Source organism: Neolamprologus multifasciatus, chromosome 10 (assembly GCF_963576455.1).
Source record: "Neolamprologus multifasciatus chromosome 10, fNeoMul1.2, whole genome shotgun sequence".
Classification (NCBI taxonomy): Eukaryota; Metazoa; Chordata; class Actinopteri; order Cichliformes; family Cichlidae; genus Neolamprologus; species Neolamprologus multifasciatus.
The window spans coordinates 31,638,683-31,760,895 of record NC_140448.1 but is presented as its reverse complement, the minus strand read 5'-3'; the positions used below and the strand labels follow the sequence as shown (position 1 = coordinate 31,760,895).

The window sequence follows — 122,213 nt, the reverse complement described above, 5'->3', positions numbered from 1 at the left end:
TTATCTGTCTCCATCTGTCTGACTCTCTCCACAGACATGATTTAAAACAGAATTTAAACTTTAAAATCACTTCATTACATTTTCTTGTTTTCTGACACAGAAACCCGACCACATTTGAAGTACAGATATTTGTCTATAATTTAGAGAGTAAAAGTAAAGAGCAGTCAGAAAACTACTCAAGTACAGAAACCTGTAAATTGTACTCAAGTACAGTAACAAAGTATTTGTACTTAGTACTTTTGGTAGTCTCATGTCTGTGTCGAATTTTCCACCAACTGAAAAGTGGACAGAAAGCCTGAACCTTCCTTCTACCTCTGGATACTCAACAGTCAGTACTTTTACTTCCAACAGTGAATATTAGGATTCTGATTACCTTCAGTGATGTAATGTTTTGTTTCAGCAGGAAACACCATCTTTGAAAAGAAGTTTGTAAATGTAAATCCTCCTCACTAATGTCCGAGTGTCAAACACAAACAGGAGAGTGGGGATCAAACTCTGTGGATCCTCCAGGTCTATTTAACACCGGCAAGAGTGAACCTGATGTGAGGAGGGAAGTGACTCAGGTCTAAATGGTCCTTGTAGTGGCGAATTTCTGTCCCAAGCTTTGAAAAAATAATTCTTCCACTTCTTAATGTGAGCTGTTCAGATTTATTTCTGACTCGTACATACAAACAAAAGATGTCACGGTCAAAAAACTATTTGCTGCTACAGCGCACATTTCCATTGCTGTCCTGGCTCACTCTAACCTGCTACCACACATGCGCTGTAATGTTTTCTTACCCAACACAAATTAAACGCGCAGCATTTATTCTCTAACAACATATTATACAAAATCAAACATGTAACATAATACCTGAAACAGTATCAAAAATATTTCTCTATAGATTGGCTCTAACAGTCCTGCTCACCCACGGAGACGAGCTGAAGAGGAACACAGAAGAAGTCATCACTGACAGCAGATCGCTGCATAACTTAAATCTACATGTAGAAGACAGGTTTGATGTTATACTCAAGTTCATGCAGAAATGTGGAAAATGTCAGAGTTGACTGATACTGGGAGACTGAACACTGGGAAGGATGGGATACTTTAAGTAGTGCAAAGCTGGAAAAGGAAGACAGTCTGTGCTCATATCCTGAAGTCCAGTCAACTAACTGCTGTTTTTTATTTTAAATATTTTTCAGTTAAGTTTCATCTGAGCAGCACATTTATTTAGCATTTAAATAAATCCTGCTTTATGTTTGAGACAACACCACGTACATCTAGAAACACTTCACTGTCAGGCTGTTAGCTAACCATCACATGTGTTGCACTCAAGTGCTGCAAAACCCGTTTAAATAAAAAAATCACTCTGAACTGTTTTATTACAATAACTTTAGTGTATTTAATGAAGCCATGCATGTTTGTCTCTGAGCTACAGCGACTTGAAGAAGATGCAGGTGAGAGTGAACATGTGTGATCCTGAATAACTCCACAGGTACACGAGATCCTCACATGAAATATGCAGGACTGAGAAACACATTTGACCTGATCAGCAGCAGGATGTTCGTCTGTAGACAGATGATCAGGTAAATTCAAAGCTGTGAACATCACGTGGAACAAAAAAGCTGGAACTCATCAAAATACAATGAACAGAAACAGTGTTTAAGTGGAAACTGCATGAAGGCACAGCTGAGTGAGTTTTCAAAGAAATGATGGTTTAAACCAGGGGTGTCAAACTCAAATACACAGTGGGCCAAAATTCAAAACTGGAACAAGGTCGCGGGCTAACGTTAATATTTATTGGAAAAAAATCTTCCTCCAGATTTAAGAATGAATCTTTTCTTATGGACTCAAACAAGTTTTGCTGAAAAACTGAATATGGAGCAAGCAAAGCTTAATACTAAACAATATATATATTAGCTGTATAATACCAGCAGGCCAGCTCTAATAGTAATTTGGTATGGCTTCGTGGGCCAGAGTTTGACACCTATGGTTTAAATGAAAGATCAGGAACAGTGCGGGTGTAACACCACAGGGTGGCGCTGTTACACGTCACATTGATAGAATCAGGAGTAGATGGTCGTTCGAAGCACTTTTAGTGACACGTTTGACTGATTTAACAAAGACAGCAACAAATGATCTGATTTGAAAAGCTTCAGGTGTGTGAAGAGTGAGGAGGAGGAGCAGTGAAGGCACCTGAACACCACGGAAAACACCCAAAATACAAAATATCCAAAACACCACCACCGGGGCCACAGGGCCCTCTGACCACCACCAGTAGGCAACGGGTGAAGTGTCTTGCCCAAGGACACAACGACCGAGACTGTCCGAGCCGGGACTTGAAGAATTCTGACCATACATCAAACTATTTGATCAGCACTTTGATTTATGGTTTAAATAAGCAGCAACTCATTAAACAAACTGTGAGTGAGTGAGCTGGATGTTACTGTAGTTTTAGATGTCTGTGTGCTCAGAAAGCTGTTAGAAAGACAAAATCATCCAATTCATGAAACTGGACTTAATAATTAGTGTCTAAATGATCAGTATTTATCCAGATATGTGTTTGCATTTGTAAATCAGTTCAGGTATGGTCAGATTGCTTTGTCTGAATTAAATGAGATAATTGATAAAAAAAAAAGAAACAAAATTCTTAGTACAAAGACTACGCTTACAAAATTATGAACATAGTAATAAATCCGGTCAATTCCTAGCAAACCAGCTAAAAATAAATAAAGAAAAAAAAACTATATGTGCTGTTCAAGATTCATCTGGGAATACAATATTGGAGTGGATAGTGGATTCGCCACTGACATCAGGTGAACTCCAGGAAGCCCTGATAAGTATGTCCAATAATAAGGCTCCAGGTCCAGACGGCTTTCCTGCAGAATTATACAAAGAATTCTGGACAATTCTAGCACCAGTTTTTTACAGAACGTTGTTAAAAATCAAAGAAAAGGGAAGACTTCCATCAAATATGAATTCTGCAAACATTAATCTCCTGCTAAAACCAGGCAAAGACCCTGTATATCCCTCAAGCTATCGTCCAATATCCCTTATAAATGTAGACCTCAAAATAATCTGCAAAGAGAAAATAACCCCCATCTTAATTCATCCTGACCAAACTGGTTTCATAAAAGGTCGGCACTCATCAACAAATACACGTAGATTACTTAATTTGATAGACTACTCATACAGTAAAAACCTTGAAACTACAATATTTTCCTTAGATGCAGAAAAAGCGTTTGACAGAGTTAACTGGAAATTTCTATTTGCAACTTTACACAAATTTGGTTTTGGATCTTCTTTCATCAACTGGTTAAAAATATTATATAATTCCCCAACAGCTTGTGTCAGAACAAATGACCAGACATCCTCCAGCTTATGTCTCCTGAGGGGCACCAGGCAGGGATGCCCACTCTCCCCTTCACTGTTTGCAATTTTTATCGAACCACTAGCAGCAGCAATTAGACAGAATTCAGCAATTAAGGGCATAAAATGCAAGAACGTGGAACATAAAATCAACCTTTATGCGGATGATGTGTTACTCTTTCTCCAAAATTCACAAACCAATATCTCTGGGGTGATTGAATTGATAAACTCTTTTGCAAGAATATCAGATTACTCAATTAACTGGTCAAAATCTACAGTCCTTCCGATTAATTGCTCCTTCCATAATTCCTCTTCTACTCCACTGCAATCGGGAAATATAAAATATTTAGGTATTAATATTTCTCCCAAGCTTGCAGATCTAACTAAATTAAACCATACCCCACTTTTAAAGAAAGTAGAAGGTGATCTGGCTAGATGGAAATGTCTACCCATATCACTCATGGGAAGGGTTGCTGCTATAAAAATGATGGTATTACCAAAAATAAATTATTTATTCTCAATGATCCCAACTAAACCGCCGCAAGATTGGTTCAGATCTCTAGATTCATATATGTCCAAATTCCTTTGGAAAAATAAGCCCCCACGTATAAGCTTAAAAACACTACAAAAGACCAAGGATAAAGGAGGATTAGAACTACCTAACTTTCAGCACTACTTCTTAGCCAACAGGCTTCAGTTTATCTCAGGATGGCTAAAACATACCCTCTTAGATGAACCTTGGCTAGATGTAGAACAAGCACTTTGCAATAATCTAGAGATTTCAGATCTACCATTTATCAGCTCAAACATCCAACGACATGAATGCTTCAAAAGCATCAACATCAGCTCTTCTCTGACAGCATGGTGGGAGTTTCTGAAGTTGACAGAGTCTTCATTAATCCCATGCAAACGTACACCTATCTGGAACAACCCTGACATATTACAAAACAATAATATGATAAACTTTTCAGATTGGAGTGGTAAAGGAATCAAATATGTAGAACATATACTAGAAGGAACAGAATTTATTTCATTTGACAGACTAGTTACACAATATGGGATCAACAAGAAAAGATTTTTAGAATATCAACAAATTAAATCCATAATAAAAAAGAAATTTAAACCGGGTCAAGTTGAACTACAAACACCACCAAGTGTGGTTCAATTTCTTACTCTTAAAACCCCCAAATTACTATCCAAAATATACAGAATGCTTTCTAAAACAGATGAATCAATATCACTTCCTATTGCAAAATGGGAAGCGGATTTATCAGTTAACTCAGACCAAAACTTCTGGTCTCAGATTTGCTTAAAAACCTTTCATCTAATCAGAAATCCCAGTCTTCAATTAATTCAATACAAAATACTACATAGAGTGCACTATACAGGTCATCGGATGTTCAAGATGGGCTTTACGTCTACCAACAACTGCTCACACTGCCAAACCAATTCACCGGACAATTATATCCACGCTCTTTGGTTCTGTCCACCAGTTCAGAAGTTTTGGCGCGAGATATGTGAAGACTTATCAAAGTGTCTGAAATGTAACATTCCAACTTCCCCCTTAGTGTGTTTGTTGGGCAGCTTAGATAATGTCACTTCAGAAAAGAATATAGCCCATATGGTTTTCACTGCCCTATGCATAGCCAAGAAAACAGTCCTCATGAACTGGAAAAATAAAAACAATCTTAATTCTAACCAATACAGAAATTATCTATTAGATTACATTAGTCTTGATACAGCCTCTGCCACCACATCAGATCAATCGCTCTGGGCTCCTTTGATCAGCTCCATCACCTAGTGGGGGTGGGGGGTCATAGTTTGGTCCCGCCTTCACTGTTGTGATTGGTGTGGGCGTAGGGTCAGGCTTAGGGCGTCGAGAGGTTCCCCGGGAGCATCTTCCTTGGGGGGCTCAACCCGGGGTAGTGGTCATGGCCAATTAGGGGTTGGCTCTTAGGTGACGGTTTCCTCGTGGCTGCGTGCAGCAGGGCTAGGGGAGGGTCTGTGCTGACGGACGGGGGTTACTGACCTGGTGGCCTGGCTGCCCCTGGGTGGGTCCGGGACGGGCGTGAGGTTCTGGGGGCGCTCCGGCTCTGGCCTGGGGCCCTGGCCGGGCCTCGGGGGCTTGGGTCCTGGTTGGTGTGTTGCCGGGGTTGTGGGCGGGTGGGTGTATGGGGGCCCAGCCCTAGCGCAGGGTGCCGCCAGTGCGTCGAGCCACCTGGGGGGCTCTTTAACTGGTGGGGGGGCGTTGTCACATCTTGCAGGAGCTTTCCTCTCTTCAGGAACTCTCTCTGCAAGAGGGGGAGATACAGGAGAGGAGGAGGAAGATCTCAGCCTGGGCGTCTATTGTCTTATGTAGTCTGGAAGATGAGTGGATGATGGGGTGGGTGCAGTTTTCTCTGTGGTGGGGTCAGGTGGACTGTCCCGGGCTCTGTGGGGCCGGGCGGCGCCGCTGCACTGGGCCCCGGTTCGGATGGGCCTGGGCCCCCCTTCCCTGGCGGGTCGCGGAGTATGGGGGTGCCTACTGGGGTCAGCGGGGGAGCTGGCCCCAGGGAGGGGTCACTTCTCTTCCTTCCCTCCCCATCTCCATCTGCCTCCCTCTTCCCGCTCCACCACAACCACTCACACATGCAGGGCCTTGGAGTAGGGGTGTGTCACCAGGGTGCAGAGGAGGTAACCCCCCCCCCCTCCCCCCCTCTGTCCCCTTCTGGCTGCCTCTGCCTCAATTTTATCCCACAACTTAGACATTCACATTACTCACTCTCTCATTACACATACATATAGGATCTTGGGGGTGGGCACGCTACACGGAATCCCAATTACCATCAGGGTGTACACCTCACCCCTGGCATCGTTGCCCACCTCTCAATTTTAAATACACGTAGACATTGAGGGCTAGCAGGAGGTGCTATGTGCTTACCTGCTGCTCTCTGGCAGGTAGCTCCATGCCCTCCTGGGTTTTAAATGCACCTTAGAACACACATACATCAACACTACAATGAGCGGGTGGAGGGAGGTTAGGAGTCTTCTCTCACCCCCCGTTCTCTGCGACCTGCTGGAGTGGGGGGGCTAGGAGGAGGAGTTGGCTGTCCGACTGGGGTCCGGAATGTGGGGCCTCCCTGCTGCTGTGAAGTCGGGGCGGTCTGCTTCTCCCCACCGCGGGGAAAAGGGTAACACCACCTGGGTATGGGTGCAGTTCCCCCCTCCAGGGGCAAGGGTACCTAGACCCGGTTTGTAGAGTATGCTTGGGGAGTGTGATTGTGTGTACAGCGTCTCTTTATGTCTGTCTCCACGTTGGTTGAGTGTGGAGTAAGTGCATATGAGAGCATGAGGGTGGGAATGGATGTTTGTATCTGTGTGTGCCTGTATGTCTGTGTCTATATGTCAGGTTGGGTATCAGATGCCACCTCTCTGTGGATATCTCAGGCCCTCCAAGGTTTGGAGGCCTATCTCCCCCCACCACTTCCCCTGCCGGGGGCGGACTCCCTTAGACATCGGTGCGTTGGTGGTTCTTTGTGTCTGGGGATGGGCGTCCAGGTACACACCGGCTCACTCCTTGGCGGCTGCTTATCGGGGCCTGGAGCCTGGGGCTCGCTCGAGCCACTTCAGAGGTGGGGTGCCCCCGGCCTCTCGGCCTGGGGCTCGGTCACTCAGGCACAGCTGGCTGCCGGCGGAGCTCACGGGCACGTCACTGCAACCCCCCGTCACTGCACAGCTTCTGCTCCGTGGCTGCTGAATGACCCCTCATCTGGGACTCTCCTCAGCTCTTTCTGGGATAGTGGCACGGCTGCCCCTCTGTTGGTCTTCCTTGGTCTCATGTGTTCTGGGGGCCTCTGGATGTCTGGAGTCTTGATCTCCTCCATACCTGCTTCATGCCCTGGAGGACGGGGCTGTGGCCCCCCCACACCCTCTAGCAGATCATTACATGAAGGAACCTTTTAAAAAACAAGCGCGCTCATGCTCACAGGTGTACACACGGGTGATCACACACACAAAGTGCACCCTTTTTGGCTCCTACCTCAAAGCACACTGTGTGCTGTCGATCTTACGTGCTGCACAATAATGTTTAATATTTAGTATTTACTGTTGTATTCCCATATATCATTGTGATGTTGTTTATTCTATTACTCTCGTTTTCTTCTGCTTGTTTTCTTTTTTCTTTCTCAACAGGTGATCCAGGTGATCGATATATGTATTTTTTTTTTCTGCTTATTCTGTTGGTTTTTGTTTTTTGCCCTTCTCCCCCGTCCCTCTTCTCAACTGTTTTTCTTTTCCTCTTTCTTTCTCCCTTTTCTTTCCCCCAGTCAAGTCTGTCCCGTATTCAACAAGTGAAAATAAAATAAATAATAAAAGGTGAATCAAATGGACCATTACGGCAAAGCTGGGATGGTCAATTTGGTAAAGAAAATCCGTTGGGCATCTTTCTTCGCCCTTAGACAATAATTCTGATGGCAAAAGAGCCAAACGGGACAGGCAAAAAAAAAAAAAAAAAAAAAGATTGCTTTGTCTGTGTGGGTGAATAGGAGGGGGCGATGGAGGTGTTCTGGCTCTGAGGTCGTCCATGTTTTCTACAGTCATTGGTACAAATGGTGAAACACCAGCACACTGGGCCCAGGTGTTACCAGTGTCGCTTAGGCTACGTTCAAACTGCAGGTCTTAATGCTCAATTCCAATTTTTTGATGAAATCCGATTTTTTTGTCTGCTCGTTCACACTACAAATAAAATGCGACAGCAAACGCGCTCTAGTGTGAACGCTCAAAGCGGCCGCATGCGCAGCTTTGAAGACGTCACACACAACGCGCTCTGTTTAGACCCACACCAAACAACATTGTTTGACTGATGGCCTTAATATAAAGATTTGTTTTGGACTTCACGTTTCACAATTTTGCTTTAAGTTATAAAGTTATTTTGTTATTTACATATGGCCCAATAATGATCCTGTTGGGTCTGCACTTCAGCAGGCCTGCTAGTTCAGAGACTCATCACTCATGAAGAAAGCAAGACAACGACAGAACTGTTGTTTTCTTGCTAGCAAGGGAAGGTTGGTCAGCACCAAGTGTGTGTGTGTGTGTGTGTGTGTGTGTGTGTGTGTGTGTGTGTGTACAATAACAGTCTCCCCACAGAAGGTTATTTGATGTCTTTTTTATTACTCTGGTAGAACATACATGAACGTCATGCTATGGCTTTAGCATTAGCTTTATTAGCTTTATTGTTCGTACACTCTGTGTGGTCCAAACACAAGGAGCACATTCAGCTGGTCAGAGTGACGGCTCGCCCACAGTGGGGAATTTATGTCCCACCTCCAGCATGAAGAGACAGTAATGTCTGCTGTACCAGCAGGAGAGCCTCGCTCTCATGCAGCCATGAACAATGCAGCATGCAGTATTCAGTATGAAAGAAGATTACAGTTACATTACTTTACTCATTTACATCACAAGTGTATTGATTTATGCATAAATGGAAACACACAGAGAACATGACCTTTATTAGTGAACATAATCACATTTTGCTCACCAGCTCCAAGATTCTCATCCAATCAACAAGCTGTTTGCATTCTGTCGTTCAAACTAAAGTCTGCCACACAGAAAGAGCTGTGGTCAAAGTATTTGTTACTACACACAGCAGAACAGACACACATCAAACTCTGGGACGTCTCGGCTCCTCTTTTATTCTCAGCCATCTAAACATGCATAGCTATGCAAAATCATGCAGTGAAGTTCTAACCACCTAAATCTACATGTGAGGGTTAATATATATATACTGCTGTGTATTTATAATAGTGGGATATATTTCTGTTCTATTCCACTGAGTTAATTTTGAGTATAGTGCTGAGTCGTCTGCTAATTCATATGTACCAACTCTGAGGTGGAAATATGTAGATTATGAACCTGCATTCGTCACCTTCACTGTATGACACATGCATCTTTCAGTGCAACGCCTGCAGCTGCCAATCCTGCTCCCACTGCTGCTCCCACTGGGCCTAAGATGCTTCCAACACCCGCCCCTATCTGACAAGCCTTGATGTACTCGTTTTCTCTTTCTGCCCGTCTTCTGGCTTCTTCTTTTGACATCTCTAGATTTTCTCTCAGCAGTCGATCCATTTCTGCTTTTATTGCTTTCTCAGCTTCTTCAAACATCTCTTTGGTGTAGCAGCTTCCTCCGTTTTTCTGGACCATTGTGTTGATCTTCTTCAGCAGCTCTTCGACCTGAGAGGAATCCTTTTCTCTGTTGTTAAAAACATGATATCCTCCCTCACACTGACTGATGAAGTCATTGAGTTCTTTATTTCCATCAATTAAATGTTCTACACTGACATTATCTGCTACCAGATCGTCTCCATGGGTGAACAAGGCCATAGTGTAGCGTGCCGCTTCATCTCTGAATATCTTCTGAAGGAGTTTCACTGTTTCTTGTTCTTCTTTGGTGAATCTGTTTGGTTGGATCACAACCAGGAACACGTGAGGACCAGGAGCAGCAAAGGAGATGCACTTACTGATCTCTTTCTCCACCTGCTCTCGAGATAGTTTGGTATCAAACAGACCTGGAGTATCAACTACAGCCAGTGTTTGACCCCCAAACTCTCCTGTTTCCTTCTGACACTCTGCTGTTATTGAAGATGACGATGAAGTGGATTTAAAAACTATTCTTTTTAAGATGGTGTTTCCTGCTGCACTCTTCCCAGCTCCAGTTTTCCCAACCATCACGATCCTGAGATGTTCTTTTGCTGCATCTGCTGAAGAAGATCAACATGTCATCGATGAGGTTTTCCAAAGAGAAGCATTCCACATCCACTTTATTAGTAATCACACCTCTGAGTGGCATCATTCATCAGCATGAAATGATATCACTGCTACACAGATGATGGAGCAGTTTTATAAGCCCAGCTGTTTCACGTCTCCTTCTACTCCTTTCACTGATATCAGGACTTTCCTCCATGAGTCAGTAGCTGATAACATGCACAAGAACACTTTCTGTTCAGCAATGAGCTCAGCCTCAGGGAGGGGCAGCCCTCTGAGGGGAGGGAGACAAAGACGTACGTTTATGCACCTCTCTGCATTTAATCCTTTCTTATTATTAATCTCTGGCTCTCTTCTACAGCGTGTCCTTGTTCTGTCTCCCTCCACTCAACTCCAACCGCTCACGGCACACAGCCACCCCTCCCTGAGTCTGCTTCTGATGGAGATTTAAGGAAGACGGATTTTGTCAGCATCAAAACACTGCAGCCTTCTGAGATGCAGCCAAGACAGTTTTTATTTTTTCTCCGGTCCGACCAATGAGTAGAGATGGACCGATCCGATATTACGTATCGGTATCGGTCCGATACTGACCTAAATTACTGGATCGGATATCGGAGAGAAATAAAAAATGTAATCCGATCCGAAGTATCACAAAATCACCTCACAAAACGCGCTACTTGGCCTAACCCAGCTCGGCGGGTCAGAGCAGTATGTGTCACGTGATAGAGCGGCTGTCGTCTGCCAGACCTGTCGGCGGACTGTTGGAGCATTTGGAGCCTCCTACATGCTTCCTAAGGCGTTTCATCTCGGCGAAAACTATCCCAGAGAAGTAAAGCAAGTGTGTAAGTTCATCCCTGAATGTTTGCAGAGTATTTCCACGTTAAGCTTAACAACTAAAGCTCCATATTGAGGTGAAAGGGAAGCGATTTGTCCCGGACTCCAGCTAGAATTAAAAAATATACACAAAGCTGAAGTTATTCTGTCTTTGCTGCGCAGTTGCATCTACCTCTCTCATTCACTCCCCCTCCCTCTCCTGTTATTACTTCAAACATGAAACTGATCAATGATCAGCTGATCGGCTTTTCTGTCGCGAGTCCCGACTTTCTTGTTTGTTTATCGCCCACTCATAAAGAGGAGATCAGCGGATAAACAGCAGCAGCACGTTTAAGCTTGATCAGCTGTTGTTAGAATTTATTTAATATTACTTTCTACACCAGGATCTTTTTCTACGCAGCTGACGGCTGTAACTGTGCAGGGGCGGATCTAGCAAAGTTTAGCCAGGGGGGCCGATAGGGCATTAACAGGGAAAAGGGGGAACAAAGACATACTTTTCTTTCTTATTCTCATTTAAAATATCTAGCTTTTAATTATTTAATAATTATCTGAATCTTACACCTAAAATTTTAATCTGATGTAAAATGTATAGAAGTCCATTACTGTATATAGTAACTGTTAAGTCTAATATACCCTAGTAAGCTACAATACTTTTTCCTTTGGGAAGATACCATCTGTGCAGTCTGCAGTTCTGTTGAAGAAAGATGTTGAATCTATTTAATTATTCTTGAAAAATAATTTATTTCTGTGCATTTTTTTTCACACTGCATCAAATTAAAGTTGATTACGCCGATTAAGCATCATGAGGTGGAGGGTGGGGGGTGGTTCCCTATTTTTTTTTAATTTATGTTTTTGCTGGGAGTTTTCAACCCTATTAGTTAGGTTGCTTACTCTTTAAAATACCAGAATAGGGAGGATGGAGCAGGTTTAAGTTTATTAGATTGATCAGTGTTGCCGAACTATAAAATATTTTGGGTGCAGTGTGTTTTTTGCACACAGTTATAACAGAATAACTTTAGTGTTGTTTTTTAACTTGAGTTTGAACTTATACAAAATTCAGCAAGATATTAAAAAAACAGTTTTATTGATTAAAAAGCACACTATATCGGATTCATATCGGTATCGGCAGATATCCAAATTTATGATATCGGTATCGGACATAAAAAAAGTGGTATCGTGCCATCTCTACCAATGAGTGCTGAGTAAAGCAGGTTTTTACATATACAGGTCCTCTGACACATCTACAACACTGTGCATAACACACACCTGCACACAGCAACAAAGAAATTGACTTTAATGTTCATGTTGTCTGTTGTTGTGAGACCTTCTCTGGTTTCTTTCTGGTTGTAATGGTGGAGCAGCTTCAGTCTGAATGAAAACTCCCTGAAAATGTTACCAATCCATGAAAGAGTAAAGTAACGCTGTCTAAATACAGTTAATTTGGTTGTTAACTGTTTTCTGTTGTCACAAAAAGCTTTTCAGTGTTGAATTCACTTGCATTTGTTTAAAATGTGTTGCAGCACATTTGGCTGTAACAGGACAGCAGAGGTCAAATAACTACAGAACAGAATGAGAGAGCAGTGTTAGCAGCACACACACATTCACAAAGAGAAATCACCTGCCTGAAAACAATCAATTCATCAATGTAATGAATACAAAACCTCATATTCTTCTTATAAAAACTTTATATGAACCTGAGATTTCTTATACAACAATAAAAGTTATAAATTACTCACAGGGTGGAGCAGGATTGCTGTCCATGTTCGTCTTTTACAGGCGGATAATCTTTGTCTCTGCTGATGTTCTGCTCTCAGCTGCGTGACTTCCTTCAGCCGCCTCGTTGGCAGTGCTCTGTGTTTCTGCAGCAAAGCTCTGTCCCAGTTTTTAAAAGCTTCCTTCTCGTCAATCATCAATCAGGTCATCTGATGTTGATCATTTGCCTGGTCTTAAAAGCACATTCAAGCAGATGTAGGAAATCTGCAGTCAGAAATATTAAACCTGTGCTGTCAGGAAACAATGACCTAACAGAATATCATGATCCTGGACAGATCAGGAGTTTTGCACTTACAATTTCTGTTCCTTAACGTTTCTGTTTCAGTCTTATGTTACTGTCGTTTTTTTTTTTTTGCAGTTTTGTGCCTTTTTAGAAGTATTTTTGTGTTGGTTTCCTCATATCATCCATCCATAAAAACGAGGTTAGTCATTAATATACTGCTGCTGGGCTGTAGTTACATCGTAAATGTTTAAAAACTGAGCTTTAAAATGATTAACGGTAATAAAAACCGAGAGAAGCCGACAGGCATCACTGACTGTTTTTAGGGGCTTGTTGAGATTAAATACAACAAGATACAAAACACTAAAACATGTTAAAAACACAACAGCCTTAATGAAGAAAGAGTAGAGTGGGCCCTGGATTCATCACGTCATCAATCATCATCCTCACTAATGTCTGAGTGTCAGACACAAACATGGGGATCAACATATTTAGTTTTAAAGTAAGTTACAGAGCTTTTCCTGCCTTTCTGGAGGGATTATATTTCACTAAAAAACGGTCTAATATGCATGTCCACATAATTATGCATTATTATAATATATTAAAAAACACACGCTGTATTTTAAAGAACATACATTAAGAAGCAGATTATATTAGATTTATATTTTAAATAAGACAAAATTTGGATTTTACAGCAGTAAAATGATTGTATCTCTACAGTTTAAAAATGTAATAAGCTTTCCCCCTGCACAGAGTGGATAGAGAAACAAATGGAATCATCATAAATACATTATTTTATATTTATTACTTCCCCCTCCTCATTGCTTTATTATTGTAGCTCTAGTAATAAATAATAATGTAAGGATTCTGGATCAGCACCGTGATGGCATTATAGTATATACAGTATTCTGAAGAAGGTCTAAAATGTCACTGTGTGTGCATGTGTGTGTTTTATTTAGATGGATTTAAAAAATAATATTACTCATGATATAACATTGTCCAGACATGTCTGGTAAGGACATGAGGAGGAAACAGTAGGAGCTGTGTGAGGCTACTAAAGGCAGTGCTATAACATTTTTCTGTCATCATTTTATTATAGATTAAGTGCAAGAGTTGTTAGGTGTGGATAATTAGATTATAGTTTATTGCAATAGCAAGTTGTGCCTTGTTCTCAGATAGACAGCAAGTGGAGAGTGATATATGAGATGATGGGATGGAAGGAAGAAGAGAAGCAAAGAGTGATTCACAGGCAGAGCCGAGTTTATTTCTCACAGTTTTTTGTTGCCTTATGGTTCCAAGTGCTGTCACCAATCTTTGCATTTTGTTATTATCTCATGACACTTGTTTAATCAGCTACCATCTCTCCTATGGACTTTTTAATGTCTACAGATCAACACAGCCCTGCCCTCCAGCACCATCAGCAGCACTATCAGCAGCAACCCCTCAACAGCAACATTGTACCCATCAGGTAAAACATCGGCTACGTTTGCTTTGCCTTGTTGCCCATATTAGATTCTTGATGAATGTGTGTTGTTGTTATTCAGCCTGGTTCAATGTGCCCCTTTTTAACTTTGAGCACCCGCCCCTTTAAACCTCTCTGCACGGCCCTGCTGTAAACGGACCAAAGTTCAGTTGGGAGAACAACTGAGATCATCCATCCAAAAAATCGAGGTTAGTCATTAATATACTGCTGCTGGGCTGTAGTTACATCGTAAATGTTTAAAAACTGAGCTTTAAAATGATTAACGGTAATAAAAACCGAGAGAAGCCGACAGGGATCACTGACTGTTTTTAGGGGCTTGTTGAGATTAAATACAACAAAATACAAAACACTAAAACATGTTAAAAACACAACAGCCTTAATGAAGAAAGAGTAGAGTGGGCCCTGGATTCATCACGTCATCAATCATCATCCTCACTAATGTCTGAGTGTCAGACACAAACATGGGGATCAAACTCTGGCTGGTGTGGATCCTCCAGGTCTGTTTAACCTTCAGTCGGGAAAAACAACTGAGTTCAGTTGGGAGAACAACTGAGATCATCCATCCATAAAAACGAGGTTAGTCATTAATATACTGCTGCTGGGCTGTAGTTACATCGTAAATGTTTAAAAACTGAGCTTTAAAATGATTAACAGTAATAAAAACCGAGAGAAGCCGACAGGGATCACTGACTAGACCCTAAAAGACTGGCAGCTGTAACTGCAGCAAAAGGTGGTTCAACAAAGTATTGACTCAGGGGCTGAATAATTACACACACCCCAGTTTTCAGTTATTTATCTGTAAAAAATGTTTGGAATCATGTCTGATTTTCATTCCACTTCTCACGTGTTCACCACTTTGTGTTGGTCTTTCACCTGGAATTCCAATAACATCGATTCATGTTTGTGGCTGTAATTTGACAAAATGTGGGAATGTTCAGGGGGGCCGAATACTTTTACGAGCCACTGTATAAAACAAAAAACATTCCTCCTTCAGGTTGTCTTTTTCACTGGAACTAAGGAGCCGAGCTGCTACTGAAAAACAACCAAAATAACTGAATGTAAATATGAGGAAACAACACAAAAATACTTCTAAAAAGGCACAAAACTGCAAAAAAAACGACAGTAACATAAGAATGAAACAGAAACGTTAAGGAACAGAAATTGTAAGTGCAAAACTCCTGATCTGTCCAGGATCATGATATTCTGTTAGGTCATTGTTTCCTGACAGCACAGGTTTAATATTTCTGACTGCAGATTTCCTACATCTGCTTGAATGTGCTTTTAAGACCAGGCAAACGATCAACATCAGATGACCTGATTGATGTGACGAGAAGGAAGCTTTAAAAACTGGACAGAGCTTTGCTGCAGAAACACAGAGCACTGCCAACGAGGCGGCTGAAGGAAGTCACGCAGCTGAGAGCAGAACATCAGCAGAGACAAAGATTATCCGCCTGTAAAAGACGAACATGGACAGCAATCCTGCTCCACCCTGTGAGTAATTTATAACTTTTATTGTTGTATAAGAAATCTCAGGTTCATATAAAGTTTTGATAAGGAGAATATGAGGTTTTGTATTCATTACATTGATGAATTGATTGTTTTCAGGCAGGTGATTTCTCTTTGTGAATGTGTGTGTGCTGCTAACACTGCTCTCTCATTCTGTTCTGTAGTTATTTGACCTCTGCTGTCCTGTTACAGCCAAATGTGCTGCACAAATTTTAAACAAATGCAAGTGAATTCAACACTGAAAAGCTTTTTGTGACAACAGAAAACAGTTAACAACCAGATTAACAAAATCCGTCTTCCTTAAACCTCCATCAGAAGCAGACTCAGGGAGGGGCGGCTGTGTGCCGTGAGTGGTTGGAGTTGAGTGGAGGGAGACAGGACAAGGACACGCTGTAGAAGAGAGCCAGAGATTAATAATAAGAAAGGATTAAATGCAGAGAGGTGCATAAACGTACGTCTTTGTCTCCCTCCCCTCAGAGGGCTGCCCCTCCCTGAGGCTGAGCTCATTGCTGAACAGAAAGTGTTCTTGTGCATGTTATCAGCTACTGACTCATGGAGGAAAGTCCTGATATCAGTGAAAGGAGTAGAAGGAGACGTGAAACAGCTGGGCTTATAAAACTGCTCCATCATCTGTGTAGCAGTGATATCATTTCATGCTGATGAATGATGCAGCATGAACGATCTTTTAATTGGAGCTGACTCTGGTCTTCTCACCATTCTCGTCCTTTTAGATCTGAGCTCAGCCTTCGACACCATTTCTCACTCTGTACTTCTAAGCAGACTTTCCTCTCTCGGCATCTCTGACACACCCCTCGCCTGGTTTCAATCATATCTCCTCGACCGTTCTCAGTTTATTCAACTAAGATCACTCCGCTCTCGTCTATTCCCCGTCACCTCTGGTGTACCCCAAGGCTCAGTTTTAGGCCCTCTTCTCTTCATAATATACATCCTCCCTCTAGGTACCATCTTCCGCAAATTTGATCTTCAGTTTCACTGTTTTGCTGATGACACCCAGTTATATCTCTCTTGCAAACCTGATTCCTCCCTCCCACCTTCTTCCCTTACAGAATGTCTATCCGAGTTAAAATCCTGGTTTACCTCTAATTTTCTAAAGCTCAATGAGGATAAAACTGAGATCCTCCTTATTGGCACCAAATCCAACCTTTTGAAGGCGAACCATTTCTCACTCACCATCGATAACTCCAGTTTTCCCTTCTCCTCAGGTTAAGAGCCTTGGTGTCATCCTAGACAGTTCACTTTCCTATAAATCTCACATCAATAATCTCACCCGTTCTGCCTACTTCCATCTACGTAACATTAACAGATCACTTCCTTCTCTTTCCACCCAGTCTACGTCCATTCTTGTCCACAGTCTTGTTACCTCCCGTATTGACTACTGCAATTCTCTTTTGCATGGTCTCCCCCAAAAATCCCTCCATAAGCTTCAACTGGTTCAGAATTATCACCAGAACCCCTCCTACCAGCACATCGCCCCTGTTCTTCAAGAACTTCACTGGCTCCCTGTAAAATTCCGGATAATATTCAAACTTCTTCTGCTCACCTTCAAGGCCCTTCATAACCTCGCTCCTCCTTACCTTTCTGACCTGTTAACCACCACCTGTTCTGCCCGTTCACTTCGTTCTTCTTCTTCTATCCAGCTTGCTGTACCTTCCTTCCGCCTCACCATCATGGGAAGCAGAGCTTTCAGCTGCTCTGCCCCCAGAAATAAGAAACATTGGTTCTCTCCCACAGTTTAAATCCCAACTCAAAACTCATCTGTTCAAATCTGCATATTCACTGTGAATCCACTGTTTGTTAATTTTATCTTGTGCTTTTATTTTATTCTTCTTATTCTGCCATTGTTTTACTAAGTGTTTTATCCTATTGTAAAGTGTCCTTGGGTGACTTGAAAGGCGCTCATAAATAAAATTTATTATTATTATTATTATTATTATTATTATTATTATTATTATTATTATTATTATTATTATTACTAATGCCACTCAGAGGTGTGATTACTAATAAAGTGGATGTGGAATGCTTCTCTTTGGAAAACCTCATCGATGACATGTTGATCTTCTTCAGCAGATGCAGCAAAAGAACATCTCAGGATCGTGATGGTTGGGAAAACTGGAGCTGGGAAGAGTGCAGCAGGAAACACCATCTTAAAAAGAAGAGCTTTTAAATCCACTTCATCGTCATCTTCAATAACAGCAGAGTGTCAGAAGGAAACAGGAGAGTTTGGGGCTCAAACACTGGCTGTAGTTGATACTCCAGGTCTGTTTGATACCAAACTATCTCTAGAGCAGGTGGTGAAAGAGATCAGTAAGTGCATCTCCTTTGCTGCTCCTGGTCCTCACGTGTTCCTGGTTGTGATCCAACCAAACAGATTCACCAAAGAAGAACAAGAAACAGTGAAACTCCTTCAGAAGATATTCAGAGATGAAGCGGCATGCTACACTATGGCCTTGTTCACCCATGGAGACGATCTGGAAGCAGATAATGTCAGTGTAGAACATTTAATTAATGGAAATAAAGAACTCAATGACTTCATCAGTCAGTGTGAGGGAGGATATCATGTTTTTAACAACAGAGAAAAGGATTCCTCTCAGGTCGAAGAGCTGCTGAAGAAGATCAACACAATGGTCCAGAAAAACGGAGGAAGCTGCTACACCAAAGAGATGTTTGAAGAAGCTGAGAAAGCAATAAAAGCAGAAATGGATCGACTCCTGGAAGAAAATCCAGAGATGTCAGAAAAAGAAGCCAGAAGACGGGCAGAAAGAGAAAACGAGTACATCAAGGCTTGTCAGATAGGGGCGGGTGTTGGAAGCATCTTAGGCCCAGTGGGAGCAGCAGTGGGAGCAGGATTGGCAGCTACAGTCGTTGCACTGAAACATGCATGTGTCATACAGTGAAGGTGACGACTGAAGGTTCATAATCTACATATTTCCACCTCAGAGTTGGTACATATGAGTTAGCAGACGACTCAGCACTATACTCAAAATTAACTCAGTGGAATAGAACAGAAATATATCCCACTATTATAAATACACAGCAGTATATATATATTAACCCTCACATGTAGATTTAGGTGGTTAGAACTTCACTGCATGATTTTGCATAGCTATGCATGTTTAGATGGCTGAGAATAAAAGAGGAGCCGAGACGTCCCAGAGTTTGATGTGTGTCTGTTCTGCTGTGTGTAGTAACAAATACTTTGACCACAGCTCTTTCTGTGTGGCAGACTTTAGTTTGAACGACAGAATGCAAACAGCTTGTTGATTGGATGAGAATCTTGGAGCTGGTGAGCAAAATGTGATTATGTTCACTAATAAAGGTCATGTTCTCTGTGTGTTTCCATTTATGCATAAATCAATACACTTGTGATGTAAATGAGTAAAGTAATGTAACTGTAATCTTCTTGCATACTGAATACTGCATGCTGCATTGTTCATGGCTGCATGAGAGCGAGGCTCTCCTGCTGGTACAGCAGACATTACTGTCTCTTCTCTACTTGGTGCTGACCAACCTTCCCTTGCTAGCAAGAAAACAACAGTTCCGTCGTTGTCTTGCTTTCTTCATGAGTGATGAGTCTCTGAACTAGCAGGCCTGCTGAAGCGCAGACCCAACAGGATCATTATTGGGCCATATGTAAATAACAAAACAACTTTATAACTTAAAGCAAAATTGTGAAACGTGAAGTCCAAAACAAATCTTTATATTAAGGCCATCAGTCAAACAATGTTGTTTGGTGTGGGTCTAAACAGAGCGTGTTGTGTGTGACGTCTTCTTTTGCGCATGCGGCCGCTTTGAGCGTTCACACTAGAGCGCGTTTGCTGTCGCATTTTATTTGTAGTGTGAACGAGCAGACAAAAAAATCGGATTTCATCAAAAAATTGGAATTGAGCATCAAGACCTGCAGTTTGAACGTAGCACTGGTAACACCTGGGCCCAGTGTGCTGGTGTTTCACCATTTGTACCAATGACTGTAGAAAACATGGACGACCTCAGAGCCAGAACACCTCCATCGCCCCCTCCTATTCACCCACACAGACAAAGCAATCTGACCATACCTGAACTGATTTACAAATGCAAACACATATCTGAATAAATACTGATCATTTAGACACAAATTGCTGCGTTCTTCCATTTGCGCAACATCTCTAAAATTAGAAATATCCTGTCTCAGAGTAACGCTGAAAAACTAGTTCATGCATTTATTACTTCCAGGCTGGACTACTGCAATTCATTATTATCAGGAAGTCCTAAAAACTCCCTGAAAAGCCTTCAGCTAATCCAAAATGCTGCAGCAAGAGTCCTGACAGGGACTAGAAAGAGAGAGCAGATTTCTCCTGTTTTGGCTTCCTGTTAAATCCAGAATTCAAAATCCTGCTCCTCACATACAAGGTCTTAAATAATAAGGCCCCATCTTATCTTAATGACCTTGTAGTACCATATCACCCTATTAGAGCACTTCGCTCTCGCTCTGCAGGCCTACTTGTTGTTCCTAGAGTATTTAAAAGTAGAATGGGAGGGAGAGCCTTCAGTTTTCAGGCCCCTCTTCTGTGGAACCAGCTTCCAGTTTGGATTCAGGAGACAGACACTATCTCTACTTTCAAGATTAGGCTTCAAACTTTCCTTTTTGCTAAAGCATATAGTTAGGGCTGGACCAGGTGACCCTGAATCCTCCCTTAGTTATGCTGCAATAGACGTAGGCTGCCGGGGATTCCCATGATGCATTGAGTTTTTCCTTTCCAGTCACCTTTCTCACTCACTATGTATTAACTGACCTCTCTGCACTGAATCATCTGTTATTAACCTCTGTCTCTCTTCCACAGCATGTCTTTATCCTGTCTTCCTTCTCTCACCCCAACCGGTCGCAGCAGATGGCCCCGCCCCTCCCTGAGCCTGGTTCTGCTGGAGGTTTCTTCCTGTTAAAAGGGAGTTTTTCCTTCCCACTGTCGCCAAAGTGCTTGCTCATAGGGGGTCATATGATTGTTGAGTTTTTCTCTGTATCTATGAAGCGCCTTGAGGCGACTTTTGTTGTGATTTGGGGCTATATAAATAATATTGAATTGAATTGAATTGAAATTATTAAGTCCAGTTTCATGAATTGGATGATTTTGTCTTTCTAACAGCTTTCTGAGCACACAGACATCTAAAACTACAGTAACATCCAGCTCACTCACTCACAGCTTGTTTAATGAGTTGCTGCTTATTTAAACTATAAATCAAAGTGCTGATCAAATAGTTTGATGTATGGTCAGAATTCTTCAAGTCCCGGCTTGGACAGTCTCGGTCGTTGTGTCCTTGGGCAAGACACTTCACCCGTTGCCTACTGGTGGTGGTCAGAGGGCCCGGTGGCGCCAGTGTCCGGCAGCCTCGCCTCTGTCAGTGCGCCCCAGGGTGGCTGTGGCTACAATGTAGCTGCCATCACCAGTGTGTGAGTGAGTGGATGACTGGATGTGGAAAGTGCTTTGGGGTCCATAGGGACTAAGTAAAGCACTATACAAATACAGGCCATTTACCATTTATTTATCCAGGTTAAAAATCTCATTGAGATAAAAAATTTTATTTGTAAGAGAGACCTGGCATCAGGGCAACAAAAGGCGCTCTGCGGTCTGTTCTGGTGTTTAAGTGGCCGCAGCACTCTTGACTCTGGGCATGGCTGAACTAAACCGGGTTTGAGTCCCCGACATGGAGATTGTCGGATTATAATATTATTTTATGCCATGTTAGACCCCTAATCAAAGATTGTGAATTATTATGTAGTTTTAGTTTGCATTATTCTCCTGAATTAGAAGAAGGTGATAACTATTACATTTGTTAAACTTTCCTCTTGTATCCATCCTCAATATTTGAATCTGTAACAGTTTTGGTATTGGGGTGGAAGTGGAGGCTTGGACGGTCCGAGGTGGTCAGACGGGCAGATATTATCCAGCAATCGAACTGAGTGGACAGGCGCCTTTATAACAGAGGTAGGCACGGGCCTGTTAATTTTATCCGAAGTGTGCTGAATTGGACGATAAAATTAAATGTCTATTCAGTAAAATTTGCCGGTGAGTGTCTGTTTTGATTTTGATGAAAAATCTCATGAGTTTTGAAAGTTGAAGTAAGCTGAACTAAACCGGGTTTGAGTCCCCGACATGGAGATAAACCTTTTTCTCCTTCCTAAATTCTGAGGACAGTGCAGGACCTCCTGTTACCAGGAGAGTGACATCTCAGTATCAGCGCACCAATCACGTGCAGCTCCTGAACCATCGCAGCGATTTAGTTTCCCTGCTGTGTTTTCTTCATCGTGTGTGTGACCACAGGAAGCAGGAGTAACTCAAAGTGACAACACTTCAGTTTGTGACTGAAGGTCTACACTGGGGAGTAAATCAGGAACATGTTAAACTAATTTAACAAAGAAATAAAAATGAGAGTTTCAGATATTGATTTATAAATCTGTGAGGGAGTGAAGGATCCTCCTCTGGAGACAGATTTCATCTTTATTTGCTGATGAGACACATTTTTACACACAAAACCTACAAAGAGCTTAGAAATGAGTTAAATGAAATAAATAAATAGTCAGTTAAGGGACCTGAGACACAGAGAGATGACAGGAAGGAGAGGCATGGAAACATAAGGAGAAGAACATAGGAACAGAAAAGGGGAAGAAGACACAAGGCCACACACATAAACAGACACACAGAGGACAAACACACAAGGGGAACCTACTAAACAAGAAACTGCCCATATGGAAAAGAAATAGTAAAAACTTATATGACTTAACTCATGAATATGGCCACTTTCATGAGTAAATCATATCAGGCTTATATGATTTACTCATGAAAGTGGCCAGTTTCTCATTACTTTCATATATTGTTTTAGTAAGTATCCAAAACATACAAGTTTCATTATATAATTTTTCAAGGAATCTTATATCTGTTTTCACTCTTGTATGCTTTTCATACAAGTTTCACACCAGACAGAAACAAACTTTATGAGATTTATATATATCTTTTCCATATGGGTGATCTTAATAAACTAAGTAAACTAACTTTGTGTGATTCAGTCCCATGAATATAGTTTAGCTCAGGATAAACAGGTCAGCTTGTGTTAATGTGGTGACGTTACAGTGAAGCTCTGTGTTGGTGCTCAGTGTCCTAAAAATGGATTCAAGATGAGAGCGTTCATCAGAACTTGTGTAGAAGTGAATAACATTTGTGTTCTCATGTGTTGATATCAGTTTTGTATTATTTTTACATACCTGTGCATAAAATCGGTGGTAGAATCGTCCTTCAAGGAGCTACTTTCTACTTTTTTACTCTGAGTACATTTCAGTACTTTTTCACTTTTACTGAAATGTTCATTTAACTGTAGTATCTGTACTTCTACGTACAGAATGTGTACTTGTGCCACCTCTGGTGGTCAGTCTGCGGTTACTGAGGTTTTTCATCCTTAAAATTTAGTACACAAAAGAATCTTTTTTTCCCGCAGGTTCAGGATCTTGGAGTAAATAAAAGAAAAGTAAACTCATGAATTATAGATAATAGATAGATAATAATCTGCAGACGGAAAGAAAAACAGACACTCGTGTTTCTCTCTGGCTGTGGGTGACAGTCAGCTGATTTCAGTTTGGAGGAGGCGGAGGAAAATGGTGCAGCTGTTTACAGATGTTGAGGAGAGGAGACGCGGACGTTATTTGGTTTTTACCGCATGAAAGGAGCAGAGCTGCGTTCAGCTGTTGTGTTCGTAGGTGAGCAAACACTGATGATAATAAAGGAAAACTTTGTTTGTATCCTCAGGATTCGTGTTGTGTGTGTGGCCTCAGGTTTGTACTGTTAACTGGTAATTATGTAACAGCGAGTTTCACCTAATGATAGAGTAACAAATGACTTTCTGGCGAGTAATTAAATAACATCCATTACTTTGACGACGAGCAACAAGATCACAAGGAATAAAAGGCCTGTTGGGAAGAAAGTATAATAAAAATAAGTGTTTGGACTTCAGTGAGCAGCACAGACTCGGGATGTGTGTTAGACTGTTAAAGCAGAAAGTTCTTACTGGGAGGACACAAATCCCTCTGGAAACCTTCGTGTGAGGTGAATAGTTTATTAGTCTATGAGTGGGTTTGCAGTAAGGTTTTTTGCAAGCATGCACAAAGTCAATAAATGAGTGTTTTTTTTTTTAAAAGTTGTCCCCGGTGTGACAGGGGGAGGGATACTAACGCTGTCGCTGTTTCACTGTTACTTTGATATTTACCACAGAACGCAAACATACCTGTGACACTCACACAAACCCACACCTGAGCCTTCATATGTGATCTGTCCTCATGCGCTGGTTTCTCCTTATAGATCCAATCAAACACACTGAGAGCTCCTCACCTCTGCACAGCAGCGTGGACTCTGTGGATCTCAGCTCATAACTGAGCAACTATCTTTGTGTCTCGTCTCTGAGGTATTTTCGTTTGTGATATTTGGTTTTATTGAGAGCTGTTTTTCCTCTTTTTGCTGCTGTAACAGGGTCACTTTCCTAATCATACGGTCTGTGTTTCCAGCTTTATCAAAGAGGAAAGTCTTCAGCCTAATCATCAACATCTGTCTCCTGGATCCAGCTGCGACAAAGCTTTCAGGCTCCTGTATGTGAGTTCCTATAATTAGTAATCAGCCCTGGGTGCTTTAAGAAGTCTTACCCAGTGACTCACACCAGTGCTGATCATGCTGATTACTTTAACAGGACTTTAATTTATTGTGTGTGTGTTGAAAGTTTAACTTTTATTTCCAGATAACCAGCTGATGGACGTCTGGGCGCATGTGGCTCCTCTCCCCGTCAGCACAGAGTGACACTGACAGTCTGGATCCTTCACCTGATCATGCAGAAACAAACCAACAGCAGAGGATTTGATGAACATTTGATAGAAAGTCAGCATTTAAGGCTGGAAGACTTCAAACAGGAAGCACGGACATATGGTTTTGGAAACCAGTACCTTCATAAAAACATGCGTCCATACCGTCGGCCGGAGCTTCACGTGTTTCATCTGAAACATAAAACAAAGATGTTAGGAGGAATCAGAAAGGACGGAGGCTTCAAGGATCCAAACAGCGGCTCAGAGGATCCAGAGAGACTGTCCCTGGTGTGGTGGAGTCTGGCTGTGGCACCAGAGGAGATCCAATCAGCTGAGAGGAGGCTCCTGAAGAAGACCTTCCCAAACCGGACCGAGGAGCAGGCCCGGAGGCAGCAGAGCTTCCTGAGGAAGTTCACCTCCTCTCCAGCCTTCAGTGAGAAGTCCAGGTATGGATCGTACCGCTTCACCTTCCCAGTGGAGAAGGTGCTGGAGGCGCACAGCGAGCAGGTACTGACTCCTTTAATTTAAATGAACACTTACAGAACAGCTTAATGCTGTTTTATCGCAGGAGACAAACTTTCATGTGGCACTCTGAGTTTGTTAAAGGAAAAATGTTTTTAAACCGCTCAGTCCGTCCATCACATCAGACTGGAAGAGAGCAAACTGCAAAGACAAAAGTCACGTGACCACTGAGGACCTGATACTGTCGATCTGTGGGGCCACCACCCTGGATCAGCTCTGTCCTAATCCCCACTTCAGGTGTTGAGTAACTAACCAACCACAGCTCCCCTGTAGGTCGGTGCATTTGGTAACTAACTGGCTTAAAATTCATGGCTCTGTTACTTTTAAAGGGCTGGAGGATCCTGTAAGAGCCATTTATTTGACCTTTACTTTTTCACAAAGGGGTAATTTGCAGCATATTTCATTAAAACAATTTAGCAGGAGCAATGAAAAGGCAGAATAAAATAACAAAACAGTCAGAATATTAATCAGTCAAAGCACTAACGTGCTCTGAGCTAACGCTGAATTTGTTCTGATGTTTGGAGGAGAGAGGCTGGATCCAAAGATGCACTGTGTTTGGTGCTGGGTTGAAGTCTTCTGGATTCTTTAACGCGGCAAAAATGAGCCGAGAAAACGCAAAAAAATACAAAAACCAGTTTGAAGCCCCTCTGACAGAACTTGCTGTAATTTGTGACTGTGAGCTACCCAGGCTGAACCTTCAGAGGATGCAGGCGTGAGAGGAAGTAACCCTGCACAGCCTTTCAGTGCGAGGCCTGTCTTTAAATCATTTCATTGATCACATTTTCTTATTGTTTTTATTATTTAAACTAAAACTTGCTCATTTTTAACTTACCTGGTATAGTCTGATCAGTATTAAGCACTTAAGATTAATTACCAGCAGAATCACACATGAATCTGTTTAACACTCAGTACCATTACTTTTACTCAGAATCATGTGTTATGATGGAGACGCATTTCTTATCTTTCACATTCCTGCAGTCACACCTGCTCAGGTTGAAGCTGGATCACATTTACACACAAGATCCACAGATTAGAACAGACATGTTCTCTAATCAAACTAAACATATTCATCAAACTTATGGTTCAATCTTTGATTAAGAATGAAGATGATTTATTAGCAAAAGCACACCAAGCTAAGCTCTGTTTCTGTATGGTTTCAAACATATAAGACAGGATGTTAGGCCTTTCTACCCTCTCAGATGCACTGAGAGGTAAGCCGGGGGACTTCAGTCTCTCTACACTAACCAGCTGCGTCTGTCCACCTCGACCTCTCACTGCTCATGTCTCGAGTTACTGATTCACAGTCAGTGAGACGTCCACCTAAACCAGTTTTGTTCTCTCAGTTTTGCTTTCGTGCTGCGCCCGTCATGTGGGTCTTCAAGACTTCCCTGTACAAACAGGAAGTGATGTACGCTGTGCTGGTCCACAGCCCGCACGATGGCGAGCGCTTCACCAAGTATCCTGTCCTGCCCGACGATCTGAGCAACGTCTGTGCTTACAGAGACGGACACTTTACCTGGAGGCCCGAGGCCATGTGTGAGACACACAAGTAAGACACAGATGTTACCACGCACACACACACAGACACGCACACGCACAGACACGCACACACAGACACGCACACACACACAGACACAGACACAGACACACACACACACACACACACAGACACAGACACGCACACACACACACAGACACGCACACACACACACAGACACGCACACACACAGACACAGACACGCACACACACACACACACACACACACACACAGACACGCACACACACACAGAGACACGCACACACACACACACGCACAGACACGCACACACACACACACACAGACACGCACACACACACACAGACACGCACACACACACACACGCACAGACACAGACACGCACACACACACACACACACACACACACAGACACGCACACACACACACACAGACACGCACACACACAGACACACACACACACAGACACACACACACACACAGACACGCACACACACACACACAGAGACACGCACACACACACACACGCACAGACACGCACACACACACACACACACACACACAGACACGCACACACACAGACACAGACACAGACACGCACACACACACACACACACAGACACGCACACACAGACACACACACACACACACACACACACACACACAGACACAGACACGCACACACACACACACACAGACACGCACACACACACAGACACAGACACACACACACACACACACACACACAGACACAGACACGCACACACACACAGACACAGACACGCACACACACACACACACACAGACACACACACACACACACACACACAGACACAGACACGCACACACACACAGACACGCACACACACACACACGCACAGACACACACACACACACACACACACAGACACAGACACGCACACACACACACACAGACACACACACACACACACACACACAGACACAGACACGCACACACACACAGACACGCACACACACACACACGCACAGACACAGACACGCACACACACACACACACACAGACACGCACACACACACAGACACAGACACACACACACAGACACAGACACACACACACACACAGACACAGACACACACACACACACACACACACAGACACAGACACACACACAGACACGCACACACACACACAGACACGCACACACACACACACACAGACACACACATTCTCTCCTTCTCGAGGACAGGCACTGACTCCCACTCATCTCCTCGAGCCAACTGTCCCTTATCCCTTATTAACTTGAGCACAACTCTATAATGAGCAACAAACTGCAATATGTATAAAGATGAACATGGTTACACCTGCAATGAAAGATCCTATGATTATTCTGACACCTGTAAATAGAAGATTAACACGAGGTTATAACAATCACTGTAATACAAATGTTAATGTAATGTCAATAGCTTCAATAAATGTTCAATGCAATGCTTGTTATATGATTCTGATGTAACAATAATGCTGATGCTAAAATAACAGTAAAACACACCCTTTTTTATCCCGTTTATAAACTTCACACATAAACATTTATAAATGCCTCTTTTCAATTTTATTTCCCCCTGTTTTTCCCTCACTGACCACAGCAGGGGCCTCTATGTTTTAATTCAGCCATGAATCCAGCTCACCTGATTCATCACTGAGCCCCACCGTCACTGGCATCTGACAGGGTGGAGCTGCATATTCTTCCTTTAATGTCACTATTTTCAATCTGCTAATTAGAGTGTTTAAACATGAAGTAGACTACGTCCACAACAAGTCAATACAGCTGTAAATGTGGCCAATTATCAATCTATTACCAATCAATAACAAAAGATAGCTTTTATTTTCTGCATGCTTTTAGTTCACCACTCACCCAGAGGATCTCCAACCACAGAAAATTCCTTCTCCTCATTTAATGAGTCTGTCCTCCTTCCATGCCCTGGTAACTGGTCCATCCAGAGCTGTATCATCTTGAAATATACATACAACAAGCCAAACCACACCTTGGTCACACCAACCCTTTTCCGCCCTGAAGATGTCCAACGCCATCTTAGTCTGGACTGTCAAAGGTGACTTTAATGCTGATTGTTCCGACAATCCATTTATAACATTTCCTGGTCAGATTAGCCAATCCCTGCACACTGGAATAAACATAATCAACATGATCAACATTTTTCCTGCGTGTTTTTTCACCATCTTATTGATTCCAACGCTCCATCCTTATGTGGTTTGCTGCATTATGTTTATCTAGAACTCCACTCTGTCTCTAAATGTTTGAAGAATTCTTCATGTTTGGGGTCAAGTTTTAAGAATTTGACCATACGTGAAGTTAATGATGTTATCACCCCCATCGGGGCTTACCTTTCCCACTTCTGATGATATTCCTCCCTATTCTTTGCAAGTACCCCCTTTTGGTGGCGAGAAACTGTTGGTGTGGTCAAGTGGGTGCTGTAAAAACAAAAGCTCAGGACAGAACAGTTATCAGTCATGTACTTCATACAAAATTAGCATATATTGAATTTCCTATTGATCCTCTGAGTGTAATGGTACATTTTAATTTGAATTTATCAAAGCTAAACACAATAATTTTTCTTTATTTAATGCTCTTGTTCTTGTGCAGCACCACATCTCAGCTCATGCCCCTGTCGGTTCTATCTTACTTTTCTAAATTATTGACTATTTCAATGGAGAACCTAAATGACGTGGACCAGTGTTTGTCATTACATATCTCTATTTTGAATGTGAAAGTCTATCATTCCCCTGTTATTCATAGACATCAATAGAAGTCTTTTTTTTGCTTTTTCCTCTATAAAAGTTAATAGACTCTTTACAGTGGCCTGCTATGGTTAATAATAACATGTTCAGTCATGAGTGAAATCAAAGCTTCTCTTCACTTTAGCATTTAACATTCCCAACAATATAATGTGATACATTAATCGAAACACAGCTAATAAAACACAATTTTCTTGATGCAAACATCAGTAGCTCAAAATTAGCAACCAAAGGATTAAGTCTGCAGTTCACACTCATGTGAAGCTACAGCCTCCCCCTTTAGTCTCTGTCATCCTTCTGTTCCTGCAAAAACAAAACAAAGCAAGACAAAACATCCACCCTTCTTTTACAGGCTGGGTGAATTGTTTGTGGACATGTACTAATCCTAAAGTCGGTACCGTTTTTGTCTCAGTATCAAGTCAGTTAAAACTTTTAGTCGTCAGTCCATCACAGTCCAGTCACATGCATACATTCACACACATTCATACCAGATATTGCTGATAATGGAGTCTCACACGCAACCTATTCGAGGCTCCATCACCAGCAAGATGACGTCATCATTTTAAAGGAAAAACAGTTCCTTGTTTTTGGACTGGATTGACTCGCTGCAATCCTTTTAGGCTCAGGACTTCTCATGTGATCAATGTCCCATATAAGTGAATTTCTCCAGAGCCCATTATAATTATGGAGAAAAATACTTTGCGACTGTTTCTAGTAATCATGTTTTATAGCGCTTTAAAGTTCAATCTCTCAGGCCTGGATTAAAGAGCTGATTTGTTAAATCAGGAACTCACAAAATACCAAAATATCACCACCGGTGGATCACTCCTCTCAGATGTTCTTATTTCAGTGCACTGTAACAAAAGCAAAAACAAACGTAACCAATAAAATACTCATATAATAACAAATACTGGGGCCCGTTACAAACATGTCCAAGCATAAAACCACCTTTCTCTCTCTTAGAGAAAGAAAACAATCCAAACCTCACTGATAAAATCAACCTAGTGTTAAGCAAAACCCAAAAATCAATCAAAACTTCACCAGAAAGTTTTTCTCCGTCCCGGGACAATATTGTGTAGGAACACAGGTACCGTAACTTGTTTTTGCACTGACAAAAACATGTTGGACTTATTTGATTCAATAGTGGACACTAGTTGCACACAAATGTTTTGCTTTGGTAGAAACTTAAACAACTGAGTTAAATCAACACAACCTTTTCATATTCAGTAAACCTGTGCATTTTGTGTTTATAAAACACGATTAAAACATGTTCAGATGGAGTAAGTTGAGCTCCTGGAATATTTTAATCCTTCACAATTCTGTCATTTTATTTCAACACTATTCAATAACTTTTATCCAAATTCTACTTGGTCCCTTAAATACTACATGTTGTCTTCATATTGCATACGGTTCAACAAAGTCTAGATTCTGGTTACCATAAAAATTGAATGGGTCTACCACAACTACCATCCTCCTATCTTTATCCTGATTGCAGGAGGGCTGGGAAATAACTCTAAAGTGATAGGTTATGAGGCAGGGTGCACCCCGAACAGGTCACCAGTCTATCACCTAGAAACAAACAACCATTTATACTTACATTCACGGATAATTTAGAATCATCAATTAACCTAACTCTAACAGCTGCATGACTTTTCACTGTGGCAGGAAACCAGAATACCCAGAGAGAAACCACTGCAGACTAGCCAGACTGTGGTCTTGCACCCAGGACCTTCTTACTGTGGAGCAACAGCACTCACCAGCATGCCAACAATGTAGGAAATACAGGGAAGCTATGATTTCCTGTATTTGAGGCAGAATTCTTTTATGCTTGCCCTTGACAGGTTAATCCACAATAAATAGCAATAGCATGCATGTGGTGTGTGTGTCGTTGTCTGCCTCTTATAACTCCAGTGATTTTTCTGCAGTTTGAAATCTTATGCGGTCTTATGAATTCTGTGAGTTCAGCAACTAACCACTCTTACTAGATTGTATCGTGTCATCTCAATGAGAACAAATTAAGTTGTTGAATTTTGTACAGGTCTTTAAAGCCTGAGGCAATTGCGTTAAATACACGTGAGATGCTTACGTAAATCCAAGGGCTGGCCCCCTTTTCTTTTTTTTTCTTTTTTTTTTCAGTGTGTTCCTCCTTCAATTAAATCTCAATCACAAAAATGTGGCGCTCCGAAATAAGACTCACACTGTTAATTCATCATTTTCACTCTGTACCACTGCTCCTTATCAGGCTGTGTGAAGCACAGTAAACAATTCAGTCGAGGCCTTGAGCCATAAACAGACATCACTCACAGACATTGTTTTCATGACCAAACTGCTCTAGACCCTGTCCCCTAAATCTACACAAATGCCCTCTGGGTGACATGAAATGCATTTAACCAATAAACAATCAATGGCTTCTTGTTGTTGTAACAAATTCTGTATTTGGACGTTTGTGTTCAGCATTTTGCGTATCAGCATAGCATTTGTTAGTAAAGCATTCTTCATTGCATCAGCGTGTGTGTATCACTCTTCATTGCACAAGCGTGTATATGTGTGTGTGTGTGGATCACTTCTCAGTGAATTGAATCAGCATTTTGATTTGTGTGTGTGTGTGTGTCATTTCTCAGTCAATCCACGAGTGCATATGTGTTCATATGTGTGTTTCTCTTGATTCTGAGTCAGTGTATGTAGATGTGTGTTCTGGGTAAACCACGGCTTGAAGCGTGCTCTGGGGTCCTGCCCTCCCCCTTTTCAGTCCGTTTGCGTCCATTGGTCCATACTGGTTCTGGCCCCGATTGAGGCAGTCCTTTTCTCCAGTGTCCTGCATCTTCTCCTTGTCCAGCTCCTCCTTAACTTGACCCTTTTTGCTTCTGTAGGTCCTTCAGGGTTTGCTCCTGCTGTTGGAGCTTCTCGTCAGGTTTGGCAACCTCCTGCTCCAGCAAGCTCCGGCCTGATTTCAAGTCCTGTATCTGGGACTCTAAGCCTGACTGATGGGTTCGATTAGCAGCCAGCTCCTCCTGAGCCATGCTCAGTTTCTGCTCTGATGCCTTGAGCTCTCACTGAGGGCAGAAACCTCAGAGTCTTTTCCATACACGTCAGATTGAAGTTTATTGATGTTTTCCTTGCTTTGCTCCACGGCCTTCTGCAGCTCTGCTGTTCGGCTCTTCTCAGAGGTCAGCTCCTGGCCGAGCCCCGACACCTGTGCCTTCAGCTTATGTTCTTCTGCTGCTTTTGTCCAATCTGAGGTGCCTCCTGACCTCAGTTACTCCTCATGTCTCTAGCACGCCCTTTTTGCTGCCCGATCATCCATGTTGGTCCGTCGCTATCCTGCACAGGTTTAATGCAGAGTTGTTAAGGTCAGCATTCTTTTGCTCGGCCTCACTTTTCATCCGGGCTTAATAGATGTCTCGTCACAGCTCTGTCAGCTGAAGCTGTCTGGAAATCTCCCCCCTGTAGTGAAACGGGCCTTGGATTTAACGCTCTCCGTCTCCGCTGCATGAGATCGCTTTCCTGCAGCACTGTTGACATTCTCAGGCTGTTGTTGTGGGTCCAGCTGCTGTAGCATTTGGTCAGGGTCACATCAAAGATGGTAGAGGGGAGAGCAGGAGTCCAGGTCAGCCTCGGCTTTCCGGGCCGACAAAGCAGCCTGTAATTAAGCATAAAGAGAAAAAACAAAAACAAAACAAAAACAGACGAAAAGGAAAATGATGTTGTTTTGGCTGTGTTATTCAGAGAGGGGCCAGGCCCTGTGTCAGCCTTCTCCCCCCCTTTTTTTTGTTTTTTCTCACTATATACTCAAGTCATAACCCACCAAGTTGACAGGACAACACAGGTACACGTTAAAATTCTTAAGATCATGTTTAAAAGCCCAAAAAAGGAATTTTCTTTCATTCAGTAATCACTTGTATTAATCAATCTGAAGAAAACATGTCACAATTTGACTCTTTTAACCACTAAATTTGTTGTTTCATCACTGGTTGGTCATACCAGTGTCTTTCTTTTTGAAGTTAAGTTGTTGTCCTGCAACCCAGAAAGTTTATTTGTTAGTAGTGGATAAACTTTATCATTTAACATCAGGTGTATGTTAAGTTTCGGTGCTTTAACCTTGCTGGAAAATCTTCACGTGTTCATGAATGTAAGCTGTTTCTTCATTGCGTGTGTGTGCGTTTGTGGGTGGGTTATTTTAACTTTTTTCTCAAACAAGGCATTTCTCTAGTTGTGTGTGTTTTTAATTTTGTTTCCCAAATGTTGATTTCCCACCTTAAATAACAACATTCCATGTCTTCAGCCAGGAATTAGAGCTTGCTTGTGAGATTCAGGGACACATGGTGCCAAAAACAATTCAGCGAAAAACTTGCCTGAAAATTTCCAGTGATGGTAACCGATAACTGGAGGAGAAGATGTCCTTTAAGCTTTTTTTTCGGGTAGGGACAAAGTGAGAGGTCAAGCTGTAAAATTTTAAGCCAGAGCTTGGCCTGTCTGTCATCTCAATTTTGTTAATCTATCCTTTTGCTGGTGTACTCAGGTCTCCAGGTTGAGAGAAATCCACCTGTATTAAGAGACTAAAACATTCATTTACTATTTTTCTTAAAACATCCATTTGGTTCATCTACCTAGATTTTACTCTCTCTTGGTGCATAGTTCACACAGTCAGGCAGTTGCCTTTTATGGGCATGGAGATTTCCGGTCACAGACACAAAGCTACTCACCAACAGCAGCTGCAAAGCCGTCTCTCCTATATCAAAACCCAGCCAAACATCAAACATTCACCGTAGTCATTCAAAACTTTATTTGTAATATTATAATCAGCAAAACCAGCGTTTTAATTACAGGCATGTATCATTGTTTGCAAATCATACTTATAAAACTCAATAACACGCTAAACAAGAAGTCCTCTGTGGGCTTCACAGCAGCCACCTCATTTGCATGTTCACACACCATCTAAGAATAGCTCGCAGCGCTGCAGCGCGCTGTCGTCACACACAGCCTCGTTTCACACTCAACTCTATTATTTTATAGCTAATAAAGACGTCTTATATTTACAATCACTCTCAGGCCTGAAAGTTTTAGCGCCTAACAATTTTGACAAATTTAAGTTAACGGGTCCAACCGAAGAAAGTCCAACTTTTTTGTAATCAATTAACCAGTATCAGCCTCTAACTGTATCTGGCCTCATCTCTAAAGTCCCTAACTCAATTTAAAGTGTCCAAAGAAGCGCAGATACCATTCAACACGGTAAGGAGCCTCTAACTCCTAGCTTATTCCAGGATGCCCTGTACCCCACAGTCAAGCCAAACTGAACTAACCCTGTTCGCCGACAGGTCAAGGTCGCGCGTCCGCGGCCAGGAGGGAGCGTAACCTCCGGGCTATGCGCTTCCTAGCGATATATGATCGCCGTTCTCACAGAATTTATAATATTTTGAAACAACAGTCAACCCCCCAAAACAAGAGTATGACTGAAGCAGATGCAACGTTATGGACAATGGAGCCTCTAACTCACAAAATGACCAACACAGATGCAATCTTTAGACCAATGGAGCCTCTAACTCACAAAATGACGAACACAGATGCAATCTTTTGACCAATGGAGCCTCTAACTCACAAAATGACCAATTCCCTATCAAACTACCTGGGCCTCTAACCCAATTTCACTGTTTTTCTTTACCTTGAGCCTCTAACTCAGTATTATTTTTCCTTTATCTTGGGCCTCTAATTAAATTTTATTTATATAGCCCCAAATCACAACAAAAGTTGCCTCAAGGCGCTTCATAGATACAGAGAAAAACTCAACAATCATATGACCCCCTATGAGCAGCACTTTGGCGACAGTGGGAAGGAAAAACTCCCTTTTAACGGGAAGAAACCTCCAGCAGAACCAGGCTCAGGGAGGGGCGGGGCCATCTGCTGCGATCGGTTGGGGTGAGAGAAGGAAGACAGGATAAAGACATGCTGTGGAAGAGAGACAGAGGTTAATAACAGATGATTCAGTGCAGAGAAGGCTATTAACACATAGTAGGTGAGAAAGGTGACTGGAAAGGAAAAACTCAATGCATCATGGGAATCCCCGGCAGCCTACGTCTATTGCAGCATAACTAAGGGAGGATTCAGGGTCACCTGGTCCAGCCCTAACTATATGCTTTAGCAAAAAGGAAAGTTTGAAGCCTAATCTTGAAAGTAGAGATAGTGTCTGTCTCCTGAATCCAAACTGGAAGCTGGTTCCACAGAAGAGGGGCCTGAAAACTGAAGGCTCTGCCTCCCATTCTACTTTTAAATACTCTAGGAACAACAAGTAGGCCTGCAGAGCGAGAGCGAAGGGCTCTAATAGGGTGATATGGTACTACAAGGTCATTAAGATAAGATGGGGCCTTATTATTTAAGATCTTGTATGTGAGGAGCAGGATTTTGAATTCTGGATTTAACAGGAAGCCAAAACAGGAGAAATCTGCTCTCTCTTTCTAGTCCCTGTCAGGACTCTTGCTGCAGCATTTTGGATTAGCTGAAGGCTTTTCAGGGAGTTTTTAGGACTTCCTGATAATAATGAATTGCAGTCGTCCAGCCTGGAAGTAATAAATGCATGAACTAGTTTTTCAGCGTTACTCTGAGACAGGATATTTCTAATTTTAGAGATGTTGCGCAAATGGAAGAACGCAGCAATTTGTGTCTAAATGATCAGTATTTATTCAGATATGTGTTTGCATTTGTAAATCAGTTCAGGTATGGTCAGATTGCTTTGTCTGTGTGGGTGAATAGGAGGGGGCGATGGAGGTGTTCTGGCTCTGAGGTCGTCCATGTTTTCTACAGTCATTGGTACAAATGGTGAAACACCAGCACACTGGGCCCAGGTGTTACCAGTGCTACGTTCACACTGCAGGTCTTGATGCTCAATTCCGATTTTTTGATCAAATCCGATTGTTTTGTCTGCTCGTTCACACTACAAATAAAATGCGACAGCAAACGCGCTCTAGTGTGAACGTTCAAAGCGGCCGCATGCGCAGCTTTGAAGACGTCACACACAACACGCTCTGTTTAGACCCACACCAAACAACATTGTTTGACTGATGGCCTTAATATAAAGATTTGTTTTGGACTTCACGTTTCACAATTTTGCTTTAAGTTATAAAGTTATTTTGTTATTTACATATGGCCCAATAATGATCCTGTTGGGTCTGCGCTTCAGCAGGCCTGCTAGTTCAGAGACTCATCACTCATGAAGAAAGCAAGACAACGACAGAACTGTTGTTTTCTTGCTAGCAAGGGAAGGTTGGTCAGCACCAAGTGTGTGTGTGTGTGTGTGTGTGTGTGTGTGTGTGTGTACAATAACAGTCTCCCCACAGAAGGTTATTTGATGTCTTTTTTATTACTCTGGTAGAACATACATGAACGTCATGCTATGGCTTTAGCATTAGCTTTATTAGCTTTATTGTTCGCACACTCTGTGTGGCCCAAACACAAGGAGCACAATCAGCTGGTCAGAGTGACGGCTCGCCCACAGTGGGGAATTTATGTCCCACCTCCAGCATGAAGAGACAGTAATGTCTGCTGTACCAGCAGGAGAGCCTCGCTCTCATGCAGCCATGAACAATGCAGCATGCAGTATTCAGTATGCAAGAAGATTACAGTTACATTACTTTACTCATTTACATCACAAGTGTATTGATTTATGCATAAATGGAAACACACAGAGAACATGACCTTTATTAGTGAACATAGTCACATTTTGCTCACCAGCTCCAAGATTCTCATCCAATCAACAAGCTGTTTGCATTCTGTCGTTCAAACTAAAGTCTGCCACACAGAAAGAGCTGTGGTCAAAGTATTTGTTACTACACACAGCAGAACAGACACACATCAAACTCTGGGACGTCTCGGCTCCTCTTTTATTCTCAGCCATCTAAACATGCATAGCTATGCAAAATCATGCAGTGAAGTTCTAACCACCTAAATCTACATGTGAGGGTTAATATATATATACTGCTGTGTATTTATAATAGTGGGATATATTTCTGTTCTATTCCACTGAGTTAATTTTGAGTATAGTGCTGAGTCGTCTGCTAACTCATATGTACCAACTCTGAGGTGGAAATATGTAGATTATGAACCTGCATTCGTCACCTTCACTGTGTGACACATGCATGTTTCAGTGCAACGACTGCAGCTGCCAATCCTGCTCCCACTGCTGCTCCCAATGGGCCTAAGATGCTTCCAACGCTTGCCCCTATCCCACAAGCCCTGATGTACTCGTTTTCTCTTTCTGCCCGTCTTCTGGCTTCTTTTTCTGACATCTCTGGATTTTCTTCCAGGAGTCGATCCATTTCTGCTTTTATTGCTTTCTCAGCTTCTTCAAACATCTCTTTGGTGTAGCAGCTTCCTCCGTTTTTCTGGACCATTGTGTTGATCTTCTTCAGCAGCTCTTCGACCTGAGAGGAATCCTTTTCTCTGTTGTTAAAAACATGATATCCTCCCTCACACTGACTGATGAAGTCATTGAGTTCTTTATTTCCATTAATTAAATGTTCTACACTGACTTCATCTGCTTCCAGATCGTCTCCATGGGTGAACAAGGCCATAGTGTAGCGTGCCGCTTCATCTCCATATATCTTCTGAAGGAGTTTCACTGTTTCTTGTTCTTCTTTGGTGAATCTGTTTGGTTGGATCACAACCAGGAACACGTGAGGACCAGGAGCAGCAAAGGAGATGCACTTACTGATCTCTTTCACCACCTGCTCTTGAGATAGTTTGGTATCAAACAGACCTGGAGTATCAACTACAGCCAGTGTTTGACCCCCAAACTCTCCTGTTTCCTTCTGACACTCTGCTGTTATTGAAGCTGACGATGAAGTGGATTTAAAAACTCTTCTTTTTAAGATGGTGTTTCCTGCTGCACTCTTCCCAGCTCCAGTTTTCCCAACCATCACGATCCTGAGATGTTCTTTTGCTGCATCTGCTGAAGAAGATCAACATGTCATCGATGAGGTTTTCCAAAGAGAAGCATTCCACATCCACTTTATTAGTAATCACACCTCTGAGTGGCATTAGTAATAATAATACTAATAATAATAATAATAATAATAATAATAAATTATATTTATGAGCGCCTTTCAAGTCACCCAAGGACACTTTACAATAGGATAAAACACTTAGTAAAACAATGGCAGAATAAGAAGAATAAAATAAAAGCACAAGATAAAATTAACAAACAGTGGATTCACAGTGAATATGCAGATTTGAACAGAAGAGTTTTGAGTTGGGATTTAAACCAACTGTTTTTTCTTGTTTGTTTGTTTGTTTGTTTTGTTTTTGCTTTGTTTGCCTTCTCTCACCCCAACCGGTCGCAGCAGATGGCCCCGCCCCTCCCTGAGCCGGGTTCTGCTGGAGGTTTCTTCCTGTTAAAAGGGAGTTTTTCCTTCCCACTGTCGCCAAAGTGCTTGCTCATAGGGGGTCATATGATTGTTGGGCTTTTCTCTCTGTATCTATGAAGCGCCTTGAGGCGACACTTGTTGTGATTTGGCGCTTTATAAATAAAATTGAATTGAATTGAATTTTATTATTTGCTTCGAGCCCTGTGTACAGGAGCTGCATGCTAAAAGATCTTTTGTTAAAAGGGTTGGCGTAATAAGCAAATGCTTCAGCCAATACCTTTTGATTAGCCTTGTCTCATGCTTTCTTGCTTTGTGGTAAATCTTTGTTCTGTCTTCACTGAGATATTTGAATGCTAATCAATAAACAAACATAAACTGTGGGAGAGAACCAATGTTTCTTATTTCTGGGGGCAGAGCAGCTGAAAGCTCTGCTTCCCATGCTGGTGAGGCGGAAGGAAGGTACAGCAAGCTGGATAGAAGAAGAAGAACGAAGTGAACGGGCAGAACAGGTGGTGGTTAACAGGTCAGAAAGGTAAGGAGGAGCGAGGTTATGAATGGCCTTGAAGGTGAGCAGAAGAAGTTTGAATATTATCCGGAATTTTACAGGGAGCCAGTGAAGTTCTTGAAGAACAGGGGCGATGTGCTGGTAGGAGGAGTTCTGGTGATAATTCTGAACCAGTTGAAGCTTATGGAGGGATTTTTGGGGGAGACCATGCAAAAGAGAATTGCAGTAGTCAATACGGGAGGTAACAAGACTGTGGACAAGAATGACGTAGACTGGGTGGAAAGAGAAGGAAGCAATCTGTTAATGTTACGTAGATGGAAGTAGGCAGAACGGGTGAGATTATTGATGTGAGATTTATAGGAAAGTGAACTGTCTAGGATGACACCAAGGCTCTTAACCTGAGGAGAAGGGAAAACTGGAGTTATCGATGGTGAGTGAGAAATGGTTCGCCTTCAAAAGGTTGGATTTGGTGCCAATAAGGAGGATCTCAGTTTTATCCTCATTGAGCTTTAGAAAATTAGAGGTAAACCAGGATTTTAACTCGGATAGACATTCTGTAAGGGAAGAAGGTGGGAGGGAGGAATCAGGTTTGCAAGAGAGATATAACTGGGTGTCATCAGCAAAACAGTGAAACTGAAGATCAAATTTGCGGAAGATGGTACCTAGAGGGAGGATGTATATTATGAAGAGAAGAGGGCCTAAAACTGAGCCTTGGGGTACACCAGAGGTGACGGGGAATAGACGAGAGCGGAATGAACTTAGTTGAATAAACTGGGAACGGTCGAGGAGATATGATTGAAACCAGGCAAGGGGTGTGTCAGAGATGCCGAGAGAGGAAAGTCTGCTTAGAAGTACAGAGTGAGAAATGGTGTCGAAGGCTGAGCTCAGATCTAAAAGGACGAGAATGGTGAGAAGACCAGAGTCAGCTCCAATTAAAAGATCGTTCATGCTGCATCATTCATCAGCATGAAATGATATCACTGCTACACAGATGATGGAGCAGTTTTATAAGCCCAGCTGTTTCACATCTCCTTCTACTCCTTTCACTGATATCAGGACTTTCCTCCATGAGTCAGTAGCTGATAACATGCACAAGAACACTTTCTGTTCAGCAATGAGCTCAGCCTCAGGGAGGGGCAGCCCTCTGAGGGGAGGGAGACAAAGACGTACGTTTATGCACCTCTCTGCATTTAATCCTTTCTTATTATTAATCTCTGGCTCTCTTCTACAGCGTGTCTTTGTCCTGTCTCCCTCCACTCCAACCGCTCACGGCACACAGCCGCCCCTCCCTGAGTCTGCTTCTGATGGAGGTTTAAGGAAGACGGATTTTGTCAGCATCAAACCACTGCAGCCTTCTGAGATGCAGCCAAGACAGTTTTTATTTTTTCTCTGGTCCGACCAACGAGTGCTGAGTAAAGCAGGTTTTTACATATACAGGTCCTCTGACACATCTACAACACTGTGCATAACACACACCTGCACACAGCAACAAAGAAATTGACTTTAATGTTCAGGTCGTCTGTTGTTGTGAGACCTTCTCTGGTTTCTTTCTGGTTGTAATGGTGGAGCAGCTTCAGTCTGAATGAAAACTCCCTGAAAATGTTACCAATCCATGAAAGAGTAAAGTAACGCTGTCTAAATACAGTTAATTTGGTTGTTAACTGTTTTCTGTTGTCACAAAAAGCTTTTCAGTGTTGAATTCACTTGCATTTGTTTAAAATTTGTGCAGCACATTTGGCTGTAACAGGACAGCAGAGGTCAAATAACTACAGAACAGAATGAGAGAGCAGTGTTAGCAGCACACACACATTCACAAAGAGAAATCACCTGCCTGAAAACAATCAATTCATCAATTTAATGAATACAAAACCTCATATTCTCCTTATCAAAACTTTATATGAACCTGAGATTTCTTATACAACAATAAAAGTTATAAATTACTCACAGGGTGGAGCAGGATTGCTGTCCATGTTCGTCTTTTACAGGCGGATAATCTTTGTCTCTGCTGATGTTCTGCTCTCAGCTGCGTCACTTCCTTCAGCCGCCTCGTTGGCAGTGCTCTGTGTTTCTGCAGCAAAGCTCTGTCCAGTTTTTAAAGCTTCCAATCAGGTCATCTGATATTGATCGTTTGCCTGGCATTCAAGCAGATGTAGGAAATCTGCAGTCAGCAATATTAAACCTGTGCTGTCAGGAAACAATGACCTAACAGAATATCATGATCCTGGACAGATCAGGAGTTTTGCACTTTCAATTTCTGTTCCTTAACGTTTCTGTTTCAGTCTTATGTTACTGTAGTTTTTTTTTTTTTTTGCAGTTTTGTGCCTTTTTAGAAGTATTTTTGTGTTGGTTTCCTCATATCATCCATCCATAAAATCGAGGTTAGTCATTAATATACTGCTGCTGGGCTGTAGTTACATCGTAAATGTTTAAAAACTGAGCTTTAAAATGATTAACGGTAATAAAAACCGAGAGAAGCCGACAGGGATCACTGACTGTTTTTAGGGGCTTGTTGAGATTAAATACAACAAGATACAAAACACTAAAACATGTTAAAAACACAACAGCCTTAATGAAGAAAGAGTAGAGTGGGCCCTGGATTCATCACGTCATCAATCATCATCCTCACTAATGTCTGAGTGTCAGACACAAACATGGGGATCAACATATTTAGTTTTAAAGTAAGTTACAGAGCTTTTCCTGCCTCTCTGGAGGGATTATATTTCACTAAAAAACGATCTAATATGCATGTCCACATAATTATGCATTATTATAATTATAATATATTAAAAAACACACGCTGTATTTTAAAGAACATACATTAAGAAGCAGATTATATTAGATTTATATTTTAAATAAGACAAAATTTGGATTTTACAGCAGTAAAATTATTGTATCTCTACACAGCAAATTCAAAAGTGTTAAATGTTTTGGTGTTAGCAGTCTTAGAGTTAATTTTACTCTAAGTAGAGTCACATTCTTTTAATGTAACTCTGAGGTGTAAAATGATAGTAGTTAAAATCGAGTGTTAAAAATGAGTGTTTCTATTTCAAATCTGGAGGTGTTACAATGGAAACATTAACTCTTGACCTCTTAACTCTGAACTCCTACAGGGGCTATGACACCAATAGAGTAAATTCACAGACTCCGCCCCCAGCACGGCTCCAATCGAAGCTGAAGTGAAGCCGTTTCAGAACATTTTGCTCTACATATTTGAGTTGTTTGCCATGCTTGGTAAGTCATGTTTTCAAAGATTGTTTCAATTATTGTTATTAGCTTTTACTTCTGTGGCTCTTTGGAGTTGAGACAAAGCTGTGTGAAAGGCATTAGCCATGTTGCTCGGTGATAGCATAATATTCTGTTTTAGCTAGCTGAAAGGTATTGTTTGCGGGCAAATACCACAGCCTTGAAAAAAAGCTTGCATGTGAATTTTCAGTCAAATTTCTTGGTCAAATACACTTAAAACAATGTCTAGAATGTGAAATGTTGGTATAATGGTGCTACTTGAAGCCTGAAAACGATCTCCCATAAAAAACGAGCAAACAGCAGTAGCAGATGTCCTGACTGGGTTCTACGTTAGCATTTAGATCCCTCCAGAGTTTTGTGCACACGGTTTAGGTAAAAATGAAAAAGGTTGAGGTTTTACATTTAGTTCAGTATTACCTGTTGTCTGTGTCCTTGTCTTTTGGGAAAATACTTTACACAAGTAATGGCTCAAAAAGGATTCCTTTTTTTTTTTTTACTGTGCTGCAATTGATTTGTGCCATTAATTAGTGTCAACTAATTTTTATTCAATCTCCACATAGGATATGCTTGTGAAGATGGAATATGGGGGAGAGCAGAAGTGCGTTGAAGTTCCACAAAGTGATGAATGAAGGACATGCATATTGTATTGAAGAAATAAGTGATGAGAATGCTGTTATTTGCATTTACCAGCTCACCTATGTCAGACCTTTTGATAAACGAAATTCTAATGAAAGTGAGAACATGTACACTGTTACATCTTTCAGAAAATGTTTTGAAATTGTGGTGCACAGTTCAGAATAAATGTTTTTCAAAAACCATTGCGTCTTTTTAGTAAATGTTTATTTCCAAAAGAAATTTCTAGAAGTTCAGAACAGTAAAATTCCCGCTTTTTAGAATTAATTAGAAGATAACTCTTACGTAGTTAAACTAAAATACTCTTTGAGAGTTAATATATAAACTCTTAACACCAAGTGTTAAATTATCAACTCCAGACAGATTTGGTGTTTAACACTAAATCAGAGTTAACATACCAACTCTCCAAAAAGAGTCAAATTAACACTCTCTGGTGTGGACCCATATAGACACTTTAAAAGTGTTGAAATCAAATCTGACAGTGTTAATTTGGACATGCTGGATTTGCTGTGTACAGTTTAAAAATGTAATAAGCTTTCCCCCTGCACAGAGTGGATAGAGAAACAAATGGAATCATCATAAATACATTATTTTATATTTATTACTTCCCCCTCCTCATTGCTTTATTATTGTAGCTCTAGTAATAAATAATAATGTAAGGATTCTGGATCAGCACCGAGATGCCCATAGTATATACAGTATTCTGAAGAAGGTCACTGTCTGTGCGTGCGTGCATGTGTGTGCGTGCATGTGTGTGCGTGCATGTGTGTTTTATTTAGATGGATTTTTAAAAAAAAATATTACTCATGATATAACATTGTCCAGACATGGCTGGTAAGGACATGAGGAGGAAACAGTAGAGCTGTGTGAGGCTACTAAAGGCAGGGCTATAACATTTTTCTGTCATCATTTTATTATAGATTAAGTGCTGGAGTTGTTAGGTGTGGATAATTAGATTATAGTTTATTGCAATAGCAAGTTGTGCCTTGTTCTCAGATAGACAGCAAGGGGAGAGTGATATATGAGATGATGGGATGGAAGGAAGAAGAGAAGCAAGAGTGATTCACAGGCAGAGCCGAGTTTATTTCTCAGTTTTTTGTTGCCTTATGGTTCCAAGCGCTGTCACCAATCTCTGCATTTTGTTATTATCTCATGACACTTGTTTAATCAGCTACCATCTCTCCTATGGACTTTTTAATGTCTACAGATCAACACAGCCCTGCCCTCCAGCACCATCAGCAGCACTATCAGCAGCAACTCCTCAACAGCAACATTGTACCCATCAGGTAAAACATCGGCTACGTTTGCTTTGCCTTGTTGCCCATATTAGATTGTTGATGAATGTGTGTTGTTGTTATTCAGCCTGGTTCAATGTGCCCCTTTTTAACTTTGAGCACCCGCCCCTTTAAACCTCTCTGCACGGCCCTGCTGTAAACGGACCAAAGTTCAGTTGGGAAAACAACTGAGATCATCCATCCAAAAAATCGAGGTTAGTCATTAATATACTGCTGCTGGGCTGTAGTTACATCGTAAATGTTTAAAAACTGAGCTTTAAAATGATTAACGGTAATAAAAACCGAGAGAAGCCGACAGGGATCACTGACTGTTTTTAGGGGCTTGTTGAGATTAAATACAACAAGATACAAAACATTAAAACATGTTAAAAACACAACAGCCTTAATGAAGAAAGAGTAGAGTGGGCCCTGGATTCATCACGTCATCAATCATCATCCTCACTAATGTCTGAGTGTCAGACACAAACATGGGGATCAAACTCTGGCTGGTGTGGATCCTCCAGGTCTGTTTAACACCGGCAAGAGTGAACCTGATGTGAGGAGGGAAATGACTCAGGTCTAAATGGTCCTGTTCACCCACGGAGACGAGCTGAAGAGGAACACAGAAGAAGTCATCACTGACAGCAGATCGCTGCATAACTTAAATCTACATGTAGAAGACAGGTTTGATGTTATACTCAAGTTCATGCAGAAATGTGGAAAATGTCAGAGTTGACTGATACTGGGAGACTGAACACTGGGAAGGATGGGATACTTTAAGTAGTGTAAAGCTGGAAAAGGAAGACAGTCTGTGCTCATATCCTGAAGTCCAGTCAACTAACTGCTGTTTTTTATTTTAAATATTTTTCAGTTAAGTTTCATCTGAGCAGCACATTTATTTAGCATTTAAATAAATCCTGCTTTATGTTTGAGACAACACCACGTACATCTAGAAACACTTCACTGTCAGGCTGTTAGCTAACCATCACATGTGTTGCACTCAAGTGCTGCAAAACCCGTTTAAATAAAAAAATCACACTGAACTGTTTTATTACAATAACTTTAGTGTATTTAATGAAGCCATGCATGTTTGTCTCTGAGCTACAGCGACTTGAAGAAGATGCAGGTGAGAGTGAACATGTGCGATCCTGAATAACTCCACAGGTACACGAGATCCTCACATGAAATATGCAGGACTGAGAAACACATTTGACCTGATCAGCAACAGGATGTTCGTCTGTAAACAGATGATCAGGTAAATTCAAAGCTGTGAACATCACGTGGAACAAAAGCTGGAACTCATCAAAATACAAATAAAATGCGACAGCAAACGCGCTCTAGTGTGAACCCTCAAAGCGGCCGCATGCGCAAAAGAAGACGTCACACACAACGCGCTCTGTTTAGACCCAGAGCAACAGTATGTTTGACTGATGGCCTTAATATAAAGATTTGTTTTGGACTTTACGTTTCACAATTTTGCTTTAAGTTATAAAGTTATTTTGTTATTTACATATGGCCCAATAATGATCCTGTTGGGTCTGCGCTTCAGCAGGCCTGCTAGTTCAGAGACTCTGACGCTGAACGCTCCTCACCTGTTTCCCTGCAGCCTTTTATTCAGTCAATACAAGCACCACCCATTGTAACACTTATATGGTCACAAAAGGTTAAAACAATGTGTGTGTGTGTGTGTGTGTGTGTGTGTGTGTGTGTGTGTGTGTGTGTGTGTGTGTGTGTACAATAACAGTCTCCCCACAGAAGGTTATTTGATGTCTTTTTTATTACTCTGGTAGAACATACATGAACGTCATGCTATGGCTTTAGCATTAGCTTTATTAGCTTTATTGTTCGCACACTCTGTGTGGTCCAAACACAAGGAGCACAATCAGCTGGTCAGAGTGACGGCTCGCCCACAGTGGGAATTTATGTCCCACCTCCAGCATGAAGAGACAGTAATGTCTGCTGTACCAGCAGGAGAGCCTCGCTCTCATGCAGCCATGAACAATGCAGCATGCAGTATTCAGTATGAAAGAAGATTACAGTTACATTACTTTACTCATTTACATCACAAGTGTATTGATTTATGCATAAATGGAAACACACAGAGAACATGACCTTTATTAGTGAACATAGTCACATTTTGCTCACCAGCTCCAAGATTCTCATCCAATCAACAAGCTGTTTGCATTCTGTCGTTCAAACTAAAGTCTGCCACACAGAAAGAGCTGTGGTCAAAGTATTTGTTACTACACACAGCAGAACAGACACACATCAAACTCTGGGACGTCTCGGCTCCTCTTTTATTCTCAGCCATCTAAACATGCATAGCTATGCAAAATCATGCAGTGAAGTTCTAACCACCTAAATCTACATGTGAGGGTTAATATATATATACTGCTGTGTATTTATAATAGTGGGATATATTTCTGTTCTATTCCACTGAGTTAATTTTGAGTATAGTGCTGAGTCGTCTGCTAACTCATATGTACCAACTCTGAGGTGGAAATATGTAGATTATGAACCTGCATTCGTCACCTTCACTGTGTGACACATGCATGTTTCAGTGCAACGACTGTAGCTGCCAATCCTGCTCCCACTGCTGCTCCCAATGGGCCTAAGATGCTTCCAACGCTCACCCCTATCAAACAAGCCTTGATGTACTCGTTTTCTCTTTCTGCCCGTCTTCTGGCTTCTTTTTCTGACATCTCTGGATTTTCTTCCAGGAGTCGATCCATCTCTGCTTTTATTGCTTTCTCAGCTTCTTCAAACATCTCTTTGGTGTAGCAGCTTCCTCCGTTTTTCTGGACCATTGTGTTGATCTTCTCCAGCAGCTCTTCGACCTGAGAGGAATCCTTTTCTCTGTTGTTAAAAACATGATATCGTCCCTCACACTGACTGATGAAGTCATTGAGTTCTTTATTTCCATTAATTAAATGTTCTACACTGACTTCATCTGCTTCCAGATCGTCTCCATGGGTGAACAAGGCCATAGTGTAGCGTGCCGCTTCATCTCCATATATCTTCTGAAGGAGTTTCACTGTTTCTTGTTCTTCTTTGGTGAATCTGTTTGGTTGGATCACAACCAGGAACACGTGAGGACCAGGAGCAGCAAAGGAGATGCACTTACCGATCTCTTTCACCACCTGCTCTAGAGATAGTTTGGTATCAAACAGACCTGGAGTATCAACTACAGCCAGTGTTTGACCCCCAAACTCTCCTGTTTCCTTCTGACACTCTGCTGTTATTGAAGATGACGATGAAGTGGATTTAAAAGCTCTTCTTTTTAAGATGGTGTTTCCTGCTGCACTCTTCCCAGCTCCAGTTTTCCCAACCATCACGATCCTGAGATGTTCTTTTGCTGCATCTGCTGAAGAAGATCAACATGTCATCGATGAGGTTTTCCAAAGAGAAGCATTCCACATCCACTTTATTAGTAATCACACCTCTGAGTGGCATTAGTAATAATAATAATAATAATAATAAATTATATTTATGAGCGCCTTTCAAGTCACCCAAGGACACTTTACAATAGGATAAAACACTTAGTAAAACAATGGCAGAATAAGAAGAATAAAATAAAAGCACAAGATAAAATTAACAAACAGTGGATTCACAGTGAATATGCAGATTTGAACAGAAGAGTTTTGAGTTGGGATTTAAACTGTGGGAGAGAACCAATGTTTCTTATTTCTGGGGGCAGAGCAGCTGAAAGCTCTGCTTCCCATGATGGTGAGGCGGAAGGAAGGTACAGCAAGCTGGATAGAAGAAGAAGAACGAAGTGAACGGGCAGAACAGGTGGTGGTTAACAGGTCAGAAAGGTAAGGAGGAGCGAGGTTATGAATGGCCTTGAAGGTGAGCAGAAGAAGTTTGAATATTATCCGGAATTTTACAGGGAGCCAGTGAAGTTCCTGAAGAACAGGGGCGATGTGCTGGTAGGAGGAGTTCTGGTGATAATTCTGAACCAGTTGAAGCTTATGGAGGGATTTTTGGGGGAGACCATGCAAAAGAGAATTGCAGTAGTCAATACGGGAGGTAACAAGACTGTGGACAAGAATGGACGTAGACTGGGTGGAAAGAGAAGGAAGTGATCTGTTAATGTTACGTAGATGGAAGTAGGCAGAACGGGTGAGATTACTGATGTGAGATTTATAGGAAAGTGAACTGTCTAGGATGACACCAAGGCTCTTAACCTGAGGAGAAGGGAAAACTGGAGTTATCGATGGTGAGTGAGAAATGGTTCGCCTTCAAAAGGTTGGATTTGGTGCCAATAAGGAGGATCTCAGTTTTATCCTCATTGAGCTTTAGAAAATTAGAGGTAAACCAGGATTTTCATTCGGATAGACATTCTGTAAGGGAAGAAGGTGGGAGGGAGGAATCAGGTTTGCAAGAGAGATATAACTGGGTGTCATCAGCAAAACAGTGAAACTGAAGATCAAATTTGCGGAAGATGGTACCTAGAGGGAGGATGTATATTATGAAGAGAAGAGGGCCTAAAACTGAGCCTTGGGGTACACCAGAGGTGACGGGGAATAGACGAGAGCGGAGTGATCTTAGTTGAATAAACTGAGAACGGTCGAGGAGATATGATTGAAACCAGGCAAGGGGTGTGTCAGAGATGCCGAGAGAGGAAAGTCTGCTTAGAAGTACAGAGTGAGAAATGGTGTCGAAGGCTGAGCTCAGATCTAAAAGGACGAGAATGGTGAGAAGACCAGAGTCAGCTCCAATTAAAAGATCGTTCATGCTGCATCATTCATCAGCATGAAATGATATCACTGCTACACAGATGATGGAGCAGTTTTATAAGCCCAGCTGTTTCACATCTCCTTCTACTCCTTTCACTGATATCAGGACTTTCCTCCATGAGTCAGTAGCTGATAACATGCACAAGAACACTTTCTGTTCAGCAATGAGCTCAGCCTCAGGGAGGGGCAGCCCTCTGAGGGGAGGGAGACAAAGACGTACGTTTATGCACCTCTCTGCATTTAATCCTTTCTTATTATTAATCTCTGGCTCTCTTCTACAGCGTGTCTTTGTCCTGTCTCCCTCCACTCCAACCGCTCACGGCACACAGCCGCCCCTCCCTGAGTCTGCTTCTGATGGAGGTTTAAGGAAGACGGATTTTGTCAGCATCAAACCACTGCAGCCTTCTGAGATGCAGCCAAGACAGTTTTTATTTTTTCTCCGGTCCGACCAACGAGTGCTGAGTAAAGCAGGTTTTTACATATACAGGTCCTCTGACACATCTACAACACTGTGCATAACACACACCTGCACACAGCAACAAAGAAATTGACTTTAATGTTCAGGTCGTCTGTTGTTGTGAGACCTTCTCTGGTTTCTTTCTGGTTGTAATGGTGGAGCAGCTTCAGTCTGAATGAAAACTCCCTGAAAATGTTACCAATCCATGAAAGAGTAAAGTAACGCTGTCTAAATACAGTTAATTTGGTTGTTAACTGTTTTCTGTTGTCACAAAAAGCTTTTCAGTGTTGAATTCACTTGCATTTGTTTAAAATTTGTGCAGCACATTTGGCTGTAACAGGACAGCAGAGGTCAAATAACTACAGAACAGAATGAGAGAGCAGTGTTAGCAGCACACACACATTCACAAAGAGAAATCACCTGCCTGAAAACAATGAATTCATCAATGTAATGAATACAAAACCTCATATTCTCCTTATCAAAACTTTATATGAACCTGAGATTTCTTATACAACAATAAAAGTTATAAATTACTCACAGGGTGGAGCAGGATTGCTGTCCATGTTCGTCTTTTACAGGCGGATAATCTTTGTCTCTGCTGATGTTCTGCTCTCAGCTGCGTGACTTCCTTCAGCCGCCTCGTTGGCAGTGCTCTGTGTTTCTGCAGCAAAGCTCTGTCCAGTTTTTAAAGCTTCCAATCAGGTCATCTGATATTGATCGTTTGCCTGGCCTTAAAAGCACATTCAAGCAGATGTAGGAAATCTGCAGTCAGCAGTATTAAACTTGTGCTGTCAGAAAACAATGACCTAACAGAATATCATGATCTTGGACAGATCAGGAGTTTTGCACTTTCATTTTCTGTTCCTTAACGTTTCTGTTTCAGTCTTATGTTACTGTCGTTTTTTTTGCAGTTTTGTGCCTTTTTAGAAGTATTTTTGTGTTGTTTCCTCATATTTACATTCAGTTATTTTGGTTGTTTTTCAGTAGCAGCTCGGCTCCTTAGTTCCAGTGAAAAAGACGACCTGAAGGAGGAATGTTTTTTGTTTTATACAGTGGCTCGTAAAAGTATTCGGCCCCCCTGAACTTTCCCACATTTTGTCACATTACAGCCACAAACATGAATCAATGTTATTGGAATTCCAGGTGAAAGACCAACACAAAGTGGTGAACACGTGAGAAGTGGAACGAAAATCAGACATGATTCCAAACATTTTTTACAGATAAATAACTGCAAAGTGGGGTGTGTGTAATTATTCAGCCCCTGAGTCAATACTTTGTAGAAACAGCTTTTGCTGCAGTTGCAGCTGCCAGTCTTTTAGGGTCTGTCTCTACCAGCTTTGCACATCTACAGACTGAAATCTTTGCCCATTCTTCTTTGAAACAGCTCCAGCTCAGTCAGATTAGATGGACGGCGTTTGTGAACAGCAGTTTTCAGATCTTGCCACAGATTCTCGATTGGCCCAGTCAAAGTCCAGATCTAAATCCATTCTAACACATGGATATGTTTTGTTTTAAACCATGCCATTGTTGCCCTGGCTTTATGTTCAGGGTCGTTGTCCTGCTGGAAGCTGAACCTCCGCCCCAGTCTCAAGTCTTTTGCCGACTCCAAAAGGTTTTCTTCCAAGATCGCCCTGTATTTGGCTCCATCCATCTTCCCATCAACTCTGACCAGCTTCCCTGTCCCTGCTGAAGCTGGGACAGGGAAGAGAAGCCCCCCCAGAGCATGATGCTGCCACCACCATATTTGACAGTGGGGATGGTGTGTTCAGAGTGATGTGCAGTGTTAGTTTTCCACACATAGCGTTTTGCATGTTGGTCTCATCTGACCAGAGCAGCTTCTTCCACATGTTTGCTGTGTCCCTGCAAACTGCAAACGGGACTTCTTATGGTTTTCTGTTAACAATGGCTTTCTTCTTGCCACTCTTCCATAAAGGCCAACTTTGTGCAGTGCACGACTAATAGTTGTCCTATGGACAGATTCCCCACCTGAGCTGTAGATCTCTGCAGCTCGTCCAGAGTCACCATGGGCCTCTTGGCTGCATTTCTGATCAGCTCCTTGTTCGGCCTGTGAGTTTAGGCGGACGGCCTTGTCTTGGTAGGTTTACAGTTGTACTCCTTCCATTTCTGAATGATCGCTTGAACAGAGCTCCGTGGGATGTTCAAGGCTTGGGAAATCTTTTTGTAGCCTAAGCCTAGTGATGTGACGTTCTGTATCGAGGCTTCGAAGCGTGTGTCGAGTAATTGAGGGGGCGTTTCCGCGAAGCGCGTATCGAGGCTTGCTTCATTTATGGGAGGAGCTGAAAATGATGACGTCCGAAGCCTCGCTGCCCGGCTGTACCACGTGACTGGTTCATGAAGCGGTTCGAACTTTGCCGCGAGATATGACAGCGATATGAACCCCTCAGACTTCATTCAGAAATGTAGGTGTTTGATGGAGAGTTGCGGTTAGTGAGAGTTTGGAGACAGTTTGGAGACAGTTTGGAGACAGTTTGGAGGTTTATGAGAGTGAGGAGAGAAAGTCAGGAGAGAATGGAGCCAGCTAAGAAGAGGAGGATGTCCTCCCCTGTGTGGGAACATTTTGATTTTATTCTTCCCAACAAGGTATGTAAATTTCTACAGAAGATGTATTTTCATAATACTGATGGTGCAATAAAACATATGTTAAGTGGCTTTACTTTTGTACAAGGTGAAGTGTTTGCTATGTGCCAGGGAGCTGGGATATAACAACAACACCTCATCCATGCTTAGGCACTACAGAGCTTTGCATGAGAATAGGGGGAACACAGATTGTGGAGCAAGACCAGGTGAGCCATCAAATGCCATGATAATATAGCATGCAGTAATGTTACTAAATGATATAACAATATTATACAATGCAATAAGTGACGTGTGTGATATTTATATTTGTGCTTTGTTTTTGTTGTCTTTCCTCAGGAGAACAATCTCAAATAGATGAAGACCTGGTTAGCATGGTGATTGAGGACTCCCAGCCATTTAGCATTGTGGAGGACAAAGGATTTAAAAGATTTGTTAAATCATTAAATCCTAGCTATGTTCTCCCCACTAAAAGGTCATAAAAGCAGTGAAAATTTAGTTTTTACAGAATAAAATGTGGGCAGGACTGAGGCTCAAAGCCTCAGTGTGTAGCTGTCCATACCTGAACGTTACAAAAGCACAACCACTGTCCACACCCCAACCACACCTCACCTCACAGTAAATGATCATTTCCATTTTAAGCATTTCCAAATGATCATTTTCCATACTGCCAGTATAAATATACAGTATACTGCCATCACTACAATATAGATGTTTTACACACTCCTTTTGTTGTTGACATTTACAGGCTGTGTGCAAAAGGCCACACTCTTCAAATTCATGCCAACTAATATTTTTACGTCCAGTAGGTGTCCTACTAGAGCAAATGAAGCTTCAAGAAGCTTTGCACTGGGGTGAACCAATTGGATGAAAAGCTTCAGTGCTTCGTGAAGCTTCATCTGCCCATCACTAGTGGACGGCCTTGTCTTGGTAGGTTTACAGTTGTGCCATACTCCTTCCATTTCTGAATGATGGCTTGAACAGTGCTCCCTGGGATGTTCGAGGCTTGGGAAATCTTTTTGTAGCCTAAGCCTGCTTTAAATGTCTCAATAACTTTATCCCTGACCTGTCTGGTGTGTTCTTTGGACTTCATGGTGTTGTTGCTCCCAATATTCTCTTAGACAACCCCTGAGGCCGTCACAGAGCAGCTGTGTTTGTACTGACATTAGATTACACACAGGTGCACTCTGTTTAGTCATTAGCACTCATCAGGCAACGTCTATGGGCAACTGACTGCACTCAGACCAAAGGGGCTGAATAATTACACACACCCCACTTTGCAGTTATTTATTTGTAACAGATGTTTGGAATCATGTCTGATTTTGGTTCCACTTCTCACGTGTTCACCACTTTGTGTTGGTCTTTCACGTGGAATTCCAATAAAATGGATTCATGTTTGTGGCTGTAATTAGAGATGGACCAATCCGATATTACGTATCGGTCCGATACTGACCTAAATTACTGGATCGGATATCGGAGAGAAATAAAAAATGTAATCCGATCCGAAGTATCACGAAATCACCTCACAAAACGCGCTACTTGGCCTAACCCAGCTCGGCGGGTCAGAGCAGTATGTGTCACGTGATAGAGCGGCTGTCGTCTGCCAGACCTGTAGGCGGACTGTTGGAGCATTTGGAGCCTCGCTACATGCTTCCTAACGGTGTGTTCACACCGAACGCGATGGACGCGAACAAAAACGCCCCAAACGCCCCTAATTTGACGCGTGCACATTCGCGTCTCAACGCGTGTCCAAGAAAAATCCATCGCGCTTCAAAATATGATATTTTGACGCGCGTGAACCGGAAATGTGGGAGGGATGTGGGAGGAAGTTGTGCCAGACCGGTATCTTTGCAAGATGGCAGCTGTCGAGTTAGCGCTTGAAGAGAGAGTCTCCCTTCTCTATATACTGTGGAGAGCAGAGCAGCGGCGTAAAAGACGCCCTCGCCGTACCTGGGTCCATCAGGTCCTCCAGAGGCGTGAGCAGTTTGGTGAGTTTCACCATTTGCTCCAGGAGCTGCGCCTGGATGACGGCCGATTTCAGCGATATCACCGTCTTTCACTCGGCCAGTTTGAGGACCTGCTTTCCCGGGTCGGTCCCAGAATCGCCCGCCTAGACACCAACTACAGGCGCTCAATCCCACCTGCAGAGCGCCTGTCCATCTGCCTGAGGTTAGTAAAAGTATTTAATACGGTAGTCCTTTATTGATACCTGTGCTAATATATGCTAAACTATCCATTTATACACTGCTAACGTGGATGTGCTATGCTAACAGTGAATGCTCGGTTTTTACTGAAAGCAAACTGTGGTACGGAGACGACTGTTTATAATATTTCTAGTGATACTCAGAAGGTCTCATCAAGTCCCGATTTAATTCGATTTATGCTGTTATCAGTGTTTGCAATGATAGCATGGCTGTGGTGTCATATCAATGTATGCGCTCGGTGTTTGCTGATATCAAACTGTAGCATTAGGACCACTGAGTTAACCTTTGTAGTGATACTCACTCCTTTTTATTTAGACCTGGTTTAATTCTGGGATAGTTGAATATTTGTATATAATCACCGCAGACTGTTTTAGATTATATCTAATATATATCATGTAATTATCCTTATAATTACAAAAGGTTTTATGTAAGATTTATGTTTTGCAATTTGTAATTTTGTAATTTCAATAATGTATTTTGTAACTGCAGTACACATAATACTCATTTTAAACAATTTTGTCCAGGTTCCTTGCCAGCAAACAACTCCTCCAGAGAGGCTGTCCTGGTGAGGGAGAAATTCATGGCTCACTTCTCAGCGGAGGGAGCTGTGTCTTGGCAACCAAAGGAGTAGCCTGTTTGAAGTCCGAGTGACTTCCCCACAACGGCTCTTTTAAGAGCCACCCACAAACCTCTAAAGAGTCTTCCTGTCTTTTTAATTTTTTCTTAATAAATGGAGCTCTACTCCAAAATAAACGAACCTATTTTTACTCTCTTAAGTAACTTGTCTTCACTATGTTCCTATATACAGTGTGGTGCAAAAGTTTGGGCAACCTTATTAATAGTCATTATTTTCCTGTATGAATCACTGTTACAATGAAAAATGTCAGTTAAATATATCATATAGGAGACACACACATTCATATACACTAAATATTTATTTCATTTCTCTTTTTTTGTGTCGCCAATTTATGCACCTGCTTGATTTAAACACTTATTGCACACTTTCTGTAAACTGCATTTCACTTCTCAAATATCACTGTGTGTCTCCTATATGATATATTTAACTGACTATTTTTATTGTGACAACCAGTGATTTGTACAAGAAAATAATTACTTTTCACAATGTTGCCCAAACTTTTGCATCCCACTGCATTAGTATGTTTTGTCATTAGTATAATATGAAATAAATTCTACTTGTGTCAAGTCGGGTGCCAATATTTGCTGTGTAGTAGAACTGAGACATTTTGTCATTATAAATGTTTATTTGAAAAAATATAAATTCATTAACAAAAACATTTATCATAAATATATGAAATGTAACTATTTACAGAGAGACAGGAATAAAAAGGACCCAGCTTGGAGTGGAAGAGCCTCAGGGAGAAGGAGGAGAAAAATAAGAACGTTGTTTCTGCCCTGGAGAGCTGCTGCCTCATCAGAAAACTACTGATCATTAGGGTCCAATGTTTCCAAATTTAACACAGCTGTGCTGTTTTGAAAAACTAATTTATAAATTTGAAATTTCACGAATTCTCGTGTCTGAGGCGGCATGCTCTCCAGAGCAGGAACAAGGCCGAGGAGGAAATGTTCAGTTGGAGACGGGCGTGGCCTCTTTAGGGACTCCAGGATGGCCAGCTCCACCGCCGATGGACCGTCCTGGGACCCGTCCCTCGCCCGCCTTCGAGCTGTCCTCCTCTGTGGGCCTGTAAAACACAGCACAAAACAACACAAAGTAATGAGAAGGCTGCTACTAGATTTTCATTTTCAAAATTGAAAAAAAAAAACCAGGATATAAACTGATTGGTTGTAGATATTTAGTAAAGGTGATCACAAGGGAATTCAAGCAAGTAAAAAGCTGTCAGTGCTTGATGTTCATACCTGTGGGTGCAGCAGCAGGAGTGGAGGGACCAGGGACTGGAGAGCCAGGAGAAGAGACAGCTGAGGACTCTGCTGCATGATTACTTGACTCTATCAAGACAATATTAGATGTTAACAGGTTGAAGACAATAGTCATAGAGAATATTATATTATTATATACTTATATACTTATTATTATATACAGTGGTCTCTCATTTATTGCAGCACATGAACAGTAGTCACAGTTCTCACAAGTTGATTCTCAAAGTGCAAACCTTTGTCGATTTTAAAACGTAAAAGTATTATGCCGCGCTTTTTCTCCGTCTGCGGCGCCACTTTTGTGCGCCTTTTTTGCTCCCGGTGCAGGTGTGTATTTCCAAATGAGGCTCATAGTTATGAGTGTTTTTGTGCTGTTTTTTTCTATTGGACGTGATGGTTATCAAAACCAAACATGATAAGTTTGGCAAGTGCAGGAGACACGACATGGAGGAGATTTGTCATTTGGGCTGCAGAATGCAATGCGCATAGTTGAAAGCTGTACGGTGCAATAAAAAAAATCAGCGAAAAGGTGAGGCAGTGACGGATGAACAGCGGGACTACTGTATACTGTTTATTAATAAACAAAATATGTTCCTGTATGACAACACGCATAAATTAACTGCCTACATTAACTCAATGTAAACATACCTTCTGACTGACACTCCCCTGCTGCCTCTTCGGGCTGTCCCTGGTCCTCGGGGGAGAAGTTCTCCACGGTCCGCACCATATTGCCGCTTGTCTCCCGCGGGGTGAGGAAGGGGTCCAGAAACCCCATGACCGCGAAGAACTTCCATCTTCTCCCCGATCCTGCTGCAGACCCACTCCTCTTCTCCTTCTCTGCCTTCTTCTCCTCATTATAAGTGTCCCTGAGGCTCTTCCACTTTCTCCTGCAGATGTCCTCTGAATAAACGCATTATCTTGTTAGCGGAAAGGTATTTGTACATCAGTGGGAAAATAGCGGGACAGTAGGCGGGCTTGCTAGCTTTTGCGCGGGTTCATCGGGTCAGTCTGAAAATTAAAAAGAAGGAATGAACTTACCAGGTTGCCCGATCTCCTCACTTATGTGTCTCCAAGCTAGGTCCTTTTTATTCCTGTCTCGGTAAAAGTAGTAGCTAGCATCGTACAGCTCCGGGTGATTAGCCACGGCACTGATTAGCTTTTCCTCCATACTGAATGAAGAATGAACGGCTTTGGCTGGATCTGCCCCTTTGACCTAGGTCAGAGCCACGTCACCAGGCTCCTGATTGGTTGTCGCGGCGCGATTTGACGCTGGAGTTCAGATTTTTCCAACTCGAGCGGTAGACGCGAAACGCGCGTATGCACAAAATGCAACACAAAAACTCACGCGCGTGGTTTTATTCGCGAGTCAAACGCGCCAGACGCGCTACACTGACGCGCGTTTCACGAGTTTTGGCGTTTTCGCGACGCAAATCTGCTTCCGAATTTTCGCGGGACCCGCAATCGCGCGTCATCGCGCTTTTCCATTGACTTTACATGTAAACCTGACGCTCTATTCGCGTCCATCGCGTTCGGTGTGAACACACCGTAAGGCGTTTCATCTCGGCGAAAACTATCCCAGAGAAGTAAAGCAAGTGTGTAAGTTCATCCCTGAATGTTTGCAGAGTATTTCCACGTTAAGCTTAACAACTAAAGCTCCATATTGAGGTGAAAGGGAAGCGATTTGTCCCGGACTCCAGCTAGAATTAAAAAATATACACAAAGCTGAAGTTATTCTGTCTTTGCTGCGCAGTTGCATCTACCTCTCTCATTCACTCCCCCTCCCTCTCCTGTTATTACTTCAAACATGAAACTGATCAATGATCAGCTGATCGGCTTTTCTGTCGCGAGTCCCGACTTTCTTGTTTGTTTATCGCCCACTCATAAAGAGGAGACCAGCGGATAAACAGCAGCAGCACGTTTAAGCTTGATCAGCTGTTGTTAGAATTTATTTAATATTACTTTCTACACCGGGGCGATCGTGGCTCAAGAGTTGGGAGTTCGCCTTGTAATTGGAAGGTTGCCGGTTCGAGCCCCGGCTTGGACAGTCTCGGTCGTTGTGTCCTTGGGCAAGACACTTCACCCGTTGCCTACTGGTGGTGGTCAGAGGGCCCGGTGGCGCCAGTGTCCGGCAGCCTCGCCTCTGTCAGTGCGCCCCAGGGTGGCTGTGGCTACAATGTAGCTGCCATCACCAATGTGTGAATGACTGGATATGTAAAGCGCTTTGGGGTCCTTAGGGACTAGTAAAGCGCTATATAAATACAGGCCATTTACCAGGATCTTTTTCTACGCAGCTGACGGCTGGTAATTGTGCAGGGGCGGGTCTAGCAAAGTTTAGCCAGGGGGGCCGATAGGGCATGAACAGGGAAAAGGGGGCACAAAGACATACTTTTCTTTCTTATTCTCATTTAAAATGTCGAGCTTTTAATAAATAATTATCTGAATCTTACACCTAAAATTTTAATCTGATGTAAAATGTATAGAAGTCAATTACTGTATATAGTAACTATTAAGTCTAATATACCCTAGTAAGCTATAGTACTTTTTCCTTTGGGACGGTACCATCTGTGAATTCGATTAAGCATCATGAGGTGGAGGGTGGGGGGTGGTTCCCTTTTTTTTTTAAATTATGTTTTTGCTGGGAGTTTTCAACCCTATTAGTTAGGTTGCTTACTCTTTAAAATAGCAGAATAGGGAGGATGGAGCAGGTTTAAGTTTATTAGATTGATCAGTGTTGCCGAACTATGAAATATTTTGGGTGCAGTGTATTTTTTGCACACAGTTATAACAGAATAGCTTTAGTGTTTTTTTTAACTTGAGTTTGAACTTATACAAAATTCAGCAAGATATTAAAAAAACAGTTTTATTGATTAAAACACATACTGTATCGGATTCATATCGGTATCGGCCGATATCCAAATTTATGATATCGGTATCGGACATAAAAAAGTGGTATCGTGCCATCTCTAGCTGTAATGTGACAAAATGTGGAAAAGTTCAAGGGGGCCGAATACTTTTGCAAGCCACTGTATTTATTTTTGAAAGAAATGATGGTTTAAACGAAAGATTGGGAACAGTGTCCTCTGGGTTCGTTTTCAGGATACAGATTTATTTGCATTTTAGTTGAATGTCATCTGTCAGACACTCTGCTGATGTGCTTCACCTCTCTTCAGAATCAGGAGTAGATGGTCGTTCGGAGCGCTTTTAGTGACACGTTGGACTGATTTAACAAAGACAGCAACAAATGATCTGATGTGAAAAGCTTCAGGTGTGTGAAGAGTGAGGAGGAGGAGCAGTGAAGGCACCTGAACACCACGGAAAACACCCAAAATATCCAAAACAACTTTATTGTCCACTTTTTGTGTGTACAAAGTAATTAGTCTTTGATTCAGTCACATGAACACATCACACACAGACAGTGCAGTGAAACACATAATCACATGTTTATGTTTTATCTGTCTTTGGTTTTTTGCTGTGCACTTTGGAAATTCATGTAATAAACCTTTAATAAACTAATCGAATAAAAAAGTCACATCAAGCAGTTTTTCTGTGTTCGTTCCTCTCGGCTGCTGCTTCTGTGTAACCTCCACCATGGTTCACTGTGCAGCCGGTGATGCTGCAGTCGCTCAGGAAAAGGAGAATAAAGGTGGAGAAACTCCACAGACAGCCTCACTCTGTAGAGCCTGTTGATGAAGAAGGTTAGTGTGAGACGTTTACAGCTCATCGGCAGGAGATAAAGCAGGAAGTCAGCCTGTTATTGATTATTGATTTATCACCTCTGATCCTCTGCTGGAGTGAAACCTCCTTCTTCAGTGGCCACAAGCGAGCGACCAGGTTTTGAGCATCCCTGTAATGTTGAAAGTCAGATTCAGGTGTGACTGTCACAGCGTCACGCTCGCAGAACGTGAGGTTCTTTCTCAGATCATCAGAATCAAACTTCAGCACCTGGACAAGAAAATGAACAGAGAGAAGAAGACGAGCAACATTTTTACACAAAAAACCAACAAAATGAAACTCAAACACAACTGAAACATGTCGTTTATTCATCAAACCTCCAAACACACCAACTCTGGCAGAAACACACAAAGACCAAAACAAGAAGACAAGAATCAAAAAGCTTCCTCCAGCTTCAAGATGATTAAACACAATAATGTTCCTGATGTTTCTGCAGGTGTGTGAGGAGGAGGAGCGGTGAAGGTACCTGTCCTCCCGGCACATGCAGGGCGATGGCGACGTGGTCCCAAACATAAAACTGTGGATCCTGGATCGGCCCCCAAGCTTCCATCAGGTTTTTGTCACGTCTTTGTAAAAGAACAAATCTGAGAGGAAGCAGGAGAGAATCAGCTGATTCTGTGTGTGTGTGTGTGTGTGTGTGTGTGGTAACATCTGTTTCTTACTTGTGTGTCTCACACATGGCTTCGGGCCTCCAGGTGAAGCGTCCGTCCCTGTAAGTACAGACGGTGTTTGGGGGGTCATTCAGCATGGGATACTCAGCGAAGAGCCAATCATTGGCTGAGCTGTGGACCAGCACAGCATACATCACTTCCTGTCTGTACAGGGAAGTCCTGAGAACACGCATGATGGGCAGGTGGCCGGAGCAAAACTGTAAAAACAACATGTTTTGATAAGAGACTCACAACAATAACAGAGGGCTTCATCAGTGAGCCGGACGTTGTACAGACGTCTCAAACACAAAGTACACAAAATGAGGTGAAGCTGACCGGCTGAAAACAGAAAATCATTGATTACATGAAGCAGTCAGGGAGCTTTTTCAGTCTGAGGTGCTACACTGACAAAATCAAGTTTAAAAAAGTTTAAAAAAATAAAACTTCATTGAGCTAATTAATGTTCATTTAAATTAAAGGAGTCAGTACCTGCTTGCTGTACGCCTCCAGCACCTCCTGCACTGTGAAGGTGAAGCGGTACGATCCGTATCTGGACGTCTCACTGAAGGCTGGAGAGGAGGCGAACTTCCACAGGAAGCTCTGCTGCCTCCGGGCCTGCTCCTCGGTCCAGTTTGGGAAGGCGTCCTCCAGGAGCCTCCTCTCAGCTGATTGGATCTCCTCTGGTGCCACAGCCAGACTCCACCACACCAGGGACAGTCTCTCTGGATCCTCTGAGCCGCTTTTTGGATCCTTGAAGCCTCCGTCATTCTTGATCTCTTCTAAACTGCACGTGTCGTGCTTCAGCCAAGACGCCTGAAACTCAAGTGAAACCTCTCCAGGTCCGGGGTACGGAGGGATGTCATCTTTGCAGAGGTACTTCTTGTACAAATGAGTATCTTGAGCTTCCAGTTTCAAATCATTCAGCTTTAAATGCCTCGCTTTATAATGTTCTTTGATGTTTCCTTGTCTCTGCATGATCCGATTTGGATGATGTCGATCAAAAAGTCCGTCCAGACCGTCAGTGTCACTCTGCTGATGAGCAGCTCCGAGATCTGACAGCTCAGTATATGTCAGGCAGTGTCATCGGCTGCTTATCTGGAAATAAAAGTTCATCTTTGAACACACACACAATATGGGTGATAGGGGTGATTGCTAATTATAGGAACTCCCTCACAGGAGCTGCTGGATCCAGGAGACAGATGTTGATGATTAGGCTGAAGATTTTCCTCTTTGATAAAGCTGGAAACACAGACAGTATGATAAGAAATGAAGTGTGGTGTGTGTGTGTGTGTTCAGATGTTGTAGTTGAGGTGTCGATTGGCTTAAGTAGTCTACCATTCACACACATTCACACTCCAGTGGATGCATTGGAGAGCAACATTGTCTTAGTGCCTGAGGATATTTGGCATGCAGCCTGGGATCGAACCACTGACCTTCTTTAAGGAATGAGGAGGTGTGCTTACGAACTCTTACCACCCACAGTTCAGAGTCTATCTGCGGATAGACGTTCCCAGCCCGAGGTCGATGAGCTTTGAGGCATGTTTTGGATCGACCTTTTTGAAAGACCATCTTCTATTTCGATCGCCTATAACAGAGTCTGTGAATTTACTGATGATGCGGTCAGCTGCATTCTCAAATATCTGCCAGTCAGTTGTCTCAAAGCAGGCCTGTAAGACCCCCTCAGCCTCACTGTCCCGTTTGTAAATGACCCTGGAAACTGTTTAAGCCTTTGTCTGTATGCAGGCAGCAGCAGTATGGGACGTCTGCCTTGCCAAAGCTGGAAGGGGGAGGGGTTTGTAGCAGTGATCCAGTGTTTGATCCCCTCTTGTAGGGAAGTTTCTTCACGTTGGCTCTGTTAAAGTCTCCCAACACAATAAAGGCAGCTTCAGGATTTTTGTAATCAAGTCATCTAATGACGTCATACAGGATGTAAACAGCTGAAGGAGAGTTTAACTGAAGGTCAGCAGCTGGAGGGTCTGAGAGCAGTGCGTTTTTAACATACACACATCCACAGCCCACAAAGACTTAACCGTGGAGCACACACCTCCTCCCCTTTTCGTGCCTGAGGTCTTCGTTCTGTCCCCCGGTACAGTCGGGGACGCCGGGCTGCAGCCATGTCTCAACCTGATGTCCTGTTTAACACACAGCTCGTCCAGTTTGTTGTCCGAGTAGTGATGTGCGATACCACTGATTTCCTTTCCGATCCGATACCAAGTAATATTCAGGGTGGTATCGACGATACTGATCCGATAGCAATACTTTGTACCAAAAATGTATTTTATTTATTGTATCTCAAATTACAGCGTCATAATGATTACAGGTAATCAGATTACTTGTTCTTATCACTTAATAATGCAGAGTTCATCATATAGAAATTAAAAAAAAACTGAAGTTGTGGCTATTTGAACACCTTGCCTGCCTGCAGCACTATTCTGTGATATGATTTACTCTGAGGTGTTTGACAAGGTTAGTGATGTTGCCACAACCATACATGCCAACCCTCCTGATTTTTCCGGGAGAATCCTGGAGCCACCATTCTCCCGAATTTCTCCCGATTTTCCACCCGGACAACAAAATTGAAAAACCATATCGCAGAATTCATAGGGCCCAGCCAATTCCAGTTTCCAACAATGGCGGCAGCTACTTAGTTTTAATATTACTCTTATTTCTCTTTCTGGGTCGCAAAAAAACTTTTAACATATTTTCAGGTGAGAATGTAGCTGTGTAAACTTCAAATATCTGAGCCGATCGTCTTCAAACCCCTCTTTCACTACTCGGGTTAAACATGATATATAAGTCACTTTGATAACTTAAAAATGTTATTGTTTGGCTTTTTCAGTGTTTTATTTGTTCGTGAGTAAATCAGTTTGGCTGAGATTGAAGTTATTAGATTAGATTAAATTAAATGTAACTTTATTAATCCATCGGGTGGGTTCCTCCGGGGTTTTCACACAGCTGAATAAACGTCAAACAGAAAACTGATTAAACAGAAGAGTGAGACGGTCGAGAGTTTACGCCAGTGCCCGGTTATATTTTAGATAGCAAGGAGCAGACGGCAGTTTCACTCCACCGAGGGAGCTCGTGACGTACTACCCGGCTTCCTTTAGACCGCGAAGGCCGGGTCCTCAGGTGGAAGCAGCCTCTGAATTTGGACACCCCCGCTGTTTGCGGGCCGGCAAATACTAACGGTGACATTTAACGTATTTTATCCGATAAATAAACACTGTAAAATGTATTTATCACCCCCCCCCCCCCACCCCCCCCACCCCAACAGCCCTTTTGAATGTCTCCCTAATTCTGAGGTCTCAAGGCTGGCAAGTATGGCCACAACACCTCACTTTTTTGCCACATGTATCGCAAACCACATCTCAGCTGTTTGTGGAGGTAAAATACGTCCGCACATGATTCCAATTAGCTCAGCCATTGTTGTGAGTGCGCGCGCCAAGGGGCTGCGAGACATTTATACAGCCGTATTTCGCACATGACTATGAAAGGCGGAAGAGGAAGTAGTTCCTTTGAATGTAGACAATCCGAATGTTATAGTTTCTTTCCACTGTGTTCCTGTTAATGATAAACTACAAACTTACTCTAAATTACTAAAATATCGATATTTTAATGTGAGAATCGATTCTAGAACATAAATGATTGGTATCGGAGGAATCAATATTTCAGGATCGATCCACACATCACTAGTCCGGAGACTGAACGTTTGCAGCAGGACGCTGCAGAGGTGTCTTCAGTACCACGATGTCGAAACTGGCTGATGAATGTACCGAATACGTGATCGAGCCGTACGCACAGAAAGAGGAAGTAGCGACAAATAAATAATAACGTTTTGCTGAGATGACGCGGAGCTCTCTGCTCACTCAAGTCCAAACATTTTATTACAAGTTCATCCCGACAGGCCTTTCACTGCATGTGATCTGGTAGCTCAAAGTAATGAATGTTGTTTAATTACACATCAGAAAGTCCTTGTTACAAACGCGCTGTTACATTGTTACCAGTTAACAGCGTAAAGGCTACACGCCGACGATCCCACTAAAGCTTTCCTTCAGTATTATCACTGTCAGCTCACCTGCGCTCTGCTCCTTTTCAAACCAAAAGTACTGTCCGCGTCTCCTCAACTTCTGTAACCAGCTCCACCTTTTTACTGCCTCCGCCTCCTCCGGAAATCAGCTGTGTCCTCTTTCCGTCCGCAGATCATCCTGCACATAACCGACGAGACTTTCTAATGACACCTAACGATACCTGTGGTAAAAAAATACTCCAGTAAAAGTACTGAAGCAACTTTTTTACTCAAGTAAAAGTGAAAAAGTACAGAAATGTAAGTAAGAAAGTAAAAAAAGTTGAAGGGCGATTCTAGGCAGCGGACTGTTTGGTGCCCTGGACGAACACTGTTCTGTGATTTGACACACGTTTGTTGAGCTGATAGAAACGTTTCTTTATGCTTCTTCTGCTCGAAGCTGATCCCACAGACAGACACGGCTCTGCTCCCAGTGCCGATAAACTGCGTCATTGTAGCTAAAGATAAAGAACAAAAGTCTGTTTGATTCCAGTTTCTTGTGATGTGAATGTTTGTGTCTCAAGATGATTTTATATCATTCATGAGGGATACATCTGAGATGTGGCTCACATATCACAGGCCAACAAGTTACTTATAAGCTTACATAACAGAAATCAAACCAAACCCCACTTTAACATAGAAATGATACAGCTGAGCCCAAAGAGACGAGTTTTGATCATGTAAGGAGTAGAAAGTAAAAAATAAATACTTAAGTAAAGATACCTGAAAATTCTACTTAGTAATAAAGTATTTGTACTTCATTACTTCCCACCTCTGACCCCTACATGGCTCTTTGATACACACAACACAACATCAGTTATTGTGTTGGCACCTTTAAAAAACCCCTCTGAGCACAGAAGACGTCCTCCTTCTTCTTCTCTGGTGTTAACGAGGCAGTGACAGTAAGAACAAACAGGTCCAGAGTCTCACGGAGTTCGTTTATCACTCATCGTGCTGCTTTGGAGGCTGGTGGATGTTTGCGTTGATCTCTTGGGTGGAGCGTCATTCGACTACCCACCTTTCCGTCACCGTCTCAAGGTTGTTATTTGTTAAACGCTGCCTCTCCCACCAGCTGCATTTCTTGACAGTTTCTCGAGCTCGCCTCACCTGCAGCTGCAGATCCCCTGATGAGAGTTTTTCAGGCTCTTTTTCTTTGTTCTTCTCACCAGGTTTAAACTGCAGTTCTGACTCAAATCAGCAATAAACCCACAAATTCTGACTCATTCACAAACTCAGGTTTGATAGTATTACACATATTACTGGCCCAACACAGACACACAGTATGTGTGCTGAGGGCAGACAAACTACAACAATGACAATGTGACTGTAGAGACCTGACCTCACTGATGGAGCCCCACCTGCTGCTGGCATCCACGGTTCTCTTTAAACTAGGGATGCAACGATACCAATTTTTTCAAACCGATACGATACAGATACTTGGATCTGAGTACTTGCCGATACAGAGTACAAAAAACGATACTTCTACCACACACACACACACACACACAAATACAATGAATTGGAAGACAGATTTTATTTTATTCTCTGCTGATAAAAAATAAAATCTTAATAAAAATGACCACAAAAAAATTTCAAGTGAAAAATAAGCACTTCTGTTAAATTATTGCAGAGTCTCCACATTGTAATTTAACAAAATATCACTGAACTATTGGCACTGTCTCGAGCTTTCAGAATAATAAATAAACACTTCTGTTTATTTATTGATTGTTTGATATGTTTATTGATTAGCATTCAAATATCTCAGTGAAGACAGAGCAAAGATTTACCACAAAGCAAGAAAGCATGAGACAAGGCTAATCAAAAGGTATTGGCTGAAGCATTTGCTTATTACGCCAACCCTTTTAACAAAAGATCTTTTAGCATGCAGCTCCTGTACACAGGGCTCGAAGCAAATAATAAAATTCAATTCAATTCAATTTATTATATTTCATATCACAGCTCGAGTATGCTGAGAAGACGGTTCAATCCTATGTTTTCCACGACCGACATTGGCTGGTCATCCAGAGCGATAAAATGAGTCGAGCCTCTGTTATTTTAACTGCCTGTGGATTTTCTCTTGACATTTTTCATCGCTTTTCCAAAACCTGAGTTAAAGTTGGCTGTTCCACACTGCTGACATTTTGTTTAGCCTAGCTACAGCAGCCTCCAGTTTCTCTTTTTTATCTGGAGCTGCCAGTCTCACTCGTCTAACCCTGTGCCTGTTTAGCGCGGGATGTCCCCCTAGTGGCCAATCTAAAAAACTACAACAGAAATGACAAGCCACCCTCTGATTAATGAAATAAGTTGGTATCGGTTCATGGTATCGGTTAACTTTTACGAGTATGAGTACACACATATTTTACAGTATTGTCCCCGATACCAGTATCGGTGCATCCCTACTTTAAACCAACCTAATGACTGATGGTCGATTTTTGCTTCAGCTGCTGCTCGAGCTGCACTCTGCTTCTCCTGCCGTCGACCTCCAGCGCTCAGAGATCAGGTAGGTCGTCCCTCCCAGTCACAGCCCGGTCCCCACTATCAGCACCTTCCAGGAGCCAGAGAAGGGTGGTGCTCTTAGCTATGTGCGGTAAACCCACAAGAGGCTCTGACAAGCCCCGCCCACAGGTCCAACTTCAAGGTGGGGTCAATCAAATTAGATTAATGTCTCAGAGCTTTTCAATATTATTCTAGAAATATAAATAAACGCATCTTTGTGTTTATAATTAATTCTACGATTGTTCTGTTAATAAATACACAAATTCAGATTCAAAAGAACTTTATTGTCTTATTGTATAAAAAAGGTAGAAATGTGTATGAAATTCAGGCACATGAACATGAGAAGCTGCATAAAAACACATAATCATACATTTTCATACCCACAGGGACATAATTATGTATCTCCGGTATTACAGGAAATCGTATATCTGAAATCAACTAATAAAATGCAAAAGCGAAGCATGTGAAGCAGTTTTTCTGTCTCCACTGTTACATGTATAACCTCCACCGTGATGGAGCATAGAAGTGGAGAAACCCCACCCACGTGAACCAGTGTCGTGTTTACACGTAACAGACGACCAATCAAAGAAGCTGTTTTAAATTGTATCTTCAGACACTTTGTTACCAGCAGTCTGGAAAGCATCTGATTGGCCCAAACACACCGTCAGCCGTGGATCGGCCTCCTCAGAGGAAACATCAGCATTTTCAAAGCAGTGTGAGATCATCATTGTATTTCTTTATTACCAAATCACAACAACAGTGACCTCGAGGTGTTTCACACTGCAAGGTAAAGACCCCACAGTGATACTGAGAAACCCCAACAATCACATGACAAAAGGCAGAAACATCCAAAGAAGAGCTCTGAATGAAAAGCCTGGAGAAGGATTCCTGAGAATAAAGGTGGTCACCCTAACTTTCCCACAGCACCCATAAAAATAACTACAGTAACAGTCGTAATAATAATAATACTGTATATAGTTTTACTTTATGAAATCGTCCTCTAATCTTAAATTTGCCAACTGGTCTCCTGCAGACAGGACAGAGTGCGCTCACACAGAGGCGCTGATGCTTCAGCAGCGCGGCTTATCATTAACAGCATCAATAACACTTTAAGCAGCTCTCTCACTAGTTTGCTTCTTATCGAGGTGCCTCAAGCTTTTTGCACAGCAGTGTGTACGTTTGGTTTCTTTAAAAAAGGAAAAGTTTGCAGAAGTTAAACCCGATCGTTGCCTCACCGAGTCTTGAGGCCTCTTTAACACTGCTGTGGGGTTGTCTTCCCCTAAAGAGAGAGACCTGTGAGAAGGAGAGAGGCAGAGGAGGAACTGAGATGGAGGAAAGATGAAGCCAACGCTCCAGGAGCGAAAACTGCAGTTCCTCTAGCGACCACTAGAGGCTGTTTCAGTCCCCATAGACTCCAATGGTAAAATGTTCCAGCAGAAATAAACAGGCTGCCTGACGTAATAAAAACTATGTGGAGTTGAGTTTCTGTCATAACTTTAAGGTTTGCAACTGAGAGTTTTATTGATTTATTACCTGCAAAATCCTTCTCCAGTGACGACTCGGGCCACAGACTTTCGATCACGCTCTGAGCTTCCTCAGAATCATCAAAGTAGAATTTCGGTGCGATGGTCACGTCGTCTCGCTCACAGAACTTGAGGTTCTGTCTCAGTCGATCAGAGTCGAACTTCAGCACCTGAGAAAGACACAGAGGATAATGAACACGTCTGTGCAGCTGGATTTGTAGCAATGCTCGACGTGAAGATCTGAGCGAACGTACCTCTCCGCTCTTCATGTGCAGGGCGAGGGCGACGTGATCCCAAACATAATACTGTGGGTACTTAATCGGGCCCCAGGCGTCCATCAGGTTGTCCTCAGGTCTGTAGATCAGCTGATACCTGAGAGGAAGCAGCATCTGAATCAGCCCACAGAGGTTAAACTGCATCACTGCACCTCACTGACGCTGCTCAGGTCACCGCTGAAGGTGAACCTGATGCTCGTGCGGCTGCGTGTAAAGACACTCTGAGTGTCCTGAAGTCACGGCCTTGTTTTTGTTCAGCATCAGTGTTTGTCTCACTAACTCTGAATTACATCACAGTTTCAGTAAAACTGGACCCGTGTGTCTGCGGCACAGGAACTAGGTCCTCCTTTCACCATCATCTCTGTGAGTCTACATGTGTTAGTAAGTTTCATTAACGATAACAAAGTTATTTTACAAATTACAGACAAATCAGCTGATTCTGAATCAGATAGCAGCTATTTTTTTTAAATGTGCTTAGACTTGGATGACATCATATACAAACACTTGTGTTCAGTAAACCAGTTTGAGATGATGTGGCCTGTGTGACATGGCGTGTTACTCTGCTGGAAGCAGCCAATCAGAAGATGGCACAGTGTGGTCGTGTGAGGACGGTTGTCTGGGAAACTCCCAGCAGATGAGCAGCTCCTGAAACACCAACCGCCACTCCACACTCTGGGTCAGACCCTCCCATCCCGATGCTCAGCTTCAGTCGTTTTACACTGAGCTGCTGCCACACGATTAGATGTTTGAGAAGGTGTATCTAATAAACTGGCAGTGAGTGTGTGGTTCGGTGGACTCCATGGAAATTTTACCGCGGTAAAGTGAGCCGTCATTTGTGAGCCGCGGTCAAGCCAGCCGCTTCTTCTCCGCCGCATAAATTTCCTTGCGCTTTTACACCAGTCTTTACGGTAGCGCCTTTTCGCTTTATATCCCGATTGAAAGCCTAGACACGCGCACGCGCTCGCACACATTACGATGGAGCAGCCCAATACAGTCAATAGAATTATGTCAATTTCAAAAGTTCATTAAACATCATCCTTAGTAGTTGAGGTCCAACTTTCAACACATTCTTTCTCTGGGACACCTGCTGTACCTGTGTGCCAAGTTTCAGCCAGATTTACTGTAAAATTCCTCAGAAATTAAAGGAAACTTATATTCAACACAATACAGCCAATACAATAGAATTATGTCAATTTCAAAAATTCATTAAAAATCATCCTTAGTAGTTGAGGCTACCGTAAAGACTGGTGTAAAAGCGCAAGGACATTTATGCGGCGGATAAGAGGCGGCTGGCTTGACCGCGGCTCACAAATGACCGCGGTAAAGTGAGCCGTCATTTGTGAGCCGCGGTCAAGCCAGCCGCCTCTTATCCGCCGCATAAATTTCCTTGCGCTTTTACACCAGTCTTTACGGTAGCGCCTTTTCGCTTTATATCCCGATTGAGAGCCTAGACCCGCGCACACGCGCACGCGCGCGCACACATTACGATGGAACAGCCCAATACAGTCAATACAATTATGTCTATTACAAAAATTCATTAAAAATCATCCTTAGTAGTTGAGGTCCAACTTTCAACACATTCCTTCTCTGGGAAGCCTACTGTACCTGTGTGCCAAGTTTCATCCAGATTTACTGTAGAATTCCTCAGAAATTAAAGGAAACTTATATTCAATGCAATACAGTCAATACACTACAATTATGTCAAATTTCAAAAATTCATTAAAAATCATCCTTAGTAGTTGAGGTCCAACTTTCAACACATTCCTTCTCTGGGAAGCCTACTGTACCTGTGTGCCAAGTTTCATCCAGATTTACTGTAAAATTCCTCAGAAATTAAAGGACATTTATATTCAATGCAATACAGTCAATACACTACAATTATGTCTATTACAAAAATTCATTAAAAATCATCCTTAGTAGTTGAGGTCCAACTTTCAACACATCCCTCCTCTGGGACACCTACTGTACCTGTGTGCCAAGTTTCATCCAGATTTACTGTAAAATTCCTCAGAAATTAAAGGAAACTTATATTCAATGCGATACAGTCAATACACTACAATTATGTCAAATTTCAAAAATTCATTAAAAATCATCCTTAGTAGTTGAGGTCCAACTTTCAACAGATTCCTTCTCTGGGACACCTACTGTACCTGTGTGCCAAGTTTCATCCAGATTTACTGTAAAAGTCCTCAGAAATTAAAGGACATTTATATTCAATGCAATACAGTCAATACACTACAATTATGTACATTTCAAAAATTCATTAAAAATCATCCTTAGTAGTTGAGGTCCAACTTTCAACAGATTCCTTCTCTGGGACACCTACTGTACCTGTGTGCCAAGTTTCATCCAGATTTACTGTAGAATTCCTCAGAAATTAAAGGAAACTTATATTCAATGCAATACAGTCAATACACTACAATTATGTCAAATTTCAAAAATTCATTAAAAATCATCCTTAGTAGTTGAGGTCCAACTTTCAACACATTCCTTCTCTGGGACACCTACTGTACCTGTGTGCCAAGTTTCATCCAGATTTACTGTAGAATTCCTCAGAAATTAAAGGACATTTATATTCAATGCAATACAGTCAATACACTACAATTATCTCAAATTTCAAAATTCATTAAAAATCATCCTTAGTAGTTGAGGTCCAACTTTCAACAGATTCCTTCTCTGGGAAGCCTACTGTACCTGTGTGCCAAGTTTCATCCAGATTTACTGTAGAATTCCTCAGAAATTAAAGGACATTTATATTCAATGCAATACAGTCAATACACTACAATTATGTCAAATTTCAAAGATTCATTAAAAATCATCCTTAGTAGTTGAGGTCCAACTTTCAACACATCCCTCCTCTGGGACACCTGCTGTACCTGTGTGCCAAGTTTCATCCAGATTTACTGTAGAATTCCTCAGAAATTAAAGGAAACTTATATTCAATGCAATACAGTCAATACACTACAATTATGTCAAATTTCAAAAATTCATTAAAAATCATCCTTAGTAGTTGAGGTCCAACTTTCAACACATCCCTCCTCTGGGACACCTACTGTACCTGTGTGCCAAGTTTCATCCAGATTTACTGTAGAATTCCTCAGAAATTAAAGGAAACTTATATTCAATGCAATACAGTCAATACACTACAATTATGTACATTTCAAAAATTCATTAAAAATCATCCTTAGTAGTTGAGGTCCAACTTTCAACAGATTCCTTCTCTGGGAAGCCTACTGTACCTGTGTGCCAAGTTTCATCCAGATTTACTGTAAGATTCCTCAGAAATTAAAGGACATGTATATTGAATTCAATACACTTACTTAAATATTGCATCATATTCAAAAATTCATTAAAAATCATCCTTAGTAGTTGAGGTCCAACTTTCAACACCGTCTTACTCTGGGCGACCTACGGTATCTCTGGGCCAAGTTACATCTCAATTCACTGTAATCTTTATCAAAAATTGAAAGAACAATTATATGTCAATGCTGGCTGTGTGCCTTTCAAAGTGACACTAAATAACAGAACTCAGGCACATCCGCCAAAAGGCGGATTTATTAAACAAAAACAACATACAAAATATCCCTAACCCATACTACATAACCTAAAAAGAAACAAAGGGACACTTAGAAGCACAAGAAAACAATACTATACTGGAAGGGCAAGAGACACAGCCCAAACATAATCCACAACTAAAACGCCAAAAGAACAAGTCATCCCACATAGCAGACGGGTGTTGCCTGGATCTGGTGTGAAGCCGGCACTGCTGGCTGACTTCTGGCATGGTAAGATGGCACTGTTTATGTGATGGCATGCTACATCTGGCCTGATTGGGTGAATGTGACATGTTGTATAGAGCACTTTGAGTAATATGGGTGAGTAAAAAGGCGCTATATAAGAATCAGTCCATTCACTGTCTGAACAGAGTTTTGTCATGACAGCATATTTGATTGTCTTCACTGACTCGCTTTGAAATCCAGATTTTAATTTTGGAATATTAAGTGTACTTGTGGTTCCTATAGAATTTTAAGGTTGAACAGGAATCATCTCTCAGGCCTCTCTTCTGTGGATGCAGCTCACATCATTCTGTACAATACGATAATTTTTAATTGTACAACTGTTTATAACCTGCATATTTCACATTTGTGTATAGCTGTATATCTCATATTTCTGTATAGTTTTTTTAATTTCACATTCTGTATAGTTTTTCATGTTTATATCCTGTTCATAGCCTGTACATACTTATAGTTATAGCATATTCATAACATACCTTCATACCGTGTACATTATAACATACCATAATAGACCCATTTCTGTAATATACTTACATACCTATATTATTGCTAATATATATTGTAATATATCTATATCATGGCTAAAGCACTTCTTGATGGATGCAAACTGCATTTCGTTGCCTTGTACCTGTGACATGTGCAATGACAATAAAGTTGAATTCTATTCTATTCTATATTAATTCAGAAGACAAACACCCGTCTCTGCTTTTGAGATTAGCATTAAAACCCTCAGTTTTGACAAATAATACAGTTAGAGTGGATCAGGTGACCCTGAATCTTCCCTTATTTGTGCTGCAATAAGCCTAGGCTCTTGTGGGCTTCCCATCATGTATGAATTTTTTCCTTCTTTGCTCTTTCTGTGTTTATACACCTCTCTGCATTTAATCATTAGTTAGTATGTATCTCTTGCACAGTGTATATGTTGTTCTGTCTCCTTTTCATCAACCTCAGCCAGTCACAGTAGATGGCTGTCTCTCCTTGAGCCTGTTTCTGCCAGATGTCTCTACCTCTTCAAATGGAGTTTTTCCTTCCCACTCACACTAAATGTTAGCTCATATGGGGTACTTAAATTGTTGGGGCTTTCTTTGTATTATTGTTGTGTTTTTAACCAGCAACATAAAGTGTCTTTAGGTGACTGTTGTTGTGGTTTGGTGCTGTATAAATATAATATAATAGAATCGAATAGAATAATGTACTTCAGACCGGGAGATTGGCAAAATGTATAAATAGGATGGTGATTAGGGGAATTGGAGACAGCTGTGTAACACAGCAGGGATACATTGGGAATAAGAAGACAATGGGAGTAAGACTCAACACAAGAAAGAGACAAGAGGCCACCAAACTAAAACACAGACTAAGACACACGAGCTTGACACAGACAAAACCAGAAACAGACATGAAGACAAGACTGGCTTTAACACTAGAGTGTTTTCACAAGTGTTCCATCCACTTGTGGAATGCTTAAAAAGAACTACACTTAAAAGCAATATGGAACTGAAAACAAAAGAATACATAATGTAAACATATCATCAAATAATCCAGGACTCACAAACAATGATATGATGAACAGAACTATAAAGAACAAAACTGAGAAATGCTTGGTAAACTGACCAAGGACTATGTCATCATGTCAATTTTTTAATATCATAGTTAATGTGTCCTGATTTGTAGATAGTGCCACCTGACAATTACCAGGAAATCCAACTGGGTGACAAGCCAGAGTTGTTTGCCTACACACCCACTGACTAGAAAAAAGGTCCAGGACTCTTCAAGCTGGGATACAGGCATCAAAGACAAAGATGTAACCAGATAGAAAGTCATCAGGAAGGCATTGCCTGTTGTTGCTGCTGCTGTCAGACTTTTTAATTCATCCACTTGTGTCAGACACATATTGAACAGGAATAAACATGACTCACTGCACTCTCTCACTTTGTATGCCACAATGTTTGCTTAGACACCTGTATGCTTATATTGTTTATTATATCCCAGAAACATTAATGTTAAAACTTGTGTTCCTATGTCTATATATAAGTTTATTTTCATATCTCTATATTAATCTATTTATAGCTCCATTCCCTCACTTCATTTTATACAATTGCTTTGTTCCTGCATGAGAGCTATTTAAAATGGTTTCACACAAAGTGCCTCCAGATGAATACAGAGTAGTTTTGGACAGCAGAGGCTGGAGAATGGTATTGCTCTCTGTGTGAAAAATAACTACTTATTTGAAATGAAGATGAATGTATGTTGTCAAGGCAAAAAAAAGATTTTTCTTTTAAACAGTACATTGCATAATGAGAGTTGGCAGTTCGTCTTGTCACCGGAAGGTTGCTGGTTCGAGCCCCAGCTCCCACAGTCTCGGTCGTTGTGTCAGAAAAGCGGCAGAGCTACGCCAGAATGCTCTTTGTGGACTACAGCTCAGCCTTTAATGCAATCATCCCAGACATCCTCTGCTGACCTTCCACCACTCGCCCATTGAGAGCCTACTAACTTACTGCATCCCAGGATGGTACGGCAGCTGCACTAAGGCGGATAGCGAGTCAGTGAAGACAATCAAATATGCTGTCATGACAAAACTCTGTTCAGACAGTGAATGGACTGATTCTTATATAGCGCCTTTTTACTCACCCATATTACTCAAAGTGCTCTATACAACATGTCACATTCACCCAATCAGGCCAGATGTAGCATGCCATCACATAAACAGTGCCATCTTACCATGCCAGAAGTCAGCCAGCAGTGCCGGCTTCACACCAGATCCAGGCAACACCCGTCTGCTATGTGGGATGACTTGTTCTTTTGGCGTTTTAGTTGTGGATTATGTTTGGGCTGTGTCTCTTGCCCTTCCAGTATAGTATTGTTTTCTTGTGCTTCTAAGTGTCCCTTTGTTTCTTTTTAGGTTATGTAGTATGGGTTAGGGATATTTTGTATGTTGTTTTTGTTTAATAAATCCGCCTTTTGGCGGATGTGCCTGAGTTCTGTTATTTAGTGTCACTTTGAAAGGCACACAGCCAGCATTGACATATAATTGTTCTTTCAATTTTTGATAAAGATTACAGTGAATTGAGATGTAACTTGGCCCAGAGATACCGTAGGTCGCCCAGAGTAAGACGGTGTTGAAAGTTGGACCTCAACTACTAAGGATGATTTTTAATGAATTTTTGAATATGATGCAATATTTAAGTAAGTGTATTGAATTCAATATACATGTCCTTTAATTTCTGAGGAATCTTACAGTAAATCTGGATGAAACTTGGCACACAGGTACAGTAGGCTTCCCAGAGAAGGAATGTGTTGAAAGTTGGACCTCAACTACTAAGGATGATTTTTAATGAATTTTTGAAATTTGACATAATTGTAGTGTATTGACTGTATTGCATTGAATATAAGTTTCCTTTAATTTCTGAGGAATTCTACAGTAAATCTGGATGAAACTTGGCACACAGGTACAGTAGGTGTCCCAGAGAAGGAATGTGTTGAAAGTTGGACCTCAACTACTAAGGATGATTTTTAATGAATTTTTGAAATGTACATAATTGTAGTGTATTGACTGTATTGCATTGAATATAAATGTCCTTTAATTTCTGAGGAATTTTACAGTAAATCTGGATGAAACTTGGCACACAGGTACAGTAGGTGTCCCAGAGAAGGAATGTGTTTGAAAGTTGGACCTCAACTACTAAGGATGATTTTTAATGAATTTTTGAAATTTGACATAATTGTAGTGTATTGACTGTATTGCATTGAATATAAGTTTCCTTTAATTTCTGAGGAATTCTACAGTAAATCTGGATGAAACTTGGCACACAGGTACAGTAGGTGTCCCAGAGAAGGAATCTGTTGAAAGTTGGACCTCAACTACTAAGGATGATTTTTAATGAATTTTTGAAATGTACATAATTGTAGTGTATTGACTGTATTGCATTGAATATAAATGTCCTTTAATTTCTGAGGAACTTTACAGTAAATCTGGATGAAACTTGGCACACAGGTACAGTAGGTGTCCCAGAGAAGGAATGTGTTGAAAGTTGGACCTCAACTACTAAGGATGATTTTTAATGAATTTTTGAAATTTGACATAATTGTAGTGTATTGACTGTATTGCATTGAATATAAGTTTCCTTTAATTTCTGAGGAATTCTACAGTAAATCTGGATGAAACTTGGCACACAGGTACAGTAGGTGTCCCAGAGAAGGAATGTGTTGAAAGTTGGACCTCAACTACTAAGGATGATTTTTAATGAATTTTTGAAATGTACATAATTGTAGTGTATTGACTGTATTGCATTGAATATAAATGTCCTTTAATTTCTGAGGAACTTTACAGTAAATCTGGATGAAACTTGGCACACAGGTACAGTAGGTGTCCCAGAGAAGGAATGTGTTGAAAGTTGGACCTCAACTACTAAGGATGATTTTTAATGAATTTTTGAAATGTACATAATTGTAGTGTATTGACTGTATTGCATTGAATATAAATGTCCTTTAATTTCTGAGGGATTTTACAGTAAATCTGGATGAAACTTGGCACACAGGTACAGTAGGTGTCCCAGAGAAGGAATGTGTTGAAAGTTGGACCTCAACTACTAAGGATGATTTTTAATGAATTTTTGAAATTTGACATAATTGTAGTGTATTGACTGTATTGCATTGAATATAAGTTTCCTTTAATTTCTGAGGAATTCTACAGTAAATCTGGATGAAACTTGGCACACAGGTACAGTAGGCTTCCCAGAGAAGGAATGTGTTGAAAGTTGGACCTCAACTACTAAGGATGATTTTTAATGAATTTTTGAAATGTACATAATTGTAGTGTATTGACTGTATTGCATTGAATATAAATGTCCTTTAATTTCTGAGGAATTTTACAGTAAATCTGGATGAAACTTGGCACACAGGTACAGCAGGTGTCCCAGAGAAGGAATGTGTTGAAAGTTGGACCTCAACTACTAAGGATGATTTTTAATGAATTTTTGTAATAGACATAATTGTATTGACTGTATTGGGCTGTTCCATCGTAATGTGTGCGCGCGCGTGCGCGTGTGCGCGGGTCTAGGCTCTCAATCGGGATATAAAGCGAAAAGGCGCTACCGTAAAGACTGGTGTAAAAGCGCAAGGAAATTTATGCGGCGGATAAGAGGCGGCTGGCTTGACCGCGGCTCACAAATGACGGCTCACTTTACCGCGGTTCACAAATGACGGCTCACTTTACCGCGGTGAAATTTTTATCTGTTTCTTACCAGTGTGTCTTACACATGGCCTCTGGCCTCCAGATAAAGATGTTTTCTTCTCGTCTGTAAGCACAGACGGCGTTCGGGTCGTCATCGGGCAGCTCGGGGTACTGGGAGAAGCGCCCGTTATCGTGCGGGCGGTGGACCAGCACGGTATACATCACTTCCTGTTTGTACAGGGAGGTCTTGAACACTCGCAAGACGGGTGGAGCACGGGAGCAAAACTGGAGACAAATAAACAGGTTTCAGTGGAGGGAGCGCTGCTCACCACGCAGAGATGTGACAAGTGCTCAACTTAGAGCTCTTTGTTGGTGTCAGACTGTTTCGTGAAAGGCTGGTCACAGATTTATAATCTTGGTTCCTCCCATGTGTTTGGTGCTTTTGGATCAGGTACAAGGACCAGACTGAGAATGAGTGAAAAAGCAGCCAATGTCTAAATAAAAGCTCTGAAAAGGCTTCATGAAATCTGTAGGACTCTTTAGATATCACAATCAAGTCTGGCTGCTTGGAAGCAAAATGTAAGGAAGACGTTTACTCACCTCTACACCGAGGTTATTACACGGTAATAGAACTACAACAAAAATTAGACCTTAAATACAACAAACTGAAACTGAACGAAATGAAATTGAATGAACATTGTTAAAATCTCCCAATTCTTTGAATCTTTGGGCTGAAGGAAGGACAATACTCGGTGTATAAATGCTCAATCAACAATCCTTTATTTCCACACAATGAGCATAAGCCATCCGGATGGGGAGACATGCATGAAGAGGGTCACAGCAAAATCTCAAAATGGTGATGGGTTACACAGCTTCTTATAACCTCTACTGGCCCCCACCTGGTCGTAAAAGCCTAAACATTCACATTCTTTCTCTGTCATGGCGCCTAAGTTATGACCTCGGCTCCCTGTCTTTCTGCCCCCTACAAAGGTGGGGGCATGGAATGTGGTCTGTTTCTGCTATTATCAGCACAAGGTCCTCTGCACACAACATTCACTTCATGATTTAGCAGTCTGACATGTCAAGAAAACAGCGTAATACATTCACAGCAGATCAATGGCAGCGCATACCTGTCTAACAGAATCCAAAGATGGTCACATTCTTTCAACCCCACAAATATAATGGAACACCTGTCTAACAAACTACAAAAATGGTCATGTTCTTTTAATCTAAAATATAAGGGAAACTAAGCTACATACTTTGCACACAATCTAGACTAAGGGATATATTTATGTTCTACAGCTGTTAAGATAATTCAACTACCTTGACTACAGGTATAAGATACCATACGTTTAGAATAATAATCTCACAACATGAAAAACTAAAGTAAAATCAATTTACAAAGGAAATGTTTTTGTTTTGTGATTTAATATTCTGGTAAAATCACAAACTGCCTGATCAGGTCAGATGGAAGTTTTTGATTGAGCCTTCTGGTTATACTTGAATATGTATGCAGATAAATTACATCTAATTAAGACTAAAACTGAGATCGAAACTAATAAAACTAAATGAAAACGAAACATTTTCAAACTATAAAAACTAAACTGAGACCAGCAAACTGAACTGGAGACTTCCTGAAACTGAAATGATCCCATGCAAACGTACACCTATCTGGAACAACCCTGACATATTACAAAACAATAATATGATAAACTTTTCAGATTGGAATGGTAAAGGAATCAAATATGTAGAACATATACTAGAAGGAACAGAATTTATTTCATTTGACAGACTAGTTACACAATATGGGATCAACAAGAAAAGATTTTTAGAATATCAACAAATTAAATCCATAATAAAAAAGAAATTTAAACTGGGTCAAGTTGAACTACAAACACCACCAAGTGTGGTTCAATTTTTTACTCTTAAAACCCCCAAATTACTATCCAAAATATACAGAATGCTTTCTAAAACAGATGAATCAATATCACTTCCTATTGCAAAATGGGAAGCGGATTTATCAGTTAACTTAGACCAAAACTTCTGGTCTCAGATTTGCTTAAAAACCTTTCATCTAATCAGAAATCCCAGTCTTCAATTAATTCAATACAAAATACTACATAGAGTGCACTATACAGGTCATCGGATGTTCAAGATGGGCTTTGCATCTACCAACAACTGCTCACACTGCCAAACCAATTCACCGGACAATTATATCCACGCTCTTTGGTTCTGTCCACCAGTTCAGAAGTTTTGGCGCGAGATATGTGAAGACTTATCAAAGTGTCTGAAATGTAACATTCCAACTTCCCCCTTAGTGTGTTTGTTGGGCAGCTTAGATAATGTCACTTCAGAAAAGAATATAGCCCATATGGTTTTCACTGCTCTATGCATAGCCAAGAAAACAGTCCTCATGAACTGGAAAAATAAAAACAATCTTAATTCTAACCAATATAGAAATTATCTATTAGATTACATTAGTCTTGATACAGCCTCTGCCACCACATCAGATCAATCGCTCTGGGCTCCTCTGATCAGCTCCATCACCTAGTGGGGGTGGGGGGTCATATTTTGGTCTCGCCTTCACTGTTGTGATTGGTGTGGGGGTAGGGTCAGGCTTGGGGCGTCGGGGGGTTCCCCAGGAGCATCTTCCTTGGGGGGCTCAACCCGGGGTAGCGGTCATGGCCAATTAGGGGCTCTGTTGGCTCTTAGGTGACGGCTTCCTCGTGACTACGTGCAGCGGGGCTAGGGGAGGGTCTGTGCTGACGGACGGGGGTTACTGACCTGGTAGCCTGGCTGCCCCTGGGTGGGTCCGGGACGGGCGTGAGGTTCTGGGGGCGCTCCGGCTCTGGCCTGGGGCCCTGGCCGGGCCTCGGGGGCCTGGGTCCTGGTTGGTGTGTTGCCGGGGTTGTGGGCCGGTGGGTATATGGGGGCCCGCCACTGGCGCAGGGTGCCGCCGGTGCGCCGAGCCAGCTGGGGGGCTCTTCAACTGGTGGGGGGGGGGTTGTCACATCTTGCAGGGGCTTTCCTCTCTCAGGAACTCTCTCTGCAAGAGGGGGAGATACAGGAGAGGTGGAGGAAGATCTCAGCCTGGGCGTCTATTGTCTTATGTAGTCTGGAAGATGAGTGGATGATGGGGTGGGTGCAGTTTTCTCTGTTGTGGGGTTGAGTGGACTGCCCCGGGCTCTGTGGGGCCGGGCGGCGCCGCTGCGCTGGGCCCCGGTTCGGATGGGCCTGGGCCCCCCTTCCCTGGTGGGTCGCGGAGTATGGGGGTGCCTACTGGGGTCAGCGGGGGAGCTGGCCCCAGGGAGGGGTCACTTGCTCCTCCCTTCCTTCCCTCCCCATCTCCAGCTGCCTCCCTCTTCCCGCTCCACCACAACCACCCACACATGCAGGGCCTTGGAGTGGGGGTGTGTCACCAGGGTGCAGAGGAGGTAACCCCCCCCCCTCTGTCCCCTTCTGGCTGCCTCTGCCTCAATTTTATCCCGCAACTTAGACATTCACATTACTCACATTCTCATTACACATAAATATAGGATCTTGGGGGTGGGCACGCTACACGGAATCCCAATTAACATCAGGGTGTACACCTCACCCCCGGCGTCGTTGCCCACCTCTCAATTTTAAATACACGTAGACATTGAGGGCTAGCAGGAGGGACTATGCGCTTACCTGCTGCTCTCTGGCAGGTAGCTCCATGCCCTCCTGGGTTTTAAACGCACCTTAGAACACACATACATCAACACTACAATGAGCGGGTGGAGGGAGGTTAGGAGTCTTCTCTCACCCTCGTTCTCTGCTTTCTGCTGGAGCAGGGGGGCTAGGAGGAGGAGTTGGCCGTCCGACTGGGGTCCGGAGTGTGGGGCCTCCCTGCTGCTGCGGAGTCGGGGCGGTCTGCTTCTCCCCACTGCAGGGAAAAGGGTAACACAACCTGGGTCTGGGTGCAGTTCCCCCCTCCAGGGGCAAGGGTACCTAGACCCGGTTCGTAGAGTACGCTTGGGGAGTGTGATTGTGTGTACAGCGTCTCTTTATGTCTGTCTCCACGTTGGTTGAGTGTGGAGTAAGTGCATATGAGAGCATGAGGGTGGGAATGGATGTTTGTATCTGTGTGTGCCTGTATGTCTGTGTCTGTATGTCAGGTTGGGTATCAGATGCCACCTCTCTGAGGACAGCTCAGGCCCTCCAAGGTTTGGAGGCCTATCTCCCCCCACCACTTCCCCTGCCGGGGGCGGACTCCCTCAGACGTCGGTGCGTTGGTGGTTCTTTGTGTCCGGGGGTGGGCGTCCGGGTACACACCGGCTCACTCCTTGGCGGCTGCTTATCGGGGCCTGGAGCCTGGGGCTCGCTTGGGCCACTTTGGAGGTGGGGTGCCCCCGGCCTCTCGGCCTGGGGCTCGGTCACTCAGGCACAGCTGGCTGCCGGCGGAGCTCACGGGCACGTCACTGCAGCCCCCCCTGGCTTCTGCTCCGTGGCTGCTGGGTGACCCCTCATCTGGGACTCTCCTCAGCTCTTTCTGGGACAGTGGCGCGGCTGCCCCTCTGTTGGTCTTCCTTGGTCTCTTGTGTTCTGGGGGCCTCTGGATGTCTGGGGTTTTGATCTCCTCCATACCTGCTTCATGCCCTGGAGGACGGGGCAGTGGCCCCCCACACCCTCTAGCAGATCATTACATGAGGGAACCTTTTAAGAAAACAAGCGCGTCCATGCTCACAGGTGTACACACGGGTGATCACACACACAAACTACACCCTTTTTGGCTCCTACCTCAATGCACACTGTGCTGTCGATCTTACGTGCTGCACAATAATGTTTAATATTTAGTATTTACTGTCATATTCCCATATATCATTGTGATGTGGTTTATTGTATTACTCTCGTTTTCTTCTGCTTGTTTTCTTTTTTCTTTCTCAACAGGTGATCCAGGTGATCGATATATGTATTTTTTTTTTTTTTTTTTTTTTTTTTTTTTTCTTCTGCTTATTCTGTTGGTTTTTGTTTTTTGCCCTTCTCCCCCGTCCCTCTTCTCAACTGTTTTTCTTCCCCTCTTTCTTTCTCCCTTTTCTTTCCCCCAGTCAAGTCTGTCCCGTATTCAGCAAGTGAAAATAAAATAAAGAATAAAAGGTGAATCAAATGGACCATTACGGCAAAGCTGGGATGGTCAATTTGGTAAAGAAAATCCGTTGGGCATCTTTCTTCGCCTTTAGACAATAATTCTGATGGCAAAAGAACCAAACGGGACAGGCAAAAAAAAAAAAAAAAAAAAAAAAAAAAAAAAAAAGAAACTGAAATGATTTAAAAACAAAAAAGTCAAAACGAAATCAAATTTTAAAAACTGTAATAACTGAAATAATAATGATCTACACTGTGACAGTAAGCAAGTGGTCCGCAGAGTTTGGGCGGGCTGGTGCTGGATGAACTGAACACTTATGAATAAATAAAATTCAGTTTGTAACGAGTCAGCGGGCGTCTCGTGTCTGCTGTAATAAAACAGCATTATCAAAAGTTAGTAAGTGTTTTAAATTTAAACTGAAGGAGTTCGTACCTGCTCGCTGTAGGCCTCCAGCACCTCCTGCACGGTGAAGGTGAAGCGGTACTATCCATACCTGGACTTCTCTCTGAAGGCTGGAGAGGAGGTGAACTTCTTCAGGAAGCCCTGCTGCTTCCGGGCCTGCTCCTTGGTCCGGTATGGGAAGGTCTTCTTCAGGAGCCTCCTCTCAGCTGACCGGATCTCCTCTGGTCCAACAGCCAGACTCCACCACACCAGGGACGGCTCTTCAGGGTCCTTGACGCCTCTGTGTGGATCCTTGAAGCCTCCATCCTTCCAGATCCAGCACAGAGACCCTCTCTCTGTGTCGTGTTTCACATGAGACACGTGAAACTCCGGCCGGGGGTACGGAGGGATGTATTTTTTGAACAGGTATTTTTTCCTTTTCGTATCCAGGTAGGAATGTCGAGCTTCCGATTTCAGCTCTTTCAGCTTTAAGTGTTCACCCCTTACAAAATATTCTCTATAGTCTCTGCTGTTTTTTCGCTTCTCCATGATTAGATGAAGGGTGGTGGCGATCATAAAAACTGTAAGGACCACGCCCAGTAACTGAAGCTGGTTACCAAGAAATGAAAGTTAATTTTTACAGGTTTAAGGGGAAGTTCAAGAGTTTATGAAGCATTTCATCTTGCGAACAGACAAACAGACACTCATTTTAATTTTAATATACATTTTTCTTCTTTTTATGTTATATTTATTTATTTATTGTTAATTCATTTATTGTCACAAATCAACTCTAATTAGAATTCTGACATCAGGAACATGAGGTGAGGAATCTGTGTTCACCGACAGTCCGTGAAGGCATCGTGGAGAGCGGCGGCCCCGCCGACGTCGCAGTCACGTGACGAGGTGGACAGAAACAAACATGGCGCCGCGAAAGTAAGGAAAAGTGCTGGGTGAGTGTTTGTGAGCGGAGCGCTGGCCTTCAACCGCCGCCTCAGCCGCTCGAAGTGCCGGGCAGGAGCGGCAGGCCGACCCGCTCTCTAGCGTCACGGTTTAGCTGCGGGAAAACCGAAAAGCGCCAACTTTTAACGGCCTCTTTTCGCTGACTCGTGTGGTCAGCTTGTTTCCATATCAACCGCTGCCCTCGCGCTGTGTGAGCTAACGTTACGTCCAGTGTGCGATGTTTCAGGCCGCTCACGCGCCTCTGTTTGTTTTTGTGTTAACGCAGAGGGCAGTTTGTTCAGGCCCCACCGCAGGACAGATGAGAGGAGGGCGGAGAAGAGGAGGAGGAGACCCACCATCGTCAGGTGAAGCAGGTAGTAGGCGTGGCCTGAGGGCTGTCATTCATTCTGCTGTTTGTTATTAAAGACGGAAACAATACGCGGTTCGAAGGATTAAAGCTTCGTGTTTTGGGGTGAACTGACCCTTTAAATAATCCCGCTGAACAATCACAAACTTAAATTATTTAATCGTGACCATCAAAGCAAACTTCAGACTCGTATCACACATTCATGTTTGTTTTCTCAGCTGCTGTGCAAAAGTCTTGAGCCACCACTCATAATTATTTGGGATTTTACTCCATTGGGGACTTTTCTTTACATTTAAAATCAAAAAATGTGGAAAGAAAAAACAAAGTTTGGGGTATGTAAAGTATGTTTGAACCAGGAAGGTGACTCCCAAAGATCTATTAGCTGAAACTAGGTATATCTCAGCATGGTGTGCTGTGTGTTTTTAACAAAGAGGAGGAAGCTAGACGAGTGGAGGACAGAAGAAGTGAGAGGTGTTAACAGCAGGTGACAGTCATGTCCTTCAGAGACCTGAGAGATCCATCTGCTGTTCAATAAAGCCTCATCAGGAGTGGTCTCAGGGGAAGGATGGCTCTCAGGAAGCCATTCTTAAAGAAGGGAAACAGGTATGCCTCATTACACCTGACCTGGATTTAACATTAACGGACACAGGTCTGGTAGAGCGACCAATCAAACTCATAGTCCGAATGTGTGGTGGAGGTCAGGAGGGAGCTACAACAGCGAGTGTCTACAGCCGTCTGTAAAACATGGTGGAGGCTGTGTCATGGTCTCTGCTGTCCTTCAATCAGTGTGTTGATCTCATCAAAACTGAATCATCAACTCTATGAAAGTGCGGTCAGATTTCCACACGCCATCAGTACCGTCTGGAAACATCTGACTGGCAGCAGCTTCGTTTTTCAGCATGAGGCTGATGTCAAACACACTGCCAGTGCAGGAGAAGCCTGAGGAACACCATCAGTCACAGATTGGCCTCGACAGAGCCCGGACCTCAACATCCCTGAAGCAGAGTGAGATCATTCTGATGGAGAACAGGACAAAAGACAGAAACATCCAAAGAAGAGCTTTGAATGTCCCTCAGGACGCTTGGAGAATCATTTCTGAAGATTCCTCAGAGTTCGGACTGTGCTGGAGGATAAAGTGATCCGACCAATTATCGACTTTACCAATCCAGTGATGATTGGAGCAGAAGACAATGGTTGGGTGGATCCTGATGTTACGGACTGTGGTGATATTTGAGATCAGAAACGACGTGTTAATAAAACCCTGTTTGGAGCTTGGCAGCCACACATGTGGACGTCTGAGGCTACAGGGCAGCCACATGTTTTATTACGTGTTTATGGAAGCAGTGGCTCTACAGATGATCACTAATAACTCAATGATTTTACGGCTGGTTGGTTTATTATTTAGAGTTTTGTGTGTCTGCTGGCTGCAGTTACTCAGGAACAGAGCAAGATGGCGCTGAGGAAGCAAAAGCTCATGGACGTGGCCTCTGAGAGCCAGAAGGAGGAGGACTCGCAGGAGGGCGAAGCTGCAGACGAGCAGGTGAAGAAACGCGAGCGTCCTGAATGAACGCGAGGTCGCTCCCGTGGAACCAGGATCAGAAAAGTCTGACTGATAATCTGGCAGCCGCATGAAAAACAACATCAGAACTGTTTGTCCTTCTTTGTCTCTGCAGGACGAGCTCTCGACGTCGCTGCTCGCCACGTCAATGGCGAGGGAGAAACGGCAGAGGGAGAGCAAATCCAAACCTAAAGGTGCAGAAGCATGGAGGTGGAATCAGGGCATTTCAGGAGGATCAGGAACTGCTGAACGTGTTTCGTTTTGAGGGTGTAAGCAGGACTTTGGCGATGAAGCTCTGTGTGTGTGTTTGCAGAGATGTCCGAGGAGGAGATGATGGACTTGGCTCTGCGCCTGAGCGAACAGGAAGCCAGCGCCACGGCGCTCAGACGGCAGCAAGAGGAGGAGGAGGCCATGATGAGGGCCATCAAGGAGAGCGTGAGTACAGAGCTGGAGCAGGCGTGCACGCGTCTGGTTTATTTCTGTCCTGTTTATCTGTCGGTCAGCAGCTGATGGCAGTTTGCACCAATCAGGGCCTCTCTGCAGAGCGCCGGCGCTTCTTCTCTAAGACGATGTTACAGATCTGCGCGAATCCTGACATTAGCATGGTTTACTTTTACCGCCAGGATGAGAGTCGTCCTCTAAACCTGTTATGCGCTTCTGAGAGTTTCATTCATGTTCTTTTCCTGTCACAGATGGTCGGGCAGACGCAGGCGTGCCGGACCCCCAAGAGTCCATCTCAGCCCGCCGACGTTTCCCTCAGGCTCTGCTCCCGCCGCAAACTAGCGTACTCGAACGGGAAAACAACGCTCGCCATCGATCGAGGAGCCTCAGAAGACGGCTGCCTTCAAGGTAACACCGGCGTCCATCTGAGGTCAGACTTCACAGCAGGAAATCAATATGAAAGGCACTGTTCCTTTGTTCCAGCCGGATCTGGAGACGGTGACAACGGGAGTTTAAAGAGGAAGAGGAAAGCGGGGAGTCCTCTGCCGGAGATGCCGGACTTGTCGCAGACTCGGGTCTACTCTCAGGCGTCTCCCTGCAGCTCCGAGTCTCTGCCGGCTCTCCCCGACTCGCCGCAGGTTCGTCGCCGTCTGCGATCTGTTGGGAAACGTGCGTCAGAAAAGTCGTTTAAAGGTTCATCTCTTTGTTTCCTCCCAGAGCTCCGACTCCACGCAGATCGAGGACTCACAGCCGCGTCGGTCTCCCGTCTTTCCACTGACGGGCTGCCGGGCGGAGGTCCGCATCGGCCGGCTGAGCCAGGACCTGCTGGACACCTGCAGGAGCTCCGGGTTCGTGTTGTGCTCTCAGAATGGTTCGAACGCCGCCCAAAAGTCCCCTCGTCCCGAGAGCCCGACGTTCCCTGAAAGCGACGTCGCCTCATGTCCCAAAAGCCCCGCCCTGTCTGGTACAGATCCCGACAACAGCGACGAGATTGAGCCGAGCCCCGAGTTCGCTAAAAGCCCCGTGTTTGGCAGGAACGCTCAGCACGAGAGGTCGCCAAGCGCCCGCAGACCCCAAGACGCCGTGCGCAGCCAAGACGGTGAAAACTCAGGATTCACGTTTTCTTCTCAGGACAGTTTAACCTCCTCCGCGAGACCCACGTCCCCCGTGTTCCCACGAAGCCCCGGCATTCCTCCATCAGAACGGTTAGCATTCCCAGAAAGTCCCAACAGAGGACAGGCCGAGCCGAGCCACGCCCACTCCGAGAGTCCCGTGTTCGGACTGCAGCAGCAGAGGTGCGAGAGTCCTCCAGCCAACAGGAAGGTGAGGTCAGAGGTCGCAGTGCTGCAGGGTCAGAGCGCGCTTTCCCTCAGAAAGCCGAACGCTCGATACATTTACGTGGATTCTCGTCACGATGAGCCGCTCGATCGTGTGCCTCACTGGTCCACACTCGGCACTCAGTTATTTGATGTTTATGTGACTTTTCAGACTCTTTTCTCTGTTTTTGTTGCTTTTTATTGCAGGACGGTCAGAGTCGATTGGACGGGCTGAAAGCGTCCGCGTCAGGTACGAAGGTCGCTCGCTCTGCTTTCGGACTGTGTCTGTTTTTATTGACGGTGTTTTTATTCTGGATTTCCTCGATGCAGACGAGCTGAGCGGGCGGGCCGAAGCCCCGGACCCGGCCGAGAGTCAGCTGACCAGCGATATGACGCTAGTCTGGTCTGACGGGGACGAGGACGTCACGGTACACAGCTGATCGTTTCACTACAAGAACACAGCTCGTCCACACAGACTGCAGATGAAGACGGGCGACGTCTTCATCTCTGTCACGTCGTCTTAAAAATGTCTTCTTTTGCTTTTTTGTTTTTCCTGCAGCCGACCGGCTCTCCCAGCCCCGTCTTCCCAGAGGAGACGTCAGTTCATCAGGCGGAGAGCCCGGCAGCCTCCCTGAACCACGTGGCTGCTTCTTCAGGGGCGACTGGATCAAACTGCAGGTACGAAACCTCACGTGTCAGCTGACAGGCTCACGAGACTGAGGGGAGCGGGATGTTCACCCTGAAATAACCCTACATTACACCCACCCTCAGTCACCTGAGGCGGTTCATGCTCGTCCCAGCGCCTCCTCCCTGTCGAGGTTATCCAGGCAGATCCAGCTGGGCAATATTAGAAGTCTTTCATGGCCTAGAAATACCCCGAGATCCCCCGAGAGGGACTGGGAAGCTTTGCTCGAACGGACGGATAGATGGAAGTGTCTTTATCAGCCGTAAAAATGGTAAAACATGAAAATACAGGACCAATTGGACCCTCTGGCAGCCCTGCTCTGGACCCCGGACCTTATGTTTGACACCCCCCTTGCCAGATGGCTTTGGCGGTGTAGATCCACAGGTGACGGTCTGACAGGAAGCAGGATGTTCGTGGCATTTTTCCAGGAGAAACATCAAGGAAAATGTGTAACAGCAGCAAGCTTTTATTTTGAAATCAGACACCTGTTGATCCCAAATTACAGCAGGCTTTTGTTTTTTTATTCCTAAACTTAGTTTTTATTGTTTTTTGGTTAAAAGCAGAGCAGACGGAGCAGGAGACAACAGACAGGGACATTGTAGCTCAGGTGACGAAGAAGAGAAGCTGCTTGGAAAGCTGAAGAGTTTCATTCAAAGTGCCGACTGTTGGTGTTAAAAGAGTAAAAGTTCAGTAAAGAAACTTAAAGATGTTTAAAAGTTTCCTTAGAAACAAAGGAGGCGTGGCCTGAATACAGTCAGCCTGTGGGTTTTGTGCACACGTTACTTGAATCCAGCTGTAACGTTTGCGCACACACAGACAGGACAGTGAAGTCCTGCTGCCGAACGAATCATGCAAACCAGTTTCCGTCTCCTCTCTCTGTCAGACGAACTTCACCTGAAACTTCTTCCAAGTCCGGCACAGAGGAGCCGCAGCCTGATCGCAGCAGGACGCTCTCCTCTGTCAGCTCTGGAGAGTCCGCCGACGCCACCGCGGTTCACTACTACTGGGGCGTTCCCTTCTGCCCGCGAGGCCTCGACCCGGACACGTACACGCAGGTGGTCACGCTACAGATTACGATCATTTATAACGGACTCGTTTACACGTTTACAGCACAAACCCCGTAAACTGTTAGAAGACAGTCGTGGTTCTGACATCAGGACGACGCTTTGCTGCTTTCTTTTCCTTCATGCATGAAATTCTGCAAAAATAATTAGCGACTCTTTCAGTAATTTAATGTAGTTTTGGTCTTAGATGTGACAGGAATCAACATGGCCGACGTTTCAAATGTGAAGTCAGCGTGTCTGCAAATAATCCCTGAAATGTTTACAGTTTTTTTTCTACCTGTGCAACTTTATGATGTCACAGAGGGGGGGTGTGGCTATTGTCAGTCAGAGAAGCCCGCCACCTGCTGTTTACGAGGGACAGCCAATCAGAACAAAGTCATAAAAGGCGGAGACAGAGGGGCTGCAGAAGCCCCTGTTTAGGATAAAGAAGGATTATTTTCAGCTGTGAATCATGCAAAGCTGCTTTAATGAAGTGTCAAATTTATTTTATTGTGTAAAATAAATTTGTTTGTTTTTAAACTCTTAAAAATGTCAAAATCAAATCAAATCTGAGTCACTGTGAAATCAGTAACGTGAAGCGTGCGTTCACTCGTCCTTCCTGTCGCCGTTCAGGTGATCGTGGCTCAGATGGAGGTTTACGAGAAGACTCTGAAACGGGCTCAGCGGCGTTTGCTGAGGAAGGCGGAGTGGGGCGAGGCCGTCCTGCCGCAAACGGAGGTACGAAAATGTCTCCAAAGATTACGTTCGTTTGCTTCTGTTCCAGATGTTTGAACACGTGTGATGTTTTTAGAAATCGCCGTCGCACGAGTTGCCCGCTGGATCGCCTCAGCGTCACGCCGCTCGCAGGTAAAACTCTGCTCTCGGCCGTGAAGCGGCGTCTGCTTCGTGTTTGGAGGTCTGATCTGACGAGGAACGTTCGATTTGTTCAAACTGGCTTTCAGACGAGGTCTCAGGCTGAGGAGCAAAACTCAGGATGAAGCTGCTGATACTCCGACAGCGGAGGAGAAGAAGGAGGAAGAGGAGCAAACGAAGACGGAAAACAAAGAGGAGGACGGGAAGAAGGATGGAGACGAAGAACCGATGGACGCTGAGGACTGTGAGGTTTGTCCAGGTGAGGATTTTGTCTCCCCTGTCCTCACGCCTCAGCCTGAGTTTAACGTTTTATTTAAATAGAAGAAACTCGTCAGATTGTCTCTGATCAGGAAGTCGAGACGCTGAGGCTGATGTGAGTGTGAAGGAGCTGAATGCAGTGAGAGGAGTGAACCATGATGCTGTGATATGTTTGTGTGCTTTTATTATCTGTGTTTTCCAATAACGTTATTCTTCATGTGACCTCAGAGACGCAGCTGAGCGGCGGCAGCAGTCAGGACGTGACGCTGGTGTGTGACGCAGAAGATCAGGTGAGTCTGCTCAGGTGTGCGGGAGAAACTCGCAGACAGGAAGTCAGGAGGTTAACTGCAGGTCCCAGCTGACTCCTCCTCCTCCCGGCAGCAGCTGGCGGTCCTCGCTCTGCTCTGCAGGCTCCGGTTCGTCGCGAGCTGCAGGACCTGCAGAGCAGACTGGGACTGCCGTCAGCGGCTGCTCTCCATCACGGTGGAGTTTGAGTCTGACAGGAAGGACTGCTTTCAACTGATCAGCAGCAACTAGACTTTCAAAATAAGAGCGTGGAGCTTGTCTGCTAGTAAATGGATGGTGTTAGAGAAGATACCTGCAGCACCGTCACAGCGACGATTTCATTGATGAACGTCACCGTGTGTGTGTTCATCCTTTATGTCTGAGCTCGTGTGTTCTGATTTAACTGCGTTAAAGCTGATTGGCCGACTCTGACAGGAACTGGTCCTGACGCCTCATGGCAGAGTTTTCGGTGCTGCAGTGGTTAGCACTGAGGCCTCACGTTGTGGATGTTCTAGGTTCAAGTCCACAGGTCAGCACCACCTCTGTGAGTTTGCATGTCCTCTTCCTCAGAGACCCTGAACTGTACAAGCAGCAGGTGGAGGTGCTGGGTGGGTTTGTGTGTGGCTGCAGTCAGTAAATAATGTGTTAAAGTGCTGAAATAATGTGAAAAGTTTGTCCGCAGCCTGCAGCTAAAAACCCGGAGATTCAGATGATCCTTCACGCTGATCCTCCCTCCAGGAGCGAGCCACAGGTGGAGGAGGTGGAGGCCGACGGTAATCAGACAGAGAAGCTTCATTTTCACCCTCCACGCTGCGTGTTTCAGATGCTGAAGCTGTCATTTATCCTCATCTCCATCAAAAGGTGAAAAGATGGAGGTGGACGTCCCCGTCAGCAGCAGCGAGGGCGGCGCCGGTCAGCCTGCGAGCAGGGAGGAGGTGCAGGAGGACGGAGGGGATCCAGATGTGGAGGAGATAAAGGACCAAGCGCCGTCGCCCGGGCCGGAGCCGGCCGTCGTCCCCCGCAGCCCCGAGACCGCCGTCGACTGCCCGCTCTGCCAAGCGTCCTTCCCCGCGAGCAGGATCGAGATGCACGCCGCGTACTGCGACGGCGAGGTGGCAGTCGTGGAGGAGAGGAGGCCCAAGGTGGACTACATACAAGGTGAGTTTTTTTAAAAAGCCGCAGAGTTCATCAGTAACTTTAATCATTCAAATGCAGCGAGCGGCTCGAAAAAGGAGAAACAAGAACAGCTCAGAGAAAAACACAGAAGAAGAAAAACAACAAAGACGTCAAAGAACAAAGTGATAAAACTGCTGAAGGTTCATAGATCGGAAAGATGCTTTAACTGTCACACATGCAGATGTACAGAGGAAGATTTATTTTGTCCTACAGCAGCCACAGAGTAACTCAGTAACATCAATTATATAATAGGAAAAAAGAAGAAGGAATGAAGGAGTAATAGAAATTAAATAAATCATAGAATAAACAGATATTTAAAATAAAGAAGCTTTTATATATACTGAGGTTCCTGTTGTTCAGCAAACTGCGATCATAAACCCGAGCTTCCATGATCGGGACCTTTGTTTTGGTTTGTCGTCATCGTGGAAATCTTTCGGACGTATTCAGAAGCAAAAACTTTCCTCGGCGTCTCGTATATCCGAGCCGATCGCGGCTCTGCTGGAAGCTGCACTGAGAGCAAAATCCATCAAACCGGCGTGTCGACTATCAGCTTCCTCCACCTCGTCCTGTGTGATGGTTTTAAATGATGATTCATTCTGCGTCAGCCAAATATAAAGAACACAGTGCTTCACGTTTGGAATGAAATCGGAGTTCAGGCTGTGTCAAACTCGGGCGTGGCGAGCGTGGCGAGCGTGGGCGTTAGATTATCGGAGTGATTCACAGGTAGAAAATCAGTTCTCTCAAGATTTTTTTATTCCAAACCTTCACATTGAAGCTTGTTGGATGGTTTTCTGTGTCAGTGTGTCCGATTTTAAACCTAACAGTGACAAAACGCTGCCACCCTCAGGCCAAACTGGGAATTACAACATGAGTCACCAGCGAGAGTCAGATGTGGCATTTTGTGGTTTGATTTGTGGTTTCAGTCGGAGCTTTGTTCTCCTCTTTAGTGTCACGGAAGACTCAGAGGAAGAGAACACACAGAGCGAACGCCGAAGATACAAATGACGGCGCTGACGTTGGCAGGTAGGTGTGTCTGCGGCGATGTCTACATCAGCCGCGAGAGCTCTTTGTTTTCTGACTCGCTGCTTTCTTCTAAATGAATCCAACAGGAACCAGGAGAAGTGCTACATCTGTCAGAGAGCCGTGCCTCTGAAGGACTACAGCCGACACACCGAGCTCTGCATCCAGCGCCACGGATCCAAGACTGCAGCTGTAAGCCGGCGACGCTCTGAAACCACACACCTGTCTGCTTGTAGCTTAGACAGTCCACCAGTTTAGTCTGCAACAAACCGCGATCTGCCTTTTTTTCACTGTGTAAACTCAAATCTGTTTACAAAGAAGGAGCAGGCACATCTGAGCCGTTCGTTTCAGTGAAACTTTAGCTTGTTATCTTGGTTTGGTTTTTTACTCTGGACCCACTTTTTTTAATTTCTATAGTAAGTCCTGGAAAACCAAACATGCTACTGTGTAGAGCGGCGATATGGCCAAAGATATTTATCACGATATACATTTGAAAATTTGCGTTATAAATGACGATATAATTGATGCAAGACAAAATACAACCCACAGCATTACTAGTGCAAAAAACTTATTTTCACTTAAACAAGCAGCTGTTTTTTATGTGCATCAAAGCTATATAAAAATTTAACAGTGCAAATGCAAATTCCTTACTGAAAGTTTAACCAAAAGGAATTTCCAGTAGAAATGTGCTGACATATCCTGACCATAACCATGTATAATATCCACTGAAGTTAAAAAGAGGTGCTTTGCTACATTAAACTGCCAAATAAAAAAGTCAAATACGTATTTTTCAGACCATAAGGTGCAAGAGATTAGTTAGATTAATCAAACTTTATTCAATTCATTCTTCTTGCTTCCTCCACTTCTGTACCATTGATTCATTAATGCTGTACTCTATCACAGCTGCTCTGTTCCCGTGTTGTTGCAGTATATTAATCACTAACCTCGTATTGTGGATGGATTATCTCAGTTGTTCTCCTGACTGAAGTTTGGTTTACAGCATCCTGCCATGCAACTGTATTTGTCTCTAACCATCAGGAACCCTCACGTTAACTTTTATCAAGTGGAAAAGTGTTAGCGTTCATCCTGCAGCTTCACTGTTTATGCTATGCTAACATAGCTGTGTTGCTAGCGGTCACGTAGCACATCATTATATAGCAGCTAGCCCAACTTCAGTAACCCTACAAACGTCACTGCTGTTTAGTTTTCTGTCTTCATTTATGTTGAAAGTGATAGCAGAGCTGTACGTTTTAATATTTTCAGAAATCTCTCAGTCAAAACATGCTACATCATGCTTAGGTAACTAGCGAAATTAGCGAGCTAACTTCTGTTAACTTCCTGCTAACGTCTAACTCGGTTAAATGTAATGAATTCTGTTTTCATGGATACCTGGATGTTAAACTTAATAGTTACACCTGGTAAAGCAGCAACACTGATCATTTTATTTCAGATGAAAGAATTTAGACAGTTTTTAACTCTCAGTGATGCTGTGTGTTCGTTTGACTTTGGGACCTGAAACGGACGGAGTTTAGGACCCAGATTACTCCCAGATTTACGAGCACCTTAGTCCGACAAATACGGCAATAACGACGGCTGCTTGCATGTTCTATAAAAAAAAAATGTTTTGGTGGGTTTGTGACAGACAAACACCAAACCAGTTCCACACCACTGAAGTGGCACCATCTTTACAAACCATTTCTGGTTCATCCGTTTCACTCAACGATCCACTTTCTCCCTTCTCATTCTCCGTTACCACCGTGCTTTTTCGGCCATGTGCGCATGCGCGTTTCACCCATATCCTGTCGTGATATTTCATTTTCTTATCGTTGCCTAACATTGCACCGGTGTTACCGTGAACGGTATAATATGGCCCAGCCCTACTACTGTGTTGTAGTGTGAGCGGTGAGGTCTTTATCAGTAGTAAAAATTGTAAAACATGAAAATACAGGACCAATTGGACCCTCTGGCAGCCCTGCTCTGGACCCCGGGCCTTATGTTTGACACCCCCCTTTGCCAGATGGCTTTGGCGGTGTAGATCCACAGGTGACGGTCTGACAGGAAGCAGGATGTTCGTGGCATTTTTCCAGGAGAAACATCAAGGAAAATGTGTAACAGCAGCAAGCTTTTATTTTGAAATCAGACACCTGTTGATCCCAAATTACAGCAGGCTTTTGTTTTTTTATTCCTAAACTTAGTTTTTATTGTTTTTTGGTTAAAAGCAGAGCAGACGGAGCAGGAGACAACAGACAGGGACATTGTAGCTCAGGTGACGAAGAAGAGAAGCTGCTTGGAAAGCTGAAGAGTTTCATTCAAAGTGCCGACTGTTGGTGTTAAAAGAGTAAAAGTTCAGTAAAGAAACTTAAAGATGTTTAAAAGTTGTTGTTTTCTGATCTTGCAGAGGGGAAATCTGCTGCTGGCTCTGGATCAGACGGAGAGCAGAGACTCGGGTACGTCATCGTTGTTGCTCTTTGTTGTTCTTCTTCTGAAACACGAAAATCTGAATGATTAAAAAAAGCAAAGGCTGTATATAAAAGATGGATGTAGCCTCATTACGGTGGTTTGTCATTTGATGTCGTTGTTTTTTGGGGGGGGTTTCCTGAAGGCAGAATTTGCCAGATTCAGATGAGAGCGTGGAGTGCTAAGCTATCGGCTAATGCTAGCTAGCTTTGTTAGCATGCTGTATGATTGAGTGCATGGTTGTATCACAGATATCTGCTAATAGTTGCTGAATAACAAATTTGAAATCACCATGTTTGTAGCACAGAGTCGTTGGACGGTCTGAGGCAGCCATGTTTTTACAGCCACGCCCCCAATAATGCAGCCTGCAGGAACGTCGCTGAATTTACTGTTCAATACGTAAAGTAAAGGTTTTTTTTATCCTGAGCAGTGATGAAGAAATCTTCTCATTTATCGATTTATCGTGTGATGCTGCTGATGTGATGTCAGAGAGCCGAGGCTCCGCGTGAGCGTTTGATTCAGTGGAAACGAGCTGACAAAGAAAAGACTGTCGGCTCATTAGCTTTGTTATTATTATGAGTTTATTTAGGTGATTAAATTTATTCTGTTTTCAGATCAGCCTTCTCTGCTTTTCTTTAACTTACACAGAATAAAACAATGATGATAAAAAACAGAGAAAAAGTAAAATAGAGTAAACACTGATGAGACGTTCCTGTGAGCTCAAAGCTTCCAGCAGAGACGGCTGCAGTTCCTCACTCTGACCACCAGAGGGCGTCTGACGCTCATATCTGTTTTTCTGTTTTTGCTCCCTCGTTTTTCTTTATGACAGCACTGTCAGCAGGTCAAAGGTCACACAAGTGACATGTAAAGGAGGATGCTCGAAAATAAAAGCCTCCGCCTGTGTGCTCCTGATGGGAGAAAAATGCCAGAGCCCCGACTGCTGTCTGCAGATCACAGGAGCTAAATGAAAACCCAAAAGTCTGAGTCACAGTTAAACATCTTCAGCAACAATTCGCCGTGACCTTCGTGCAGAGCGGAGCGTCTCGCTGTCAGACTTTGTCTTTTGTTTCTGTTCTCACTGGAATTTGTTTTTCCGAGGCGAGGCCCGCGCCGGCCTTGGCCTTGTTGCAGTGTAGTCTAACGAGCTTAAAGGGAGGAAAACACGAGGAATGAGTCTCAGATGTCCACGATAAACGTGTCCAAAGCTAAACACTCAGCGCTCGGGCTTCAGACTGGGATGGAGTCAAATTATAATCTCTTTATTTAACTTATTCACCAAACTGAGCCACGCTTCACTGAGCAGTGATGAGCTGCTCGTCACGTTTCAGTTACAGCCCTCGTGTTTCACAGGTGTCCTAAATCTAACAGTCGGGCCTCCCGAAGGTTCACCATGAAGAAACCTCTCACAGATTTGAACCCTGAGACGAAGTTACTGAGTGGAGACTTTGATAGTTCTGGTGTAAAGTCTTTTGTTATGATGATTATTGAGACTCTGATGTGACTGATTATAGATGAAGCTCCAGGTTTTGTTCTTCTGTTATCAACGTTCCCGTTTCTAAAAGTCAGGGACACGTGGTCGGGATGTTTCTAGAAACGGGGAAACCTGTTGTCCTGCTGATGTGATGTCACCGCTGAATCAGGGTTCATAAAGTCACGTTTTCCTGCCTCGCTGTGTTTCTGCAGATGCTGGCCCGTCTGGATCCAAAGTCCTGCCCGGGTAAGGCGCCTTTAAAACAGCTCCGGGTTTGAAGTCCAGCTGTAAAGACACCTGTAGCTTCCTGCTGCACCCTGTTTGTTCAAGTTTTAGACGCCTGAAATCTTCTGTCTTCATTCTTTCAGTGATGTCATCGATCTGCGGGATGATGATGATGACGAGGAGGAAGTGTCAGCATTCAGGGTCAGTAACTCTCCCATCAGGTCCTTCACACCCATCTCAGAAGCCGCCGACTGCCTTATCGACTTCAAGAAACAGCGAGCCAAGAAGCCGTACCAAAGACGCCGATGAGGGCGGAGCCTTAACCGGAGCCCACAGCAGGCTGAAGGACATTTCTGCAGATTGAACTCTTGAGTGCTGAAAGTGCGTCGGGCTGACGCTGAAGATGTCTCAGTCTACCTCTTCATGGACATTTCCTTTATGTTACTGTAGCTTCGCTCAAACATGAAATGAAATTAAATGTTGGATTTTCTGCCTTTGATTTTCTGTCCCGTCGTCATGGATACTCGTGTGGAAACAGCGGGTTAGATGCGCTGAGGCGCTGCTCGCTGCATTTACAGGTGAGGCCAAACCAAAGTACAGAAACCTGCAGTTCCTCTAGTGGCCACACGAGGCAGCAGTGAGTCAGTCCCCATAAACTCTCACAGCACAGTCGAGTTTTCAGCTTCACTCAGTTTGCTTGTGTTCGCTGGCCTTCGGTGAACATTCTGCTCGCCGTGCTCTGACACACCTTTGTGTTGCCGAGCGACTGGGATGGGCGGGATTAGAAATGAGTCCGTCAGAGGGACGCCTCAGGTTAGAGAGGCGAGGCTGACGTGGTCTGGACAAAGGAGGAGAAGAGGGAGACCTCAGAGCTCTCTGGGTGTCATCCAGAGAAGGATGCTGGGATAGGCTGGTTATGGAGGCAGGTGGTCCGGCGTGGTGACCTCTGAGGTCACTGAAGGAAGAAGTGCTGAAGTCGTGACTGAGTGATTGTGTCAGCGCAGCTCAGAGTTTCCTAGATTACCCAAGAAAACCACCGCGAGGGTGTTGTGCCATCACAGTCGGTGCACCTCAGCAGCATCAGACAGACGGGCCTGCAGCTGGTTGGGTGAAGGTGTCTTTTGGACCGCCGTGGCTCAGAAATGACACTACAGCACCAAACTGCATCTGTCATCACTCCAGGCGAGTGACACGCCACGGCGTCCAGACCTCACTTTCCTGTAACGTAACAGTAACATCGAAGACTTCCTGTAAACCAGAGGACGCCACGGTTAGAGAGGTTTGCTCCACAGGTGAACTCAGCAGTGTTTAACAGTGTCGGTGCTTCAGTCGAGTCCCGCTCTGTGCATCGTTTCCTCGATCAAAGATGGACGAAGGCTTGTGATGTCACTCGCTGGTTTCTGGGTTTTGGGGCCTCAGCGTCACCATTTTGGCTGCTAAACTGTTCACCCGCTGTTGGCAAGCTAGCCCTCGCATGGTTGTTTAACAGCAGACACGGTACCTGCTGAGTAGCACACTGAATAAACGCCTAGCATGAAATATTAGTTCTCAACAGCACAAACACGCTGCAGAGGCCCAGCTCAGGGAGTCCTGCTAGCAGCCTGTCAGTCACAGAGGCCACGCCCCCTAGCTTTGAGGAACAGGCTGTCTGTAAAATCCGTCACCGCTGGAGCCTCGAGTGGCGCCGGAGGAACTGCAGTGTAATGTGCATTATTCTTACTCAGCCTCCAAACTGAAGCTTAAAGAAAAACTTGCTTTGACTTGTTTGTCTTCACGAGACAAAAATGATCAAAATCAATATTTTTGTGAATGTTTTCTATAAAATCTCATAAACGAGTGTTTCCTGTTCCTGTTCTGCACTGACTCGTCCTGTCTGAACACAGAGTTTCTCTTTTACTTCGCAGTGAAAGTCAGTTTACTGATTATTCCTGATGTAAGTGAACGCAGCACCGTCCTGTAAGATCTTTCTGCCTCATTTTCACCTCTTTGGCCACAAAACACTTGAAATGAATCGAACCTCTTCCCCTTTCTGTGATGAAAACAGACTTAAACGAACTGCGCTGAACTTCGTGTCCTTCGTCGCTCGTCCTTCACACGATCTCTGCACCTTCAGGAGGCCCCAGACGGCCTGTCGTCGGGTTCATTTGCTCCAGCCTTAGGTTTCAGTTTCCTCTGCAGCATTCTGTGGCCGCTGTGTTGAAACATTCGCTGTCTCAACGCTGAGCGAGTTGCACCACCAGGCGAAAGTTTAGAAAGAATAAAGGCGCAACTTAAGTTTGGATGAAGAAATGAGCTTCTTAGAATAACGAGCAGCACAGGTGGAGCCGGGGTTTCTGCAACTTCCTGGGTTTTAGTGGACAAGACAAAGAAACCACGAGCTGCTCAACGATGTGTAACACATCAGTGAGTCACGTTCTTCATACACCACCACAAAAGTCACCTGACAGCTGCAGCTGTGACCTGACCGATGTATGATGAGATGTATATAACTTTATATATGCAGGAATATCAGTGTGTGTACTATAAGAGCTTTTACTCTGAAAATATTCACAGGATGAAGGTGAAATGTGACGTTTGTGTACTGAAATAAGTTTTCACAGGTTTTTCTTGCTCGTTTTCTTGTGAAACATTTCTTTTTTCCAGAAAAGCTGGAAAACTAAACGCTTCTGTGTCCTGGCAGCTCGGCTCGAGCTCCTGAAGCCCAGCAGGCCCGACTCCAGGTGGGGTCGGTAGCTGCATCTCGAGGATAACCGTCTCCCGTCCTGCTGGGATCACAGGGAAAGCTCGGACATTCAGGCTCAGACGTCTGAGCACCTCAGGTGTTGTGGGCGTGTCCTAGTGGCAGCTGGCTCTAGAACGCCTCAGTGGAGGTGGTGGGAGACGGAGGTGGGGTTGGATGGAGTTGAAGTATGCCTGAGGGAATGAAGCGCTGTTATTGTTTTACCTACAGACAGCAGTCCGGCCGTTTTATCATATTTGCTGCTTCCAGGTGTCAATTTTAAACTAAAACCGAACAAACTTCTTCACGTTCTTGAGGAACACTCGACCCTCGTCAGATGGGAACATCTGCCTCCTCGGGCTGCTGGACAATAGAACCACAGAGTAAAACCAAAGTCTGGTAGTTACGCCTTCTCGTTGGCGGGAGGAGTTAACGCAACAACTCCAATAAGTCAGTACAAGTGTACAAGAACTTTTTTGGGCAGTTCCTCAAAAAAAACCAATGTCTCCAAGCCAAACAACAATGTGGGGGAGAAAGGTTGTTAGTTTGTGCCAAAGAAAAACACCAAAAAGACAAAAATCAGAACTAAGCTGAGGTTTACTCTGAGAGGAAAACAAAGAAAAGAAAGTGCTAATCCTCAACTCACAAAATAAACTCAAACATTACATGCATGAAATGTGCAGGACCCCCCCACAAACCTTACACAACAAATGAAAAGATCCAGGGCAGCTCAGCACATGTGCCAAATGATCCTCAGCAGCGAGGAGGAGAGCGCCACCTGTAGCCACAGGTGAGTTCCTTTTATAAGGCCGTCCTCACTCCTGTTGCTCTATTCAAAGCTTCCTCCCTCCAATTAGCTGGAGATTCCCAAATTGTCACCAGCCTGCAGTCTGTGTATGTAGGAAATGGCAGGGGGGGGGGGGGGAGCAGACAGCTTCAGACACTTAACACTGTTTTTAGTTTCCTGAAACTAGTTTTGCTCACATGCTGCCGTCTGCCTAAATCCAGAGACACTGATGTTTACAGTGAAGTTCAGCTGTGCAGGAAAAGCTGGAGAAATGAGTGGGAGGGATTCGGCCGGCGCTCCCACTGAAAGGTGACTGCATGTTGGATTTCATGACCTATTTGCCCCCAGTGACAGGTGCCCCCCTCCCTGAGCCTGCTTCTGCTGGTGCTTTCTTCCTGTTAAAAGGTGAGTTTTTCTTTCCCACTGTCGCCCATCTGGGGTCAAATGATTGTTGGAGTTTCTCTGGAAATATTAAGAAATAAAACTGTTGCACGACACTGTACGTGCAGTAACTCAGCAGAGATGAGAAAATGTAATAAATAAAACGTTATAGAAACAGGACATTAAGAGCATCAGACATGAAAGTGAGAGAAAAGAGAAAAACGTGTCATATCTCAGTGAGGAGGTTTCCACACCTGCGGCTCCTCAGAGTGTCTTATGCTGAAACTTTCCACACTCAGACACCCATCCCCTCCAATTACCACCCACTCACCGACCGGTTCACGGTTAACTTTGACAAACAAATCCGAGCCTCACTCCGCGTGATAACTGATCCATCCGTCACAAACAGGTCAAACGTGAGTGATGTGGAGTCATTTTGGTCCACAAACACGCTGTCAGTGACTGACTGAAGCGTGGGGACAATTACGCAGAATCATAGAGAACTTCAGAACTTTATATGCGCCTCCGTCATATTTCTACATCACCGCCGTGTGTTAATACAAGTAATACAGTTAAAGATGTTCCACGTAAAACACGCAGAAACATCGGGAACTCTCTGGCACGATCCCGGGACTTTTACGCGCGATCAGCTGTAAATCCGCTCGTGGACAGCGGGAGGTCGCCGTGTTGCGACACGAAGTGGGTGTAAACGATTCCCAAAATGAGCACCTCACGCGCTCTCCCTGCCTCTCATTCATTAAGGAAGTTCAGAGCTGTGAGGCTGAGCGCGCGGAGCGGGACGCAAAGGTGAGTGTGAGTTCGCTTCACTGTTCGTGGCTTTTTACGCAGAGAGGATGAGGAGTTTGCACGAGTGTCTGCGTCAGTGCGAGCGGCTGATTGGTGACTTCACCGCCCATCCTGTCTCACCCTGAGACCTCCTGCGTCCTCGTAAAGAACCCCGAGCCGCTGTTTTGTTTTTTTGTCACTAGCCCGGTGTCTCTGACGGAGTTTGCGCTGCTCGGAATCTTTGGCTCAGTTAGAACAAGTCGGACTTGTTTCATGTTGCCTTGGCGCAGCCGGGATCTTATTGTTGCGGTTATTCTTCATATCTGCCTCTCAGGGTCACCGCACAGTCTCAGGAACCTGTCAGCGCGATGATGCGGGCAGTTTAACTTGTTTCAAAATAAAAGTACAAAGGAATCAGAAATTCTTACGTCACTAATGAGGTGTCATCTGAAAAATATGGGGCGTGGTTTCAGAATTGACAGGTGTGGAGAGCAGTGACGCGTTGCAGGTTTACCTGGGAGCTGTTTGGTTTGTTTGTTTGTTTTACTTTGTAATGTGATCTCAGAGGCTACTCCACCCAAAAACCCCAATCCACAGCAGGGGTGTCACAACCTGAGTGATCCCTGCTCTGGTGTAACAGTGCTCTGCACGGGTTTTTAAATGTACTCAATTACTGGAGGCTGTAAGAGAAAGAGGCAGGAAGCAAATAAAAGAACCACAAAACCATCACAAGTCACAGGACAGCAACTCGGCCTGCTGAAGTTCACCCCGCGCATCAGAGTGTGGAAGGAAGTGACTTTGAACGTGATGTGGTTGTTGGCTCTGAGTCTGTGGGGTTCACAGAGAATCGTAGGTCAGAGGTCAGTACAACAGGATGTGCAGAGGACACGTCTGCAGCACCTGTGTGACGCTCTCATGTCAACACGGCCAAAAGACTCCCTCACCTCCATCAAGACCAGACAAGCTCCATAAAGAGCTGATTATAAAACAATAACATAATAAAAACAGATAAAAATAATAATAAACTAAAAAAATGTTACTGAATGAAGGAAAATCTGCTGTTGCTTTAAAGTCATCACTAAAACTGTTTCATTATCATTTAGTAATTATTAGAGGGAAATAAAAAAAACTTTCTGCGAGTGTTGCATCATCAATATTCCCAGTTTTTCCTGCTGTCATCAGACGCTGTCATGCGTTTCTCTTCATCGTCCAGTTTCACTTCAGAAAACTGTTTTATTTTGGTCCCAGCGTCACGCTGTTGGGTTTTGGGAGTTCTTCTGCTGACTCTGAGGACTTGAAGAGGAAGCAGCTTTTCAGGTTCCTTTAAACTCCAGTTACGGCTCCCAGCTGTTCTCAGGTGCGCTCTGTTGACATTCAGGTAGTAACGCGGGACATATGACGTTTACTCCGGGTCTATGTTTGCATTTGGACCTGTTGTTATTCATGTCCACGTCAAGTCGACTGGAGGATGTGGAGAAACGCTTGTTCCTCTTTCGTGTGCTCCTCGCTGCACCTTCCTTTCTGTGCTTTGAATTCTGCATCTAACAGCATTTAAAGCCTCGAGCTGTTTGCTCAAAGGCACGTTTAATCGTTGCTCACTTTGTTTCCCTGCATGAAAACCTGAGTTTACGCCGAGCACACATCAGCTCAGCAGCTCAACAGTAATTCTTACTTTTATAAATAGATTTTTCTGCTCTACTAAAGATGCTTTGCAGCTTTTTCTGTTAAAGCTTTTTGATTTCAGTGGGTAAAATCTGACACTGTCAGGTCCACGTGGTGACGGGTCGTGACCTCAGCCTTATCCCAACCCTGACTATAACAGTAAAGCTCACTGGATGTTATGAGGTCTCTGAGCACTGTAACACTCACCCTTGTGAGTCAGTGTGATGACTTTGTCTGCTGATTTCCAACACGTGGGAGAAAATGTTTTAAAAAGGATAAGATGTATGTTTTCTAATAGTGTTAGGTTTATTAATAATGACCTCTGAGGGTGATCACAGTGAGCAAAATTTTACTTTTGTGACTTTTACTGTAAAATTGTAAGTGGTTGCAGGCAGCTGCTCTGAAATCGATTGCTGATACCTTAAAGGCAGGGGTCCCCGATCTCAGTCCACGAGGGCCGGTGTCCCTGCAGGTTATAGATGTCCTTAATCCATCACAGCTGATTTAAATGGATAAATTAGCTTCTCAACATGTCTTGAAGTTCTCCAGAGGCCTGGTAATGAGCTAATCATGTGATTCAGATGTGTTGACCCAGGGTGAGATCTAAAACCTGCAGGGACACCGGCCCTCGGGGACTGAGATTGGGGACCCCTAAAGAGATAAAGGTGTTACATTAAAAATCATGAACTAACCTCCGAGCGCAGTAAACCTGGAAAAAGTGCGATGCAAACAGAAACAGTTAAATGAAAAGCTGTGTCTAAAACTAAAACGTGCAACTTTTTGCATCTCAGCTGGAGTTTTCCATGCGACTCTATGGTTACACCGTAACCTTGGTTCTCTGAATAAAAGATGATCTCTCTACTCGGGAAGAGATAGTCTCGATATGATAGAGAACACAGCAACTGAAGCAACCGAAGCAACTGCAACAAGGTTTTTACTGCAGCACCATTTCTGAGGCCAATTCTGCCTAGCAACAGCTAGCAAACCACAGCAGAATACACACTGTCCAAATTAGCACGAGGTTGCCGTCTGGTTCTAAACTGAAACAGCTTTTTTTGGCATATTTACATAATTAACTTCAGTGTTCGTTACTGTGTATCACATCTGTTAAATCAAATAAACACAATCTGCCTGTGACATGACACCCGTGGAGCTGCTAATGAAGAGTTAGCATGCTAGCTTTAATCTTTACAGATCATTCAGGCAACATGTTTCAGCAATGTTGTTTATTTGAATGATTATTTGATTCATCTGCAAGCTTCTTCATGCAGCTGAAGTATCAAAATGTCACCTTGCTCCTTAGTAAGTAGAAATTTACACATATTTTAGGTGCTGCATGGCAACAAGCGTCCACTTGATTAGTTGATCGTGAGTGTGGTAACAATACTTTTCCCCCCAGTGTTTTAATTTCTCTAAATAAATCCATACTTTCCCGTTTTGTATGAACAGTAACCACAGAATAAGACCGGTCACGAACAATCATTGTGGTTGTGGCACAGCTCAAATAAATGCAGACCTCTGACACCATAAACTCACGGGCACGTGAGATGCTGTGACGCTGACTCTGGGAAAATTAGTCTGCAAATCAAAAATCATTGATTGATTTTTTAAAAAACCTGTCAGGGCAACGACGGGGTGACGTCTCAGAAGACGCCATATTATCTTAGAGTCTTATCGCCCTCTTTTTCTGATCATTTAACCCTGTCAGCTTAATTCATTGTCTTTTAACCTGTTTTCATCCAGATGAGCAACACACAAGCAAACGGCAAGTCCAACGTTCAGATAACCAAGAAAGCCAAAATGAGCGGCGACACCGCCGCCCTGCACCTGGACGGCATCCCTCCGGATGTGCGCAGTAAGGTACGTGTCACCTTGTTGGTGTGTGTGATATTTTTGTGGCAGTATTCGATGGATAACTAACAAAAAGCCAACCGTTGTCTATGTTTAAAACACAGACGTCTGTTTTAATTCATCATGTTGTTGTTTTATATTCTTTATATCACTTTATAAAGTCGCACGCCATAAACACCAAACACATAAATCATGAATACATATTTTATAGTTTTTCTTTGCAAGCTAGATATTTATTTTATACAACAAAATAATAATTACAGGCACTTTTAGCTTTGCTGTCTCATGAATATTTATTTAAATATGTGACCACACATCCCGCTGCACAACAATGTACACGTAACGTACATGTCAACATGCAATTTGAGATTAGTTACTAAGAATCTGAGTGTTAAATAGAGCTTGATAATCCTGGACTAGTCAATTATTTAGTACATTTGATGGCATGGGTGGCTGTAGCTCAGGTGGCAGAGCAGGTCAGCCACTAATCAGAAGGTCGGTGGTTTGATCCCAGGCTGCCTCCTGGCTGCATGACAAATATCCTTGGGCAAGATACTAACCAGAGGGCCCGGTGGCGCCAGTGTCAGTGCGCCCCAGGGCAGCTGTGGCTACAATGTAGCTGCCATCACCAGTGTGTGAATGTGTGGATGACTGAATGTTGTGTAAAGCGCTTTGGGGTCCTTAAGGACTACAGAAGCACTATACAAATGCAGGCCATTTACCATTACCATTTGATTGCGATTTCGTCACACGTCTAAGACGAGTTTCGGATGATGCACATGCACATACACACTACGATCAACATATTAGGGTTCAGTGAACACAGGATATGTCTTATTTCTGCATGTTGGCTAATTAATGAGAATACAGCATTAAAAAGTCCCTGTGCAGATACAACATCAATGAAATGTATTTTATTGGTTATTAACAGTAATTCTAAAATACCTTTTAAAGTAAATATCACTTTAAAGGTTCCTGCATGTTTGCTCAGTCTGACTCAGTCTAACGTGATGCTTTTAGCTTCTTGTTGCACTGATCAGAAGGGAAAATCCAAAAGCTTTAATCACATGATGATGACGTCTTTATCTACCAAAGTTTATTGAGAATTCATCAGAAACTTCAGCTTAAATCACGGGGATTCTTCTTTGAAATGATCCAATGTTGTCTTACACATCGCCACAGCTGCTAGCGTTGCTCAGCGAGGTTCAGCATCAGCGCTCTCAGGACCACTCAAAGACTCGTACAGCCTGGTACCAAGTGTCTTCACATTGAAGAAAGGAGAGTCCATAAAGTGTGTGTGTATAAATATTTGTGTTTGTTTACAGCAGTGTAAATAATGAAAATGGGCATAAAATCACATGAAAAACCAACATGCGTGACAAACAGCAATATAATAATCTTCAGACAAAAGCAGGAAACACTCGTTACACAGACGTAAACAGAGCAGGTGAATATTTAAAGCTGCGAGCTGCCGCAAACCGTCAGTGAGGGAATTTCTGACAGAGGTCCGGAAAAACAGGAACAAAGAATCGTATTTTTTCTTTTGTCAGATTCATGGTCAGTCATTGGTTTACTAACTTTAATCATGACTTTATGTATTTCATCATTTTTAAAGTGACAACTTCCAGTTTTTCAGCTGCAACTTCATGAATAAGAATCGGAGCCGAACCTCCTTATTTCCACAAAACTGTGACGAGCAGCACAATCGCATCGATTTCTACGACATCCAGGGAGTTTGTTTCTTTTTATGATGTTTTTTAAGGGCGAGGCTCTGATGACTCCCACGATGATCGCCAAAGACTCACCAAGACCAACCTTCAGTTTACTGCTCCATGTTCGTGATGCTGGCGACTGGTCCCTGACAACAATAAGCAAAACAAAACAAACGTGACTAAACTGATACTAAAAACACCAGTTTGTTCCAGGATGAAATCAGTCAGCCAGTAAAGCTGAAACTGATCCTCTAAAGTATCTGTGGCAGAAGAAGAATCAGAGCATTCACCAGATGAAGAGTTAAAAGTATCCGAGAATATTGGAAATAGTATTTCCATAACGGACGTCTAAGGAAAAAGTTCACAGTCAGAAAGACTGAAACTGTGAGACCACAGCAAAAATGTGACTGAAAATTTGAGGGAATTTCTCAGAATCGTTACTCCGTTCAAGTCAGTTTTATTTATATAACACCAAATCACAACAACAGTCACCTCGGGGCGCTTTATATTGTAAGGAAGAGAGAAAACGCACTGAGCGAGCGCTTTGGTGACAGCGGGAAGGAAAAACTCTCTTTTAACAGGAAGAAACCTCCAGCAGAACCAGGCTCAGGGAGGCGAGGAAGACATAACTGAAGAGAAGAGAGCCAGAGATTATTAACAACTAATGATTAAATGCAGACTGGTGTCTAGAACAAACACAGTGCATTATGGGCCTAAAGGAGCGCCCTGTTGATGATGTGGTGCCACGAAATCTTAAAGATAAGATGGACAGAAGAGGAAGACCTCAGAGAAGGTTTAAGCGCAACAGAAAAATATGGCTCCAACGTTAAACATGAACTAAGTCATGAACACATCCACCCTTAGGTTGTTAACTCACGACGATGTCTCCAAGTCGAGGATTTCCTCTTCCAGGAATCGTTCCTTTTTTCCGGAGCGTTTACTTTATCAGTAAACATCAGAACCACGGCTCCGCCTGCTCAGCTGGAGCTGAATACAGGAGAGCTGCAGTTCCTCCAGCGTCCATGTGAGGCTCCAGCGGTCAGTCAGAAACGTGTTAAAACCTTTTGTCAGAGATAAACACGTCTACATGTAGCTGCTCGCCTTCATCGCTTACCATGTTTGGGGCATTTTTAATAGATCCTCCGACTAATATTAGTGTTTCAGACCCTTCTGAAGTTTGTGCTTCAGTTTCAGTAAAATTCACACATTTATGAGTCTGTTACTCGGCACAGCTCGGACCAATGTTTCATCCACACTTTTGGCTTCAAAAGGCCTCGTGGCAGCAAGCAGGTCTCACTGCCGTGTCTCACTGAAGCTTCAAAGTATGCAGAACCTGTCCAGAACATGTATGTGCTCTACATACATACACAGACACGTAGGCTCTATGTGAGGGAAGAGAAAGGCAAAAGTGTAAAACTGACTCTGTGCAGCAGCATGGAGCAGCTGCACCTGAGCCACACGATGAATCAAACACTCGAGTCGCTGAGTGAAAATGTGTTTGACTCATCGTGCTGTTTTCTTCTCCGCTTCCTCTGAGCGCTGAATTTCCTCAACCGCCACCAGAGTGGCAGCCAAACCCAGATCGCCCTGAGCCGTTTTACGACAGGAAACGCCTTCCTGACTCGCTGCGCAGCCACGGTGCCAGCGACTGGTTTCATCTTCTTCTTCACGTCCTCTGGATCAGCTGTGAGCAGCCAGTGTTGATGCTACAGAAGAAATATTAAGCTAGGAGGAGTCCGGTTACTTTTGAGCCACAGTGGTTTGGATGCTGCGCTTTAACAGGAGAATATCTCCCCCACACTTCCCCTCAAACCCACCTGCTCAAACCGGCACCTTTATTCTCCATTATTTTATTTCAAGTTTATTTTAAATTGAATGAAGCACATAAAACTTTAGTTTCACTTCCAAATGTTGAAACATTTACCCGTCAGTCAGCCTCGCCTGCTGGGAGGGAGGAACCCAGAAACGAGCGAGTGGAGGCGCGAGGAGGAGCGAGGAGGAGCGAGGACAGTGGAGGAGAGTAAACTCGCTGCAGCTGAGGACTCAAGGAGACGAAGAGGAGGCAGACACATTTGTATCCCTGCCTCATGGCAGCATCTGATCCTGGGACAACGTTTAACTCAGAGGATCTCCAACCACAGCTGCTGTTCAGCTTTATATCAGCTTCATTCTGACTGTGAATCAATCATTTAACCACTGATAACAGTAACAGCAGAGTCGCTGAGCTCTAAATGTAAAGTTAAACTTCCACACAGATGACTTTAAAAGCTTCTTAAAGATGGACGGAGCTGCACCGGTTGTTCAAACGTGTCTGAGACGCTCCGACGTTTACCGTAAAGAACACGTGTGACGGTGGGAGAAAAAAAGCCAACCTGAGACCTGGAAGCACACGTTTCACAACACTGGCTGCCAGGGCGTGTTCGCAGCAGCTTACAGGCCTCCGTGAGGCTTTGTGATGGTGACACGAACCTAAGTGCAAAACAAACGTGTGTTTACGTGGAATCCGAGGCAGGAAGAGGCAGGAAGAGGCTGGGCTGACACGGCGAGTTATGATCCTCTGGAGATGGCAGCAACAATCCAGCCTGACTGTTTTCCCAGCTTCCTTCAGAGCTGGAAAATCACTGCACGGCTCTTCAGACCGTGTCCAGGTTACTGTGCAGGTGAGCGCAGGTGTGAAAGGTCGGAGGTGAAAAGCAGCTGTTTGGACAGGTTTGTCCGAACCGTAACAAAACATCGCGTAAATAAAGTTTATTACAACTTCTTTCCTTTACAGCACCAACTTCCTCCATCTCACCGTTCTTTACTCCACCCACAAATCTTCCTCTTCTCTCCATCTTATCTTAAAGACTTCGTGGCACCACATCATCAACAGGGCGCTCCTTTCCCATAATGCACTGTGTTTGTTCTAGACACCAGTCTGCATTTAATCATTAGTTGTTAATAATCTCTGGCTCTCTTCTCTTCAGTCATGTCTTCCTCGCCTCCCTGAGCCTGGTTCTGCTGGAGGTTTCTTCCTGTTAAAAGGGAGTTTTTCCTTCCCGCTGTCACCAAAGCGCTCGCTCAGTGCGTTTTCTCTCTTCCTTACAATATAAAGCGCCCCGAGGTGACTGTTGTTGTACAAATAAATCATGTTTCTGAGAAATCCCTCAACTTTTCAAAGTAAAAACTTTCGGTTGGTTTTAGAATTTAAACTTTGATTCTGCTGATTTCAACAGACAACGTCCGGCAGAAGCAACAATCCCTCTGCAACTTCTCCAGAAGTTTCTCCGTTTAATTCAAGGATATCCTGTGAAATCAGCTTCAAACTGTGCCAACTTTCAACTTTCACAAGAGATCAAACGAAACAGATCCTGTCGCAGTTCGACGGCTCAGTGAATAATAATCATCTGTAAAATATTTAAACTGCAGCGTTTTATTTATGAAGCTCTGTTGGAAACGAGAACAGGGCGACCAAACGAGGGAGCACAGAGTAACGAGTTGTAACTTCTCAGCTCGGAGTTTGTGTCCCGTCTTTGGAACAAGTCAGGTGATCCGGAGAGAACGAAAACCGGACACGAAGGTTCGACTCCAAACAAATAAAAGCACTTTGATTCGTAGATGAGCGACGAGCTCTCTGCCTGCGTCAGCTGTGATTTGTGCCGCCTGTAGGCGAGCAGGGCTCAGTGCAGTAATGTCGAAAGCACCTTCAAAATGATGTAAACAGAGTCAGCAGCATCACAGAATCAAATCTGAGTTTCTGTGTTCAGTTGTTTAAAAGACGCCTGGAGGACATTCGTCTCTTCTTTGAATGTGAAGCCAGTTTATGGATCTCACGGTGAAACTAAAACGCAGTTACAGCCGTCTTTATCTCGTCTACTCGTCCGTGTCACCCTGACTTCCTCCCACCTGATGCTGTTAGAGACAAAACTCAGCCCGTTCTATCTCCGAGCAGCAGCTGAGTCACAACATGTGATCAGAAATGAGTAAAGATTTTCAGGCTCAGCTGTGGGTTTGATGTGCTGAACGTTTAAATGTTGTTTTTGTATTTTAAGCCTCAGCACGCGCTGCAGGGAGTGAGTGAGGTCACTACGAGCCGCGAGCAGCTGAAGCTTCCTCTGAAGAGCTGGTCCTCCTTCAGAGAGGGCGAGGAGCTCAGTCATTGGAGTCTGACTCAGACCTGAACCCCTCCTTGGTGAGGTGTTTCAGGCATGTCCAGCAGGGAGCAGATCTCAGGGCAGATTAAGACACGCTGCAGAGTTTCTGCCTCTCTGCTGAACACCTCAGCGTCTCAGAGGAGCAGCCGGAGGTCAGCACGCCTGCTGAGCCGCTGCTTCTCTCTGCAGAGTGCTCTGCTAACCAGCAAGGGTGCTTTGTATTTTTAACCAGACTTACTGGTTAATAATACTTCTGTGCAGCGCCCCTGGTACTCAGAGGTATTTGAAGCCCTTTTAGGGTTTTTTTAGTGTAATTGTAATGCTCCCAGCTTTCTCCATTGCCGCCCTGAGACTCTGGAATAGTTTCCCCCCTTCATAAAATTCTCTTCATCCTTGGAAGTCTTTAAATCGAATCTCAGGACCTACTTTTTTTCCAAGGCTTTCGGATCTCTTTGATATCTTTTTTTATTCTGTCGATTTGGTCTCTCATCTTATTGGATGGTGTTGTATGTTCACATATGTGTGCTTGTGTGTAAATGTGTACAGTTTATGTACATTATATGCTATATACTCTTACATGTCTTACAATTCTTTTTTAAAATGTTTTCTTTCTATTTGAATTCTTTTATTATATTACCCCTCTGTTCAGCACTTTGGCCGACACTTGATGTCTTTTAAATGTGCTGTATAAATAAAGATGACTCGACTAATTATTGTTGTGATTGTTTCTTTTAGGAACTCTGCTTTAAACTGTTCTTCTGCAGATTTTGAGGAAATGTCGCCATCTGGTGGTTAAACGACACAGTTGCCTTGTTTGGGTTTCCCTGGAGGGCACCGACGTGTGGGCGGTGTCGACACCCTGAACACCTTTATGTCTTTATGCTGTTCACGTGACACGCCTCCCTCTGCAGGTGCAGAAGTACCTGCAACCTTTCCAGCTGTCCCCGGAGATGCTGCAGGAGGTTTCGGCTCGGCTCAGGAAGGATCTGCTCCGAGGTTTAGGGAAGCACTCGCACCACAAGGCGCCCGTCAAGATGCTGCCCACCTTCGTCAGGGCCACGCCTGATGGGACGGGTAAGGACATTTTCAGATTAAAGCCAAACTTTGAATCTTCCCATAAAAACCAGAAGTGTGTGGTTTACCCTCCAGCTGCTTTCTACACATGCTCACACCACGTGAGTCCTGGAGCTTCAGTCCAGATGTGTCCAGATGTGTCCTAATGATTCTTTCTCTTAAAATGAAGACATTTGTGACTTTACGTGTGAGGAGAAAGACTTTAATTTCAGTCTCTATTTAACATGGAGCCAGTGAAGAGAACGATGATATCTTATTAGGGATGCAACGATACCAATTTTTTCAAACCGATACGATACCGATACTTGGATCTGAGTACTTGCCGATACAGAGTACAAAAAACGATACTTCTACCACACACACACACAAATGCAATGAATTGGAAGACAGGTTTTATTTTATTCTCTGCCAATAAAAAATAATATCTTAATAAAAATGACCACAAAAAAATTTCAAGTGAAAAATAAGCACTTCTGTTAAATTATTGCAGAGTCTCCACATTGTAATTTAACAAAATATCACTGAACTATTGGCACTGTCTCTAGGGGATGTCCCCCTAAAATAAATATATATTATATATATATTTATTTTAGGTATATATTTTAGGTATTTTATGTATATATGTATGTGTATGTGTGTATATATATATATATATATATATATATATATATATATATATATATAATAAATAAAATAATAATTGGCTCCCTAGTGGCTAATCTAAAACACTACAACAAAAATGACAAGCCACCCTCTGATTTATGAAATAAGTTAGTATCGGTTCATGGTATCGGTTAAGTATGAGTACGCACACATTTTACAGTATCGGCACCGATACCGATACTGGTATCGGTATCGGGGCCGATACCGATACTGATATCGGTATCGGTGCATCCCTATATCTTATAGTTCCTGTTTGTACTCCTGCTGCTGTGTTTGTTTATTATCCTGATAATGAAGCTTTACAGTCGTCCAGCTTAGACGTAATAAATGCATGAACTAGTTTTTGAGCATCACTCTGAGACAGCGTGTTTCTAATTTTAGATAGTGTGCAGATAAAGAAAGCAGTCTTACATATTTGTGTTTTATGCACACTGGGACAAAGCTCCCACTGGCACGTGCTGTGATCGGGTTTTTGTATCAGTGCAAAAATTAATGTTGAAGGCTTCAGCCGTCTGCACGTGGTTACAGTAGAAGAACCCTGGACAGCTGCTGATGTGGTGAATCTAAGCAGTTAAAGCTTAAATGGCTGTGGGAGGGTTTTCAGTGGTGGCCGGTGAGCAGGCTCTGATAGCATGTCTGCATCGGCACTGCAGCAACGATGAAAACACTCAGAGTAATTCACAACTTTAGATTGTCAGAGACCTTTGCAGGGATTATAATTATTAAAGCTATAATTACATTTTAAAGATGGCTTCCTGTAACTAAATCTTCATCACGCGGTCGGCAGAGAAAGGCGACTTCCTGGCGTTGGATCTGGGAGGAACAAACTTCCGTGTGCTTCACGTCCGTGTGGAGGAGGAGGCGCAGAAGGTTCTGAAGATGGACAGTCAGATCTGCGCCATCCCACAGGAAATGATGCTGGGACCCGGAGAACAGGTGACACAAACGCACGCTGAAGGAAAACAAAGCAAACGGAAACGTGCGAATCCTCAAAATTCACGTCCGTCTCTGCGCAGCTGTTCGACCACATCGCCACCTGTCTCGGAGATTTCCTCGAGTCTCATAACCTGAAGGGTCAAACGCTTCCTCTGGGCTTCACCTTCTCCTTCCCCTGTGAACAGCTGGAAATCGACAAGGTCTCCCACACACACACACACACACACACACACACACACACACAGTAACTACACAACAGTAACCTGTGTGTTTCGGCTGTTCATGGTTTTAAAGGTGGTTTAGATGAGTTTTTAGAAGGAAAAGAGACAGAAAACTCTCACAAAAGTGCAGAAAACATAAACAAAGAGACAAAATCTTAAAAAAACTCCCACAGAGATCCAACACCACTGACCCTCAGAGCCCCCGGACTCTCCCCGGGGTTCCTGTGCCTCCTACAGTCCAAACATTCCTGAAAGCAGATTTTCCTTCTGAGGTGAACTCAGTGTCAGTCGTTCACACCGATCTCACTGATTGTCTGTAAATTGTGTTTTTCTGCAGAGCATCCTGATCCGCTGGACCAAAGGCTTCAACTGCTCCGGGGTGGAGGGGAAAGACGTGGTCCAGTTACTGAAAGAGGCCATTCACAGGAGAGGGGTCGGTCCAAAATCACACTCATGTGTTTCAGCTCTGGCCTGCAGAGCCGTTCTTCCAGCTGCAGCGTTTTAGTGTTTTACCCTTCAGCACAATGTTTCTTTATACACACACACTCAGCGACACTGCACACACTCATTGCTGTTTCAGTTGATGCTAACTCACTCATGATGTTCGAGCATCAGAGTAACTGCAGCTCGTATTCCAGCCACGAGTGCAGAGGCAAAGCTACAAAAAACCTGTCATTGTCTAAAAAGACGTGGACTTAACTGTAAGGGATAAACCCAGCAGCACCACACGCTGATGTGCTGACAGAAAATGTTCTGTTAAATTGTTTGTGGGCCTCATATTTGAATCGGCGAGTAATTCTTCCCACTTCATCTCTGTGAATGCTGCTGAGGTGCCGATTAAAAGCACCGTGGCACTTTCTCTCGCTGTGTAGGCAGGATATTTGTGAATAGGCGAGATATAAATGCACCTGTCTGCCTGTCTTCTTCTCTGCAGGACTATCATATTGGCTCAGTTGCCATGGTGAACGACACAGTGGGAACGATGATGAGCTGTGGCTACAAGGACCAGAGCTGTGAAATCGGCATGATCATTGGTAACCATAATTTCACTCTGGGATGTCTTTGTCTGTGTTTGTCTTTTATGTTTGCCGTTATTGCACTTTAATCAGCCGTGCTGTTGTGCTTTATAAATAGATAAACCTCACATCTGACTGAGCTGTGTTTGCCTGCACGCCCCGAACACACTGACAAGATGATGAGTAGTCAGTTTATTGGGGTCATAAATAAATTACTGAATGGATAAAACATCCACAACAAAGACATAAAAGCAGCTATATAGATACACAAAACAACCACAAAGAGACGCAAAGCAGAAGAAAATGACCCCTAAAGAGCCACGGTCACAAGAAGGCAAGAAGTACACAAACATGATGTCGCGGGGTCCTCTCCGAAACTTCTTCTGAACAAATGCAGGCGTAGTCAGGAAGCCTTCAGTGGGGATAGTTTATTCTGCCGGCCTCCCAGGTGCACAAAAGATTATTTACAAAGAAAATAGAAAACTAACTTAAGTCAACACAAAATAAACATCTATATACAAAACACAGTCTGCATGTTACCCTCTCTGTAACATCTCACTGAAAGAACCCAGGTAGGCCCTGACAGCCTTCTTTTATACCCCGTAGCCCCTCCCACTAGGCATAATAGTCATCTCTTTATTATTTCTTTTATCAAACACTCTTTTCCCCTCAGCTTATTTCCAGCTGTATTCCTACAATACATATATATGTACAGTATATACAGACATTTATGGCCAACTCCAGGCAGCCTACAGTGTTTCACAATAACAGAAAAACAAGCAAAAAATAATGCAGTTCACGTGACCTTTCAAGCGCGCGCGAACCCACTATTTGAACTCCGGAACACCATACCATCGGCTTGCATAACCACTCGTATAATCAGCGATCACAGCGAGTCTACGCGACCAGCTTTATTAAAGGTAAGTGGGAAAATATGTTGGCCACCCTCTGCGCCGCTCAAAATATACCCCTCACCCCTTTTTGTTTATCTGCCCGGTCGACGAAAAGACGCGCAGCCACGGTAATTGTAGAAACTAATGGTGGTGGTGCGTGTATGCGCCCAGATCAGCTGTCTGCGGCCCGGGACGGTGTAACTCCGTCACACATGAAAACATGAAAGTCTTACTTTTTATACAGGATGGACTCGGCCTCTTGTAAAAAGTTTCCTGACAAGGTTTTTCTTCTCAGTCACTATTTTTGAGTCTTACTGAAGACAAAATTATCTAAATGATGGTCCCCAAAGAAAAAAATAAATACCAGGCTTACATTGAAAGCTACTGTTCAGTACTGTAGTAGCAGGTTTTAGACACAGAAATATGTGATGTTAGGGTATGATTTGTGCTTTGGCTATGATGCTTCTTGGCTTCTTGAATCCCGGACAAGCCCCCAAATTTACTCAAACAACAGAGAATGATGTCACAGGAGCTCCAATGTTTTTTACACAGATGCAGCAGCTGCTGTCCGAGCCAGATGTTGTCTGAATGACAAGTGACATCTGCATAGGTGAAGGAGTCACAGAACGGTGTGGCCCACAAGTGTACATATTTGCCATATTTAGGCCGAACATTCATTGCTATATCTGGAGGGCTTCCTCCAAGACCTAGAGTTTAATTTTTATATTTTAAAATATCAGAAAATTATATTTTAATTTTATGACATTTTGGGGTCAATTTGGAGTTGCAAATAATTCCCTTTTATTATGATTTTGACTCTTCTAAGCTGCTAAATGCTTCGCGGTTTAATCTAAACACCATTGTCCTGCAGGTACGGGAACCAACGCCTGCTACATGGAGGAAATAAAGAATGTGAAGCGTATTGAGGGCGAGGACGGACGCATGTGCATCAACACGGAGTGGGGCGGCTTTGGGGATGACGGATGCTTGAATGACATCCTGACTGAGTTCGACGTGGAGGTGGACAAGAACTCCATCAACCCCGGCGTGCACATGTATGTTTCACAACTATTCAGAATCATAACACACCTCTCCCGTTCATGCGATCAGCTTCAGATAAGTCTTTGACACAACTTCTATACAATGATTTTTGGCCACGGCAGAAGTTAGAAACTGATAGCTAATGTTTGTGCGTTCTCCTGTAGCTTTGAGAAGATGATCAGTGGCATGTATTTGGGAGAAATCGTTCAACTGGTGCTGGTGAAGATGACCAAGGACAAGCTGCTGTTTAAAGGACAGATATCGGAGGCATTGGGGACCTCAGGACGGTTTGAGACCAAGTTTATCTCTGAGATTGAGGAGTGAGTCTTTTGCTTTTTCCTTGTTTCCAGCAGTTTCTCCTGGTCTTCATTATCTAACCGCTTTGTCTGGTGCTCAGGCCGGACAGCGGTTTGGAGAACGCCAAGAAGATTCTGACTGAGTTGGGTCTGGATTGGGGTCTGGTCGACGCCTCTGTGGTGCGCCTGGTCTGCGACACTATTTCCTCACGCTCGGCCTATCTCTGTGCTGCCGCCCTGGCAACCCTCGTCAACCGCATCCGTAACAACCGCAAACTCGACCATCTGAAGACCACTGTGGGGGTGGACGGGACAGTGTACAGAAAACACCCCACGTAAGAGGCATTTGGTGATCAGAGCAAAGACATTTGAACATTTAACCAAAACTTCAGTTGGTTTGCTGATATTAAGTAACCAGTCTTTTCTGAAACAAAAAACAACCCAGTCCTATGCAAATCAATGCAGCAAGCTTGGAGAAGATTGTGCTGGACTAGTCCGAAGTCCAAGAGTATATTATATGATTCAGTTTCAATAAATAACAATGAAAATAAAAGGAACCAGCACACCAACAGTACAATAACTAGCACAACGGCCTAAGAAAACAATGCACAGGTGGCGTTAAACCTAACGAGAGCGTGAACCCTTAGCAGCATTACAGCATCAAACTTTTAAAGATGTCGGCAATATCTTTCCTCAGCAAAGCCAGCAACTCGACCTTGAGAGCCTCAATATCAGGATTAGCTTGGTACGAGGGGGGCTTTGCAGGAGACGACAGCTCACTCGAGGGTGTGGTCGCGGTTTGCAAACTAGGCCTCAGTTGTGTTTGAATAGTACTGCGGGTTTTAACATTTTTTGCTGCCATTTTACGCCGGCCCGAGTAAAACTTCTCCACAAGACAATCCACAAACCAAAACAGGACTGGAAATATGGCCAAAAAGTGTGAATAAATAACAATTTAATCGAAATCGGTGGGAGCTCCCAGACTCGCGTTCTACTCCATCAAAGCTCAACTGGAAGTCCCGACCATAACCAGTCTTTTCTAACAGGCATACTTAAATATTGTTTGGAAAGATTGTACAGAGTACACTTTTAATGACTTTAAAAACAAGAACTGAGTGCACTATTCTGTACATTCAGGTTCAGATATATTCATACACTCCCATTAATACTAGGTTAAGTCTTCTTTAGCAAGTTGCACTTTGACCAGACACTTTTAGTAGCCGTCGACAAGCCTCTGTTGAATATTTGATCACTTTTCTTGCCAGTTTTGGTAGAGTTCATTTAAACTCGTTGGATTCCTGGCACAGACCCGGCTTTTAAGCATAGTCCATATTTTCAGTAGGGTTGGGGTCAGGGCTTTGGGAAGGCATTTCCACAAGCTTAGCCTGCTTTATTCATCCCATAAACAGTTCTGATGCGTTTGGGTAAATATGTACTATGTAAGTAATTTTACATTGTGTATGTCCACCTTTAAAATATAATTAAATTGTAATTTAAAATAAAACTCCATTTAATTTCACGGGAATGATACCCGTAGTCCTAGGCTGTATTATGAAGCACTTGTCCATGTGGGATGCTGCAAACTTCAGTTAAGCTTGAAGGAGAAACTTCTTTCTTGGTCGACACCCTTTCAGTTGATGGACGTATAAAAATTGAGCTCACTGTGGACACGACGCTGGTGCTTCAGCAGTTTGGTGGTTGTTGGGTTGTTCCTGAACATCCTGACCGGTTTTCCCTCTTCTGAGGGGGACCGTTTGGATCTTGTTTCAGACCCTCTGCAAAGTGGAGACACATTGAGCTGATGATCTCTGAATCTGCGGTTATTTAGAAAAGGCTCCAAGAGAACATCCCAACCTAACTACCAATCGTTATCACTATATGAATAGGCCTTGACTTAACAGACACTGTAGTACCTTCAGCACCGCATTTGGGTCTATGCATAGATTTGAGCCTGTAGCTATCATTTTGATCTTGAGTAGATTAGAGAAACCCATTTCTTGTTTTGTTTTTTTGCAACTCATTAAACGGTGAAATCTGGCAGTTCTGTCCTTTCAACACCTCCCTCTCTTTCCTTCCTTTTCCAGCTTCAGCAGTAAGCTCCAGAAGGCGGTGCGCCTGCTCGCCCCTCAGTGTGACATCACCTTCCTCGTCTCGGAGGACGGCAGCGGGAAGGGCGCTGCCATGGTAACGGCTGTGGCGCAGAGGCTGGCTCACCAGTCCCGACTGCTAGAGGAAAGCGACGGTGAGGACAATGATGAGGAGGAGGAGGAGGAGGGTCAATAATGTACTTTTGACCAATCTATGCCTCAGCGCGGCTGCAACTGTTCATATAATGTAAAGAGAGGTGGAGGGAATCCTCTGGTATTTTATCATGTTGAGATTTTATTAGAAAAGAAGTAGAAAACATGTTGATCAGAGTATTTAAAGTACAAAAACCTGCACAAGACTCGCTGAAAAAGGCATTAAAAAGTAAACGATGCGTCAAAAGGAGACGATTTAAAGTCATGTTATAGGTCGCTATGGAGATTTTGATCCATTAAAAACGTATTTATTAATAAGGGGCATAGCTTCAGGGGGATTTGTGGCGGCAACAATTCCTAAGTGTTGTTATATCACTGCAGCAAGGGGCGTATACTCCAGGGGGGGCAGAGGGGCCCAGATCCCACTATTGCTGGTTAGAGACAGTGTTTTCCTCCTCAGTGTGTCGCTGTGAGTGTAACTCAGTAATGTTAAATAATAATAATAATAACCACTGAAAGCTGATGTTCTGATTATATAACAGGATATTTTAAAGTTAAAAAAATGGACAGTTTGCAAACCTTAATGTGTGAAAATGATGTTGATGAAAAACAGGCTAAAGGAACAAAAACAATTCAGAGCTTCCCTGAGAAATGCCGCGTTTTTAAGATTCTTTTTTATTAACATAAATCTGTGACTGTTGTCAGCACACATGGTGGTACAAGGCAAGAAAGAGTGGAATAAATAATTTGGCTTTTTTAATTTCCTCAATCTCAATAAATAAAAAACACAAGACTAAGAATTATCAGAGAAATGCACCATTCGCTGCTTGGTGAGATTTCCCGTCATCCTGAACAGCAGTGATCTATTTGTGTCCAAGTGAAAGATAACAGATGCTTTAGTCTGATGCAGAAAAGAGGGAGACAAGGATGTTTGTGAAATGTGTTTTTTAAGGTGCCATTTTTAAATGGGGAATAAAGAGTTTATGTACAAACAACCACAGAAGAAGAGCTGCAGCACAATGTGCACTAAAGCCAGTGAATAAATAAAAATGTTAAACCGTCCAATCAGAGTGGAGCCTGTGTGTTTTCATTACTGATGCTGTGGTGCTGATGACAAATAAACAGGTGAGGAGGAAACTACTGAGAAGAAGCCTCACTGTGCTGATGCCTGTAGGTATGATTGAACAGGTGAAATCAGTGACCTTTGACCTCAATTAAGTAACATCATGATGCAAAGAGAATATGTGAGGAAACGCCACAGTTCAGACTGCTTAAGTAAAGAGACGGTGGACAATGTCAGCAGAAAGATCGTTTTCTCCATGAGCTCTGACGGTGACGTTTGAACGAGCCGCCGTTTCTCCGTCAGAGAGAAAAATCATTCAGCATTTTTAAAACACAGTTTGATGTTTGAGACACTCCAGCAGAGGTTTCCAGCTGTTTCTGCTGCTCTCCCTCTCATGATTAAAAGGATTATGTTTCATTATGTATCAGTTACTCAGTAAAGACACTTGCTTTAGCTTTTCTTTTTTTTTTCTGAAGGCCGTTCAGACACTTTCATCTGCTGTTTTTAAAAGCACGCTGCACACCCAGCTGAGATATACCGAGTTTTTAGTTAATCGCTCTTTGAGAATCACCTTGTTGGTTTAAAATTCCTATTTTATGTTATTTTATGTTTGTTACATGCAGACAGAAACTCTGTGAGCTAACCGTGAGTTTGGTGTCTTTTAAAGGCTTGAATGCTTCAAAATGGTACAAGAACTGTATGGTCTTATTTTTGTGCCTCTGATCCAGTGGATGGTTTAAACTGGATTAAACCAACAATGGTCTGAAAAAATTATATATTTTAAAATAAAAGAACACATTAATCGAAAATGTCTTTAGCTACATTCTGGACCATGTTTCTGGAAAGCAGTAGCTAGCGACCGACTGAAGACCAAAACAGCCAATCAGAATCTTTGCATCCAAGTCTGTGATTGGTTGGTTTTGAGGCACATTTATAAGTGTACAGAGAGTATGCACAGAGCAGAGTAGTGATGGT

At 43.3% G+C, this 122,213-nt stretch overlaps 9 protein-coding genes and 1 pseudogene across 26 annotated transcripts; 4 read left to right on the top strand and 6 right to left on the bottom strand.

Annotated features, from left to right (window-relative positions):
* Nucleotides 1-8,477: 8,477 nt before the first annotated feature.
* Nucleotides 8,478-14,555, bottom strand: LOC146510515 (GTPase IMAP family member 9-like). Of its 2 annotated transcripts, none has more exons than XM_085175681.1 (2): nucleotides 12,658-14,555; nucleotides 8,478-10,083 (listed from the first exon to the last, which is right to left on the bottom strand). In XM_085175681.1, exons 1-2 carry the CDS (start codon nucleotides 12,680-12,682, stop codon nucleotides 9,254-9,256), a joined length of 855 nt encoding a protein of 284 aa, XP_085031807.1. In that variant the 5' UTR covers nucleotides 12,683-14,555; the 3' UTR covers nucleotides 8,478-9,253. The 2 variants fall into 2 exon arrangements, with proteins under 2 accessions (XP_085031807.1, XP_085031808.1); XM_085175682.1 differs by having other exon boundaries at nucleotides 8,478-10,080.
* A 1,187-nt stretch (nucleotides 14,556-15,742) lies between these two features.
* On the top strand, nucleotides 15,743-19,197 carry LOC146510514 (GTPase IMAP family member 9-like). Of its 2 annotated transcripts, none has more exons than XM_085175677.1 (2): nucleotides 15,743-15,888; nucleotides 17,992-19,197. In XM_085175677.1, the coding sequence occupies exons 1-2, from the start codon at nucleotides 15,864-15,866 to the stop codon at nucleotides 18,816-18,818; spliced, it is 852 nt and encodes a 283-aa protein (XP_085031803.1). In that variant the 5' UTR covers nucleotides 15,743-15,863; the 3' UTR covers nucleotides 18,819-19,197. The 2 variants fall into 2 exon arrangements, with proteins under 2 accessions (XP_085031803.1, XP_085031802.1); XM_085175676.1 differs by having other exon boundaries at nucleotides 15,745-15,888; nucleotides 17,989-19,197.
* Nucleotides 19,198-24,721: 5,524 nt separating this feature from the next.
* Nucleotides 24,722-27,274, top strand: LOC146510513 (uncharacterized). Its single transcript, XM_085175686.1, has 2 exons — nucleotides 24,722-25,240; nucleotides 26,599-27,274. The coding sequence occupies exons 1-2, from the start codon at nucleotides 24,761-24,763 to the stop codon at nucleotides 26,806-26,808; spliced, it is 690 nt and encodes a 229-aa protein (XP_085031812.1). The 5' UTR covers nucleotides 24,722-24,760; the 3' UTR covers nucleotides 26,809-27,274.
* A 9,396-nt stretch (nucleotides 27,275-36,670) lies between these two features.
* Nucleotides 36,671-41,495, bottom strand: LOC146510512 (GTPase IMAP family member 9-like). 2 transcript variants are annotated; one of them, XM_085175684.1, is made up of 2 exons: nucleotides 41,367-41,495; nucleotides 36,671-38,498 (listed from the first exon to the last, which is right to left on the bottom strand). In XM_085175684.1, exons 1-2 carry the CDS (start codon nucleotides 41,389-41,391, stop codon nucleotides 37,672-37,674), a joined length of 852 nt encoding a protein of 283 aa, XP_085031810.1. In that variant the 5' UTR covers nucleotides 41,392-41,495; the 3' UTR covers nucleotides 36,671-37,671. The 2 variants fall into 2 exon arrangements, with proteins under 2 accessions (XP_085031810.1, XP_085031809.1); XM_085175683.1 differs by having other exon boundaries at nucleotides 36,671-38,501; nucleotides 41,367-41,492.
* A 2,595-nt stretch (nucleotides 41,496-44,090) lies between these two features.
* LOC146510511 (GTPase IMAP family member 9-like) lies at nucleotides 44,091-50,543 on the bottom strand. 2 transcript variants are annotated; one of them, XM_085175678.1, is made up of 2 exons: nucleotides 50,306-50,543; nucleotides 44,091-47,935 (listed from the first exon to the last, which is right to left on the bottom strand). In XM_085175678.1, the coding sequence occupies exons 1-2, from the start codon at nucleotides 50,328-50,330 to the stop codon at nucleotides 47,106-47,108; spliced, it is 855 nt and encodes a 284-aa protein (XP_085031804.1). In that variant the 5' UTR covers nucleotides 50,331-50,543; the 3' UTR covers nucleotides 44,091-47,105. The 2 variants fall into 2 exon arrangements, with proteins under 2 accessions (XP_085031804.1, XP_085031806.1); XM_085175680.1 differs by having other exon boundaries at nucleotides 44,091-47,932.
* Nucleotides 50,544-55,873: 5,330 nt separating this feature from the next.
* LOC146510510 (uncharacterized) lies at nucleotides 55,874-58,011 on the bottom strand. Its single transcript, XM_085175685.1, has 4 exons — nucleotides 57,498-58,011; nucleotides 57,108-57,359; nucleotides 56,442-56,531; nucleotides 55,874-56,266 (listed from the first exon to the last, which is right to left on the bottom strand). The coding sequence occupies exons 1-4, from the start codon at nucleotides 57,625-57,627 to the stop codon at nucleotides 56,007-56,009; spliced, it is 732 nt and encodes a 243-aa protein (XP_085031811.1). The 5' UTR covers nucleotides 57,628-58,011; the 3' UTR covers nucleotides 55,874-56,006.
* Nucleotides 58,012-59,787: 1,776 nt separating this feature from the next.
* On the bottom strand, nucleotides 59,788-66,812 carry LOC146510509 (uncharacterized). 4 transcript variants are annotated; one of them, XM_085175673.1, is made up of 7 exons: nucleotides 64,917-66,812; nucleotides 62,016-62,080; nucleotides 61,331-61,936; nucleotides 60,854-61,059; nucleotides 60,658-60,775; nucleotides 60,233-60,401; nucleotides 59,788-60,139 (listed from the first exon to the last, which is right to left on the bottom strand). In XM_085175673.1, exons 3-7 carry the CDS (start codon nucleotides 61,814-61,816, stop codon nucleotides 60,126-60,128), a joined length of 993 nt encoding a protein of 330 aa, XP_085031799.1. In that variant the 5' UTR covers nucleotides 61,817-61,936; nucleotides 62,016-62,080; nucleotides 64,917-66,812; the 3' UTR covers nucleotides 59,788-60,125. The 4 variants fall into 4 exon arrangements, with proteins under 4 accessions (XP_085031799.1, XP_085031800.1, XP_085031798.1 ...); XM_085175674.1 differs by lacking the exon at nucleotides 64,917-66,812 and adding an exon at nucleotides 62,275-64,026; XM_085175672.1 differs by having other exon boundaries at nucleotides 61,331-62,080.
* Nucleotides 66,813-67,135: 323 nt separating this feature from the next.
* On the bottom strand, nucleotides 67,136-84,486 carry LOC146510508 (uncharacterized; annotated as a pseudogene). Its single transcript, XR_014876562.1, has 5 exons — nucleotides 83,702-84,486; nucleotides 78,233-78,447; nucleotides 69,178-69,295; nucleotides 68,934-69,093; nucleotides 67,136-68,693 (listed from the first exon to the last, which is right to left on the bottom strand). The product of XR_014876562.1 is annotated as an uncharacterized LOC146510508 (transcript).
* On the top strand, nucleotides 83,963-98,263 carry uimc1 (ubiquitin interaction motif containing 1). 7 transcript variants are annotated; one of them, XM_085175655.1, is made up of 23 exons: nucleotides 83,963-84,076; nucleotides 84,463-84,583; nucleotides 84,876-84,954; nucleotides 86,387-86,496; nucleotides 86,630-86,708; nucleotides 86,828-86,949; nucleotides 87,207-87,593; nucleotides 87,673-88,278; nucleotides 88,479-88,521; nucleotides 88,602-88,699; nucleotides 88,831-88,949; nucleotides 89,840-90,011; nucleotides 90,633-90,737; nucleotides 90,811-90,866; nucleotides 90,962-91,131; nucleotides 91,359-91,420; nucleotides 92,098-92,188; nucleotides 92,277-92,573; nucleotides 93,539-93,614; nucleotides 93,701-93,803; nucleotides 96,010-96,058; nucleotides 97,752-97,785; nucleotides 97,908-98,263. In XM_085175655.1, the coding sequence occupies exons 3-23, from the start codon at nucleotides 84,909-84,911 to the stop codon at nucleotides 98,071-98,073; spliced, it is 2,991 nt and encodes a 996-aa protein (XP_085031781.1). In that variant the 5' UTR covers nucleotides 83,963-84,076; nucleotides 84,463-84,583; nucleotides 84,876-84,908; the 3' UTR covers nucleotides 98,074-98,263. The 7 variants fall into 7 exon arrangements, 5 of the variants coding, with proteins under 5 accessions (XP_085031781.1, XP_085031780.1, XP_085031778.1 ...); XM_085175654.1 differs by lacking the exon at nucleotides 83,963-84,076 and having other exon boundaries at nucleotides 84,499-84,600; XM_085175652.1 differs by lacking the exons at nucleotides 83,963-84,076; nucleotides 84,463-84,583 and having other exon boundaries at nucleotides 84,674-84,963; nucleotides 87,207-87,363; nucleotides 87,439-87,593.
* A 496-nt stretch (nucleotides 98,264-98,759) lies between these two features.
* LOC146510506 (hexokinase-2-like) lies at nucleotides 98,760-121,281 on the top strand. 4 transcript variants are annotated; one of them, XM_085175669.1, is made up of 11 exons: nucleotides 98,760-101,579; nucleotides 105,843-105,959; nucleotides 112,707-112,869; nucleotides 114,320-114,468; nucleotides 114,549-114,668; nucleotides 115,027-115,122; nucleotides 115,624-115,723; nucleotides 117,470-117,653; nucleotides 117,804-117,959; nucleotides 118,037-118,270; nucleotides 120,020-121,281. In XM_085175669.1, exons 2-11 carry the CDS (start codon nucleotides 105,843-105,845, stop codon nucleotides 120,216-120,218), a joined length of 1,518 nt encoding a protein of 505 aa, XP_085031795.1. In that variant the 5' UTR covers nucleotides 98,760-101,579; the 3' UTR covers nucleotides 120,219-121,281. The 4 variants fall into 4 exon arrangements, with proteins under 4 accessions (XP_085031795.1, XP_085031793.1, XP_085031792.1 ...); XM_085175667.1 differs by having other exon boundaries at nucleotides 98,760-101,675; XM_085175666.1 differs by having other exon boundaries at nucleotides 98,760-101,679; nucleotides 105,848-105,959.
* Nucleotides 121,282-122,213: the final 932 nt, after the last annotated feature.

What these genes read in the sequence shown, in the direction of transcription:
- LOC146510510 (XM_085175685.1), bottom strand. Translation starts at nt 57,627, where the DNA reads ATGGAGGAAAAGCTAATCAGTGCCGTGGCTAATCACCCGGAGCTGTAC. An exon ending in TGAGGAGATCGGGCAACCTG is followed by an intron (nt 57,360 to 57,497) that starts GTAAGTTCATTC and finishes GCGTTTATTCAG; the next exon opens with AGGACATCTGCAGGAGAAAG. An exon ending in TCCTGCTGCTGCACCCACAG is followed by an intron (nt 56,267 to 56,441) that starts GTATGAACATCA and finishes TGTGTTTTACAG; the next exon opens with GCCCACAGAGGAGGACAGCT.
- LOC146510515 (XM_085175681.1), bottom strand. Translation starts at nt 12,682, where the DNA reads ATGGACAGCAATCCTGCTCCACCCT. An exon ending in CAGCAATCCTGCTCCACCCT is followed by an intron (nt 10,084 to 12,657) that starts GTGAGTAATTTA and finishes GATCTTCTTCAG; the next exon opens with CAGATGCAGCAAAAGAACAT.
- LOC146510514 (XM_085175676.1), top strand. Translation starts at nt 15,864, where the DNA reads ATGGACAGCAATCCTGCTCCACCCT. An exon ending in CAGCAATCCTGCTCCACCCT is followed by an intron (nt 15,889 to 17,988) that starts GTGAGTAATTTA and finishes GATCTTCTTCAG; the next exon opens with CAGATGCAGCAAAAGAACAT.
- LOC146510513 (XM_085175686.1), top strand. Translation starts at nt 24,761, where the DNA reads ATGCAGAAACAAACCAACAGCAGAGGATTTGATGAACATTTGATAGAA. An exon ending in TGGAGGCGCACAGCGAGCAG is followed by an intron (nt 25,241 to 26,598) that starts GTACTGACTCCT and finishes TTGTTCTCTCAG; the next exon opens with TTTTGCTTTCGTGCTGCGCC.
- LOC146510506 (XM_085175666.1), top strand. Translation starts at nt 101,588, where the DNA reads ATGTTGGATTTCATGACCTATTTGCCCCCAGTGACAGGTGCCCCCCTC. An exon ending in TGCTGGGACCCGGAGAACAG is followed by an intron (nt 114,469 to 114,548) that starts GTGACACAAACG and finishes GTCTCTGCGCAG; the next exon opens with CTGTTCGACCACATCGCCAC. An exon ending in AGGCCATTCACAGGAGAGGG is followed by an intron (nt 115,123 to 115,623) that starts GTCGGTCCAAAA and finishes TCTTCTCTGCAG; the next exon opens with GACTATCATATTGGCTCAGT.
- LOC146510509 (XM_085175672.1), bottom strand. Translation starts at nt 61,816, where the DNA reads ATGCAGAGACAAGGAAACATCAAAGAACATTATAAAGCGAGGCATTTA. An exon ending in TGGAGGCGTACAGCAAGCAG is followed by an intron (nt 61,060 to 61,330) that starts GTACTGACTCCT and finishes TTGTTTTTACAG; the next exon opens with TTTTGCTCCGGCCACCTGCC. An exon ending in GCCATGTGTGAGACACACAA is followed by an intron (nt 60,776 to 60,853) that starts GTAAGAAACAGA and finishes GCTTCCTCTCAG; the next exon opens with ATTTGTTCTTTTACAAAGAC.
- LOC146510512 (XM_085175683.1), bottom strand. Translation starts at nt 41,391, where the DNA reads ATGGACAGCAATCCTGCTCCACCCT. An exon ending in CAGCAATCCTGCTCCACCCT is followed by an intron (nt 38,502 to 41,366) that starts GTGAGTAATTTA and finishes GATCTTCTTCAG; the next exon opens with CAGATGCAGCAAAAGAACAT.
- LOC146510511 (XM_085175678.1), bottom strand. Translation starts at nt 50,330, where the DNA reads ATGGACAGCAATCCTGCTCCACCCT. An exon ending in CAGCAATCCTGCTCCACCCT is followed by an intron (nt 47,936 to 50,305) that starts GTGAGTAATTTA and finishes GATCTTCTTCAG; the next exon opens with CAGATGCAGCAAAAGAACAT.
- uimc1 (XM_085175651.1), top strand. Translation starts at nt 84,828, where the DNA reads ATGTTTCAGGCCGCTCACGCGCCTCTGTTTGTTTTTGTGTTAACGCAG. An exon ending in CTCTCCCCGACTCGCCGCAG is followed by an intron (nt 87,594 to 87,672) that starts GTTCGTCGCCGT and finishes GTTTCCTCCCAG; the next exon opens with AGCTCCGACTCCACGCAGAT. An exon ending in GTCCTCCAGCCAACAGGAAG is followed by an intron (nt 88,279 to 88,478) that starts GTGAGGTCAGAG and finishes TTTTTATTGCAG; the next exon opens with GACGGTCAGAGTCGATTGGA.